This window comes from Lepeophtheirus salmonis, chromosome 12 (assembly GCF_016086655.4).
Source record: "Lepeophtheirus salmonis chromosome 12, UVic_Lsal_1.4, whole genome shotgun sequence".
Lineage (NCBI taxonomy): Eukaryota > Metazoa > Arthropoda > Copepoda > Siphonostomatoida > Caligidae > Lepeophtheirus > Lepeophtheirus salmonis.
The window spans coordinates 2,910,083-3,038,600 of NC_052142.2; the positions used below are offsets into that span (position 1 = coordinate 2,910,083).

The 128,518-nt window shown below is 31.7% G+C and overlaps 2 protein-coding genes and 4 long non-coding RNA genes across 13 annotated transcripts; 2 read left to right on the plus strand and 4 right to left on the minus strand.

Moving 5' to 3' along the window:
* Nucleotides 1-4,568: 4,568 nt before the first annotated feature.
* On the minus strand, nucleotides 4,569-33,213 carry LOC121126774 (uncharacterized). The gene is made up of 11 exons (XM_071891861.1): nucleotides 32,395-33,213; nucleotides 32,302-32,353; nucleotides 32,139-32,251; nucleotides 32,012-32,080; nucleotides 31,334-31,656; nucleotides 30,996-31,283; nucleotides 28,278-28,649; nucleotides 28,092-28,223; nucleotides 14,211-14,764; nucleotides 4,955-5,046; nucleotides 4,569-4,904 (listed from the first exon to the last, which is right to left on the minus strand). The coding sequence occupies exons 3-11, from the start codon at nucleotides 32,160-32,162 to the stop codon at nucleotides 4,773-4,775; spliced, it is 1,986 nt and encodes a 661-aa protein (XP_071747962.1). The 5' UTR covers nucleotides 32,163-32,251; nucleotides 32,302-32,353; nucleotides 32,395-33,213; the 3' UTR covers nucleotides 4,569-4,772.
* On the plus strand, nucleotides 8,647-12,942 carry LOC139906654 (uncharacterized). 3 transcript variants are annotated; one of them, XR_011782333.1, is made up of 3 exons: nucleotides 8,647-11,143; nucleotides 11,239-11,529; nucleotides 11,604-12,942. It is a non-coding gene; the product is annotated as an uncharacterized lncRNA (long non-coding RNA). The 3 variants fall into 3 exon arrangements; XR_011782332.1 differs by having other exon boundaries at nucleotides 11,239-11,301; nucleotides 11,374-12,942; XR_011782331.1 differs by having other exon boundaries at nucleotides 11,239-12,942.
* A 763-nt stretch (nucleotides 33,214-33,976) lies between the features above and the next one.
* On the plus strand, nucleotides 33,977-42,067 carry LOC121126892 (uncharacterized). 3 transcript variants are annotated; one of them, XR_011782330.1, is made up of 3 exons: nucleotides 33,977-39,698; nucleotides 39,938-41,216; nucleotides 41,319-42,067. It is a non-coding gene; the product is annotated as an uncharacterized lncRNA (long non-coding RNA). The 3 variants fall into 3 exon arrangements; XR_005867287.2 differs by having other exon boundaries at nucleotides 33,977-35,705; XR_011782329.1 differs by having other exon boundaries at nucleotides 33,977-41,216.
* Nucleotides 42,068-56,792: 14,725 nt separating this feature from the next.
* On the minus strand, nucleotides 56,793-89,992 carry Dora (zinc finger SWIM domain-containing dorado). Of its 3 annotated transcripts, XR_011782324.1 has the most exons (9): nucleotides 87,309-89,992; nucleotides 86,979-87,258; nucleotides 86,498-86,897; nucleotides 85,112-86,440; nucleotides 84,588-84,715; nucleotides 72,265-72,535; nucleotides 72,063-72,212; nucleotides 58,490-59,537; nucleotides 56,793-58,213 (listed from the first exon to the last, which is right to left on the minus strand). XR_011782324.1 is itself a non-coding variant. In XM_040722066.2 (8 exons), exons 1-8 carry the CDS (start codon nucleotides 89,856-89,858, stop codon nucleotides 58,138-58,140), a joined length of 5,184 nt encoding a protein of 1,727 aa, XP_040578000.1. In that variant the 5' UTR covers nucleotides 89,859-89,992; the 3' UTR covers nucleotides 56,793-58,137. The 3 variants fall into 3 exon arrangements, 2 of the variants coding, with proteins under 2 accessions (XP_040578000.1, XP_071747961.1); XM_040722066.2 differs by lacking the exon at nucleotides 58,490-59,537; XM_071891860.1 differs by lacking the exons at nucleotides 56,793-58,213; nucleotides 58,490-59,537 and adding an exon at nucleotides 66,527-67,763.
* A 355-nt stretch (nucleotides 89,993-90,347) lies between these two features.
* LOC121127003 (uncharacterized) lies at nucleotides 90,348-113,562 on the minus strand. 2 transcript variants are annotated; one of them, XR_011782337.1, is made up of 3 exons: nucleotides 113,074-113,562; nucleotides 108,804-113,008; nucleotides 90,348-108,746 (listed from the first exon to the last, which is right to left on the minus strand). It is a non-coding gene; the product is annotated as an uncharacterized lncRNA (long non-coding RNA). The 2 variants fall into 2 exon arrangements; XR_011782336.1 differs by having other exon boundaries at nucleotides 90,348-113,008.
* A 9,947-nt stretch (nucleotides 113,563-123,509) lies between these two features.
* On the minus strand, nucleotides 123,510-124,716 carry LOC121127136 (uncharacterized). Its single transcript, XR_005867559.2, has 2 exons — nucleotides 124,181-124,716; nucleotides 123,510-124,114 (listed from the first exon to the last, which is right to left on the minus strand). It is a non-coding gene; the product is annotated as an uncharacterized lncRNA (long non-coding RNA).
* Between the last annotated feature and the right edge of the window lie 3,802 nt (nucleotides 124,717-128,518).

Below are 128,518 nucleotides of genomic sequence, written 5' to 3' on the forward strand. Positions count from 1 at the left end.
AAAATTTCAAACAAATATCTATATTTGTTTAAAATTCTGATATAAAATAAAACAATACACTTCTTATAATAATTTTTAAAGACCTAAAATAGATGCAAATTATATTATAAATCTTTTAAAAATACATAAATTGTAAATAAATAATATTAAGCTAATTTATAATGTGCTATTATTTATCATTAAATTTGAACAAAATACGGGCAATTTTCCTAACTGGGATTTTTCTCCATGGTAATCTTATCCAGGGCAGTTTTTCAAGCATGGATATAGTCGGCACAGCTCAAAGTCTGGTCACAGATTCTAAATGGGAGAACCAGGATTAGACACTGATCCAACAAAAATACTTGTGAATTAGGTTTTAGAAAATGAACTTGATATTTAAAATATTGTAGACTTAGTTGAACTCTCTTCGGTAGAATATGAAGTAGTAGATTATCATTCTAATGACGATCGGGTTGAAAAGTTTATTACGCGAACCTATTTACCTCGAGTGTATTTACATACATTTAATCTGAGTTTAATTTCTGAGGAAGATGAACTACCACTAAGACGTAGGATTTCTCGAAATATTGAATCTGATATCAGGAATACTCATATCATTAATGAATTATCGACAGAAAAAGATGATAGCAGTAATATTATAACTTTTATTGATCTTGAAGATGAATATGCAAATGAAAATGATCTGAGCAATGTTGAGTCAACAGTTTCAAAAGAGGCCACTCATTCTGATAGTAAAGATACAGTATTTCTGGATTATAATGTCGTAATAGTACAAAATTTCCACACAGGACTACAGACTGGTTCAAAACCCCGTAGAAGATAGTTTTCATGGGCCCCAGATAACTGACTAAATGCTCCTGTAATTCCAGTTCAGAGAATTCCTCGTTCTTTCCTCCTTCACTCACTTCATGAACTTGAGCTTTCAGATGGAAAACTTTGACTCGGAATTCTGCATTCCCTGTTCGTATGACCATTAGGGATTACTCCAAATCACATATCTTTTTTCTACTCTCATTCTGTGCTCTGGCAAGAATCTTGTTGTTCTTGTTCATGGAAAAAATCTTTAGAGTGATGCCGTTGGAGTTTAAATTAGAGAAAGGCTTCTCTAAAGAAAAGAAATTTAGCAACATTTGGCATTCACAGCCCCTTGAGCTTCACGGATACATGTTTCACAAAATTTTGTTTGACCTGACATTTTTTTCAGGAGTGGTCGTTTAACTTCCATTATTCCAGAATATACTACAATCGCAGTTCAAGAACTAAGCAGTTCAGACTCACTGCTTGAATCCTATTCAAATCTCAAGTTTCTCATCATTATATATTAGCATCTCCTAAATAAAAAACTGACATTTCAGAAGAAAAAAAAATGGAACGTAATTGAAGATGGCCCTAAAGAAGACCCTTCCTCACCTTTTTGAAGAATTAATAAATCAAAATAAAGAAGGGGCTGCAAATAAGTTATTGGTTCGGCGTCTATCAAGGCGAAAAGCAAGTTATTCTAAAAAAATTCTCATTTGTTAAGTATTGCCCTGATCCTGTCTGCATCATGTATACTATGAATTTATCTTGACTTGAATTCCAAGCTTTGACCTGAACATGACATTCATTCCACGTGATAAAATGGAGGAAGTACCTCTTCAAAATGATCTCCATCTAAGTTTCCAAGGGATAAATCCATTGTAAAGTCCATTCTACTCAAGGACTATGAGAATGAGATGACAATTATTGATTAATATTCAATTGAGGCATTAATTAAAGTATATCCATGTATGCAGGTAACATATTAAGCACAAGGCCTACGATGAATACTCAATATCTACGAAACCCAAGACATTCTTTTTCCAATCCTGTAGTTGAACCCTATCGGCTATCATCACAGATTCAGATTTTTCATGATCATATCCACCATTCGAAATCCTTTATTTAAAAATAAACATGAGACGAACTTTTTTAAATCAGTTCGATCTTGAACATTGTATGTAATGACTTGGAACGTGTTTCCTGTAGGATGAACGTACCTTTCGGTTCTATCACCAACAAAATTATTTCAGATGAAGACGGTATTTTCACACCCACTTATTTATTTAATTGATAGGTTGAGCGATTTTGGGAATAAGGAAAAACCAGGACAGACTTTTCGAAAAAATTCCGTAGTAGGTATTTTTGTAGGCAAGTACCCATCAATGAATCAGCCTTTATCGTATCATCAATATCAAAAACACATTCACTCATTCAATTCTCATTATTTTGAAATATAGAAAAAAAAAAGATTCTAATAAGAAACTGAAGGTACACAAATTGATAAAAAACCAAAAATATTTCAATGGAAATGAGATGGCATGGGCTTCATTTAAGTATTTAAAAGAAAATTTTAGAATATTTACAACTGAAAAGTTATGTACCAAAAACTAAAATACAAACAATTGACACAGCCATAGCTATGTGAAAGTTAAAGGCAATTGGTAAAAACATAATAGTATTCGAAATATAAATTATTTATTAAAATATCTTAAATACAGTTACAACAAAAAAAGATTATCAGAAGCCCGAACAACCGAGAAAGGGGTAAACGGAAAAGGTAACAAAGGCATAACCAATTTTTTTATAACCAATAGTGTGGGAACCAACTAACTTGGGAGTTAAAAGAGGCTAAGGATGCCACTGGAACTATATAAAGGGGGACTTACTAATTATTTTCGATTCACAAAAGCTTTGATCGCGTGAAGGTATGACTTTGAATTCCATTACCCAGTTAAGGGAGGGAGGCACGAGAAGAGAATAGTTGCATAATAGTTAACACTCACCCCTATGAATAGATTAATTATAATACATATGTTAGTTACCAATTCATTGCATTAAGATTAATTCAGAAGATATGACAATTGCACCTTACATAATGTCCATGTAAATGCTAGACAATTAGAAGCTATGATAAGGATGCTTCTAATAAGCCTATCTTTAAATTCATTAATATTTACATCTATCCCTAGAGGGCACTCTGGACGTTCCAATATATCATCGACTACTATTACTACATCATCAAATTGAAGATTTCTTAGAAGATTTCTTCACTTCGATCTCTTCTGTTGATCTTGAATGTACTCCTTCATTAAACGTTTCCAAATAGATTGGAGTAACATTCTATTTTTTTTTTTTTTTCAATCTACTATTTGGAGGATAAATTTCTTGTACATAACTATCGGAAAGATGGAGAAGTTTGAATTCCGGTATTAACATTGAGGGTGGTAAAACCTGATCATCAGTCATGGTGTTTACTATTTATGAAACCTTCAATCTCGATTACGCATTTTTCTAACTGCCCATCTGAAAGCTTGATACATTCTTAAATTGTCTTTAAAATATACTTTTTGCATAGATTCCTAAGCCCTGGGAGAAACAAACTTCCATTTAGTGTATTTTTCCGCAATCTATTTTATGTAGTAACCTCATATTTTTATTTTTTTTTGAGCAGCCTCATTTGTCCATGGCGAAACTTTTAAAAATGATTTATAAGGAGCCCTAAAAAATTAAACCACACTAACTATAAACCATTAAAGATAATAAACCATTTTTTACCCTTTGTTGTTGAAACTAGCAGGTTTTAGAAGTACATATGACAGATTTTGCTTAAACCCACCTGGCAATACTGGTTATTATTTGTTGTTACATGACAAGTCTGAGTGACACAACATATTAAAGGAAAATATATTATAATTATGGTATATTTAAATTCATATATATTTATTTTATTATGTATTTTTAAAACAATATTCACTAAAGATAGGCAAGAATGCTCATTCCAGAGGAAGAAATTAACATCACAACGACCATTACATCATGGGCAAAAAGAAGAAAGATCACACGCAACCACTGTTTTTCCTTTTCTAATTTTTATACGTTGCTTTTTCATAACACAAATGTCAACTCTATATATGTATAGTAACGCTTAATTTATATGATCATATCACCTCGCAGTCACTCGCCTGCCAGGTTTTTTTATATGTGAAAACAATGTACACTTCTTATATATAAATGGCTTATAATTATAAAGTGGTGGAGAGGGAGGAAACTCTTTAATCTAAATATACAGCATTATTATATTTCAAGACTTCTTTATGTGAAATACCTAGAGTGTTTGACACTATGAAATTAAAGAAAAAATAAGGTTATGTTAAAAAGTCCTTGTTCAAGAAGCCCTCTTCACATGTAGCACTCTAAATATGAAAATTACAATGTTTAATGCCATTTTTATATACTAAAAAATTAAATACATTCTAATTTTTTGTTAATTTCAATCATTTTTACCATGCGTCGTTAGCATCATCTTATAAGTGATCTGTCTCCGCAATATCGCCCGACATGTTTTTTTGACGAACTCCTCGTTGGTGGGGATGTCGTTTATCAATGTTTATTCAGATATTAATTATTCCATACTAACTTCTCTATTTGTATATATTTTATACAATAATGAACTTTGATGATAATAATTTTTTTACGTGTTTTAATATTGTAAGTCGTATGGTTGAACACACTAAAAAGTTTTAATCAGTTTTTATCTTACAATATCACTTTTCAATATTTTTTATTTTTATATCAATAAAATCTGTTGAAGCATACAAAATTGAAACTACATCAAAACATTTTGCAAAGCATATGCCAATAACTGTCGGATTTTAAAAAAAAAAATAATGTAAATATATATTTCATTAAATTATGAATCTACTCAAATCCAAAAATTATTTCTTTATCTTCCACAAATTGCCAAATTGTCATCGAAAAGCTTTCAACTCTTCCATATAATCTGGACCTTCTTCTGTATTGTAACTTTCATTAATATGAACAACATCTTGTAATCCATCATCTCTTCCTAATAGCCAATAAGTATCAAGTAATCCTTTACCCTTTTAAGAAAAGTTAATTTATCTATAAGTATACAAATTTAGATTCTTACTTTAATTTCTACTAATCCTCTTCTTTCCGTCTTGTAGCGACCAAGAGTATCGAGTAATAATTTAGTTTCCATACTAATATGAATTTTCATTGCTAAAACAAATAACAAAATATTATTAATATTATTCTTATTTTAAGTTCTATATGAACATATTCCATGATAAATTCGCAATATTTGAAATTATACAATTATTTAATACAAATTTTATACGTGATTTATAAATTTACACGCTTAATTTTTATCATTGATCATTTTCGCCCTTGTATATCCACTCTAACAGCTCCACATAAAACTTTATTTTCATGCATTTTATCTCCAAATTATATGAATATTGGAATGTCTATTTCCATTTTGATGGAATATAAACAAAACTAAAAAATAAAGCATTTTCATTATTAACATGTGCAACAATTACAGATCAAAAATTTATTGACAGTGAGATTTTATTTATTGTAAACTTCTAAATGTATTTAATTAAATAAGGTTCCTAATTAAAATGTGTTAATTTCATCATTTTGAAATGATACAGAACTTAAAGAAAGAAGTTAATAATACCAGTATAAAAAGGACGAGATGAAAGTGACCTTGTATATGAATTTAAAATAATTCGCTATTAAAAGACTTTAATCTAAAAAAAAAAAAAAAACACACATCCAAATTTAAAAAAATTAGCGTTAAAAAAAATCGTTTATTTATGATTTCATATAAACTTAAATATACGTACAATGTGGTGTCTAGAAAGAATGGTAACGGAAAAATGTCAAGGAAAAAATGTCAGGAGAAAAGTAAGGAAACGTAAAATGGCAAGATTCTTTTAAAATGATATGACCAATATAAAATATATTATGATAACAGAAAAATAAACAAACACAATAGAGATTCCAATGGAACGAGAACTAATCACTTAATTCTCCGTTATCAATTATAATATCATTAGATATGATTGTTTATTTATATTGGACAAGACTTGGATTGACAAAAAAACTTTTGCATAATAAGAGGGAAGAACAGCGATTTGCGCTTCGTTATGATCTAGGACGTGTCAAAAAAAGAGGTGGTTGGCTGTAAATCGACAAACCACTGAGAGGATTCGGGCAGGTAGCCAAAGGTAGAGTTGTTGGAGAGTGCACGGAAAATTGTAAAGCTTAGTAAAGTTGGAGCAATCTGAAATTACAATAGAACAATGTTCTTCGTTTCTTCATAAACCTTCTTTGTTGTCCACCTAAAGGACTCGAATTTTCGATGTTGTTTATCTAGGACCATGAGTTCATACTTGAATATCCAGGCAACTTAGGAGAACCCTAACAAGTGACTTATTGGCTCTATCAACGAATTTTTAAGTGTATTTTTCTAGTATGATACAATGAGATTTAGTATATAACCACGTTTAGTGATATTTATCTTATGCGAACGCTTGTGTCTAAGAATAAAACTATATCCCCGTTCCTGTAAGGTGTAAAGGACTCTAGGCCTTAAGTGGACACTCAAGGCAAGTAAGAAATAAGGTAGAATTTTGTTGTTTTCAATTCTGATGGTCTTAATTAGAAGCTACTGCTACCTGTTCCTCCAGCTGGTTACGCAGCCAGTGTGGGGGGAGGGGAGTTAAATGAAGGAGTGAGTCTCCCCCTAATGAAAAGAGAAGAATAAGGGCGATTACGTTAGGAACAAATTCTTCCCTGTGTTTAGATTGAATTGTTTATTTTCCCCTTCACCACTCTTTCCCTAGAGTCCTTTAGTGAGGTGTGGGTCAAAATAATTTATTGGAAATCTAAAAAAATGGAAGATTTTGTTAAATTTTGTACCAATAATAGAACAATTTATATAATTTATGTTCTAGTGTATTTTCTTTAATAAAGTGGTTTCATTGTTCAAGCATCTTGTTTTGAACTCGAGATATTTTCTGCTTTTTTTTTAATATGAAAAATGATACTTTTCTTCAGACCTTTATAAGTTATTCATCTTTTTTAGGGATAAGGAATATCATAGAAATTTATTCCATATTTAATTTTTTTTAAACCTTATTAAAAAGATATGCATCTCTAAAGATTTTCGTTCGATTTTATATTTCTTGAATGATCCTATATTTAGGAGGCTGTACGAGCAAAGACACAACAAAATTATCTTATTGCATATGATTTTAATATCGTATATTGACCCCGTAATAAATACTCGTATATTTAAATTCCAAGCTCTCCGTGAATGAATCCCTTCGTAGTTTCGATTATTTAATCTATTAAATTATTATTATATACATCTGTATTGAAAAGATTCCCACCTAAGGAAGGAGTCGACTCTACTCTTTTGAGGCTGAGGTTGGTTTGGTTTTCTTCTTTGGATAAAGTTTCAATGCCATTGTTCCCGTAGATATTGGAATTTGAACATCTCTCGTTGAGGATAAAGTATCTCGGATCACTTCTTTTGCCCTAATTTTCAGAGAACATGGAAGTATTTCTATCTTTAATGAATGAAGATTTATCTAAGCATATGAAAAACACACCTAAATTAAAAATATGTCTCTCCGTTTATCCAATTATTTTTTTTGTATTATTTTTTATATGTTTCAACATTAAAATAATAAACAATGTATCATATTCATGCTGTGATAATCCTATGAAAACAACTTTTTATCACAAATTCACAAATAGATGTAATTTTTATGATTATCTAAATCATCTTTAGCGACTTCTTTGATTTTTTCCCAAGAATATATTAGTTGAAAATTATGCATTTTTTAAACATCCATAAACCAAAAATAACGATTGAAATCACTAATTTTATTATATATATATTTTATAAATGAAACTAACAATTTGCGGCCTTTAATTTTTTTAGTGTATTAAAAATGACCAAAAATGGTCTTAAAACCACTATGGTCAAAATAAATTAAAAAGATTGTATTTATCTGTAATTGAAAGGTAAAACTATAGTTAAATAGACAAAACAGTTACAAATATGCAAACATTTAAAATATAATCCAGTTAAGAGAAATATAAGGCACCTGAAATCGTTGAGGGCCTGAAACCTTCCCATAGAGAAAAAATGACCATACGTACCTTAATTAACCGAATTAAATAATTGCATGAGTGTTGAATAAACTTTTTATACCCGTTTCTGTCTTCATTGAATTTGTATTTACATTTATTCAATAACTAAATTAATTGATGGAATTAAACATTGACAAAAGAAATTGACATTAATATTTTTTTACATGAAGTGGGAGCCGGATTCTCATTCTAAATTGAAAAGAATGAATATATTGAGTTTTAATATTCATCTTCTTTGATAAATATCAATAAAGACCATTATTATTTATTACAAGCATATTGACATATTCAAAGGTAATTGTATCATACTACAAAAATACACATAAAAATATATATGATACATTTGAAGTATAAATTCTTAGTCATAGATGAGCAACTTCGACAATTCGAGCCCTTTAGGTAACTACGTAAGGCAGCTTGTTTTATTCTCTTTGGAAAAGAAAGAAGGTTTATGAAGAAATAAAGACCATTGTTCTATTGTAATTTCAGATTGCTCCAACTGTACTGAGCTTTACAATTTCCCTCGCTCTCTCCAACAGCTCGACCTTTGACTAACCTGCCCGAATCCTCACAATGGTTTGTCACTTCACAGCCAACAACCTCTTCATCTTACACATCCTGGGTAATAACAGAGTGGAAATCGCTGCTCTTGCCTAGAATTAAGCAAATATTTTTTTGTCAATCCAAATCTTGTCCAATATAAATAAACAATCATGTCTAATGATATTATAATTGATAACGGAGAATTAAGTCATTAGCACTTCTTCCATTGGAATCTCTGTTGTGTTTGTTTATTTTTCTGCTATCATAATATATTTTATATTGGTGATGGGTATTATATCAGTTTAAAAAAGACCGTGTGCCATTTTTTTCAATTGTATACGTTTTCTTTTTTTTCTCCTGCCATTTTTTCCTTGAAATTTTTTTCTAAAATCGTACAATGTACATACATGTAAAATAATATACACAAGTTTGCACTTATTCAAATCAAACAAATTTTAGAAGGAGAAGAGACACTACGAGCTTTTTTATCTACATGGAACATCGACGGACAAAATGATATCAAAAAGTTGAAAACATATGTTAGCTAGCCTTCTGCATTTTTCTTATTGTCAACTGTTAATTAATATGGGTAGATTTATTACTTCAATATTTTTTCCTCTTTGCATATTATATAATAAATCAAAATCATGAAAACAGCTAAAACTAAAATACACTGTATCTTTGTTTATTTCAAAAAGCTAATCGGGAGAAACAACCCCATATTATGTAAATATATAATAAAACACGTCACAAGTAGAAGAAGACAACTACTTGGACCATTATTGGTCGTCAAAATAAGCTTTTTTTGAACTCAACAAACTTTGCCCTTCTTTTTTGGATTTTTTGGGTATTACATTCATGTCTTAATCATAAATTTGTACAGTTCCCCTCATAAAATACATAACTAAGATATGAATATATATTATTTTTTCATACCTAGGTAAAACTTTATTCTACTTCAACTTTTCTTAATAATACAATATAAGACTTCTTGCTTAAATTACATTATTATTTTTTTATAATTCATAGAATTGTAAATGTAGTACATATAGCAAATCTTATATACAAAATCGAAATCTGGGAAGGGAGTCCTCGTACTTCTAAATTTATAAAGTACGCAGGGTATTTTTTTATAAAATTAATATTCTCTTCATGTGGTCCAATATAGATAAAACGAAAATGATTTGCTTTTAATGTAACTTTGTTTCTCTGTTACAATATCTGTTATCCTTATCTCTTCAGTATACTTACATTTAAAAAAAAAAGTTCCAGGATCTTTTTTTTTAAATTTTAATGAATAAACATTGTCTCTCCTCCAATGTTTCCAAATGGTAAAGTATTTTTCGTGATTCTGTTAACAAAACAATGGATGAAAAAGCCAAGTCTTTTACAGTTTATAGCATAAAATATTCACTTAACAAAAGCCTCTTCGCCCATAGATTTCGTATATTGAAGGACCTGTAATCTCCGAATCTGTCGATTTTTAGTCCCCTTATGAAAATATGAATATCATCCTCCAGTCTAATCTCCCTTCCAAGTATTTTTATGTTTTTAAGAACTCTCTTAATCTACAATTCCTTGATTTAGGTCAAATTTAGGTTTTCATTGAAAATCAACTTAATCAAATTTCCTTTTTATTGATATCTTTGACACAAAGTCGAGTATATTATTTAAATAAAAGGTTCCTGCCAGCCCATTGCTTTAACTATCTTCGAAGACTAATCCTTAATATTGTAGATGCTATTCTCCAAAAGATATAGATTCGCCCAATGGCTCCCAAAAATTTGAGAGGAACACAGGTTTGCAGATCCTTAAAGAAGATATTCGCCTACAGATATGGAGCTATAACTTCTGTACTTCTTGTATCCATATACTGTCAACAACAGCTTCTCCTTTAAGATGCATTTCCAACCCGTTCGAATAATTTCCTACAATTCTTTTGAGTCATGAAAATTGCTACAGATATGTTATTCGTTTCCATGTAAATTTTTTTTACTTCTAGAAAATAAAGAAGTCTAACATATTTCGTTTATTTTTGTGACAAGTTCTCCATTATAAGGTGTTTTCCGTATCAGATTGGTGATTTTCAGCAGAATAAAGGTATTCTACATGAGTATCATATTTGGTACATTGGTATTTAGTACAAACAAGAATCTTAAATAATGTTTTTTTTTTTTTTATTCTCATTTTGTTTTTCACTTTTAGAGATGTAATTTTCTCTAAGTGATATAAAAGTACCAAGAATTTTAATCTTCAGAACATATTGTACCATTTCATGAAACATTCGTATTCTAAATTTGTCAGTAAATGAGTTTTTTTCAGATTTATTAGTAGACCTGAAATTTTCCCAAATTTTTTTTAATGTCCTACTTAAAGATTTTTCTACTTGTTCTGATTCCCAAGGAATAAAGTTGTTATGTCGTCCATATGGTTCGATGAGTTTATTTATCGGATCAATGTATCAAGTGCGAGAATAAAGAGGCTAGGAGCAATTGGATTGCCTTGTTGGCATCCCTTGCCATTTAAAACCGTTTCTATAATCTGCATATACTGTTTGCAGATTAGATTTCTGATTAACTTATCTCCAAAAAATCTTTTCGACGTGAGTATTATATGTTCATGAGATATACTGTCAAATGATTTTCTGAAGTTCACCTAAAAAATTACGACATAAGTATCCTTTTTTATTTCTTTCAGATATGGCGTCCATCACCCCTCAAACCACAACATCCATTCGTTTGCCAGGCATAAATACTTTTTGTGAGTTGTTGATAATAGATGGTAAAGTTATTTGTTAGCCTCTGGCTAAAATTTCTCTAAATATCTTGTTAGAAGTGTGGAGCAATGTCAGAGATCTGAGATTATTGATATGCTTGGGGTTTTGTCGCTCTTTGGAATTAATGTGAACTTTCCTAGGGTTGTATGATGCTTGAACCTCCCACTATTAACGGCTTCTTCATATACCTTAGTGTAAATATATAAAAAAAAGTATAGTCAGTAAGATCAAAATATAAATGTGCTTATTAATTATTCTTCCAATTTTGAAAATTATAACGTATCAGCGAGCAAACAGCACTAGATGAATATTGTGATTATTTCGGACGTATTAAAAAAATCAAAAATTACCATAATAACCATGACAATTTGTAGAATGTTTTGGAGGGAAGCAGCTTAGCTGCCTTGACGTTTCATTCGACCAGCTACAATCTGCTGTGACAAGCGAGAAGGGGGAGAAGGAAATAAGCACGGACACTGACAAGAATGACTCCGATGTCGATCTTCAATTTTACTCAGAGTGCAACAATAACTTACAATTATAACTCTGCAACAAATCCTCAAGGTTACTCTTGGTCTTTTATGAGCACAAACGAATCTTCAATCAGTTTTTTAATATAATTGAATGTAGTAGGAAAAGAAGTTCGCCTCTCAGGAGTTAAATAAAATTAATTGATCAGATTACCAATTCCAAAATATCGGATCAGCTAAAAAAATAAATCACGACGTGTTAGCTAGCAAGGATCACTATATTTTATATGAGTTAACTCTATTACCAGATATGTTGTTATCTTATAATTTTTTTTCATTAACAATCGTTAGGGTTTTAACAATTTTCAAATTATCATGTATGTAAGTATATATTTTAATATTTTAACTATATCTACAACAAAGTTATGTAATAATTTTATAAACATTTTAACAAAATATCTACAACCAAGGTAGGTAGTAATTTTTTAATTCTTCTTTTAGACGGGAAGGTTACTCTTAAAGATCAAACTACCAATTTTTTTTCCTTTTCCAATAATGAAATTGTAATATTTATCAACAAAAGCAGTATCCTCAATTATAGTTAGGGATGGGGCTTTTGTAGAACGTGAGGAAAAGGCGGAGAGAAACTTGTGGTACTACTTTAATAAGATCTAAATTAACGTCATTTGTCTATTTTAGGATTTGAGTGGTTGGAGAAATGGCTGTAGCGCTTCAGGGAGGAGAAACTTCTATAGTAGTATAATTGTAGCAATAATAATATAATTATATTTATATGCATTTTTAACATTATTTACAAAGAAAGTAGATAGCAATTTTTCTTTTAGAGGCCAATTTTTCCACAACGACTATCTGCGAAATAATTTGGTATAATTTCAAAAATGATCAACAGTACCAACCGTTTGTTCTTTTATCATGATCCAACTGTATTTTTTCTCTAAGAAAATTACATCCCTAATAATAGCCAATCAATTTGCTTTTCACTATTCATACTCCTGTTTCTTCTAAATCGAAGGAATGGGGAACCCAATATTAACTATAAAAATGAATTATCTATTTGGGCGAAAGACATAATGAAGATTCCAACCAAATACTACAAGGAATTAAGAATTGACATAAAATAAATCATGATAACTTTATTTTTGCTGAATCAGAACATATTTTGAATCGTCATTTTATTCATTTACGATAATGAGTAGGAGTATAAGTGATGACAACTTTATTAATTGAAAAAATATATTTCAAGGATAGTACAATGAAAATTATGGAAGCTAGAACTATAATCTTCACTTATATTTTTACTTACGGTTGTCGTTGTGTAAATCTGTCTTTATAATAATTTTCTGTAGCCCATTTTGTTTACATTAAAAATTTCACATTAATTATTGCCTGAAACAAAATTTGCTTAAAATCTACCTAGGCTTTTTCAGTGTCAATGATGATTTTTTCAAAGTAAGATATTGTTTGGCTATAATAGGATTTTTACGGTCAATCCAGTCTAAAAGTATATTAGTTTGCCTTAGATTTTGACTCTCAATATTTAGTTGTATAAAGTTGTATCAGGAGGACCGTAGTTTAAGAGGAGTATATTTATAGATATAGTTCAAGTACAAAGGTATACTTGCTCCTAATATTATTAGGATGCATAAGAAAAAAATATTATTGCTATATTTGGTTAAAAATGGTTTAATTTACAATGTTATAATAGAGATGGGATTTGTGTAAGGGCGTGGGGAGAAGGCAAGAGTAAGAAAAATAGTATTACTGAATTAAGACCCTTGTTAATATCAGCTGCCTGTTATATGATTTGGGGGAGAGAGAAAGGAGAATCTATTATATTATAAAATAGCATTAGTATAGGGAAAATATTATAATTATATTGAAATTCATATATATTTTTCCTTTTATGCATTTTTAAATCAATTTACACCAAGCATAGGTTAAAATTCCACTTTTAAAGGTAGATGTTATCGCTCACACGACTTATTAAATAATTAATAAAAAAGAAGAAAGAGTTCTAGGATCAACCGTTTTTCCTTTTTTAAATTTCCTTATAGTCTTTTTACAGTTGATCAGATCCAAATAGTATATTAATTTATCTTTGTTTTAGATAGTCGACATTCCTTATTTAAATCTTTTAAATTTGAAGGTAAAAAAGTTATATCTATCTGTAAAAGTTACTATTTGTTTAGATATAATTTATTAATAAAATGTAGGAATTACATTATAAAATTATAATTACATTTATATGTATTTGTATAAGTATACATTAAATTACACTGAGGAACACTCATTTTGCATCAATGAATTTTCCTTTTGGTATTGTAGCGAATTTAAGTGATTTTTGTTTTAGCTATTCGTTATTATGAGGGTGTTTAAGTGCTAAATTTAATATGGACATTTACCTTCACCGTTTGTCTCCATCCTTGACGCAGTATTAACTGTATCTCCAAAAAGACAGTATCGAGGCATTTTAGAACCAACTACACCAGCAACAACTGGCCCTGTATGAATTCCAATTCTCAATTGTAACTTTTCTCCTTGTCTGTGGGGTATTATAAATGTTGATGATCGAGTCAACAGATCTAAAGCCATTGTTGCAATTTCTGCTGCATGTTTATCTCCATTCCTTACTGGTAACCCTGATGCAACCATATACGAATCATTGATAGTTTCTACTTTGTAAACATCATAGCGATCAATTCTAGCATCAAATAGTTTGTACAAACTATTTAGCAGAGTAACTACTTGCATTGGTGTACTTTCAGCAGCTAATTCGTTGAAACCAACAATATCACTAAAATAAACTGTGACAGACTCAAAAGTTTCACTAGTTACTGGCTTCTTCGCTTGTAGTGATTCTGCCACAGTTGGAGGAAGCATTTGATATAACAGCTTATCTGACTTACGTTTTTCCAGTTTTAGTTCTTGCGCTTTTTTAGCCAAACTTAACGAAAAACCTGCATATAATTATAAGACTATAAAAAGATTGTTATACAATATTACTTTAAGAATGTTATAATTTTAAAAATAACTAAAATTATCAAATATCATGTATAAGAAATACGATATGTAGGAAATTTTACATTATTTTGTCATTTCCTACCAAATATACAAAATAATGCTTTTAAGATACTATTAAAAATTTATTTTTTTCTAAAAAATACTTAAAATTGGTATTATTATAAAAGGAAGATAGTATACTTTTTTTTGCTTAAGCGATGCCTAGAATATGAAATTATCTATTCGTATGACAACAAAATTTAAAATGATTAAGATTGTACATCTGAATCCAAAAAACAAAATCTTTTTTCAAATAAAAAAAAAGGAACATTTTTATTTTTTTTTCTAAAGAATGGGATTTCTTACATAATAAAAAGGTTCACAAGACATAACTAGCATTTATTCAAAATTTGTTTTAAATTTAGAGGTAAAAAGGATATATCTATCAGTAAAAGTTATTATTTGTTTAGGTATAATAAATAGATATTTATTTATAAAATGTAGGAGTTATATTTAAAAATTATGATGATATTTATATGCAGATTATAATTTAGATTTAATATTTTAGATATAAAGACTTATTGACTAAATCTCAATCTCAAAAGTGCCCAAAAACAAAATGTTAAAGCTATTTAAAATATACACAATCAAAATATAAAACACGAAATTGATTTGCTTAAGTAAGCATATTTTCTTCCTTTTTGTTATTATTGTTAGACTTTAGAAAATTTTAGAGTTACTACATAAGAATACTCATAATATCAAAACTAAAAGGAAATATTTGTGCGAATTACATGTATTATCACATCAATGCACACACATTTATGCATTTCTCCTTTTGAAACACCTGTAGTGGTTAATATCACTTTATAACAGAATTTTTTACTTTGCTTTATTCACTTTTATACAAAAATGTAAATGAATAACTGTATGGGTAAAAAAGTATGAAAAGATCCAAAAATTACATCGTCATGCAATATGAAGATATTCAAATTTATGATTTATTCTTCTATATTTTATAATTGAAGAAAAAGACATAACACTTATAATTTAATTTAATTTTTGGATCTCAATAGTAAGGAAAAGTACTGTCTAATTGTCGGATCAATTCATTCATTTTGTACTCCTCTGTTAAGCTCAAAAAATAAAACTTAAAAATTTTATTAGCATCCTTTTTTATTCAAAATAATTAAAAATTCATTTTAAAATTTCCTAATAATAGTAAAATAGTATTTGACATTCCAAATTTTATTCAAATGAGATTAATGTATATTTTCCTTGGTGTCAGGAAAATATAGCAAGGTAAAAAAAAAGTATAAGTGACAAAATGTAAAACAGGGCACAATTCTTTTAACGTGATATATATAGTCAGTAATGCATAAAAATGTGCTGCCGGTGTGAAAAACTGAAGAAACTGTAAGTGAATTTGGTAATCCTGGCAATTTAAAGAATGTTGGGAGGAGACCAGCTAAGCTATTGTGATAGTACAAGATTTAAAGAAGAAATGACTTTTTAGAAAGTGTACTTATATATAATATACATTATGTACAAGAGCATATAAGAGGTGAAATACATATATCTATAGATGAATATTACACAACCCCTCCGAAATCTTGAGAACTAATTAATTAAGGATCTGACACAAAATATATAAATTAAAAACATTACAGAACTGCATATATAAACTGGCTAATGCAGAAGAGAATAATATATATTAAAATATACGTAAAGGAAGGCAAACACACTTCATTTATAAAATTGTATAATACAAAATGATCGGAAAGTGCCAAAAGATTGGTTTGAAAAAATTGTATTTGGATAGTAAATAGGAATACGCCGAGTGACGCTAAATGAGGTCAAAATGATAATATTTCGTCTTTAAATCCAGAGTGACGAACACACTTATTGAAATCATTTTCTTAATTTCATCTTTCAGGCAAATTTTTAAATGCGTAGAGCCATAGCTAATCAGTCCTGTTTTATTTTCATGTTTAAATCGTCTATTTTGATACCATATTTATTTACAAGGTCTTTCGAAACCAAGATTTCGCTTATACCTGTATCCTGGAATGTTCTCCTATTGAAAGATTTACCTACTCTAGGTTTGTATTGTAAGACAGGGAGTGGGGTTCTTAATGGATGATTCACTCTTAACAATATCGAGGCCGGCTGTATAGATTCAGAATTTGTCATTTCCCTTATTCTTGAGTGGGATATGTACCGTGAATGATAACTCTAACCATCTGCGCATATCTGAGAAATATGACCAGTTCTCGAACATTTTGTAAAGGTATGGGTTCTAACCCTGAACTCGGAGCAGCGGGGGTTGTCTCTTCCACAACTAAAGCATCTACCACGTAAGTACTGCATTGTTCTAGGAGCTGTATCTTTATGCCATTGGATTTTTTACTTTGCTTGTGTGTTGACAATACATTAATGGAGTACTTTCTGTCATCAAATTTATCCTCAAGGGGTTTTGCAGACTCTTATGCCGTGTCTACATTTCCAAGCTCATCTCGGGTTGGATCCTGACTTCACAGAAATTCTTCCATGAGTCTTTTGTCAGACGTCCCTGTTACCTTCTCCATTATACCTATATAAATAATTTACATCGACCTGCTTCATGGTCATTCAGCTCTAAACGCAAATTGCAGTTATTAAACGACTCGCTAGGTTCCTGGTTGCATTTAAAAAAATTATTTACCTTTTAAAATTGGAGTCCTCCGAAGAAAAACTTTCTTTAAATGCTCCAGACATCCGTCTTTGACCATGGTGGAAAGAAGTTGCAGCAATTTTAGATCCAAATATTTGCTTAAGCACCCTCATTGTTCGCTTAGATCGGAACTCTCAATACTATTTGGAGAGTAATAACAGTTATATTCTCACTCCAAGAATCTAAATACCACTGGCGTAGCAACTGAAAGAATACATTGATTAAGGACTTGTCAATCTGCTTTTGATATTTGGGACTTGTTTTATGTGAAGATAATGTTGGTGTATGTATCTGACCCAATTCATCCTGTCTTAAGAATAATTCAGTGACTGTAATGACGAACTTTTGTTGATGGGTCTCATCTTTCGCAAATTCTCCACATGAATATATATCACCCATCAATTGGAATGAGTCATCGAGGCCCAGAATTATTGTTTCAATTTTGATATAGATTTATCTGCATGCTCTAGTTTGTACACACTGACTGCCAGCTTTCCTAAGCATAATTGTTATATGTCCATATTTCTTGTCACGGCCACCTTAATACCACCATATTACCTTTTGTTGGTTTGGATATTTTGTAGAATAAAGTCAAATTGAATTAAATACAATAACAGTCGAAACACTTTGGAATATGGTATATTTGTTCAATTCAACCTGGCGACTGCGCCATTTGATATGTAAATTTTTGAAGAGGGACTTATATTTATTAATAATTAGAAAAATATTAAAGGAGTAAATACATACATTATATACAGGAGCATATTAAAGGTGAGTTATATCTATATTTGAATACTGAGATATGAATATTATATCTCCTCAAAGACGGGAGCGGGTTTTTGCAGTTGGTAATTCTTATAATAATAAAAGCTGTAATCATTATTTTTTCATTCTTGAGGAGAAAACATATCAAAATTCATGATCATTAATCATATATAAATAAGTAGCCTGTAACTACGTATTGATATTTTCATAAGTTTTAGAAACGTGTAAAGTTACTTTGTGATGAAGTTTGAGTTAAAGTATTGACTTGAGATTTGGTATTGCAAGTACAATAATTCATTACGTTTCTTGTGTTTGAATAATAAAGTTGAGTACTAAATTCATCAAATATATTTTTCAAAAAAATTATATTTCTGGATCGCTGATAATATTGGTAAAACTATATGGAGTTACGACAAGGATTCTAGATTTTTGGCATGCCATCTTTGTAATTTTGAAACTATAGTCGAGAAGATGTTCAAAGTAGAACAACACAGTGAACCCCGAATTCACGAAAGGAATTTGGAACTGTATACAAGTCATATAATTAATTTCACTTCTGAACATTCCAATTTTACTACAGATATAACCAAAATGCTTGTTTTCTGCAATATTCCACTTCATATCGTTAATTATTCAAATTTTGTTAAGTTTATGGATAATTTTCACTGAAAAAAGTAATTCCCTTTCGCTTCTCCATCACCAAGTCAATGGAGTCTCAAAGTAAAGTATTGTTGACCAAGATTTTTAAAAAAACTTGAGGGGAAGGATGTATTTCTTGCATTGGACGAAAGTACTGACACTCGACAGCGATCCATGACTGCAGCTTTGGTTGGTCTTTTAGATGGTTATTTTTTGGGCCGTCCTTATCTCATTAGTTTGGAAAATGTTACCAAAGCCGACAATAAAACTATTACAAATGTTGCCATAAAAAGTATCTGCAACGTTCTTGGCTCAGATTTCAGAGGCGAAAGACTGAAGATTTTCATTAACGACGGAGCTTCTTATTGTATTAAAGCAGCCAAAAATCTTAAACAACATTTTCCAATGATGTTGCACGTAACTTGTATAGCTCATGGTCTGAACAGAATATCAACGCTACGCCCTGTATTTCAAAAAAACAAACACTCTCATCTCTGAAGTGAAGAAAGTATTTTTTTAATTCAGATGATAGAAAACTTTAATTTACTGCTTTATGGCAAGTTCCTCTCCCACCAGCACTGATCCTCACGCGTTGGGGATCTTGGCTTAAAGCAGTGGAATACTATACCAAGCACTTCAATTCAGTCAAAGAGTATATTAATGGTATGGATGAAAATAATGATGCAATAAAAAAGTAAAAGATGTTTTGAAGAATGAGTCCCTTTTGTCAGAAATAGTATGTATTCTAACAATTTGAATCCAATACAAGTAGCCATTAAAGCATTGGAAAAGAGATTGTTGCTACTCAAAAGTGTAACTATCGTTGAACATATATGCCAAGATATTACACTTGGACCTATCAAAACTAAATGTCTGGAGGTTATAGAGAAAAACAAAGGATAAATCGAATTGAGAGAATGGGCACCTGAAACCATCAATCACTCCTATTGTTAACTGTGATTCTGAGAGAGTTTTCAGTGTGATGTCAGACATAGATATACCAAAAAGGTCCCGTTTGACGGAGAGTCATGTCAAGGATATTATGATAGTGCAATGGAACATTGATTTAATTATTTTTTATCCTATTAATTTCTTATAATTTTAAGCAGTTAAATTGCATAATGGAATCGTGGTAAAATGATAGATTAAAATGTAATAGGTATGTATTATTTAAAATTAAAAAATAAATTTTTTATTAATATTATTATATTTAGAAATTATACAACCATTAAACTATCCTCATAGTTAATGTTCCATTTGATTATCCTATTCTTGACGTGAGCCTTCATCAGACGGGATTTTTTTTTTGTACATTTATGTACGGCATCACGTTGGAAACCCTCTCGGAATGAAATTTAACAATATAACTGTGTTTTTTTATACTAAAAACTCTATATCGTGATTGATGTTTTATGGTGCCAATTTTCTAAGATTGATGAATCCCTACCATCTACAGACATTAATTTTGAAAAGTTCGAACGTAAAATCTTGGAATAGATTTTCTACGAAAGTTACACTTGGGAGTAGCGATAATTTCTCTTTCAAAGCTTTATTGGTTACCTGGATTGGATTATAATTGTGTTGAATAAACATTATATCCTACAAAAGTTGATCATTCTTCAAAACATCTTTTGTTATATAGATTGCATCATTGTTTCCATACATAATATTCATATACTCTTTAATTGAAGTGCTTGGCGTAGTAGTCAATTTTTTTGGATCACTTGAATTAAAAAAATATATATTCACTTCAGAGATGATAGTGTTTGTATTTTAAAAGAAATCAGGTCAGAGCGTTGCTATTCTGTTCAGCGTATGAGCAAGACAAGTGATATGCAACATAATTGGAAAATGTTGTTTAAGGTTTTTGGGTTACTTTAATACAATATGAAGCTCCATTGGTAACGAAAATCTTCAGTCTTTCGCCTCTGAAATAAGAGACAAGAACCTTGCCAATACTTTTTACAGCAACACTTGTTATCATTTGATACCTTCCAAATTAATGAGATAAGGACCACCCAAAAATTAACCAACACTGCAGTCATGGACTTCTGTCGAATGTCAGTAGTTTCGTCCAATACAAGAAATATATCCTTCCCCTCAAGTTTTTTTTAAAAATCTTGGTCAAGACTACTTTACTTTGAGACTCCATTGACTGGTGATGGAGAAGAGAGAGAAAATTACTTTTCTAGTGTAAATTTCCATAAACTTAACAAAATTTGGATGATTAACTATATGGAGGGAATATTGAAGGATGCAATCATTTTGGTCATATCTTCTGCAAAATTGGAATGTTGATTATTGGAATTAATTATATGACTTGTACACAGTTCCAAATTCCTTTCTTGAATTTGGGTTCTACTGTGTCGTTCTACTTTGAACAACTTCTGGACTATACTTCCGTGATTACAAAGATGGTATGCCAAAAATCTGGAATCCTTGTAAAAACTCCATAAATTTTTACATAAACTATAAGTGACTAAATAATATTCATCAATTAATTTACCCTTTAAAAGCTATTATAGAAATATTAAATAATTTTGAAATACAATATTGTTAATTAATTTTACAATTACTTTCACTTTAAACAAATTATACTTTCTTCAATGGAAAAATAACTAATAATAGACTCGTAAGTACAAAGAAAAGAGCCTTTGAATAAACACAATTGATTTGATTTTTTTTTTGAAAATATATGGATTAGTGGCATTATTTGATAAAATTATATTTTATTTAACATACGTGAAGGAACATTACAATTTATAAAATTAACATAAGATCTATTTTTAATTAGTACAGTTAACAATTTTATTTAGGCCTATATGAAAATCAAGTAATATGTGACATGAATAAAAATTTCAATAACGTTTTTATAATTTTGTTAGTCTCGACAATGATATTGGAAACTATTTATGGGGCACTTCATAATATTAAATCCGATTCTTGGCAATAACAATTTTGCAATTAAGAAGAACTAAATTATTAATGGTATCAACGCAAATTATGTAATTAAAACGTGTAGGATTCGATAGATAAACTGTAAACAACAGTTTCTTGTGAATAAAATCAACTCTTTCCATACTTTTGTTCAGAGCATTACCATTATCAAGAATTACTAGATATATGGATGAGTAGAAATTTTATAAGGTGGCAAATCTCAGAAGCTCACTTTTTTCAAGTAATAATAACGAAGGAAAAATATGTTTACTCTTTAGTAGTCCTTCATAAATATATTGAATGATGACATAAATAAATAGTTAATTTTTAAACAAGGACTGAACTACAAGTCTTTCATTGGAATATTTTGGATTTAAAAAAATAATGCAAATATTTATAGATAATATAAATATAACTGACTATAATTATCCGTATAAATCTTCAAAATTCACTTTATACTAAATTTGATAACAGTATTTTTTATTAAAAAATAGATGCCATTTAGATGAATAGTTCTATCTTGTATAATTGAAAAAGTTGCTTGGAAAGATGTTAAAGAGCATAAGAAGCTTATTTTTATCGATTTCCTATCAAAAATGGAGAGCTTTGAAAGTTGTAATTTGTATATTGTTTTATATAAGAAAATTAAATTATTAAAAAAAAAACTTTATTATACAATAACTCTCAACCAACAAGAAATTTGAACAGTATATTTTAGTTTTTAAAAATTGCATTATAAAAGTATAAAAAATAATCATCATTATATTAAACACAAATTTCCTTATTTGGTTAGGTTTTGCGCTTTAAAGTAAAATAATTAGAGACTATTAAGAACAGACCATGTAAATAGTATGTTTATAGTTGAATTAATATAATATTCACGTTTTTAAATGACAATACGCTTCGTTTAATTGGACTCTATTCCGTTGTTCCGATAGTTTATAAGAGGTATCCATATTTCTAAGTAGTTGGTTTCTGAATTAGCATCTAACTTTCTTGAAATATTGATGAAGCAAAGTCATTGTAAGTTTCTGAATAACTATATGAAGTTCGAGCAAGCAATTAAATTGACCAGTCAACGTGACCATTATTTTAGATGAAGATTTCAGAAACATTAAAACGGAAATGTAATAATCATCTTAATAAAATAACTAGCTCACAAATACCGTAATCTGATAACCTTCAGTAAGGGATTTTTCGTTTTTCCTTAAGCTATAATTCTATACTATTTGAAAAAATTGAAATGTCAAATTTATATTGGTAGGAGATTATCAATCAAGACATTCCGACTCATAAAATATATTGATATGAGGCTTATGCCCAGTCAATGATGGGATCAACAGTAACGGAAACGACGAAAGTAGTTGCCATATGAATGTTGCGTTTTAAAAGGTTTTTGAGTCATGGCCAAAGGATGAAAGTTGGGTTTGGAATGAACGGGATAAGGAAAATGACTTAAGAGGAGTAATTGACAGGCTTATTTCATTAGTGGCGAGGCCCCCCCTGGACCACCCAATACTCCCTATAACTTTTATAAGGCTATATATGAATAAAATATGCTATGTCTTCGTACGCTTATCCAGATAACTTTTCCTCGAAAACAGCAATACGTTTGATCATTTATAAAGATATCATAGATATAATCCTATATGTTGACCTTGTAGCGTGTAAATTAAGAAAACTTGTTTACTAATTACCCTGAAATGTATCCACCACCATATATATCCTTTCTTGATTAAATTTAAGGTCAGAAAGGCTCATCCAAATTAAAGAGGGATCAGATTAGGGTTTTTCATCTTCCTCTCATTAAAGTCCTTCCCTAAGGAGGGTGATATGCTCCACCACTATAACTAAGGAAATACACTTGCTGTTTTGGAGTAAAATTTGACCTCTTGAATTCCATATGACGACAATGAAGTAGATACTTATCCACCTCGTGATTTGAGGAAGAAATAAGGACTTCCAAAGACTTGCTACTGTTCAGGAACTGATTCCTTTACTTTTTACGAGTCGCACGCATGTAATTAATGGCATTATTAAAACTCCTAAGTATCGCAACAATAATAAACAATATCGTTTGAATAAGTAATTGAAAAGGTGAGTTTCAGAGATTGCGTAGATAGTGATCATCCTTATAGTATAGTAATTCATGGATTATGAGACAAAAGACCAAAGATCCACGCTGAGTCGTTTTCATCTTATTTGACAAGGCGTTCATCGTTGATAAACACAAACTAAGATAATGGGTTAATACTTAATAGCTAAGTTCTAGTAATACTATAGAGAAGCCATTCATACCTAAACACTATTGATAGACACGAAGTTGGATTGGAAATTTACGTGATCTTATGAAAGAAGCAGAGTAACACTGAGAATCTTTTTTGGAATTACAGATGTTAGTCCTCGTTGTACTCAGATTTGAATTGAGGATATTCATTCGAGTAGTTTTTATCTATGTCCTTACTTTTTTCTATGTATATATGGAGTATGATTTGTGTTTTCTTTCTTTCCTTCCATCTCTCTCAGTACTGCTCACAGCTAATCTAATAAAACGTCATGACAGCTAAGCTGCTCTACTCTCAAACATTCTTCGAATTATGAGGGTTACCAAATTAATTTTTGGTTTCTTTTTTTTAACATACTTGCGGGACATAGAATATTCATCACTGTGAATACTACACAGCTATCATGAAGTTTTATTAGATCAGTTACGATCAGTCGTGAGGGAAAGGAACACAAATACCCTCCGCATATAGCAAGAATATATAGACTTGAATTATTTCAATATCTATCCTAGATTCTACTATGAATCTAACTTATAAATTCCCGAACAAATCCCCAGTGTTACACTCTCTCGCTCATAAGCACACACATTAGTTATTACTTTATATTTAGATGTTTTGCATTCTAGAATTAAATAATAATGACAACAGTTTTGGAAAATTAAAAAAAATATGTTTAAATTGTTGTCTAGAAAAAGTCAGTTCCGCTTTTTAGGATATATTTTATACACCTCTGTATATAGTATAATATCATTGGGAAATAAAGATATCGAGCCAAGGACTGAATATATAATTAAGACAGCTGTTGACTGAATTCCTTCGACCTAATTTATTCTTAACATTTGTGAAGTTATAAAAGTGAAACAAACAAATGAATGAGGAAAAATGATTGAAAAAATATTTAAATTCGAGGACTGCAGTCAATAGCTATCTCAATTATACCTCCAGTCCTTCTCTTTAGTAGTCCATGATAGACGTAACAAGGTTTTTTACTAGGCTGATTGGCTTTGTAAGGTAAACAGAGAATAGATATTATGATCTTGAGAAGTTTAATGAAGCTTTTTTATTATGTCTACTTGTAGATATCATGCTAAAATTGGGAGGAACAAAATCAGCCTGGTAAGTTATTTTAATCTTTATATGTTTACCATTTCTATGTAACGATAAGGGTGTCATAGACCGTAATAAATAAAAATAATTAAAATAACAATTTCAATATCACACCGCGCTTCGTACAAATTCAAATAAAGTAATTACTAATTATATTTGAAATATTGAAATTCCGTACTAATCGTGAATGGATCTCTTCATTGTTACAATCCTGGAATCTTCTTCCAAAGTAAGGAGTCGACTTTGCTCTCTTATGAAGCTTGGTAGTTTTCCTCAGATGAATTTTCATCTCGTCATCGCCTGTGATATATGAGGTTCTGAAGAAAAACATATTTTGAGATGGATTATCAAATTAGAAGTATCTTCCTTCAATTCCTCTGTATGCTTTAGATACTAACTCTTGGAGAACATGTTTGAAGAGTTTTCGTATTTTTGTCTCATTAAAAACACTGTCACTGATTTATTGCAGCTGTAAATTTAAGCTAAGCTGTAAATGGAATAAATATAAAAGTCATATTGTGTATCTAAATATGTATTCAGCTCATTACTCATTCTGATAAAATTCCGGTACAAACATGTACAACCTTTTGAACCTTACATACGTCGTTATCCAAGTAAGTCAATCATGCTAACTGTTATCTATATCTTAAGTACTCCCAGACTTATCATTGTCATATTATTTCTACGTTTTTTCAAAAATAAGTTAAATGTAATTTCATAATACTAAAATCCTACATAGTATTTTATCGATACTATATTATAATATTATAAGAAAAGCTTATTGATACATTTGTAAATGATGTCATGCTTAGAACGATCCAATTATGATCATGTATCAAGTGAGATGAGTAAATCGACAACTTGCAAGAAAATACATGAGGGATTTTTGTAAAATTGTGTGTTTGGAGGTGAGGGAGGCACCCAAATGGTAACTACATGTATAAATCTCAATTTCCACCTATGTTCTAGATATAAACACTAGCATATACTTTTTTTAGTGATTTGAAAACCAATTTTTTGTGGGAAGTTCAGACTCGTTGTTTTTTATTTAAAAATGTAAGCGGTCATTATGTTCTTATTGTCTCTAACGAGTCGTTATACGAATAATTTTCCTAGGATTGATATTATAATTTTTATTATGGATATAAATTTTATATAAACTGAAAAAATATGAATCTTATTTTGTATAAACAACTATAATTGACTGTGTACGTTTATTTTATTCAATGCAATGTCTCACAGCAGCCCACTATTTGAAAATGTTATACATCAATTTTACTTAAATAGCATTAATTTGTATTTGAATAATAAAATTGAAAATTTCAATTAAAAAAAGTTAGAGACATCTTTTTCAGCCCATGGGTGAATTTTATCGTTTGTATCAGACTTTTAAAAAAAAAGATGCATTTGAAAATAAAAAAACGGAGTTATGTGCTAGGTTATGCATCGTCGGTTGTTCGAAATAGTCAGACACAACAATTCTTTATTTATTTGACCTAGGATATCAAAAGAGATTATTGTGTAATCTTCACACATTTTTTGATAATCCTGTAAAATTTCAAATTGATTGATGTTTTACTTTTTGAGAAATAAAACTTTCAAGTTCGAGGTTTCAATAATATGCAGTTAAAATTAAACACTACTATATTTTCTAGTGTGTAATAATGTGAAGATATTTTTTCTCCATTTCCTTATATCAGATCATAATTTTTATATTAGTGTTCAATAGGAGTTTTGACAAAAGTATTCTATTTATTTGCTGCATTTTTGTCATACCTTTTGTGAAATAATTGTTGTATGATTATATAAACCATATAATTGACCAATTCATATATTCATTGTGTCTGAAATTGTATAAAATAATAAATAAATCCTGAAAAAGCCAAAAAAATTAGCTCTATAACAAAGAGAAAATAATTCAAACACCTGTAGATGAAGAAGCAAAAAGGGAGGAATAGACCCATGGTAAATAAAATAGAAAGAGAAAACTCCATCACAAGTCCCCCCAAATCATATTAATAATTAATAAATAAAAGTGATAATATGTATATCTCTGCAACCAACTCCGTCCCGGAAAGGAATATAACGGATCCAGTTCGGCAAGATAATGTATTTTATTCCATGGATACCTCCAATATTTGATTGTAGGTTAAATCTGTCTCCGAATTATAACTCTAGCCAAGTATCGTATGCAGTCTCTCAGAGTTCGTCTCGCTTCAACTAATTACCTTAAGAAATTATCAGAATTTCGTATTCAAGCATAAATAATTATTTTGGATCCCCAACTGATGCTAATATCAATAGCTTTAAGTCTAACTGTACTAATGCAACGATTCAAATTGAAGCAATGTCAATTTTTTTTGGAAACATTTTAAGAATATACTGCATGCGTTTATGAATTGGAGGGCTGTCAAAATTCTGCAAATATTCGCCCCCACAACATCAAGGGTATGGAAAATGTACGTTTGGATTTAAACTATAAACTATAGTGTACCTTAGTCACTGATATGTTAGAATTTCCATTATAGGGATAAATAATTATGCACATTTTATATCTTGCTTTTACCAACATATATTCTTATTCTTTAAAATTTACACTCAGCAGAATTTAAACAATATTCCCATCTCTTTACATGATGATACTTGCATTGTTACTTTATTTTGGAGTGATCAACATTCTTCTTTTTTTAACATAATATAATATATATTATTAATAAGTCTGTCAATGGGTGAACCTATCTTTATTTATAAATTGATCAAATATTTATAATTTTACCAAAAAAAAACACCTTTGTTTATTGCTAATATTATTTTATTTTAAAACATCAAGAGTACATACCTGAATTGTTAGCGTAGCATTCCGTACCAATAATATTATAACAGGTGATATAATAAGTACAAGAACGAGTACAACTATTCCAAAAACTTGCTGCTTATTTGCAGAATATAGATTTTTTTCTACAATTTTACTTTTGTAAAATGAAAAAAAAAGTTATCAAAATATTTGTAGTTACATTACATACTTGATTTTTCTGCGTAGATTTTTTAGGACTAATCTTAAACCTTCGGTATATCGATATGTGGCTTGATAGTAACGAAATGCTTCGAAAGGACTGGCTTGTTTTCGAGAAAGCCTATGCATAACTTCGAGTCGAGATTTTTCCCAAGTTTTGTAAGAGTTTCCCTTCTGCTTTAATTCATTAAGGTCTTGACGAACTTCCTTTACAAAATTTTGCGATTTATTTAGATATTCTGAACTTAAAGTATCATGACGAATAAATTGAATGTAATTGTCTTCAGTTATATTTCCTTGCCCATAATATCGAATTCCATAAACTACTGCAATACCCAAATTTTCTATTGCACTTAGTAAATTTTTGTAAGCAACCAAATACCTTTTTTTATTTAAAAAATAAAAAGAATGTTTAAAAATATAGTTAGCATTTGAAAGTCGCAATAATAACACTATATAACAAAATTTAGACATAAAATATTAATATTTAACATAAAAATGAATTTTTCTTTTGTAAAATGTTATGCTAATTTCAAATGTGGGGATATGTTTGATATATGATAATCTAATCTTGCGGGAAGGCAATTTAAAGTTTAAAAAACCCCACCATATTATAAAGCTTTTGATTAAAAAGAATAATTTTTCCATTGTTTTTATACAAAAGGAACTTATTTGAAGCGTTAATGATTATAATTTAATTTACAAAAGAGTATTTAGTTCAATATCGACGTGAATTTAACTTTATTAAAGAAAGAAGCAAGAAAAAAGAAGAGATAGATAAAAGAGTATTTAAAAGCTCAATTGTATACCTATTAATATTTAGACTGCTTAATTTCCTTTTTTATACAAAATAACAATGGGTTACCCAGCGTCGCTGGGGCCAAGGAGGGAACGGGAAATCACATTGACGATTGTCAATGTCATTTCTTCTGAATGTTTAGATCCCTTCGATGAAGGCGAGTAAAATAATATAGCACCTGTTTATAATATAAAATTGTCATATAAACTTTTTTAAAAATACCAATAAATATGCATGAAAAAATTTGTCTAATTGAAAAGTACATCTTTATCATTACTCAAAAAAGTGCCAAATTACAATTAGCAAAGGAAATTGCAAAAAGCTATTTTGCAATAAATTTGAACAAAAAATAGTTAATAGAATTTATTGTCATTGAAAAGAGAAAAACAAAGCTACCTAGATTTTTTTCGTACTTGCAAAAACAAAAAAGTTATATAGAATAATAACTTTGAAAAAAAATAAAAAATTGAAACATTAATAAAAAAATGACAGATATTTCAGTAAAACATCAATGTGCCATATTGATATGCAAACGAATTTCCAGACAAATTTCTGTATACTTCATATTGAGTACAAATCCATTAATTAAATTGGAAATCCATTTTTGTGCACCTAAAAAAATAAACTACAAATTTTAGCGATTTCGTTTTTTCCCTTTTAACTTTTTCAATTTTGAATAAATTTAGAAAAAGTACATAATTTTATAGTTATATTGGAGATGCCTATCACTATTTGATCTTTTGTTCACCAACCTATCAAGTCTGCATGAGCTACCAAAAAACCGTTTTTGTGTTTTGGGTATAGGATAAAACCGCCTTATATTACCCCCCAAAAAAAAAAAAAAAAAAAAAAAATCTATACCCCATTTTAGCCTCACCTGGTTCAAAAGTGGCACCCATGCAAAATTTCAACTTCCTCAATCTAAGAATCTGGGCACGCAAAAAGGGCACGCACAAACTCTATTATATATAGAGAGAGATAATTCATTTAACGGAAATTTAAAAATTTCAGCGACTGACCTTGATAAATTTATTTAAAAAAAAAAAAATCAACTTTGCTACTTAACTTAACGTTCTAGATTCAAATACTATTTTTTTTAAATTAAAACTTAATTATGTAGACTTCTTACAAAAGATACAAGATTAAAAACTAAATAAAAACATCCTTAATCGACAACTGGTCTGAAGATAAATTATTCAAACATAACTGCTGATGAAGGACATTTTTTGTGTTTTTAACTAGACTTTCGGAGATTCCAAGTTGGTTATGAGCTCTAGAGATGATGAATTTCCAGTCAATTCCAAACAAGTATTTTTACTATTTCAGCAGTTTTTGTCTCAGAAATGTTGATTTCGCCGTAGATGTGGGTAGTAAATTCTCTGATCACTGCATATGATAATCAGTATGAGTTGGAGAAACAGAGACGTACGTAGGATTTTTTTTTTTTTTGGGGGAGTTAGCTTAATTTTTTAGCAGAGACATGGAATTTTTTTCTGCTCCGACCTTAAATTTTAAGAATATAAAACTTGAAATTTTTTTGGGCGTCCTCCTCTGCTTTACGAATACTAAATAAACCGATAAGCTCAAAGATAGAAATAAATAAAAACCCTAATAGTCCTTTAAAAATTATAGAATCTACAAAATTTTCTTTAGACGTCGTCAGCAAATTTGACATTGGTCTTCTCATTCGTGGCTTGATATAAAACCTTAAGTAAAAGCTTGTGAGCCAGCTTTATATGAAAAGTTGATTATTTGTGATATATTTATATTATGTAAACGAAGTTAGGTCCAGAAATGGCGATCCTGGGAGGCAAATGTGACGGCAGTTTTATAACTATTGAAGGGATATTGTGGTTTTTTTTTAACTTAGAAGGTCAACGAAGTTGCTTACCTAAGCTTTATTATAAAGTTAAATTATATTATCCTTACCTCCAAACGCTACTTTTATTAGTTAATTTGATTTCAGATGATAATTGAGTCAAAAATATGGCATCAGCAACTTTGTACCATTTAAGAATAGCATTGATATCTCCGTCATTATTATCAATCTTTTGGCGAAAATCTTCATGTCTAATTTGAAATCTCAGTTTGGATTGAAACATCGTTGAATCAACATTACTTACCGTGGCCTTGCTGCTATTAGCTGAATCCAATTTTGGCCACGGCATCTTTTCTAAAGCTCTGTCAGTGTAACGGAATCTAGTTGTCAAATTTAATCTATAAAAAAAATTGTCAAAACTATTTAATAGAGATATAATATTTTTTACTCTAATGTTTGAGTTCCATTTGTAAAAATGTAAAAGGCAACTTCTGCTCTCTCTCTTTGAAGGTTTGTTATAAATTTTTCTAAAAGAGTTACACCATCAACTTGTTTGCCTATCCAGGTTACTTCTTTTTGATAATGCATCAATTCAAATAATGCTGTAGTATTTTGAATTATGAGTGCTGCAATCGGTAAAAAAGGCAATAAAAGCATATGAATCATGTGTAGTCTTTGACCTGTTTTTGTCACAGGGTTTATGTTGAAAATTCCATAACGAGATATAGTTCCTTCAAAACTCTCATTGGCTTCTTCTTCGTCTACGTTAATCTATAATAAGTATTTAGCTGCTTTTAATATTGATCTTCATTTATTTTATTGAAATTCATTGAAACATCTAAGATTTAACTTGTTGTGTGATTCAATGATAATAATGATACATTAAGCTCTTCAACTTATTTAAAGAAAGATGAACAATAATAAACGTATAAATATTTATGAAGATGTTAGCAGTATCTCATCTGTTTATAAAATATACTATAAAAGTAGGATACGTTTACAAATTAAGAATAAAACAAATACTGTAATATTGACATAAGATAAATAAACATGAATTTTTATTATTATTTTTAACTTTCATAACAAAAGCATTCGGATTTAAAGATAAACAGAATAATATTCTCACCTTGTTATTATTTTTAATAATTACAGGCTCTTTTCGGCGACGAACATTATTTTGAGGCGATAACATAGTCTAAATATGACTAATATAGTCTTGAATTAAGCTATATTATGATATGCTTGAAACTAACTTTCATTTTCCTAAGGAACTTCATATCACTTTATTGATTATGGTTTGTAATCTTTTTTCGATGGATGAATATAATCCTCAATCATATCACATTATATGTAGCTTAGAGAAAATCTTAATTAAGTTATTAAAAATTAATTATCAATATAGAAAATATTAAATACGGTAATTCCTGGTTATGCACGCAATATGTACGCCTATAAAAATATCAAACTACTAATGAATGGTTTATTAAGTGAACAATTGCTATAATTTACATTAACTTAGACTAAATAGTTTCCTGTCTATTTGTATGGAGTTAAAGTTGGTTCACTGATGGTAGCATTGAAGTAAGCGCTTCCCTTCTTTTTATTGTGTAAGATTTTTTATTTTAGTGTATATACTGATTAGCTTTTTTATCCACTCTCAACCTTGACTGGCAGTATGGAAAATAACTTTTTCAAAAAACATACAGTAGCTAGCCTTCTGTATTTTTCTTTCGCCAAGTATTAATGATAATTCAGGGAAGAGTTATTAATTATTATGTACATTGGTTTGATAATTGCACCAATAACTGAGTATGAAATGACCCAAATTCTAAACGAAAGCCTTGGTTGATATAAATTAATATATAAATCTAAATTTTATGTAATGCCTTTGCTGAACTCATAATACGTAGAGTCAACTATTTTAAATCATGCAAGAGTCAACTTATGAAAATTAATGAATAGAGCTGAAAGGAAAATGTACTAAACTTTTTTTTATTTAAAAGTGAGGCGTTATATAACATAATCTAGGACTATTCAAAGGGAGACCATAAAGAATATATAGTGACAAGTTTTAGTTGATCACAATGCAGTAGTAAATTATTAATCAGCTGTTGTTGGAGGAATAGTTATGTTATTAATTTAAACTTGCTAGGTATTAATACTTATCACTTATTAGGTATCAATAACAATTAATGTTTAAATATCGCATGAATGGTTAATCCCATGCTTGTGCAATTTCGTTAGATGATAGATAAAGCATTTTGGTTGAATAATTTATGTTTCAAACATGTGTTAAAAGTACCGTTTCGAGGATGAATATGGCTATTCGAGAATTGAACGGTACATACTTAATGTTACTTATTTTTGTATTTTAAAAAATACGTGTAAAAATACACAAATATATATATATATATTTATAGAAGATGTAGCACATGCATAAGTCTACAAATTTAAATAAGGAAAAATATATTTACCCAGTCATAGACAAACATTAATTATTTGTTTGAATTAAAAAAGATGCTATTATTATGTAGAAATAAAGGATTAAATATCGCATAAAATGATAGATGAAATATTTTGGTTTATAATTTACGTTTAAAAATGAAATATTAAAAAAAAGTTAATTTTATACTTATAAGTTATTTTAACCTTCAAACGTCTATATTTATAAATAAATTATACACAAATAAATAGCAATTAATTTGATAGTTCAGCATTTTCTATATAAGTAAATTGTGATAACTACAGGTAGCAATACTAAGGTTTAATAATAACAATATCACATAGCCTGAAGAACCAAAATGATACTAATGAACGCGAAAAATTCGAAGAAGATCATTATAATTATCACTGTTATGGAATATAAGAAAAAAATCCGATACAATAAGCTATAAAGTATCAACTGACGATCAAATGTACAGTTATTGTATTATTATAAAAAGTATAATGTATTACATAATCACTTCTTGTTTTATTTCCTTAAAATAATAAATTTGATTGATTTACTGCTCCCGACAATAGCTGACATGAATTGATGAGACGACAGCGCTCTTAAGCAATCTATAGTTATCTATGAGGGGGATATATAACTTATTTTCATACTATACCCTTTCACGTATGTAAAAACAAACAAAAGAAAAGGAATACCGTAGACTAAAATACTTACTGTTAGTTATCTTTTAACTTTGAACGACTGCATTTAAGTCATTTATATGTATTTTTTAGTATATTTTCTCTACATATGGAATATAAATCTTTTATTTTATTATTAAATATATTTTATAATAAAAAAACCATCAGTATAGCGAAGAAATCAATAATATATTAAAAATAAGTGGATATTATCTGAAAAACATAAACTCACAATAAGATCTTAATTTGTCATTTATCTTGAATATAATAAATATAGAGTTCAATGTAATTATCTTGCTAACATAACCGAATATGATGCCTCGAATGAGCCTCTTTTACTTTGTAATTTTGACTATTCTTTCTAGAGATATATATCTATATTTTTTTAATACTAGGAAATCAAATTTTCTAAACCACTTGCTATTGCCTGGATTAGTTTGTAATACAGACAAAAAAATCTTAAACTAATAATAGGACGGATTTTGAAATCTCTGCTCGTCTGATAAGAATCTCAATAACGAAATAACATTTGCATGTCCAAAATAAACCCGAATGAATCAAAAGTATAAAAAAATAAAATAACAGATAACTCATAAATAATGAATGTAAATTTTGAAGAATATCTTTCATGTTTTATTATTTTTTCGATCAATACTAACACAATCGTATTATTATTTTGTTACATTTTGTTTTCAGTTAAACAATTGATAATTAGCTAATATAACAATTATTCAATAATTAGCTAGTATGACAAACATTTAATAATTTATTAATTTATGTGGAGATCTTGGATCTTAGCGAAGTAATATTCCAATATGGTGAAAAGCAATTTGGCTATTTAGAAAAGGATTCTGGAGCCAATAATTTTTGGAATTTCAATGGCATTCAGATATTCTGAAAGAAGTGTAGAGATGTTTAATAGGTCTCTCATATACTTTGTAAAACACATAATCACTTAACAGTTCCGCATAACTGTATTATCTGTAATTAATTTATTTGTTTGAAGATCCTTGTTCTTTGTTAGAGAAATATTCCAATAAGTTGACACACAATTTAGATGTTTAGAAGAGGATTTCCGAATCAATATCTTTGATAATTGTAATGATATTCAAATATTCCAATATAAGTCTACAGAAGCTAAGAGGTATCTTATATTATTTTTACAGTTCCAAATAACTATTTATATGTAATAACGGAATAGAATATGCTTTGCAGACCAAAATATCGAAAAAAAAGAAACACATTATTTTTAAGAGTGTAGAATCATCTTACACTTTTTTTCGAATGAAAAAAGAGATTCACAAGTAATAAAGAAATTAGGCGTGAGCTTGAAGTGCCCTGGTAATATAATTATCCGTATAGATCGTATATCACAAAGTATTATAAATGGAATTGATACAAATGTATTTGAGATGGGTGATTTCTGCGTTATATCCATCAAGGACACTGAATGACTCTTATTAATGAAAATCAGTTTTCTTAGAGTACATGACGAAGCAAAGTGAAGAATTCCAAAGAAGGAGCTGTGGATGGAGGATGATAACTCTCTCTGTTCCTCATTGGGTCCTTCAGTCGATTATTTTGCTGTTTTATGGAACTCCTTAGTTCCTATATGGGGAAGTATACGATGATTACGTTGAAGATCTGGAGGAATTTATGTATAGGGACAATGATTTACGAGATCAGAAGTAAGTATCACATGTCTTTATATCAAGAGGCACCTGCACAATGAACAATCCTTCGAATAAAGGAGATGATATTCTTCTTTTTAACTTCCTTTACACCTTCGACCTTTTTTTCCCAAGTTTTTGCTTGGAATTATTTTTGACTTTGATTAATACTTCTAAACTCAGTATTATCCCGGGCTGTAACTTTTTTGCTCTCTTTTACTTTTCACATTGTTGTTGTGTCCCCTCTCAGTTACACAGTCTTCAGCAACCTTGATTTTTTCATGAGATGAGGGTTTGTTACTAAAGGCTGTCTCTGTCTTACTGGTCTCAACATTCTCTTCACATTTATTGCTATTAGTATCGTTTCCTGTTTCAATTCCTTTTTCTACACTATTTTTGTCTTCAGTATCTTCATTGGTGATATTTTCTGTGAATGGATTATTTTCACTAGTTTTTAGTCTAATTAAAATCCATCTCGCGTAATCTTTGTAAACCGTTCTTTCGGCTGTTGATTACATTTAGTCTTTCCATTTTCAAAATTAAAGCAAATTGAACATTGCTTAATGGCATTTGCAAATTCTACTTGAAAGATCCTGACGTTTATAGGAAGGAATGTTGGAAGTTTTACAGGTGAGGCTTTAACTAAGACGTTTAATGAAGAGCTCAGTTGTGTTTGGAGGTGGGGGAATTGTTTCAAAATTGAGGAACTTCTAAGCTCCAGTACCTCATTAGGCTTACATTAATTCTTTGAACTTTAACAGAAGGAGATAAATGATTATCTACTTCATCATAAGATACTTTGCTCCAGGCATTCTTCAATCTGATATTGAAGTTTCTGTCTCTTTGCCCCATGTCAATAAAATAAGGACACTATTTTTGACTTAAAGGGATTACTTCTTTGTCTTTTAACTCTACCATGAGTGGAAAAAAAAATTCTTTCACCCAGAAGACTGAGAGATTGAGACTTAATTATAATTATTTTGGGTTCATAGGGGGTTTCACAGGAAACAGATCTAACATCCCTACTTTGATTGAGACTTAAAGTATCCCTTGCAATGACAGCAGCGTGTTCCAAATTCATCTGTTGGAAGGTTATTCTTCTACAACTATTTGCATCCCTAAAAAATAGTGAGAACTTAATCAAAACCACTCTAAGAATTTTTGATGAGCTCCATTCCATCACGCTTAAATGTCTGAAGATTAGGCAAATGGGAGGAGTTGTTTTGTCGTATTTATCTATTTTTTCTTCGAACAATATCAGAGTATGAACATATACTACCATACTTCTTTATAGTTGTGGGAGTATCACAAGGTGATCTTGATACAACATCTTCCATTGATGTTACATTATTTCTTCTAGTGTTAGGATTTTTTTGTTCATTAATCTTATCCTTGGAGTCAATATTTCCTCGAATAATGCCGTTGTCGTACGTATTATTTATCGCCTTAGAGGTATCCATCCTCTTTCTGGAGATTCCTCTAAATCACGAACTTAGTAATATCAGAAGTAGAACACAGAAATAACTGAGTAAAAGGTTAAAGTATAGAAAATAAAACGAAAACGCGACGTGACACGTCTTTACACTTGAAAGGAAATTGAACACTCCTAAATACAAGGTTATACCATAACGCGTGTACGACTGATCTTTGGCTTCCACCACGCTTTTATTAGTAAGTTTATAGATGGCGTATTAGTGGCTGCGTTTTTTCTCAAAATCTGCTGTTCCCCTACAATCAGCACGATAAATTAAATATAAACTTCCAGCACTAGCGTCGTCATAGACTATGAGTGGTTGCGTGTCTTTTTCTTCAAAATCTGCCTATCTTTCCCAACGATGTCAGGAAAAAATGGCAGCGGAAAAATGGCAAGATAAAAAAAAGGAAAAGTGTCTAAATGGAAAAAATGGCAAGATTCTTTTAAACTGATATAATATCTATCACAAATATAATATATAATAAGAGAAAAGAAAAATAAACAAACACGACAGCGGTTCCAATGGAATGAGTACTAATCACTTAATTCTCTGTTACTAATTACAATTTGATATGATGGACTATTCATATTGGACAAAATTCCCCACCCAAGGAAGGAGTCGACTCTTCTCCTTTGAGGCTTAGCTTGGTTTTCTTCTTCAGATAAAGTGTCAACCTGCCATAATTTCCGAAGAAATTGAAACTTAAGCACTCCTATTGAGAATAAACTATTTTTGTACTAATTCTTAGAGAACATGGAAGTATTTCTGTCTTTAATTAATGAAGATCGATCTAAGCATATGAAAAACATATGTGTCGCTTCATTTATCCAATTTTTTGTTTGTATTATGTTTAATATGTTTCAACATTAAATAATAACTAATATATCATATTCATGCTGTCATAATCATAAGTAAACATATTTATTTTATCACAAATTGATAGATGTAACTTTTATGATTTTTTTCCATAGAATAAGATCTAAATTACTTGCAAGTTACGCATTTTTTAAACATCCATAAGCCGATAATAACGATTGAAATTACTAATTTGATGATATTATTTTATTTATAACACTAACTTTTTAATGACCTTTGAAAAAATATTCGTGTATTTATGATCAAAAGAAATGAAAAAGATTGTAGTTCTCTGTAATTGAAAGGTAAACCTGAGTTTAATAGACACAACAGTTTCACAAATGCCAAACTTTTAAAATACAATATATTTAAGAGAAATATAAGGCACCTGAAATCTTTGAGGGCCTGAAACCTTCCCATAGAGTTGGCTGTAACTATACGTATCTAAATTAACCAAATTATATAATTGTATGAGTGTCGAATAAATTTTTTTAGAGCCGTTTTTGTCGTCATAAAATATGTATTTACAATTATTTAATAAATAAATTAATTGATGGATTTAACCATTGACAAAGGAATTTACATTAATATTTGCTTTACTAATGTTTTGTAATGAAGTTGGAGCTGGATTCTCATTCTAAATTGAAATGAATGAATATATAGAGTTACAATATTCATATTCTTAAATTAATATCCTGAAAATTCGTTAAAAATTCGTTGAAAGAACACTTTTTATGGTTCTCATACTTGGCTTGATACAATAGAGGTATGCATTCACTTACCTAGATAAACAACTTCGAGAATTCCAGCCCTTTAGGTAACTACGTAATTCAGCCTGTTTCGTTCCCTTTGGGCAAGAAAGAAGGTTTATGAAGGGACAAAGACCATTGTTATATTGCCATTTAAGATTGCTCCAACTGTGCTGAGCTTTACAACCACAACCAACCTCTTTCTTCTGACATATCCTCGATCATGAGGAAGTGGAAATCGCTGCTCTTGCATAGTATTTCGCAAATGCTTGTCCGTCAATCCAAGAGCCTTGTCCAATATGAATAGTCCATCATGTCCAATGATATTGAAATTATTAACGGAAAATTAAGTGATTAGTTCTCCTTCCATTGGAACCGCTGTCGTGTTTGTTTATTTTTCCTTTCTCTTATTATATATTATATTGGTGGTAGATATTGTGTCAGTTTAAAAGAATCTTGCCATTTTTTCCATTTAGACACTTTTCCATTTTTTTTATCTTGCCATTTTTTCCGCTGCCATTTTTTCCCTTGACATTTTTTCCTAAAATCTTCCCAGCAGTTGGTACGATACATCAAATAGAAAATTCTAGCAAGCGCGATTACATGATGGTCTTAAATTGTATTTCTATTAACCTTGGACCTATACCTATTATGAATTAAAAAAGTACTACATAGGATTTTATATTAATTTTTATAAATCAAAGACCTTTGTAAATAATTAATGTCATTTCATACTCAGTCATTCATAAGATTACCAATTCAATGTATGTGATTAGTATACTGATAGAAAAAAAAAACAGTGTACATTTTAGTAATAGTTAGGTCACGTCGAGTTGTGTTATATATTTATTATTGTTTATTGAATCTGTAGTTCTTCACACGTCCTCTTCTTTTTTCATATCGTTTTTATATGATATATCATTTGTATATATGTAAGTATATAATTATATGGGAGCATTACTTTAATTGCGTTTTGAGAAGTTTGTGTTAATTTTATACAAAAATTGTAGTAACAAAAAGAATAGCTGATTGTTTACCTTTTGAACAACTTATTTATTAAGTCTATAGGATAACTATTAACGAAAATGGAGTAAAAAAGTCAAGAAGTGGCTCGTTTAGTCCGAATAGTATTTATCCATTCTGATATTGTAAAGAATCTTAATGTTTGCAGAACCACCGTCTGGAACATCAGGGTTATGTTCATCAATGGGGAAGACATTAGTGATTGTCATAGAAGTGGAAGGCCGAACAAATTAAATCCTGAGATGGCAAAAAAGCTTTTTTGAAAAATCCGAAGATAACCGACTTTGCGAAGAATTGGTTGCTGAGCTGTTCCACGGTGCTCAATGCTGTAGAAAAAGCTGGTAGCAAGTCTCTCTGATATATTGAGCGGCCCTTGCTAACTTAACAACAACAACAATTAAGATTTGATCGGTGCAAAAAGCATTACAATTTACTGGAGGTATCACGGGAACCGAATTTTGTTCTTCTTGGACGAAAAAATATTTACAGTGGTTCCCCTAAGCAATAGAACAAATGATAGGGTCTTATGTTTTGGATAAGTCAACTACAGCCTCTGTGAAGTGTCCACCACCAAACATCCGGCCTCAGTAATGATACTCGGCATTGTTTCATCTGAAGGTCACAAAATGAAGTCAATTTTTTCCCTGTTGGATACAGATTGACTACCAAGTATTATTTGATGATTTTGCAGACAAAAGTGCTTCCTTAGGTTCGCAAATTCACAAAGCAATCCAAAATAGCTGATTATTGCTTTCAACAGGACTCCTGCACATACGGTAAAAGTCGTAGAGGATTGGATTGCCAAAAAATGAAGTTTTGGCAAAAGTACTTCTGGCCATTGCAGAGCCCTGGCCTGAATTTCCTTGATTACTGTATCTAGTGGCAAATTGAAAGCAAGGCCTTTAAACAACGTCACAGCTGTATTGAGTCCCAAAAGCAATCGGTTGAGATAGAGTGACGATCAATGTCGAATCACAACGTTGTCAACTTTTGCAAAGCGTTCCAGGGTTGCATGGAGCGAGTGATTGAGGCCAAAGGTAAATGAGTATAAACAAGTTCCAATTTAACAAAAAATTTCTAGAATTTCATTGAAAGCCGCTACCCGTAATTAATTGTTCAAAGCACAAACTTGGCCTCTCTTTCTCCAGATATATTGTCAACTTTCTCATCGAGTGGCAAAAAAGTAAAGCACCTGGCCTCACAGTAGAAACCTTCTTAGCAACAAACCAGACGTGCCTTGCCGCAGCAGATCTGGCAGAGCATCTTCTCCGAGATGAAGACTTCTTCTTTTTACTTACTGGTCTGATCCCGTCGATAGAAGGTTCGGCTGGTACAGAAACTAAGTGGAGGTATCTACTACATCAGCGTAAGACAGATCCTGGAAGCAGAGAAAAATATTCGTATTCTGAGTCTTGTCAAATTCTCAGGTAAATAAGATATTTGTTAATAGTGAGCTTCTTTATTTTGGTATTACTTATTTTTACAATATAATAATATCATAACAATATGTTACTTTTTTAAATTTTCAGGTATGACTACTTTAGAAATTACAACTCACCGGGTTAAAGACCTGGTAAAAGCTGAGCTCATTTTGACTAACTGGCAACCAGATGACCTCCAGGAACTAGCTTCTAAGGGAGAAAGTAATGTTCTCTACTTTGTTGCTGGGCATATTTGTTTTTCTTTGAAGAAGATCAGCTGTACATCATGCCAAGTGTTAATGGTCGTCAGAGACACACCTCCGGACTCAATAACCTTCGATAGCGCAACCAATCACCATGTAGACCTGAAAAAGTTCATCGACATAATGAGCAAAGGGGAGTTGTCGACTCTACCTCTCTTGTCTTTATGCTCACTCCATGTTCTCTTACATCAAAGCTACTCCTGAAGAGAAAGACAGTTTACTTGGCACCCCAAAGCATATAGCTTCATTTATTGCCAAATTCATTGACAAGATGCAGGACAGTTTAAACTCTGACATTATTGCCGTTGTGGGGGTAAAGTGCTACGAATGATACTCCTAGTCAGCTTTTCTTCAAATAATTTCATTCGCTTTGTTTAATGTCATGGGTAAAAAGTTAAGTGCTAAACTGAATGATGACATCCGATTTTTAACAAAAAAGAAAAATTTCAATCAAAATCTTCTGACTCGTACGTTTTGATAGTTCATTTTCTTTTTTATATGTTTTTAATGTTTATTTTGATTAAATTACTAATGAAATACCACTTCTATTAGAAATATATACCATCATTTTTATTATTTTGATGATTTTCCCTACCAAAATACTTTTAAAAACTCTTTATTTTGTAGCAAAATACTTTAAGACATTCCATATAGAACAAACAAACACCCATATTGGAAACGCGTGAGCGTAGTGTCCTGTCCTGCTTACAGGAGTCCTTTATATAATATATTACCTCTTTCCTATTCCTCCACAATCTCTCTCCTCATTCTCTCTCACTCATTATGGATTATCTGCATTCAGTTTGTGTCTAGTAACCTCGTCAAGACACAACGGGATCGAAAACAAGAACAGAACTAGCTTCAAAAAACTAGATCACTAGTTACTATTTTGGAAATAAATATCAATTCAATATTCATGAAAAATTTCTTATTTATTTATTAATATTAATTCTTTGAAATACAACATAAAATAAAACATGCTTCCTATGACAACTGATTGAAAAATACCTTTTTATTTTCACTTAGACACTCTATCTATCTCAATGGTTCGAATAAATGCTGTAAAGTCTTTTTTGAAAGAAATAATAATGTTGTAACGAGCGTGCGCGTCATATTAAAAAAGAAAAGGGTGTATAACTGAGGTTAAAAAAAATATGATTTTTTTTCTCTTTTTTCCACATCACATATGAAATATACCTATCGGTCAATAACTACTCCAGGTACATTTTCATTACCCTGTCCAATCTAAACCTAACTTTCATCTTTTGATCATGACTCTTAAACTTTTTTTTTAACAAGTCCATTTGAAATTTGATTTTGTCGTTTCCTCTACTCTAGAGTCCATCATGAACTCAGCTTAATCATCTTATCCTCTTATCTTGTATGAACGAGAACATATTTGTTAATTTCATTATATAAATCTGATATTTTAACTTTTGAACAAATAATATAGGATTAAACTTCAGGAAAAACCCCAGTTTTATGTTCAAAGTTATCAGGTTAGCCATTGGTGAGCTACTAAATTTGAAGTTTCCACAAGTATATTGTAGGATTGAAGTATATTGTTGAGCTTCTAAGCAGTCCAAATAAATAAATTAATTAACTCATATGAAATAAATAAATTTAAAAAACTCACAAAAGATTCGAAGAACTACCTTTCTATGGAGTCCAAGTTCTTAAATATTAATACAATGCAGGCAATGACTGAACTTTCCCTGGAGTCTCTGGAAAAAAAGAAGTTCAATAGAGGAGCAACTATTAAGGATTTTTAATAAGTTACTAACTTTAATTTTTTGATATAATAAAGTTAGAAACTCAAAGGTTAACCCTATAGAGCTGGTGTGGTATATCTAGGAGCTAAATAAACATTTTATATTTGGTGTATTTGAAATATTCATCTTCAATAATTGCCACCATAGATGAAAATAATATTATCCACTGGAATGTAAAAAAGAAACCCAAATCGATCGCCCTTTTAATTTCATGAATGTACGGGAGAAGAGCAGAAAAACTGTAATTATGTTAAGTTAAATTAGCTGTGAGCAGCAATGAGATAAAGGAAATATCCACAAATCCCACTCCGTTTCTAGCAATGAAATATTCTAGACTAACACCGATTTAATTCCTTAATTCTTAAGTCCAACATGTAATTATTCAAATAACTCCATAACAAAACCCCAGAGTTACTCTTTGCTTTCACGTACTAGTGATTATTAAAGAGGCTATAAGGGAAAGAGGTGTCATGTATATCAATCAGGAATGTTTTTTCTTATCTCTAATCCTGATTCGTCTAAAATTCAGTATATGTACTATTTTTATATCTTGCCCAGTTCATTGTTATTACGGCTCTTTTAAGATCCATTAAATATCAATTCAATTTATCTTATTATAAAGGTGGTGCATTTTTCTTTTAATTACATGAGTGATTAGGAAACAAATGAACTCCTATGGATGATTCAGGACCAGTGCTTTTGTGAATTTTGATTCTGGGTTATCTATTCCAATTACATTTAAATAAAGATAATATTTTAGAATTGAAATACTGTACAATACACGAAAGCGTGTATAGAGGAGTTAATGTTTTTCCACAGTCCTTACATGAAGCATAATAAAAAATAGAGGCAGCCGAGATTTAAAACTTCGCAGTATTTTTTTGTATTCATAAATATAGTAAGGATTTCTCTATTTTTTCTTTATCCCAAGATTTCGGGAGATCTAAAATTTTCATATACCACTGTAACATTACTCTGAAATCCCTCAAATATAACATTTTCAAATGTCATGGTGTAGGGGGAATGTGGTTCTTAAAAGTCCTAAAAAGCGGAAAACAAATTTTACCCTTCACAAATACAACCAAGGTATTTCGAAAGGTCAGGTATTGAACAGCCAAAATAGAATGCTGTGTAGCCAGACTTTTTAGACAGCTTAATCCTCTGTATATTTAAAAAAGATTTATTTTTTATGCTTTGATGAATTACATCTATACGAGTGTTCTACTCATATGTTGGCATTCCATACTATAAAATACGATGACCAACACCACATAAAAATTATATTTTTTCAACTGATCCATTTGTAAAAATAATACTCATCATTTTAAGCATGTATCTGGGAGTACCCGATACAGTAACTCTCCACTGCAAGAGGGGATTTTTTTGTTATGTCGATAATTATCTTGTAGTATATCACGGGGAAATAGAAGATGGCACAGTTAGCTCACCTCTTATATATTTTTTACCCTTTTGACGAAAGGGAGGTACTTAGAATGAAAAACGAATTTTCTTCAATATTTGTCTTTTCAGCTAAAAGAGGCAAAGAATGTTTCTTATATAAAACCAAGGGAACTTTTTCAGCACTGTGCAGTTCAACTCTTGTAAGGAGATTGCATTTCTCAATTATCTTACTTTTGTATAAACCAAATGACACGGTGTCGTCCAATTTGTGTAAGTTTCACTGTGTCTTTACATCCCTAAAATTTTAATACTACTTTTGACATTATAATTTCAAATTTTAGTCTAAGAGTTTAGCTTCCAAATCCCTACTGGGAGAACAGCAGTTTTACTTTAATTAATTATCAAGCCAGGCCTGCAAGAATATTTTTCAAAAGACTTTGTATTTACTTCAATCTGCCTAACGCAGGGGTCACCAAACTACGGCCCGTGGGCCATATTTAGCCCACTGACAGTAATTGAATTTACTTTATACAATTTATACTTTATTTTAACAGTATCAATGAGATTGAGATCCCTTACAAGCTTAAGTAAGAAGTGTAAGTTAGCATATCCGAATCTTTTATCTATATCTACATTAATGTTACCTTTAAGGATACATCTAAGGTAAAAATGGATTGGTAAAAAGCATGAGATCTCTCATATTTAGTCCATAAGCATTAATTTAGGAAAACTTTAAACCATTGTCATAAACATCAATTAAGTGCCATTGACTCTTTGATGAGTACTCTTTGGACAAAGAAGAGTACTCCAGTTTCTGAAAAACCAATGATAGAATGCTTCTAGAAGAGTCAAACCCAATAAAAAATAATCAAAATCATGAGGAAGACAGAACCCACAAAAACTTTTACAGGTTGAAGAAATCTTGATTCATACGTCTTGTAAACAAAGCATATTAGGATTAAGCTTTATAAGTCTTAATTAAAGCATGTCAGATGTTTCTGTTTCTTCCTTCTGTTTTATTTAGTCAAAGTGTTTTGAATGTTTCCATGATGGCAAATATTAATTATTCATTACTTTCCTGGGAGTTTCTCTTTTATGTTGGAAAAGATTAGTGTCTAGAGCATATCATTTTTCAAATCATCCTGACCTTGTACGTGAGGTCAGAGTGAGTACTACATTACTTAAAGGGTTTCTTTATCTTAGTCAGTTTCATCCGAATCTACTGAAATATCTTACAATGGATCCGAATTTGTTTTCTTCATCCCCTGTTATAGGCTTACTTATACGTCTACCTGTTTCATCATCGACTTAGAGTGAAAGCACCTGCCCTTGACTTATTTTTGTAATAGATACCTCGTTCAATGCATCAACTTCTTCCAAGTTTACTTTTTTTCCTACTATTTTCCAGATATCCATCATCATTTCTCTGTTTTTCTCTTGCGAACAATTCCTCTTCTACGACTTTGTCATCCTTTCTTAGTGAGTGACTTCTTTCTGGATTTTCCCCATCATTTGAGACATATCCTGTTTTGACTCCTTTAGTTTTTGAAAGTTCACATTTATCATCTAAATCTATTACTCTTCCCTCAATTTCACACTTTCGGACTAAACTCAAAACGAAGTTCCCATTCCTTACACCCTTTAATCTTCCATTATGGAAGACGCTTACTTTGGCTTGGTTCCAAATCTTTTCATATTTCTCAAACATACTATTTATTTTTCCTTTATTCACACCTTCATAAGACGAATGAATGGTAACATTTTTCTAATAAAAAGCTGGCTTTCCATGAACATCTCTATGTTGAGCTTTTATGCTACTAACAATTCCTTTGATAACACTGCAATTTTCTCAATATAAATTCATTCTTTAAGTGAAAGAAAACAACAATTTGGTCTTATTCGGTTTGTTTATAGAAATTCATTCTTTAAGTGAAAGAAAACAACAATTTGGTCTTATTCGGTTTGTTTATATAAATTCATTCTTTTTAAGAGGTTTATTAAAATTATAGTTCTTAGCCGTTACTTAGGCTGTACCATTCTGTATAACACCAGTAGACATAAAAAATATTATTACTTACTCTTCAGTTCGCCACATATCAATTGCTTCTGCTAATATTTTCCCAATCTCTCCTGTTGGATTATCAAGGTCTATAGTTAATTCATAGTTGCCCATTGACTTACTTCATCTCTTATATTTTCTGTAGCAATTATCTTAATCTTATGGTCTTTAGGTGCCAAGTTTTTTTTCCAGAGCTTGCAGATAGTTACCTCCAACTGTATTCCCATCAGAAAACATATATAAATGATTATATAAGAAGATATATTGTGGTTCAATAATTAAAAAAAAGAAACACTTGAGTAAAAATCAAGTTATTGTGAAACTACCATTGTATTTAATTACTTCATAAATATTAATGGCCAAATAGCTTATAGACATATTTGGTCTATTATGAAATTTATGCTCAAATTATTAGGATGGAATTAGATTCTTAAGAATATTAACTATAACTTAGAGTCTTCCATTCATTGATGTGACTTTTAATTGGCCCCGATATGACCATTGAAATGTAACTGATGGTACTCATAGCCTCAAATATTTATTAAAATGGACATATCATAAGAATAAACTAAGTTGATACAGCATAGTTTTACTCACCAAGAAACAATATTACATTTATTTCTTTATATATTGTTAATAAATTAATAATGAACTATGATCCTTAATTTCCCTTTTTTATTAAGTTTCTAACATTTATTAGTTATTAATTTTTATATTAATTATGTCCCACAAAATTTCTTCCTCTTATTATTTCAAAATTTAACCTTTCCACCATGACGTGACACTTCGTTATGAGGTCTCTATCTCCCTTCCTACTATAAATCTGTTTCTTATTTCAAAACCTTTCCTATTTTGAACCCGTTTTTAATGGCGACAGGAGAGCTCGCCTACAGAAAATTTGTAGTAGGATTAGTGGTGCTGGGAAAATTCGTATAGGATAAAGCTCGCCAAGAGGAAGAATCGTATACTTTATTTAATGTAAATAATATTCTCATTTATATTATGACTAATGCATTCGAACCAGAGACAAAATAAGCAATATTAATAAATATATGATTAAAGAAAAATAATCAAACACGACAATAATTCGAATTCACTTAATTATCATGAGACTTTAGACATGATTGATTATTCATTTAGGAAAAGACTCATGGTGGGAGGAACCAAAATGCCATCAGATTAGGCAAGAGCAGTGATATCCTCTTTGTTATGAGCAAGAATGTATCAGTAGAAAAGGTGGTTGGATGTGGGGAAGCAAATCACTGAGAGGATTTGAAGCAGAACTCAAAGATCGGATTTTACGAGAGGCCGAGGAAATTAGATATGTAAGGGAGGAAAAATGTACAGCGCAGTACATTTGGAGCAACCTAGAATTGAAATTTAGAGAGATGAGAACGATGTTCTTCGTCTCTTCATTTATCTTCTTTCTTATTAAAAGAGTAGGTAGCAAGGTGTTCTACGTCGTCACTCAAAGAACTTTAATCCTCTGAGTTATATATCTAGAACTTGGAATTCATACCTCAAATGGATCTCAACCCAAGTTTTGAGTTTATTTTCATACTTTGATACAATGACATTTGAATATTTAACTTCCTTATAGTAAATAGTAAACTCATTGATATTTATCAAACAATATATACGTAAATACAATAATACGGATACTTTTATCTTTTTGTCCTTCTTCAGGGACGAGGATAACCAGGCAAACACTGAAGCTGAATCCGTAAAAATCTTTAGTTGCCTTACATTCATTTAAGCGCCATGTTCACACCTTTCAACGCTGCTGTGAGCTCAGCGAGGTTGATGTGATTGCCATCTTCTTTATTTCAATGCATGCTCCGTCTTCAATAGTACTGCCATCCTTCGTCAAAACCCCTCCGTATGCAATTGAACTTAAGTCCCCCCACAACTTAAGCTCTCCTTCGCGAGCCACAGTCTACTTTCCTTTGACCGGATCATCTCTCTTAACGCAACTGAGAACCTCCTCCAGCACCTTCACTGATAGGGACTCCGAATGATCTTCCCAAGCTTTTGTTTGACAACAACTCTTGATAAAGCTTGCAGCGGTCATCCACCAACCATCAACCGTGTAATGTCCAACTAACTTCCCACACATTGAAAAAAGTTCACCTTTTGGTAGCCTGTTGGATCTAATGGCGAATTCATCTCTTTCAGATCTTCTCCAGTAAAGTCTGTTTCTTCCCATTAATTAATTTTTTTATTGTTGGTATTAAAGCGCCTGATCCTAGAATTGGGACGGTGCATGCGCTGACAACGGTCCTCTTACGTTTCCCTGGTCTTGCCAATAACGTGCTATATTCCCCTCTCTCCCGCAGTTATAACATATTGTCCCCCTCCATGACTGATTAGGTTTTTGTCGATCTCCGTTTCCATGACGAGGCTTTGCTCCTCTCGCAACAAACCCATACTAATTGCACTTGTCGTTCACATTCGTTCTTGCGTTTCAAAGAAGCCCTCTAGCGACCCCAACCACTTCTAACTTTGGCATGGACTCTATATTAGGAGTAGCTTGGAGTTGTGCAGAAATATTGGGGGTAGCCCAATCACGAAAGGCACTTTGGCCAGATCGTCTTTGTTCCCTGTCATGGTTCTTTCAACCAAGGTCCTAATTTGGGTTAGGTAGACGTCTACCGACGTACCGGGCTCCCACATTTTCTTCCGTAGCTCCATGTAAGCTTCAAAACGAGTTATGGAGAATGCATTTGTTAGGGCTTTCGCTATTCAACTTTCGTTGTTCTTGTCGACGTTCGATAATTGATCATAAACTGTGAATGCATCGCCCTCTAGGAGAAGAGGGATTATTTTGCTCATTTCCTTGAGCCCCAGCAGATCCTTCACTAAGGACGCCTGCTTCAACCAAGTGTTCACGTCTCCTTCACCATTAAATTTGGGGATTATGTCTCTTATTTTTAAATTATCCATCACAATACAAAAAGGCTCATTAGCTTTTAACACTCTAAATAAATATTCCCTTATCGAATATATATCTTCCACTCCTGAGGTCTTTATTTCAACTTTTCGCCAAAACAGAGACATGTAAATAGAACGCCTCGTTATGTAACGGGCACCGAACTAGTTCGAAGCTTTCGAGCCACATAATATAGAGTTTCAGTAGTATTTAAATATATATTTACATTTATTAAAACAAATGAATTAATTAATGGAATTCAACATTGACAAGGGAATGATTATTAATATTAGTTATTCACATCCTTGATCTTCTTCTTCAGGTGAATATAAAACCAAAATGTAGTCAAATGTGGAACGATACAGTGTCATGCCTCCTAGGAGTATATCCATTCCACTTCTACCTCTAGTTAAGCAAGAATTAGAAAAGGTCGTCCAACTAGATGTCATTGAGGAGTGTGGAGCCATCAGACTGGTGTTCTCCTGTGGAAAACAAAACAAAAGGAAATTACCGATTTAAAGTTAGTATGGATATAAGCAAATTGAAACTAGCATTGAAGACAGAAGGGTTATACTTCCTACGCTCGGTTATACCATTTCTTTAATGGGAGAAGCCAAGATTTTTACAAAAGGGGATTTCATCCGGTGTGTTTGATGGAAGAATCAAGAAAACTTACATCTTTCATAACGCAATTTGGGAGGTTGTGGTACAAAAAGATATCTTTTGGAATTAATTCAGGCCCTGAGAATTTTCACAATGAATCTTATAGGACATTCAGAAGCTGTTTATCTTAAAGATGACATTCAATGTTCAGGAAAAATCAAGAGGAGCACGATGTAGAATGGTACAAACTTTAAAGAAGCTGAAAGATACTCGAGTCACTTTCAATAAGGATTTATAAGGATGACAATTCGCTCAAAGCCAGTTAGATTTCTTGGGTCAAAGAGTTAGAGCCAATGGTGTGGAAAGCTCAAAAGAAAAGGTCTGAAGCGATCATGAAAATGAGAACTCCTGAAAATGTTAGAAAAGTGAGAAGTTCAAAGAAACTGTCAGATGGGCACCAGTGGTATACGCTTCCATAAGGCTCTGAGAAGCCGAGCAAATATAAGCTCAAATTGAGAAGAAGCTCTAAAACCAACTTTTGTGTGTGGCGGATCATCTGACCACATTCTGGGGAAAGATATTTTGCTAGAAACTGATCCTAAGCTATTGATACCGCTATTGTTGACAAAGGATTTAGATAAACTTCCTGTCATGATGCAGAGAATGAGGATGAAGCTGATGCAATATTCTTTTACGCCTATATATGTTCCTGGCAAAAAATGTAATACAGCTGAATACGGCCATTGGAGGATACACTTTGGCGACCTCCAATGGATAACAAGGAGTATACTTTTTATAAAGAATTGGACCTATATGCAAATTATATACTAGAGGAACTACCTATCACAAATAGCAAGATCGGAGAAGTTATACATCATCAGCAAGAAGATAAAATTTTTAGACAAGTTATGATCTATGTATCTGAAGGATGGGATGATAAAAATATCGTTAAAGGACTTGTTGGACTTTATTACGGTTATCGAGCGGAACGGACAGTTGTGAGAGGGCTATTGATAAGGGGAACTAGGGTGGTGATTCCCTTTTCCATAAAATTGGATGTGTTAGATCGAATACATGAAGGACATCAAGACATTGTTAAATGTAAAGCTCTGGCTCGGAACACAGTATTGTGGCCGGGATTAATAAAGAATATTGAAAATAGCCAGATATATCAAGCTAACAGGAAGAATAATCCGGAGCCGTTAATGCCAACAGGGGTCCTCAAATCAATGGCAATATACAGATGTATATGAAGTCTACAGGGAACAATATATTGTTCTGGTGGACTATTATTCACAATGGATTGTGATGACCAGTCTCCAAACCACAACATCGAAGGAAGCCATGGACAGGATGAAACAGTCATGTTCTAAATTTGGAATTACAGATCAGATTAGATCTGATAACGCCAGTTATTCTCCTTCAAGATTATTCAAGCCATATTCTGATTTTTATCTGGCAGCAAGGACCCTTATCTAGTTTTATTAAATTACAAAGTAATTCATTTCTATATGATACTCTCCGGTGGAATTAATGATAGGAAGAAGGGGAAGACTTAAGTTCCTGTGGCTGCATACCAGCTATCTCCAATACTTTGTGAGGCTCTTCTTCAGTTGAATGAAAATAAAAGACAGACCAAAAGATTAATTTGGATCGATGACACGTAGTAAACCCTTTAACTACTCTTCAGGAGGGAGATGAAGTTGTAATACAAGAGAAAGGACAGTCTGGTATATTTATGGGAAATTCAGCTTCATATTTTTATATAATACTGGATCATAAAAAAGTGAAAATCACTGTTCTTACCTGATAATATGCTAATGCTATGGCAATCCACAAGTTTTGTCTAATATGAATAATCCATCATGTCTAATGATATTATACAATTTGTAATTTGTAAAATACAAAATGTAATTGATAACGGAGAATTAAGTGATTAACACTTATTCCATCCGAATTGCTGTCGTGTTTGTTTATTTTTCATTTATGTTAATATATATTATATTGTTGATACGTTATTTTTTCAGCTTAAAATAATTTTCCCATTTTTCTACATTGTAACTTTTCTTTCCCTTGCCATTTTTTTCTATAATAATTTTAATCATATTACGATGTTATTATTTTGAATGTATATTTTCCAAGATCTTCAAATAATAACGTATATGTTGAAACATATAGAAGCAATTTTTTTAATTTTTACATGATTGATAAAAAGTTCTACAACACCTTATATAATGCTATAAAGATTTTTATTAAAAATATAAACAAAGTTTTGATCAGGAGCAAGAAAATGTATAAATTAATGAAGAAATCATTCACTGGTTATTCAAATAATAATGAGCAAATACGTTAATGACGAAATTGAAACCAAATTAAATAAAAATTAATGAAAAAGTGAAGTGATTAGACAAATTTATAAATGGTAGATCACTTTTTCACAGATGAGCCGAGCATTTCTTCATTGTAAAGAGCTTTATGCATACTAAAGTTACATATCAATTTTTTATATTGGAATCAAATTGGACCTTTGACTTCTAAATTAATTGATCAATTTTTAACATAGAGGATAACATTTTATTTAAAGAATGATACAACAAAGAGCCCATAAAATTTACATTCATTTAAATGACTTTTTTCTTATAAAAATAAACTATTTGTTGATTTAGATATTTTACTAATTAGTATATATTAATGAAACGTAGAGAGTTTAATTATTTGAAATGATTTCTTCAGTAATGATGGATATAAAAGTGAATATTTAATAAAAACAAGTTTAAGCTTGTATTATAGACCAAATATTCGAATAGTTAGGCATTAAGTTAATTTAAAAATGATTCCCTCTCTCCTTCAAAATTAGTTATTTATTTGGTTGTGATCATTTTTCTAATAACAGTTCTTAATAAGGTTCGAACTGACTATTGAAGGATCATCATAATAAAATGAACATCCAATTATTATTAAATATTATCTCTTAAAATTGGAATAACAGGAATGGGAATCATAATTCCTTAGTTTTTTTCAACATGACTATTAACCAAATATATTTTTTGTTTTTTTCCATTTGACGAAATATCCGTTCAACAATAGTTCTAGAATAATTAAAATGAATAATTTCAACTGAATTCTTCCATACAAATCTATATCCTAGTTGAAGGTATCAAACAATTACAATTCCAGGTTCAAAAACCAATATTAGGTATATGAGGTCTATATAAATGAATAGTTGATGACATTCTTTATCATGCACCGTATTCTGAAGAACAACCATAAATTGAAGATTGAATTGAAAATAATGAGTCCTCAATATATCAAATTAAATTAGTCCGGCTGCTACGAAGAAGAAGGGAGTATATAAACTTCAGGCAATCTTTGATCAATGTGAATCCATGATCATGATAATTTTGACAGAGATGAACGAAATGAATTCATAGATTGTATTAAAAAAATAGTTTTCCCAAAGGACGATTTTATAGATCTCCGTCATCATATTTGTTAAATACGCTTATTAAATTAACATAGATGTCAATCAATTAATTATTATTTATATATATTAAAGAAGACGATGAATATAATATCAATAACTTGAGGTTTCCTTCAAACTTAAAAAGAATCAATATTGGTTAACCAACTGGTTATTTTTTTGGGTACTATAACCTCGATTTAATTCTTCTTTTTTTATTACATATTTTTATTTATTTTAAGACGATAGCACTTCTACTGCAAAAAAGAGTAGAAATTGAAACGAATTATCAAGTGTAAGATCGTTAAGGCGTTAAGAACCTTCTTAAACTAATTAGATTGTGCTAAATTCAAATCTCATCTTATGATTTATCTAGCACATCTCATTGTTGCACTGTAGGTTATTTCTATTTTCATGAATTCCATGAAAAATTTATCCTTCTAGTGCTGCAAAAGTTTATTTTATTTTTGTAAATTATTTTTAATTCAGTCTCCCGATAAACTGAAGAATATCTTCGTTTCCTTTGTACATACATAAAATTCCCATAATCAAATACTAGGTTCGGCCAAAAAAATTTACACTTCGTTTTGCAACATAAAACAAGGTTTTTGGGAATGCAGTAATATTATTCTGGTCAAATACTGAAAATAAATAAAAAATGTAATAAATATATAAAACTAAATCTTCCCGAGTATCTTAGAAGCTGAGAAAATACCATCTGAACGTGACCCATGAATTCCGGCCCGCGCAATTTTGGATGCTGGTAAGAAACCAACGGAAATTGCAAAGCAGTTGGGGATCTCCAAGCTAACTGTCTATGCCGTTATGAAGTCGTAGACGGTGGACAGGAAGCTTGGAGGGAGTAGGAAAATGAAAATGACTCTGAACGAATTCAATACACGATCACGCCTAGGACTTTGGCGTATGTACCTAACCGTCTTCAGGAACATCAAAAAGGGCTGTGAGGGTGGAGAGGCCTCTCATAACACCAGCCATGAAAGAGACTCATCTCCAATGTGCAAGGCTCTGTTGAATGCCCTCAAGAAGACCAGAGCTCGTCGGGTTGTGATCTTTTGTGATTAGAAGACAGTGGAACCCGTGCAAAATCGCAAAAATTACAGGTATTTTTCCTTTGGGGAGGTTGATAAGTCTCTCTTGATTCTCACTGCCCACCCTGCATCTGTTATGTCCCTGAGCTTTGTGCCCTTGGATGGCAATGTCATTTCCCTTATCTGGTTCCCGGTTGGGTACAGGCTCACAGGGGCCGACTAAGAGCAGGTCTCAGAGAAGTTGTTACCATGGGTACTAACCAACGAATCGGACATAAAGGTGGTGTTCCAGTAGGATGTTACACCTGCACACACCTCCAAAAGGGCCCAAAAGTTGTTGGAGGACAACTTGCCTTTCTGAACAAAGAAAATATAGCTCTCCTACCCACCTGATGCCAAACCATTGGACTTCACGTTTCGGGTACATGTTGAGTCCAAGGCCTGCACCGTCAGTCAAACTAATAACATTAACATTGTCAGGGATACTGTCCACCAGAACTGGGATGCCATGTATGAGGACTACCTCTACAATGGGTGCAATACCTTCCGTGGCCGCCAAGAGGCCACCATTACTGCCAAGGGGAGGGGGCCTACATCAATGATATTGGTAGCTAAGACACCGTATTAGTTATTGATATTTTATTGACAATAATAAAAGGATTACTGGTTGCTGAAATATATCTTGTATAGTTCTAGATTAAAGTGTACAGATTTTTTCGCTGCAGCCGGTACATTTCAACTTAAACAGTACTCGTCCGCAAGTAGTGTTTTATACTTGAATTTTACATCAAATTGAGTTATTTATTTTATTTATCATGTTGTCTCTTTTTTGAGAAATAATTTTTAAGGTGGTGGGGGGTCAGGTAGCAAATTTAAGTAACAACTCAGGACTCTATCAACTCTTTTTCTTTTATTTGTCTTCAAGTGTTGTTGCTGCTATAACAATGAGCTCCACATATCATGGAAGAAAGTCTTCAAATGATCAAAATATATCTTGCTACATCTATGGAATCTTCACTGAGAGGTGCAACATTAGAATTTTGCCTACTACATATTAACAACCACCAGGCTCCTTATAAAGTCTGCAAAACCTGTGTTGAGAATTTTAAATCATGTTATCAAGGAATGATTGTTAAACTTAATATTGGAGTAACTTTGGTTTGGAGACAACCAAGCAATCCTTTAGATGACTGATATTTAAGGTTGATAATTTTGGTGAGGATACAAAAGCGTGCGAAGAGGAAGGGAAGAAATACTTATGGCATCATTGATTAAATAATAAACATCTTCCTCTATCAAGAATGTTATCAATTCCCACTTTATTATTCAATATTAGTATAAAATTAGATACTGATACTCGACAGAGAACTGAATACAATGCCTAAAATAACGTCGTTTTATGTCTGGATTTTTGGAAATGGAGGCCCAGGAATTTGGAAAATACTTACCGGACGAGAAACAGACGGCTTGTCTGATTTGTTGATATAAATGTGCCTTTAGTCCCCTGCCTAGAATTAAACGCCACTAATTATCCTCATCTCACATCAAGACCATGGATATTGATCTATAAAATCAAGTTAATGATGAATACATCAAGACCGACTTTAACTCTGATCTCACAGAGATGCTTATTGCATGTAATATACCCTTATCCATTGCTTATCATCCTACGTTCAAAAAATTTATCGAAAAATACAAGGGTAAACCTGTCCCTTCCCGAGGAACCATCAATAAATTAATGGAGGATGTTGGTGATGATATCATTTATAGAAATACCCCAATTGTAAATTGCGAAGCTATGATAGTTTTCAGCATGTTTAGAGTCATCCACACCAAATTATGATACATAACTCATTAAATGGAAAAAACAACTGGCCGACAGGACTCAACAATGATGACAGATTATTGCTGAGAGGCAACCCAGAAGCTGTACACCAAAGATCAGCCAAGTAAAAAAAAACATTCACAGAACTGAAATTATTCCTTGATCTGTTCACCATATATACGTACTTCTTTATTCAACCATTGTAATCAATAAATAAATAATACATATGGAGTGAAACTTTATTTTAATACAGAGCTACAAAAATATCAATTGTATATTACATTGTATAATCGTTAACCAAATCATATGAGCTCTTATATTTATATATTTATTAAGATTTAAAGACATGATTTCGGTCACACGCGCATATTTTTTTAATTTTCAGAATCATTAATACTTTATAGGAAGTCGAAGTAGAACCATAAATAGATTTTATAAAAGTATTTAAATTTTAATGTATAATTGTAGTTAAATGTCATGAGAGATTCTACTAAAGTAAAACATCAAATTTAATAATTGGCCTGGTGGATTTAGATAACTCATAAACATTATAAATCAGAAATAATTATGTAAAGCGTACATGACCGATTGTAAAATAATATTTTAGTTCGTTAAATCCTTTCTATAAGGACCAACATTCAATGAAAGAACCGGGAAAAGTTTATATATGTAGAGTTATGATTAATTAATTCAAAATTTTCAATAAAATTGAAGTTTAAAAATTATAATAACCATGGTTTTAGGAACAAAAAGCGGGAGATGATTTCCCCTCAATAATTTTAAATAGTAAATATTCGTCTTAAGGTAAATAAACTTTTCTTGTTAATTATACAAGATAATTTGAAAACAAAATACTGAATTATTTCCCCTACAATAATTATCTTCTTAATTTTTAGAAATAAAATTCACTTCAAGGAACTTTAAGTAAAAAAATGATTTCCAATGACAAAAAAAAAAATCCACTAAGTTCTGAGATCATGGAAAAAAAAAGGAAAATTTGATGATATATTTTTTTAACTATCGTCTTGTTAATATAGACGCAACGGTGAAAATTATTAATCCATTTAATTTTAAAATTAATAATGACTTGCATTATACAACTTCTAAAAAACAATGAATATATATATATTTTTAAATTGATCAAATAATAAATAAATGAAAAATTATTTTTTTCATCAAAGTATATAACATTCCGTCCTCGGTCAACCAGATATTGACAATAAACAAAGATACTTATATTTTTTTACTCATATATAAAAATAATATTGAAGTAATATTTTTTAAATGTAACCCTAAATCAATAATATACAAATGTATAACAATTGAAATTCACTTGACTAAATTATTTAAAATCAATTAATTGTAATTGAGGATCTAGGTTTGAAAAAAAATCATAATTATAAATTGAAGAAAAAACTGATTGTATTTTAAAAGGATGAATTTCGACATGTAGACCAAGTAATCATAAATTCTTTAATAGTACAGCATGAAGCGATAATATATCCCTTTTGTATTCAACTTAAAATAAAGTTTAATGTCTAATTTAATAGTCAAGCCAGGCTCATGTTACAATTGCTCAATGGTAGTATTTTGGACACGCGAGAGGACCTTCTGCCATAACTCCTTGGTGCATGATTTTGACCTAAAATCGATTGAATAAAAATATAATTAGTCAACTATTTAATAACTATTGATACTATAAGTTTACATATAAAATATTTTATAAAATCTAATTGATACTTCTATTTGTTAATTACTCCCTTATGCATGTCTCTACAGATAATTTTTACCCAGTCATCCTTAACAATGATATTTAATACTATCAGATTTGCAATATTTTTTTCACAACTCAATTGAATTCAAGAAAGGACATCGGCTGCATAACGTTAATTTCTTCGTTCTGTAACTATTTTCTTACCGTTGTAGAGTGGCAATATGCGTTGTGCTCATTCTTATGTCAACTTTTTGCAATATGTAGGATCATTATGATACAACTGCTCTTTATAAATTGTTATATTACTCCTTCATCTCTCTACAAAAACAGACCTTAAAAAAATTATAATCCAACCTCTTTATATACAAGTATATTTGTGTTATGTATTTCATACTTCCTTTCTTGTTCTTATTTTCTTGTATGTTCTTTAGTGTATTAAAGTACTGTGTTTTACGTAGTATAAATAGTCTCGTATTTTGTAAATAAAATAGAGTATAGTTAGAATACACATGATCTTATAATAAGTGTAGTATTATTCCTCCACGCCATTTCTTCTTCTCATTTGTCTCTCGGTTTTTTTTGTATAGAGGAGACTCATCCCCATCTTTTCACAACTCTGAAATCTTTTATACGTTTTTAATCAACTGGAGAAAACTCCATTCTGTACTACCTTATTTTTTTGTAATTTTAAACAATTGTACATTTTTAAATGCATTTAGCCGATTTTATACCAATAAAAATAAAACATATTCAATAAGGGGTTGTTTGTCCAGTAAATATAATCTTCTGGTTTTTTAATAATTCCTTTCAAAATAATTATGCTAGAAACACTAAAAACTTGCTGGATTGGTTAATGTCCATTAATTTGAATCTAGTCCAGATTGATGAGCAAATTTTTTAGACTAATTACAAATGAATTCGTTATTTAAAAAAAAAAAAAAGATCAAATAAATAAGATACATTTTATCTATTATTTCCTGATATTTGGAGACCTCTCCTCCATATTAAATACATTCCGAATTTAGAGACCTCTCCTCCATATTAAATACCTCCAAAGTCAATTAGTTATGTAACTTCGAGTCTCTTTCTCTACTCCATCCTTAAAAGATTTTGAGCTCTACGTTAAATGGTGGGAGCGACGTCACAAAGGAAATGTCTTGTTAAAAAATAAGAGATCTGAAGGAAAAAATGTCTTTGGTAGATTGACGTTCCTCAATTTTCTAGCCAGTTTATACCTATTTTCTCTCCCATCCTTTTGAAATAATATATAAAATTAACAGTGTACTTGATAATGTCGGAGAAGTGACTCATTAAAAGTTTTAACAAACTTTATAATAAAAGATATTGGTTATGTATATATATATATTTATTAGCATTACAAAAGTTGTCAAATGATTGGAAAAAGGTTACGAAATAATTGAGTAAATTTGAAAAAACACTAACGAAGACAAAGCTAAACGAGCAAAGGAAGAATGTTGAGATTCTGACGGTAGACAATTTAGCACGCATTTCTTCTTCCTTTTTATTATTATTCTAATGTAGTAACTTTTTAATTTTCCCCCCGCCAAAAAAAATATATATACATATATATGAAGAGAAGTACAATAATATTAATCAAAAGAGAGAAATTATGCGTGCTGAATGAGTGGGTAAGCACTTAAGTGAACCCACCTTTATAACAACAAAAATAAAGAATGCTGATTTGAAATATCAGAGAAGAAAATTATGTTTGTCTTTCTAGACACAATAATTTTGAAAAGAATTACACTGAGAGGGCCTAGCAATGATCATTAAAAATCAAGAGAGATACAAGTTTGGAATTATGATAACATTAAAAGAAACCCCTATTTATGAGAATAATATAGAATTACTCTAGGAAAGATTGAAAACCGATGACGTATCACTGCTTGAAGAAAGTATTGACAATCATATTAGAGACAACAATAGTGATGGGTTTAGACTCAGAGCAAGAATCTATGAGTTGTTATTCAAATCATTTTCGAAGATACATTAGTGAAAAAACAGAACTCCTTAATCATATGGTAAAGTAATTAAAAGAAACGAAAAATGAATTTTAAGAGTTTGGTGCTTAAAAGTGGGATGGATGGAGATACAAATAATTACCGTTTATGGAAAACTTCGTCTTAAGAAACTTTAGATGAGAGGCAGCAAGTGTTATGAATGAAACGACAAAACGAGCATTATTGATTCAGGCATTGCCTAGTTTTTATGACAAAGAAGTAGGAATAAACTCGACAAACGAGTTCTAACAATATCTGGAGTAGAACAAGGATCAATCACTTAACCTCATTTAGGGGGAAGTGTACTTTTTATGCCTAAAAATCAAATGCCAAAACCTAATTTACTTTATACTATATTACTCCCTATTTATGAAATCAGCAACAAATAATTATTGTCAAGTCACGAACTACAATTAATTCTTCCACGAAGAGAACATAACTTAATTAAAATAAAAAAGTATTTGATTTTTAAAAAAACCCTGCTTATAGTAAGTGCTTCAATCTGGGAGTGCTACATATATAGTATCATTAACATTTTTATCCAAGACAATTAGAAAAGAAATACCATAAGTCAAGTTTAGATCGAACATTTAATGCATTTAAGTCAGGAGTCATCTTTTTCGTAAAGGATGTACAATATATCAAGGTTAATAGAAATACAAGGTTATACTAATGCATGTACGACTGATATTTGACTTCCACAATTACAATTTCATGGTGTGTGACGTTTTCAAATATACTGCAACGGATAAAAAACGTCTAAGTCAATTATACATAGTATATCTTCATTAAACATTTTGCTAATAAATACTTTCGTAATACCCTCAAAAATCATAATAAAGCAGGAATCTGATAATCACATCAGTATTTTAAACAATGATACCATAAGTCTTTCTCCCCCCTTCTCCTTGCACGCGTTTTTCTTTACAGAATTATGAACTTTAGTCATAGTATAACAGAGGTTGCATGTTTTGTCAAATCTGTTTTTCCTGTACCGCAGTCGGTAATATACATCAAAATGAAAATTGTAGCAAGCCCTATTCCATTGCAATCTCACCTTGTATTTCTATTAACCTTGCAATATATAATATCAATCTATATAAAATAATTAAGAAACAGAGAGAAGATAGAAGGAATACTTGATTAATAATATAGTAGACAGTATATTGAGGGTGATATTTTTGAATATTATGAATTAATTTTGACTTATATAATAATAGTATGTGTATTTGAAGGATTGATTCTAAGGTATTCATTATTATTTTTATATTTTATTTTAAATTTTGAAACTTACGAATCACCGTATTTGATATATTTTTTTGAGTAAATGAGAATCAAAAAGTACATTTAAAAAACTAAGCAATAACACCGCTATTATTTATAACATACATATTAAAGTGTGACTGAAGTCACGTTAACACACTTTTTCACAATTTACCGCATGATCATCACCCACCATTTTAATGATTTTTTGAGAGCTAGCTTCTCTATATGAAATACAAAAGTGTGTTAAATATTAGGGTTCTGTGACTCACCTAACTGTTATAAGCACCCACAAAGTTGGAACTAATGGCTTAGACCAGTGTTGTTCAGAAGGCCATAATTTTTCTCGTAGTGTATCGATTAAAAAAAAAAGTCAAAAGATGTACAAGGACACACACTTTAACTGATATTCAATCTTAATTTTATTTTAACTAAAAATAAAAGTTTGGAGCTCTGGCGCAGCCTTAAAAATGCGGCCCTTCCAAGCAGCAATACTGATTTTGTCTTAATTTTGGTATAACATGTCTCAGTATATATTTTCGAGCATATCCAAAATTCAGAGTGGAATTTTAATGAGATTACTTCTAACGAGAGCATTAATTATAGTATGTAGAGTCGCTTTTATAATTTATCAGCATTATTGTTCTATTTTTAACCTATGTTTTAATTTTAAATAATAGCCAAAAATTATGTTGATAAATAAAATAAATTAAGATTATTTTTTTAAGTATAATATAATTTAGAATTTAGACATTTTATAAGATAACAGTAGAAATAACACTATAATAGAGTCAATAATTTTCATGTTAAACTTAAATTATAAAAACAATTCAACTTTTGACTCCTCTGATTCACTTTGCATGTTAACTCTTAGTGATTAGTCTTTTTTTGGCAATAAATTAATGAAAGTTTTGTGTGCCATCAATGGTTTTTACAAAACTTTTTTTTTTTAAATAGTCTTTTCTTTTTAATAAAATGTAAAAATTCATATTGTCCCGTCCATATCATTCAGCTTTATTATTTGATTGTTAAAAACACGTCGTATGCTCTCTTTCGTAGTGCCACTTACACTATCTGAAGTTCACTTGCAATGACTTGTTGCAAAAAAATGCCACTCAGAAGACAATCGAAAATCCTCTTGGTGAAACATGAAGTTTACAGAATTATATTGGCCTACATACCGATAAGAAGTATTTTTTTTTTTTTAATATTACTAAATTTTTCATTTTAAAGATTTGGTTAGAAATTGATTTGAGCCTTAACAATGAAGTTTTGTTTCGCTACATTGACTACTTTCTCAAAGAGACATTCAACAAAATGATGTATTGATAGTACAGTAGAAGTTAATTCACATCTATCAGTGGATACCTAATGTTGAGATTGTACCTCAACGATGTTTTCAAATTTTTCGAGTAAAATATTTTCATAATTATCAGTAAGTTTGAAGGTATCACAAGTACGAAAGTAGCACGAAGGTCATACAGGGTTAAATACAATAATATGAAGGTATATTTGTAAGTTACTATTCCGGCCATTCTCGATCCTATGATCATGAGTTTAATGTATTGATGAAAAGTGGAAACACACAAACTGTGTACTACTAGTACGAGCAAGAAGACATTTTGCTGGTCCATGGGAAGATAATTTTCAAAATCCATTATTAAATTGGCTTTTATCTTTAAATCTCCCATAAAGTTCTCTTAAATTGTTCAGAATTAATTGTTTTAGTATGTATTTCTTTCAAGTAGGCTCTAGTATTACAACATAATCTTTTTTAATAGGTAATATTCTACTTAAATCATCAGTAAGATAAAAAATCGACCACTTTGTTTATTTAATCAGGTTCCAATGGGTTGACCTCCTTTGAATAAGGAAATGACAACATGCCACTTTCATAGATTAATTTCTTTCCCTGAACTTCCATTCTTTATGAACAATTGAAATTATGCATCATTACTCTTAGGCTCTTAGTCTTGGCGAAAATGGTTAAATTCTATTTTCTGTTTATTATTTGAAACTTTATTGTTTTCTTTTAGTATTTTTATCACTTCAGGTATGCAATATTCCTCACATAATGGATAATTCGATACATCTTTCTCGGGATAACCAATGACAAAGTCCTATTTTTTTTAAAAGGATTTCTGTACCTTTTTCCACATTGATAATGTGAAAGTTTTTGACTGATCAGCTTCTTGTCGTTCAAATGGACTTGTCCCTTAAAAGAATAAGTGACTGATTTAAAGTATTCCTTTAAATATTATTCTCCAAAATATCATTAGTAAATACGTTATCAATTTTGTTGCTATTGGAGAAACACTGACTTTTGTGTCTGTTGGTGATATAGGAGAATCTGTTTTATTGAGTATTTTCCTACATCCAGTTTTGCAAGGGGACATTGAAAAATCTAGAAGATCTATTCCGTAATACTTCTTTTTATGTGCTTTAATAGGATCTCTACAATACTTACAAAAATTATTTTTATTTACAGATGCCATTTTGGCAGCTGTTTCTATAAATTTTAAAATGTGTTTGATTTAATAGTTTCTTTCAAAATGCACTATTTAAAGGATGTACAATACTGTAATTCGATGTTTTAATTATTTAATGCACAATACAACAATGTGGAGATTTAAACTACTTAGAGTACTTAATTTCTTTGTTATTAATATTAACTTATTGAATCTTATCATAGTATTATTTAATCATTATATAAGTATATTATTCTTAAATAAGAATCTTCATTTATTTTATTTATCAACAGAGTTTATACATATTAAATAAAATAAGAGTTTAAACATAAAATAAAAATACTGATAAACTATAAAAGCGACTCTACATAATAAAATGAATGCTCTCGTAGGAAGGGATCTCATTAAGATACCACTCTGAATTTTGGATATGTTTATATGATATATTTTTTTTGTGCGGGCGGAATTTGAAGGGTTCCTTCCAGTGAAAGCTTCCGCCTAGTAATAAAACTCCTCCAAAAAGGATCAAAATCAGATGGGGAAAAAATATATATTCTTACAAGGGGTATGAAAGGAATAACTTATTTTATGAAGAAAATTCGATTGTTAAATTAAAAACATGTTAATTTAGTTCCTTCATCTACATAGTCCATGCACCGTTATGAGCAATTTTTATTTTATTCATTCTTTCGTTTTCTCTCTTGTTATTTTGTAAAAAATAAAAACAATGAAACCATGTATGAACGTTGGTATATAAATTGTATTTTATATTACAAAATTCTGACGGTTTTTAAATAAATAAATTCAAAGAGTTGGTTTTTACATAAATAAATTTAAGAGTTGGTTTTAATTGAAATAAATATCTATATAATGTAATTAAATTAACTGTAGGGATTTACTACTTATCTTGAGCTAAGATTGGTAAGTCTTACTTTTGAATTTATATTTAGACAATTTTGACCTTGCATCATTAGCAATCAATTGGTGTCTTTTCAGTTCATCTGCTGTTATTCTGGATTCTATAGTAGTAGTTGTAACACCTCTTTCCACATTTTTAGAATAATTAGAGATATCAGTGTAAAGTAAATATTCCAGAAATTTTCTGCTCGTGTGATCCATCTAGCATTGTGAACCGTCCCTGGATGTTTTTGAGAAATAAGCTGGCAACCGAATCTGGTCCATTTTGAACAATTAAGTAAATTTCCAAAAATTACTTTAGATTCCTGCTAAACTAGTTCTTTTGAGACACAGTAACAATCGAAACACATATTTTTATTGCTTCAAGTTTTATTGGATCCTTATGACAAGAGAAGTCTGATACAAGGGTTTCTAACTCCTTTAAAAGTTTTTAGTCCACTTAACTTTTCGTCATAAAATTCAAAAAGCTTTTTTAAATGCAATTCATTGAAATGAAGAAGGCAAATAACCCATTATAATAGCATTTAATTTTGTTCCATAAGTCTAATAATACCACCTTTTTTATCTTTTATTAACTGAGGTCCCATCACTATCAATTGATCAGAATACATTAGGAGTTCCAGATCAAGCTATTAAAAAACTCTATTAATTTGCAATAGGCTCTACATTTACAGAAATATGTAGCTCCTCCAGTTTCAGGCTTTTCAGAACCCAGTAGACATTTCGTAAGATCTTTGCAGATATCTAACTTGAAACATAAGAATTCTTTTTTTTCCTTATACATTTGCTCAATTTTAATTCTATATTTTTAAACTTCGTAATGGAAACAAATTTTGGAGTTCCAAGCTTCATATCTCTTAATAATGCAATGCCATAAGCTGCAGTCAAAAGACTAAAACTTAGCTTGATTCTTGGATTTCAGTTCCTCAGTTACACTTACTTCATTACTTAAAGGACTTGCATAATCCAAATTGATTTCATTTGATTAAAAAGCTAATTTTGTTCGCCATTATTCCTTTTTTTTATCCTTTTGCTCTATTGGTCCTTCTTTTTTTGATTTTGAAAAAAGTTATACGACTTTTCTTTATAGGATGTCACAATAACAGAAACTAATTTGTGTTTAATGATATATCAATATTTTTTTAACGAAAGAATATAAAAGTTTCATGTAACAAAGAACAGATTTTTAATTCCGCAATAAATAAGTAATGTTATTAATAAATTTTGAGTTTATAAGCTAGTTGGAATTAGCATATTGCTTGATATGTAGGGACTAAAGTGGATATTTGCGTATATTATCTTAAATAAGAAATACATATATCATTTTTTAGTTAGAAGGGACGAGTAATAAAATCTTAGAAAATGCTATTCCCTTTTGAGCATTTTACAAATAAAAATGTTTTTCTTTATTATTTATACTGAATTGCAACTGATATTATGTACTTTGTACAAGAAAAATAATAGTTTCCACTACTTTTTTTTTGTCAAAAATAAGAATTTGCAAATAACACGCATTGTATTATTATATTTACTATTGCACACGGAGTCCATAAATGAATTAACTAAATGAATATGTTTTTTAAGTGTTTATTGAATTTGTATAAAATAAGTTATTCTTTTCATAAACACATTTATGAATTAAAAAAATTCCATCTGATTTTGACCATTTTTGGAGGAGTTTTATAACTGGGCGGAAGCTTCGACAGGAAGGAGCCCTCCGAATTCCAACGCACAAAAAAAATATTCCAGGGTATTCTTATTTATAATAAATTCATGGGGTTATTAGTTCAGATTTTTGTTAGATTAAAGTTGGTTTTATGGCACAAACTAATACATATACCAGAAAATCTTTGATATTTTATAGGCGCAACTCCATTTTGTCCATGACTTAATATGTATTATTACACAAAATATAATTTAAAAATTTTTTATTACGTGTGCCAAAAATGTTTTGTTGTGTTTATAAGTAAAATAATAGTAATTTAGTGACTGCTTAACAAAATGATAAGGGACATTCTCTAAGAAAAATACTTTCTAGAATTTAATTTTCTATTCCAACATTTCAATGAATATTGCATAAAAAAATTATACGGGTATAAGAAGAAAATAGAAAAATGTAAGAACAAATCTTACTGTAAAATTCAGATTTAATTCGGTCAGCAAAATTAGCAAATGAGAAGCCAATACACTAACTAAATCTTATTGTGAATGTGAAGAGCTAATTATTAATTACTTTTTCATATTTATCAGAAATAGGATGTTTTTTTTCCACTACACCACTAATTATACTATTACTATATAAAGTAAAATTAATTAATAATACTCAGTGATGAAATGAAAATTGCACGGATACACTACTATCTATTATAAAATTAATATTATTAATCACCATTTGATCATCCCTTCGATCATCTCTTAATTCTGTATTAAAGATTTACATTATATATATTATACCTATTTTGCCAAAAAGATGATTCCTAGCTTTAACAGATAAAATGTTCTATCTGAACTTTACTTTTGGTATTTTTTTCGTAATTGACTTCTAGAAAAATCTTAAAGGTCTGTAAAAATCCCTAGTTGAAACAGCCACTCTGCACCAGTTTTTTTAAGGCAACACTTTTTTTTTCTTCTAAAATGTGGTCGTCATGGAAGAGATATTAATTAGAGCATGCAACTTGTGATGCTGATGAAATAAAAAGGGTTATGCTTATTTGAGTTTTAAGTATAAAGGATACACTTCGCCCCACATGAAGTTTAAGGGATTTACCCTTGGTCCACTCCAGATATTAGTAGAACTCATTGGCTGAACTATTAAAGAGACATTTCAGAAATTTAAATGTACAATAATTTAACAAAATGTACTGAGATAAATAAGAACAGAGCTTCATAAAAGGAGAATATTTGAAAGATGGAAATAGATCGAATGAAGAGACTGACATTATCTATCGAGTGTTTCAGAGATAGAATGAGAAAAAGTGGTCAAGCAGAATATGTTGATAAATGAATTTTGATAGAAGATGTTATAAGTTATATGTTACCTCAGAGATTATTTAAAACAATGAAGAAGGGTTACAATGTAGACGAACTCGTCTTATTTCTGAGGAAAAATACGTATACATGTTGAAAGAGAAACGATATGAGAACACAACATCACTCACTATCGTCTTTGTTCAATAAAGAAGCCGTGGAGATAGGGTATGATTGTGGCTGAGGCAATAACTGTTATGACTTGACGAAATGTAAGAAATTTGTTATATTATCTGTAAAAGAGCGTCATTATATCATAGCGAAAAGAAAATTTTGTTTTCGATGTCCAGAAGTTGGACATAAAAGGTCTATGTGTCCTAATTTTATGAAATGTAATCTTAGTAACAAACACAACCATCACACTCTCCTTCATTTACCAACCACTAGATATAAAGAGATAGAAAACACTAATTTTAATACCCTGCAGGTAGAGAAAGTGAATTACCAGTTGTAATGATTGAAATGTAATATGGAGATTGGCTCAAGCGCAGATAAAGGGTAGGACAGCAAAACATGGACTCGAGAGATGGATTTACACATATATTAGTAATATTAGTAAAAAAATAATATAAACAAGCTTTTTGCAAAACTTTTTTCACTCAATAAGATCACCTTTATTATCAATCACAGCCTTTACATGTCGCCTGAAGGACATATAGGAGTTGATAAAAAATTTATTGGACAAGTTATCTCATGCAGCCATTATGGAGGACTTCAGAGAGTGGACATTTAGGTGTGAGGTCCTGTTAGTTTCCCTCTACAAAGTGCTCTATATAGAAAAGCCCAGTGGGTTCAAATCTGAAGAGGAAGGGGGCAATATCTATGTGGACCAGAATTAATCCATGTTATCTTCGCATAACTTTTGGCACATAGCGGATGTGTGAAAGGGGAGCCATCCTGAGTACATATGTTGTTACCTTACCGGTAGGTGGTCTTAAGCCATTGTAAGATGGAGGAATCTTCTTTCTTTCAGGGGCCACAAAACAGAGGACGATTTGATGTGGTATATCCCTTGGACCTTTTCTTTTGTTTCCGCAAACTAATCATCGTTCAGGCTGTTGTGAAATGGACCAACTGTGAAAAAATTTCTTGTCCGAGAAAACTTTCACAATTGACCTATTTGCCTTGATCAACGTGAGGATTTTTCTTGCACCTATCGAGTCTCTGGGTTTTCATGTCGTCTGTCAGAAGATGGCGGGGTGTCTTTGTATGAAATAAACTAATCTCAAGTTGTGCTTATAGACCTCCTCTGATGGCCCACAGAGAAGTCGTTGGCGAGGCGATTAATCGACTTAGTGGGATCTTCCTTTACATTCTACTCCAAACAAGAACTTCTTATCCCTCTTTAAATTATTCTTTTCACTTCCTGACATCCTCAAGAGGTCTTCTACATTTTTTTTCTTCATCTTGGCCAACTTAAAACTAGCCTCCTAGAACACTTAAAAATGTCCTAAATCTTCATAACATCAACTCAAACATCCAGGAGATATGAGATGTGCTGCATTTTTGCTTGTTGCTCACTCATGACTAAATGACCCTTATAGCTTGTGTATGTAAAAAAGACGGTAGAAATAGAAAGTCAAAATAATCACCAAACCTTTTCATAGTAATGAAAAATTTAAAATAATTGAAAGTCCACGTTTCTGTAGATTATGGGAGTGATACAAACCGATTTGGTTTCTCAATTAGGTTTGAATGGAATAACTGGCAAAATTTGTTACAAGGTTGCTCGTGCTTTTTTTTCTATAAGAAATACATGTGGGGAAATCCCCAGAATTATAAAAGGAACTTATCATCAAATATCCCTATTTAAAATGTTAAAAAGAAAGAATAGGTAAAGGAGGTGGAGTAATATAGGTTAAGATTTTAAATATCTTCTAGAAGAAATTGGCCGAATAAAAGGCAAGTATAATTTATCCTGTGCAATCAAGTATACACTAGGATGGGCTGTTGTTTGTAGGGTTAAGGAAGTGTCGACTAATTCTCTATTCTGTGTTAGAAGGAAAGTCAACGTTTTAAGAAAAATATAGGGTAATTGATGAAAAATACCCAATTTTAGGAAAATAATGTTAAATGATCTACCAGGAATAAAATCTACTCGTTTGTGCTCGTGTAGTGAAAATGAATTTGAGGAGTATCGTTTCTTCAAGAAGGTGACGGAAGATATTAAATTGGTGAATGTTCACATGGAAGTGAGACTATCACGAAAAAAAGGTTTCCCTACAAAGCTTCCAATTAATAGAGATTAAGCTTTCAAAACGATGAAGACATTAGAGTAACTATTGAGAAAGAATGGGCAAATGGAATTATTCAATGATAAGATACATGAATTAGAGGAAAATGAATTTATACAAGAAGTCGAATCATAAGACAACAAAGAAGATTTCAATTTAAATATCAGAGGAATCCTTTACAGAACAAGTGAATCAACTCCGTAAAGAATTCTTTAAAGCTCAGCAAAAGAAGTTTGGTCGTGAATTACTTATAATGATTGTTTCCCGAATTATTTTATTTGAAGTTCTTATAAGATTTAGTGGCTTTCCATGGTGATATTTCGAAGAGATTCAATCGTATTTTTGTTAAAGATGATAATAAAAATATCAAGGCATTGTGTAGAGAAATAATTGAAAAAGTAAATCCGAAATAATACGAATTGACTCGCCTGATATATGAAGATAAGCCTCGTGCAGACTTATCTCAAAGCACCGTCAGATTTAGAGCAGAAAATACTCTAATGGGTACCCAGAAGCTAAAGGAGCCTTATTTTAGGATAGTTACGTTGATGACATTGATACATCCGTGGAAAGTTATGAGGTGGCTTGTTAAATAATGATGAATTTAGATAGAGTTAAGGATTGTTGATGTTTTAAATAAAAAATATAGAATTCCAGCGCGTTAGACTCAGGAGAAGCATGTATGGTGGTTCCAGTTCTCAGACATAATTTGGATATCGAGGTAGAATACATACGACTAGGAGTAAGAGAATGGCCAAGTTCAATTAAACTAAACAAAAGAACAATATTTCGGCTATTACTCTCGAATATAGCATATACTATGAATAGTTACTCCTGTCTTAATTGAGCTGAGAATAGCTTTTAAATCGTTATTGGTGAGAGGAATATATTGGGATACAACCCTAAAAGAAAAATAAACAGAAGTATAGAAGATAATAAATCAAATCACTTGAACTGTTACGAGTTACAGATATTACAGAATTGAACTAAATAGATAACGACAAGACTGATGAAGTCTATTATAAGCGCATTACAATGGGAAGCAGAAAAAGTTTATAAGTTAAGCAATTCAAAGACAGCATTCAACTGGAATCGAAAAGATAAAGTCTTATTTGAGGTTCTGGTACAAGTTTATGTGTCTGAGATTCAGGAGACTTTTTCACCTCAATTGTTTAATTTGGTTCCACGAAAGCAAAACCCGGCAGATGCTCTCAAAAACAAATAACCAAAGATGATCTTAAAATTTGGATAAAGGAATATCGCTCCTCTATGGTGAAGAAATGCAAGAAGATGCCAAGATGTATCTTTGAATGTTCATAATAATCCGGAAATCAAGGAGACTAAACGACTATAAAGAAAATGTAGGAAAAGAATAGGAACAACTTGTATGGAGTTTGAAGAGGATGACAGACTTTGGGAGTAAAGGTAGAAGACACAACTGTGTGGAAAGATTTTCTCAATAAAATATATAAGGACGATAATATGGAAGCGAGATAGAAGGTCCTTATAACCCTTCAAGTGAATATGGTCTTTAAGAATAATTAATTTAAAAGCTTACATCGGATCTACAATGCAATAGACGAAGTATTTAAAGAGGGTAAATAGATTGGATGACCAAAGAGCAAAAATCGCCTATCATTATTTCTGGAGGCATAGTTGTAAGATGTATCGTACAACATTATGATAAATTTTATCATGGGGGCAAATAGAAGGATGGCAATGCACTTATTTGCATTAAAAGTGTTCAACTATAATATGATATAAAAATCAGAATGGCATTAAATTTTAATTAATTTTTCAAATAAATAATTCTACTCTCAATGAATAATAATAAAAATTAAGATACCTTCTAATAGACTGAAGTAACGTCTGAAATGTCCTTGGTCCTTCAACAGTCCAATAAAATGCCTTACGCGCATGAAGAATTATACTGGCAAACTCTTCATAGTCTTCTGGGGCCAGTTGAAACAAGCGTTGATGTATACATTGATAATACCTAAAACTCAAATATTTAATTACATAATTCTAAATTAAGGATTTCAACTTACATTTGATAGCACTTAGAAGCTAATTGGGTCAAATGTGGATTTGACCTGATAGATTGCATTATGGTTGAATAACCAACTGTGTTCCCTGTCGAAGAAGACGTATTCGAGAATGTTAAGGAGACAGATGAAGAAGAAGGTATCCCAGACTGAGCCCCACTATTTGCAGCACAGGCCAGGTTAATAGCTCCTTCTAGCGTCAGTTCTTGAAGCAAAAATGGGGACGCAATAGTAGCTCCAATTATAACCAAAAAATTTTGGAAATAGTTTAGACCTAGCAATGACACATAATTAAGATAACAGTTAAAGAAATAATACATTTCCCATAAGATGGATTCACTGAATTTATTGCATACCCTTCTCCTTTTTCGTTATGATTATCATACTACACTTCATTTAAAATTTTAGAATTACTACATAAAGATAATAATAATAATATGAAAAATAAAGAAGATTAACGGTCGAAATGCGTGCATTAATACATCAGTTAAGTCCTCACTCTATATATTTCATTTTTACTCATACTACTTATATTGACTAACTATGACTTCTATTACACAAGTAAACAAAATTATTAATTTACAAAGATATTTTAAATTCTGTTCGGCAACCAAATCGAAGAACATATCGATATAGGAATGTTTTTTGGCATCACGACTTTTGGAATATGTATTTCAATTTTTCCTGCTGCATGATTTAAAGGTTTTCTTCTTGGCTTATCTGGCATTCCATGGTCCTCAGTAGCAGCTTCTCTGACACTGCCAGTTTCCTTAGCCTTTGGGAGTATCTTAACAATTATTTGTATCATTGCCAGTATCAACACAGACATTTTCAATTTCCTCCGTGGAACTACCTGCTCCTTTTCCAGTTTCCTCACTGTCTTGAGTTACAGGCGTGTTCCGAGAGTCCTGAAAGCGCACCTTTCCTGCAGAAGCAACTTTTATTTTAGGGTGAAGTCAATAACTTTTCCTAATTGTGTTATTTCAGATTTGGTCAGTTCGACCTTACCTCTAACACAAAGGGAGTTACGTCTATATGCAATGATCTGAGCAAGTATATTATCGCAAATGTTTCTTGTGACCCCTCTGATAAAGAAGGTAAGTCTTTTCTTGGCATTTTCTCCACCTCTCCCTTCGAGGCTGGCAAGAGAGGTGTATCGTTCAAGCTACCCTTCGTACGTATTGTTCCATAGCGTAATTACTGACATAGATCACCGCTCTTTTGTTGGTATAGCAGTGACCTTAATAGTCAGGCAACTGTTTTGTGGAGGATTCTGTGATGTATGAGATACTTATACAGTATGTGTCCAGTATTTTTATTACTTTGTTCCACTCAACAAGGGAGATGTGATCACCATTTTTCTTTCCAATGGTAATTGTGGAAAGTTATGTTGCTCAGGAGACTCCTGCTTTAAGCTTTGAATCCTTTTGGATGGAGGAGTTTCGTTAAAATGACACTCCCTCTCTCGTTTCTTACTTCGAGGGACTTGATTTTCAGTTTTTTCATGTGCCTTTAGTTGCACTATCCGATTTTTTTTTTTTTTTTTTTTTAAATAGAGTTAGGCTTTTTGAGCCCATGTTTTGTTATATTTGTGGGATGGGATCTTACACTGTTACTCCACTTGTTGTATGTGACGGGATCTTACACTGTTACTCCACTTGTTGTATGTGACAGTCTCCCATTTCAGGTCAACGACATTTCTATTTAGACATGTTTTATCTCTTCCATTTTCAGCCATAGTCAATGGTTGAGTGACAGATGAGTAAAAATGTTCCACTCAATTAGAGAATTGAAAACGTCCTTACTAAGAAGATGAGATTCTTGTCTTATCTTTCGATTGATCCATTTATTGGTAGAATGAAGATGCTTGCAGTCCAATGCTGGTTCAGAAGAGGAAGGATGTACACTTATATACACTTTCTAACTTAATAAAGATGTAAAAATGAACTTTAAACCCCTCTAAAACGAATTATACTTCCAAGACAAAATGAGTGATGTGTTGATAGTATAAAGGTAGGAAGTCCTTTAATTTAAAGTATTTAAACACATTTGATATATTTGAGCCAACTTGTGAATGAGAAGATAAATGGAAAAACCATTTTAAAAAAACTTTAGATTTTCATATCAAGCTCTGATATCAAATATGGGTTTTTAACTTTGCATGAGACAATCCACAGAAAAATCGAAATAAAGGGTTTAAAAAAAATGTTCTTATTTCTTATCTTTCAATTTCAAACTAGCATTAGCAAAGGGACCAATACAGCAGCAATACTGTTTTAATTTAACTACTTTAAAGAAAAAAAATATTTCAATTCGAAATTGCAAAATTCCGTTTTCTACTTTTAATCAAATAATAAAAAATATTTAAATTCCACTTTTATATTGGACAATATAAATAGAGATAAAATTTATCCAAGACAATGTTTTTATGAAAAAAAGATTGAAATCCCGCCAAATTTTGCAACATATTAAGTTCAAGCATATAGCAGCTCGCCAAAAACAACTAAAGCTTTATGTATTAACCAAAAATATGCTTAAAAATCTGGGTCGAGGGTATAAAAGCTGTATTACTTTGAATTCGCCAATTACTCGAGATTTGCAGATAATTTTTCGTAGATATAAGTAAAGCCGTATATAATAAGTTAGGTGAGCTCTGATATCGCATATACAGTGTACCCGCCAGGTACAGAGATGTACCCTACTCAGCGTACCCTAAGGGAAAAATAAAAATAAAATATATTCAAAAATTTAAATTTTGAAGGAGTTTTTCTTCAAGTTTAATTGTAACTACGAGTTAATGAGAAAACTGTCCTCACAACTTATTAAGGCAAAAACTAAATGAAGAACTTTTGAATCTACCTTCAATAAGAAATCTCCATTAGGTATCTCAGATACCAAGTCAAAGTTGGGAGAAATGGCGAGACTATAACATACCTTCAGGTACTGAGAGACTTACGAGTAAATTAAAGAGAAATAAATATACTCTTCATATTTGATGAGGTGTACTCTCTAGACTCTAGTGCCGAATTAAAAAAAGAGATCTGACGGAAACTGTCAAATAACTTATGCAAATTTAGAAAAAATATAACTTCACTGTAGTGGGGCTTATTTACCATAATCTTGGAGTGAATCGAAGCTTTTATTCATATCTATGTAGAGGTTCACTCCAAGTGGCAATACCTCATCCTTTAGATGTTGAACTCTATTCTTCTATCAAGTCCATAATGAAATAATTTTTGCAAAAGGAAATATTTTATTGTCCCAACTTGAATAACTAGAACATATAGTTGAACTTAACAAATTACAACATGGAAAATCGGCACAATATGCTCACAAACTTATGGAAAGTTCAATTAGTAGGAACTTATGGAAAGTTCAATTAGTAGATATAATATTAAAAAGAATAACATATCATAATCTGTTTAAGTATTTCATCAATTCACTATTCAAGTGCTACAATTTTATGCTAATAATGCATATTCACTTATAGAATACCATTCTTTATTTAATCAAACTTCGAAATTTGAGAAATAATAAATGTGATGCCTCCTATTTTGGAGTCAAAAGAAGATAAATTTGGATCATTTTCCCGTCACCCTCCACAATGCTCACCATTTACATTTTTTTTTTAAATCTTATGACGATTGTTTATATAAGTGATACCTTTCTTTTAACACATTTCCAAAAAGTATGTGGCTCATATATACACTTTTTACTTTATTAGAAAGAAAGAAAAATCTAGGCCTTTATTGTCTCCAAGCTGCTGTGGTAGTGGGCGTTGGCCTTTCTATCTACGGCACACCCCACGTGGTGGTCGAGTGGGTTCAGGTTGAAGGAGTTAGGCGACCACATCTCCTTAGACCAAAATCCATTCACACCTAATTTTGTTTTGAAATACTTTTGGGTGACCTTGGATCTATGGACGGTGCTCTGTCTGTGTCCCAACAAAATTTCCAATGCCTTATAAAAAAAATTTCTCCCAAAAATTGAGCCTTTCTCATTGGGGTTCTTCAATTTATTAAGGAAGATCTTCGATCATTCCATCATATTTTGTCTGTGCAACATAGTCAAACCCTGAACTTTTGTGACAGCCCCAGACTTGAGGCCTAAATCCTCCTCAATGATACATACTTTTCGTAAACCCTGAGGTACCATACCATTTGTCAGATGTTTACACAAAGGTTCACGTCTATCTTTGCCGTCGCACTCCTTATAAGGCTTTCCGTACGGACCGATTTTGGTCTTCCCGACCTGTGACGATCGACAAAGGATTCGGTTTCCTTGTAGAGCTTAATAAGTTCACACGGTGCGTTTAAAACAGAATTATGTTTTTTTAAATCTCCATAAAATCTGTTAGTATTCGTTAAATCTACATAGTCTCACCGTTCCAGACATAAAAAAATTAAAATCTTAACCCTATATCGAAAGAAGTTAGCCAAAAATAACTAATTTAGATTTTCTTCATATAAATTAGTCAAACCTTATGTATTATTTATAATAATGAAATACGTATATGTATTTGATTCTGTTTTAGTATAATCTTAAGTATGTCCTTAACTTGTGAGTATATTTTTATTCGAATAAAACCAAAAGGTTGTCCTTCTACTAAAAAAAAATGCCTACTTCCTTCTTCCCAAAAAGTTTGTCCCCAATGTCATTGTAAAATAGGTCTGGGACACTCACATCCTTGTTTAAAAAAGTATTAACTTTAGAATATTTAACTCCCAAAACAAAAGAAAAATTATCTACCTGTATATAATTTTATTAACATCAGGCACTCGAGGACACCCAATGAGCATAGCTGTTGGTTCTGAATCTTTCTAATGACAGATATTTTCCAATCCTTTGTCGCATGACACCATTGCAAAAATGTAAACTAGTTTAAATATAAGCTGTTTCAGCTTTGAGAGATAAAGGTAAATTCATTAGTCCCTATTTCAATGTAAGACTTACTAAATTTGAGACCAAAGATGCTGATGAAGAAAAATTAACGAAGAGGCAAGTTGTTTACTGCAGCAATGTTGCTTCATTCATTTATCCAGTTTGTCGCTCAAACAAGACAGAATTCTAGTGATTACATGGTTAAGCTAGACTTAAATGGGGGGGTTCTGAAGCCCTGCATCAATCTTGTAAAAATACCTGAAAGTCCTACCAATTCCCCTTTCAAAAATAAATTTGCCGTTGCCCAAAGATTTCAAGCAAGTGGAGAAAAAAAATGATGATTATTAGCATTGTCAAAGACATACATGAAACCTATGAGAACGTCAAAATGCGGGTAAAGTTGAATGTACCTGTGTAACTGAATCAAGTTAGCCAATATTTGCCCAGACATTGGCTCTCATGCCAGTAAATACAGCTGTTTCTATTGTAAAGTTGTTCTCTAGTAAAGAAAGGTGTGTCGTGGGAGCATGCAAGAGTGAGAACTATTGGAAGAATTTCTGAATACTTTCAAACATTCCACAATGACGGAGGTTGAATGAATTGAGCAAAATATTTTTTAAATTGTATTCATTCGCTTCTTCTACATGGAGATTTGGATACACAGCTTCTGAACCTCATTCCTCCTCCAGAGCTGTATTTGATGTTGGGAGCGGTTAATCAAAACTTTGATGGACTGAATCTTGCTTGGGATAACAACGAAGCACATAAATGGGCAGCAAATCACAATATAATTAGGATTGGCTATTAAGGGGGTAGTATGGTAGGGAACGTAAGATACTCTGGAACTGTTTGCATAAACTAGAAGAAGATTTACCCGTTCCTTTGCACTCTTTTTATCAAGCTCTTTATGCCTTTAATAAGGCCAGAAAAGATTGCTTTAGTAAAGATTTCTCGTCTAGTACAGAGTTTGATATTGCAGAATTTCAAGAACTATTTTTTAAAATTGGGACTAAAGTGACTAAAATTGCATTGTATTTTTAAACATTGCATGTTTTGTAAGATTGAAGGTTGTGGAATTGGTCCATATTCAGAACAAGCCAGTGAGCATGCCGATTGGAAGCATTGCTGGAGTTATATTAAAATAAGACGCAAACGAAAAAATTGGAGATTTTTTCTTGGCTAGTGTAGTTAAATATAACTCACTTCATCTTTAAAAATTTAGAATATATTTTACATATGTATACAATACATACATTATAAGTATATTGCTTTTACTAAATGTGTTAACAAAATTGAGAATATAATCTATGTTAAATAAATACACTTTAAAACTATATTAACGTTGATGTTTTAATGACTTTTGAAGTAAAAAATTGGTTAAATTATAAAAATACATATAATTCCTTTGGATATAGGGTTATGCTTAAAACTTTTTTATATCTGGAACCCTGAGACTATGTAAATTTAATGATGCAGTTGATGATATTTTATGGAGATTTTTTTTCATCCTAATTCTGCTTTGAACACACCGTGCGCAATCACAGAGGGATTATCACCGGCTTTGATGTACGCAACGATTTTTTGACGAAGTTTTTCTATTTCTGTATTTTGGAACTCGTAAAAGACCCACGGTTGATTTTATTTCTTCAATAAACACCTAAAAGACATTGTTTGTTTTTTTGTTAACTCTCCCTTTATATGAAATTTTCACGATAATTCAACGTTATTATCTGAATATAAAATGTACAAGGACTTAGAAAACATACACGATTCTAAGACTCTGGTACATTTACAAAAATCTACCATCACCACTTTCTCTTTCTAATTATTCTTCCTTTTCTTTCTTTCTCTCTCTTTCTATACAAAGTACTTTTATTAATCCTACAGCAACCTAGTATATTAAAATTCATCATACAATACATGCAGTGGGGATTGTTCCATGGTCGAGGTTGAAGACCAAACAGCGGCCACTCATCGCAAAGTACGTCGAACCCGAAACTACTGTCATATCTGACGATTGGGCGTCCTATAGGTGGGTACATTCCTTAAGTATGGAACACTTGTTACTTAATGGAAAATGGAACAATTGTGGTGCATAAGAGAAATTATGTAGACTCTTGACTGGAGCTCATTTAATATCTATTTGAGGCTAGGGAAAAAGGTTCTTGTAATAGAAAGAGAGAGAGAGAGAGAAGAAATTAAGGAAGAAAAATTAGAAAGAGAAAGTGGTGATGGTAGATTTTAGTAACGTACCCAAAACCTCTACGGGTGGTACGGAAACCCACGTTAAGACCTCTTAATGCTCAATCGGGGTTGGTTCTTTACTATAATTTTCAAGGTCTTAATTCAAGTGTACAATATGTCTTGCTCCAGCCTTCTCTTCGTCTACAAAAAACTCATCTGTAAGTGAAGAGTTGTATGAGTTGACCTAAACGCATACAAAATTTCATATATTTTTAAATGTAGTTTTATAGTACTCCATATATATTATATGCAATGCAATGACACACCCAGTCGATGGTTTTGTTATTTCTAAGATCAAGAATATACACTCAAAAATGGCTTAAGAAAAGCATACATACAAAGATACTTAAAATATGTATGATTTATTCATATAAATAATTTTATATAGAGGTTTCCTCGAACATGCATTTATTATGTCAAATATAATAAATGGTTTAACTAATCAATTGGTTTGGTCTACAAAAATGTATTTAAAAAAATTACCCATGATACTTAATATTACGTGTAAATTGGGCATGAGTATTCGTCTATAAATGAAGTGTCAGAGTGGCGCCGTGTTAAATCATAACAACCAATAGGGCATGAGCTTTTTTTAAACTTAATTATAGCTTGAGAACCACCACTTCAACATTAATATATCAATCTCACCCCCTCCCCCTCCTTATGTTATTATAATAACATAAAATAAATTAAAAAGAGAAGCTTTCTTTATAAGCTGGGAACACAAATCTCTAGATTTTTATCCGTACTACCATCCGATAAGAAATATTATTCTTCTGACTTCATTGAATTCTTCCACTTCAAAATAGTTAAGTACCAAATATCAAGAGGTTATCTCTTTTGGGTTAAAAAATATGAAAGAATAAGTAGCGTCCAGTAATAAAACATTGAGCGACGTTGCAAATTTTGGTCCAAAAATATGGGACGAATGTCTATATCTAATGAATAACTAAGAATTATGTCCTGAAATTTGGCACTTAATCTACACATAAATTTGAGCTTGTCTGCCAAAAATCATCCAAGTCTGTGAGAGACGGATGACTTCTTCTTTTTTTTTTTTGTCAATTTCAAGCGACAGAGATCGTGGTTGAAAGCCAACAAAGCGACCCAGACCGTGGCCAACCAATGAGTGACTGCTAAGAAGGTGTTGCTGTGTTTGGTGGGATTGCCAGGGAATAATGTACTTTGAGCTGCTCTTCTATAACCAACCGCTCAATTACGCCCTCAACTGTGAACAACTCGACCATTTGAAGCTGACGATCCAACAGAAACGGTTAGCATTGGGGAATAAGACAATAATCGTATTTCATCAAGACGACACCAGGACGCACACATCTTTGATAACACGCAAGTAGCTCGGATGGAAAGTTATAGGCCCTCCACTTTACAGTCTGGACCTAGCACCTCTTCTTGTCTATGAACAACAACACGCTTGGGGGTACAAATTTGGCCTCAATAGAGGCCAGTAAAAAAGAGCTTTTACGATAAGGGCATTAAGAAGTTAGATATTCGTTGGCATAGAACGGGGCACACTTGGCTTAAATTGGATGATTGTAAAACTTCATAGAAGGTATTGAAATAAAACCAAAACTACAAAATTATTTTTTCCCCAATCTATTTCTAAGATGTTTCTGCCTAGTAAGGGATTTTAATCATGTTTGATGTTGTACGGAGATAACTTGTCACCTCTACATATTTGTTTCTATATAGACTGGATATTCACTACAAAGAAGGCGTGCAATTATTATAAAACATCAAAATTGCAAGCAATTTACACATTTTTAATTTAAGTTTAAATGTGAAAATTGTTAAAATTCCGATGAGCGCAACAACCCCGGCAAATTCATCAAAATATAGAATAATCTAAATTAATCAAGCATTGATGTTTGATTGTATAATGACTCAACTGGAGTAATAGTCGAGAGGAAAAGCTGTTAGATGCTACTAATTGTACCATTCTTGGCCCCTGGGTACCTCTCCTAACTCCACAAGTTTATTCACCTTGTACATAAGGGTCTTATCTACGTATTTAGCCTTGCAAATTTCCTTGACTTAATCATTGACTAAGAGAACTGCAATACGTTCACGTTCTATTTCCCTTTTTGTTCGTAATTTAGATAAGGAAACTCTGATTTCATTGTGAAGCACAAGTCTGCATCTAACCGACTGTCCAATAAGCCATCGGCGTTATAAACGTATAATGAGAAAATACCTTCATCTATTATCATCGGTGTCAGAATCAAAGGGTTCAAGAATGGTACAGTTGGTTATATCCAACAGCTTTCCCTCTCTACTAAATTTTCAACCAGATAGATGGTAGTTTATAGTAACAGAATTAAACTCAATTTTGAATAAGTTAATAGTAAAAATCAAATTCATCCTGATCTCATATTTATGTGGCATCACTTCAAAGATTTATGAAAGTTCTTTGAAATTAAGTATGAATTGGCCTTGTCAGAGCAATACATTGAGACTTTTCTCCACTTTAATAACATTATTAAAAAAAGAGATAATTATTGACAACGAATTTTATTATTAAATAACTATTAAAGCAGAGACAAGAACAAATAGTCTTAATAATACCAGAACTAATAGTTCCAGAACTTATTGCAAGCTGAAGCCACTTCATCCTTACTGTAGTTGGCTGTAACCTTGTTCATGTGGGCCATTAGAGAGTACACCTCAGTGTGAGTCGTAGAGAAACCCTTATACTCAGGACAACACCACAAATAATAATCACAAGGTTCGGTCGAGGCTGTTTAAGACCATTGAAAAGTGGGAGACATATGAGAGCAGAAATGCCGACGTTCTATTGACTGAGGGCAGGGGCTGACTATTGTTGGAATGTGAAACAAGCCCCTGAAGCAGGAGATTGCGGTGCTGTTAAAAATATTGCAGTAGTCTTTCTCTCCCGACTTAAAAAATAAGGGGGCACGACATCTTCATTACTACTGAATGCGTCTAGGCACATAATAGAGCCCTTATTTTTTTCACTCATAGTCTGGACATCAGAGATGTCAGTTAAGTTCAACAGATCATTCCTTCTCCTACTGGTTACATACAAAGTAAAAATATTTTCACCACTAAAAATAATTAACACTGGATGAAGTCCCAGGTTTGTATTAACGATGACAATTCCTTCTACTTTCAAACCTAATTGCTCCCATCTTGTCTGTGAAGAGATTCTCGACCCCTCTAGCCCTACTTATGAATTTAACATCATCCTTGACGGCTTTCTTGATCGTGGTAGGGCTCACATTTCTCCTCCTGGCCAGAGTTATGAATGTGCCTCGATTCTTGTCTATTGCCTTCTTCAAGTTACAGACAAATGTCTTGGTTCAGAATCGATCACTTCTTAGGTAGTCTACATAACTCTTCTCAAGTTATGCTGAATTTCATTCATGATATTCAGGGTCTGAGACTGTGGTGGCCTGTCAAAAATGGATATGTTTTCTCTCTTACAAGTGTCCAGTCTTGCCTTAAGTAAAATGTTATTTTTCATTTTAATAAATCTACAGACAAATTTTAACCCTTAATTTTTTTGTTCGACATATGTAGTCCTTATTTAGGACTGAAGACTGCAGTTTCGTCCAGTTCAATCCTTAAACTTATAAAGTTAGGTCATTGATGACGTCAATCAACTTTCTAATACTGACAGTCTTAGCACCGGTACCAAGGAATAATAGGGCCGGTTCTTAGAATGGACTGGACCGAATAAATAAGCAAACAATCCCTTTATATAAATTATCCAACAAAAATGTGTCAAATTGTAACTTTCTGAAACATCTGAAACTAACCTTCTGGTAAATGTAAAAAAAAATTAGTATGATTTTGCATTAGCAATTACTCTTAGTAGGTAATTATTAATTAGAATATATACATATTTTTTTTTTCTCATTATATTATTTCTACGAAACTTTTTACCCTAAAAAAATATTTTCAAGCCAAAAAAAAAAGAAAGGGGTTAAACATAGTTAGATAGAAATTAGGGGGTTATTGAGGTTGAAAGAGTTGAGTCAAATTTTGGAACCTGTTTTTAGGATTTTTTTAAATTAACTTAAGAATACAAATATCTAATTAATCAGCCTATTGATTCCAAACTTTCAGGATTTTCCAGAGTTGAGTAAGTTAATGTAACTTAGGTTAACTTAACTAAGTTAATTTAACTAGTTGATTATTTAAACAGCGCTATTTTAACTATAAATTAATTAGTTTATTTTTGATTTATTAAAATTAACTTTTAACTGAACTAGTTAATTTTTTAAACTCCATTATCTTAACTTAAACTTAACAAGATTAGGTTTAAGTTTAAGTGAAAATCAGCAAACATGTCGTTAAAAGTGGTTCATTCTACATTAGCCTTCTCTATGTAGTCATCATACAAAGCAAGCTTCCCTTGCATTGATTTTTCGCTTCAAAACAGAAGTTGTTGGGAGTTGGAAACTGTATTTTTTTCTTGATCGTTGATTTGGAAGTGGAGAAAATCCCAGCCAGACAGACCGATAGAATAATCTTTATGTAGGCTTGATAAATTTCTCAATTGACTTCAACTTAAGGTTCGGTAAGTTAATTTAACTTAAATTACTCTAAAGTTAATTAACTTAAACTTAAAGTCGTTAAAAAAATAAACTCAAAAAGAAGAGTTAACTTACCCATCACTGGGATTTTCATACCTTAGTAGTACCTAAATTTTCTAAAAAAAATTGTGATATGTAGATAAATTTCTTGAAATTTTTGTAGAATTCCCATAACATTATTTGTTTATTAAAATATCTAAATACAGTGGCACCACCTTGCAAAGAAACATTATTTTAAGATTAATATTTTTATATAATATTTCCATTATATTTTCAATTTCATTATAATGAATAATAAATCCCAAATTACTCAAAAACCATACCACATAGTGAAAAAAATGATTCATTATCGGATTTTGTACACAATGATAAATTATATGTACATATACATATCTCTAAGTAAAAATTTAAAAAAATTACATTTTTCCTTTGTGTTATTAATATGACAATTGGAAAAATATATTAATACTTAGCTGAGCAGCGTTAATCTATTAAATTACAATTACTATATAAAACTACTTAAAAATACATATTTTCCCGATCATACATCAAACAAAAAACAATGGCGCCTTTAAATGCTCATAGAAAAATATAAATTAAAGAAGGTATGTAAGAAAAACAAACCTAACATCCTCGAAATCGATTTAAGCCACATAACATCCGGGCCATAAGTAGGATTTTGAGCAAATCTAACCTCTGGTCTTTCTTCGGTTGTCCTTCTTCCAAGACTTTCCAGTGCCAACATCCCAACCCTTTCAAAACATATTATTAACTATGAACTTGTAGTTTATATCAAAGGAAACCACGCAGGATCTAGTAAGTTAACCTTAATAAATAAATATTTGATGACAATAAATCATCCGCAATTTTTAAATTTATGTGATACTTAATCCTAAGAGAATATAACTAAATTTCCTTTCTTAGTTTTATATGAAAAATAAATGGCGTGTGACACCATTGGCATGAGAATAATGTGAGTGGAAACATTCAGTTACAAAGAATAAAACTTGAATTTAAAAAAACATTGATTTTCTAAGCAATGAGATAGTTTTATTGTTTCATATATACATATTGACACTCAAAAGACCGATATCTATCGATGAGGGCAAACTTAATAGATAATGCGGGGTTCTCTTTAAAACAATTACCTATAAGCAGAAATCAAAAATCTATGAGAAACATGACCCACGGAATTTGCATTAGAAAGGAAAGGAACTCCAGATTGCACGGTTTGCGTTGGTTGCTTCTGGCCAACAGAGGAACTACAGCATGAAGAATTTAGATGGGGCAGTAAATTTGTTGATAAGGCCGGTGTAACTGGAATTTGAGTAATAGTCCCCGATGGAGAAGCGGACAATAATGATCCTATTTGTCCACTTGGGATAGCTGCTGAAAGTTGATAAATACCCCCAAATCTTGTATGTGCAGTAGTGACAGAGACAGGTGAATTTCCACCGGAGGGATACATTTGGAAAGGAGGTGGGTTAGCTACTGCAGCTGCTGCTGCAGCCACAGCCTGTACCGCAGCTTGACGTTGAACAGCAGCCGCTGCCTGAAATTGCTGTTGAAGATGATGTCCTGAAAGTGAAGGTGCTGGTGGAGGAGAAGTTACAGCATACATTTGTAAGGCCGCATGATTTAATGCTTGACCTTGAGGAAAACGTGAAATAAGACCATAGAACGGATAATGAACACCAGTAGCTACTTGAAGCTGCTGATGTATTGCTTGAGAATCTTGAGGAGCAATATTAGGGACTGAATGCTGCGATATTTGTAAAGATTGTTGTTCATGATGCTGATTAGGAATAGACTTTTCCCAGAGAGAAAACCAATGTTTAGCTACTTCAAATAGCACTTCAGGGTAAACCCCTCCTCCAGTTGCTGCTTTTTCAACCGCAAGACATGCTCTCTCAAGCATATCCTGACTCTGTTGTTGACATTGGCAAATGGCACGCTGGATTTCAGTAACTTTGAGAGCAGATGCATGAGGAAGAACAGAAAGAGCAAGTTCAGCAGATGCACGAATAACATGAGGATCTCTACCCCTCGAAACTCTGTCAGCAATCGATACGGCTTCTGTTGGAGAAAGATGTCCTTCCCACGTTCCGATCAAAAATTCAATAGCTGGTGTCCCTATTTCTAATGCTTGAGAAGTTACCCAATGTACTTGAGACGAATAAGTTCGACTGAGCCAATTAGAAGTAACTGCATTATACAAGCCGAGAGAATACAAACCAATTTGAAAGGCGCACATGAGAAGAGCTCGATGAGGCCCACGATGGTTGGATGAAGCAGTTTGTTGGTTGAAAAGCGATGTTGAACTGTTTCCACCAGCTTTTGTAAGAACAGTTTTAGCTAATTCATACATGAAATGAGCTAAAGAATCTGAAGGTTGATTAGGTAAACTAGGACAATTTCGTTTTCCTCTGAACCTATTGATTTTTAGACCAGACACGATAGGACGAGGGGCAATATTACTATTAAAAAAAAGAAATCACATTAGTAATTTCTTCAAAATTATGTTATTTTCTTACGAATTGGTGGTAACACTAGACAGAGTAGGTCCACGATTGCTAATAGCCCCTGAGCCAAAATGTACTAACCCGCCATGCATTAATGACTGAGAAGATGATGTCTTCCGTATCCATGTTAGTGAAGTATCAGAAGAATTGTGAGCCTGATGAACCCTGAGAACAGCAGAGGAAGAGGAAGACGAGTCGATGGAATCGGCAGAAGAATTTCCTGAGGATCCTGAGTCTGAAGCTTGATCATTCCCTCGATTTCTTGTTCCTTTATTTCGATTATGACGATTACTTAAACTCTCTTCCTTATGATCATCTAAAAATTGTCCCCAATCTGACTGGGATCTATGATAATCCCGTTCATAGCTTGATTCATTTCTCAAATTTAACGACTGAAACTGATTTCCTATTCCTAAAGAGAGAGAGAAAAAAAAACACAATATTAAGACACCACTGATTCATCAATAAGTTATATCAAAAAGAAAAAATTTACTTCTCACTGCAGAGGGGGAACTACATCCACTAAAAATAGTTGCATTTCCAACACAATATGAATGAGGCGTAATAGGACCCTTAAAAAGAGGATGTACTTCTTTATCCAAAAATTTGTCCATAATTTTTGAAATTTTTAGAGGCTCATTTTTATAATGCAGTAAGAGAATTAACACAAGCTCCCCTCTTTGTCGCCGAGTTCCTTCACAAAGTAACGGATGATCAGCCTCACTTACACTCGCTTTCATCCCAATGGCTTCGACTGCAGCTTCGAATCCCAGCTAAATAAAGTGATGTGAGTTTATATCAATTAACTATAAAATATAATTACATGCTCGTCTGTATACAATAAAAGCGACTTAGTAGACATTTTTGCCTCCTCATTAGATAAGGGCAAAACAAGGCTCTCAAAGATAAAAGAGGCTAAAGTAAGGGGTAAAAGAGCATCACCTCTTGATTTTAAAGTACCTTCTTTTAACTGCAATGCCTTTTCTCTTATTATGTTCAATTCCCATTGCCCTTGTGGAACTCTTTTTAATAAATTCACTAGTTCAGATTCCTGATTAGCAAGCTTTACTTCCATGGGTTTAATAGAAGCTGGAGGTCGAGGCATTTCCAAACCATACATCGCTATCTGAAAAGCAAGACTATGATATGATTCATTTTCTAATAGAACTGAACAAAGAAATGCACAATGAGATAACGTGTTCGATGCCGTTAAAGTAACTTGATGAGTAGCTGCATTAACATTTCTTTTGTGCCTCTTGTTCAATCCCCCAACAATATTTCCTCCGTTTACGGATCTGCTCTCAGCTAATAGATCCAATGTACTCTTGAGCATGTCGTTAGCAAGGTGAACAGCAAGCGAACAAGCATGTTCTATATGGCCATGTGCATAAAGACCCTCAGTTCTCAAAAATAGTACTTCCCAGGGGTCATCGATGGACGAACGCAAATTTTTAAATACATCTACCAGCTCCTTATCTTTCTCGTTTGACCTAGAGTTAATAGGAACCCCTGAATCATAGAAATAGACACGATACTGAAGATCTTCCTGTTCTTGGTTATCTACATCAAAGACAACATGGCTATTAGATCTCCTAACCTCTCCACTATCCTGAGCAGAAGAGCTCCAATCAGAGTCTCTATCATTTTCATCCTGAGGTTCGATTCTTTGATGTACACTCTCTACATTATTTCCATTCATTTCAACTCCTTCATCCGACTCATTACTTTCCCGAGCTATGGTACGATGCGATCTAGCAGTGGTCGGATATTCACACCGAATAACAGCTTGAGAAGAATTAACCTGTGAACAATCTGATGAAGGATTTTGTTTAAAAATGGCAAAAGGTGATAAATATTTAGAATTATGACCAAAAGTAACCCCATTGATCGGATAGTTTTTCCAATCTAAAATACATCCTTCGATGGCGGGTTTAAATCCAGGAAACATTTCTAATTCGTTAATCTTATTACGATTGTTTGATTTGTTAGGAACTGAATTTTGATTGGCTTTTATTTTATGAATTACAGAAGTATGATAGTAAATTAGCCTTTGTTTAAGTGTTTGTCTTTCCTGTGGAGAAATACAGGGATTCAGCGTGGCTAATTTCCACAATGTAACAATTTCATCACATAAATATGCACAAGCATTTTGTGATGCTTGAGAATTGGAATTGACATTATGCTTTGCAGGGCCTTTTTGTTGCAGTGCGACCTTAGTATAAAACCACCATACCATAATTTGAGCAGTTTCTATGCATTGAAGGGTTAGGATCTCCAATAATGGCAGAGCATTATGATCACATCGTCTAAACATTTCCCTAACTATCGAAAGTAAATTCCAAATACCTTCGGGTTCACGCCCTCGAAGAGGACGAAGGTATGACGTCCATTCAGCTGCAGACAAAGGAGGGGTGGTTGAGAGGTAGTTGACGTCACTAAATACAATAGGGGAAGGAACACAAAACTTTATCAGAATTGTCGATATATTGTTCTTCAAATTTTTGGAATCCAAATAAAAGGAAGATAGCTCACTAGCAGAACCACCAGCAGTAGGGTCTGGTGCACCACACACAGTATTGATGGCGGTGGGACTTTGGGACAGAAGTTCATCCAGTATTTTCTGTGCAGCTGGAAGAATTTGGAGGGGCAGTTCAGCAATGAGATATTGAGCAAATTTCTGAAGCTGATCTCGTCTGAGGCGTGACAGAGACTCCGAGACAGGAGCTCGCAATGTAACCGAGCGGTGAATTCGATACAAAGAGGATGCCACAATGTGAGAGCACCACTCCGCTTTGGACTCGCAGGAACACTGACAAGACACGATCCGCTTCCGGTCGAACGTGATGGAAGTGGACTGACTCGCCTTCCCGTCGCTGGGAACCACTGTGGCAGACAGGTGGAACCCGATCTGCAGAGAATCACGCACACCCCCACTCCGCAACAGAGCCTCGCCCTTGCTATACTCCTCCACGCACCCGTTGGCCAGGCACGAGTAGAGACGAATATCCTCCTCCCGCTCAGGGAAGCTCCAAAAGGCGATCCGCAGCTGAACCTCTTCCGGCACTGGAGGGTAGTAACGCTCCACCAACTCAAACGGGATCCAACGCGCCACACTCCGCGCACCCAGCTCGCACAACGACAGCGGACCCTTCAAACAACCACTCCACTCCCCACCCTCCACGCCCTCCACGCCAACACCTTCACAACCACTCACGCACTCACGCAGACCCATAACCTTCCAACCACGCCAGTTGTGCACCACAGACTCACTATCCGACATCCAGGAACACACAGAGTCTTCATCTTCGTCCTCCACTTCCTCGTCGAAATTCTCATCCAAATCCGCAACCAACCCGCCCACATCATCCATCATTCCTCTCAATCCACAAACCTGTTTTCACTTCACAATACACCCTTCATTCTCTCTCTCTCTCTCTCTCTCTCTCTCTCTCTCAACTCACTCCCAATCTTTCCCTTTTTCCTTCTTTTCTCTCTTTCCTTTCTCTTCGACCTCCTCTTTTTCTAGCTTCATTACTTTTTCTCTTTCTCGTACTTCTAAAACCAACTAATAGTTATAGTTGATGTTATTGTAGAGAAAAACGCGTGCAAGGAGAAGGGGGGAAAAATACATATGGTATCATTGTTTAAAATACTGATGTGATTATCATCTGCCTGCTTTATTATGATTTTTGAGGGTATAACGAATGTATTTATTAGCAAAATGTTTAATGAAGATATACTACGTATAATTGACTTAGACATTTTTTATCCGTTACAGTAGATTTTATTACGTCACACTACATGAAATTGTAATTCATTATGAACTTTTTCTCAGAATAATAGCTAATGAAACGACAAAGTAGGGTATTTCGAAATATATTTGAAGTTCCAATTTTAAAAAAAGAAGGCTTTAAATAAATATAATCTACATAATAAAAAATATACCATCATACATTTATGTTAAATATACAAAGTTAAACAATTGGAATCATATAACTAATAACAAAGAATTATATATAGAGAATATTGAAATTATAGATTGATCCAAATAATAGTTTCTTGTTCACCGGAATCCAGTTAAATATGTCATAACTTTAGGTTGCAAAACACAAGCGAGACGTGGAGTTTAATCAAAAAGATAATCACCGTTCTTCTTCATGTGGAAGTTGCTATATACAATTGTGCACAGGATAGATATATCTCTACCGATGAGATCTAACTAATTAGTAATAATAAAGTAAATGTCAAAATCATAAAATTAGACAATAAATATACTAATAAAAAAAATGTTAGAAATAAATCCATCTTAAAGATTTAGAGCAAAAGCAAATTATCTAGTAATGTCCGGCGATATTACTCTTATTAAGAGCATCAAAAAAGATATATAAGAATATACGATTATCATGAAGGATATACACAATTACTAATTATAATGCTACACCCGATGGAACCACCCCCGTTGTTGTAACCATTTAAGCACTTTTTTTTTGCCATTGAATGAGTTGTGCATCATAATTCTTGATAATTTTGGCTAAAATAGAATCATATTTTAGGTTAGATTTTAAAAAAATTGAATACTTACTGTTAGATAGTACAAAATTCAGAGTTCCATTTCGAAATTAGTAAATATTTTATACTTTTTACTGATAACTTGATCGTCATTTGGTGTGGATGACTCAAAACATTTTTATATGTATTTCTATAAATGACATCAGTACCAACATACTCCATTAATTAAATGATGGTTCCTCGGGAAGGGAAGAATTTACCCGTGTATTTCTCCATAAATTTTTTGAACGTAGATGATTAGCAATGGATAAGGGTATATTACATGTAATAAGCATCTTTGTGAGATCAGAGTTAAAGTCTGACTTGATGTATTCATCATTAAATTGATTTTTTAGATGAATATCCATGCTCTTGTTATGAGATGAGGATAATGAGTGGCGTGTAATTCTAGAGGGGGGGACTAAAGGCACATTTATATCGACAAATCCGACAAACCATCTGTTTCTCATCCGGTAAGTATTTTCCAAATTCCAGGGCCTCAATTTTCATAAATCCAGACAGAAGACAACGTTATTTTAGGCATTTTATTCAGTTCTCCATCGACTATCACTATCTAATATTATATTAATATTGAATAATAAAGGCGGGAATGATAACATTCTTGATTGATAGAAGAAGATGTATATTATTTAATCAATGATGCCATGCGTATTTATTCTTTTCTCCTCGCACGCTTTTTTATTCTTACCAAAATTATCACCCTTACTAATAGTACTATTTTAGTGACTTCAATCACTTCTAAAATCACCCCAATCCAATAAGAAATAATTTTCTACCATTTTTCGGAATGATTTGAAATGATATTTTTAAAAACCTGTATTCTATCATATTTAACTATGATACGGCATTCCTTAATATTAATTCAGATATCATAGGGTCAGTCCTATAATAGAGACTAAAAATAGCTAATGCAATTATCTTATATAATTATTTCTCTTCAGAGGCACCAGAACCATAGGGGCCATTGGCCTCCCACTTGTACATTTTTTTTTTTTTTTTTTTTGTATTTAACTAGTTATCGAAGGGATCTAGAAATACAAGGTATGTCAATAACATACATCGGAGCAGGAATCTTTTCAAATTGTTGTACCGTACCGTACCAAACACGAGTCAACCTAGATAGAAGGATTGTTTTTGTGACGTCAGAGTCGATGCGAAGAGTTCATAATATAATATTGTTTAGTTTATCAACAAAAATTATAGTCAAGTAGTACAATATATTTGCTAGTATTACGACCATTTAACTAATAAATTATTATTGTTATTTATATTTCATTATTGAGTTTTTCAATTTATATACACAAATTATATAAGAAATAAATGAAGGATCATGTAAAAAGATCACATAAATAAATATTTTAGTTTATAATTACCCCTTCGAGGAATATTTTAGTCCAAAAAAGAATGTGATATTTGAGAAAAGGAGAAGCAGAAAGTTGGGAGGATTTCTATTTCCGGATTAGGCGAATATCTGCCAATTGTGAATTGGTGTCTCAGCGGGAGAGAAACTTGAAAGAAAAAATGATGTTCTTTATACCGGATTCGCAAGAAGATTTAAAAAAGACACTGCTGTCTAGGGCAGAACTGACCTTAGATCTATGCCTAAAGGAAATAAGACTTTATGAGAAAACAAAAAAAACAATTAAGGTCAATGAGGTGCGTGTTCCAAGGGATGGACAGTCTAAAAATGAATAAAACAAAAAGTTACGCAGAGAAAAGAGAACTTTGTAGATGGTGTGGAGCTAAGGAATAGCACAAACAAATAGAATGGGCAGCTCAAAAATACAAGGCAAATTGTCGAAAGTGTGAAAAGGCGGGACACTACGCAAGGATGTGCTGGAGAAACTAGGATAACAACAGAAGAGTAGATGATTGTTGGATGAAACACCATATATTTAAGAGATAAACACTTCTCTGCAGTTTTTTCTAGATACCATTGAGGAAGAAGAGTATGGTACATTACCATGTTGGCCAATGGGATACCTGTCAAAGTAAAGGGGGATACAGGAGCCAATGTTACGATGTTTCCGAAATCATATATAAAGGCACTGAAGGTAAAAACAATGGAAAAGATGGGACCAGCAAGAGGTCCAGATGGGAATCTAATAGAAATGGAAGGCGGATCGTGGATTAAGTTGAAATTTGGATAAAGAAAACTACAGGGAAGATTAACTTTTGAAAATGTAAAAAGACCACTACTGGGATATATCGAAATTATAGGTTTAAAATTAATTAAAGAACTATAGATTATTTGGAATTTCTGAGTATTCTGGGGGAATATAAAATAGAACTAAGGAAAGAAACAATCCCATTGGCCAAATCGGTAGTAAGGAAAGTTCCAATACCAGTGTATGATTTAGTAGAAGAGAAAATTTAAAAAATTAGAAAATTATGAAAAGTTATTGACCCAACGGATTGGTGTTCACCTATTGTAGTTGTAAAGAAGGCTGTGGGAATACATTTAGGTGTGGATTATCAAAAACTAAATAAATATATTTGGCTTCCTGGGTATCCCATAGGTTCGTGTCACACCATAATAGCTCGAATAAAAGGAGGTTATTTTTCAAAGTTGGATGCAGTTATGGGATTCCATCATATTCGTTTAGAGGAAGAGAGTAGTCTCCTCACTACGTTTATCAGCTCCATAAGGAGGTATAAATTCAATCGTCTCCCGTTCGGGATTTCGAGTGAACTAGAGGTTTTCCAGGCAAAACTGTGCTAGTTATTAGATCCTGTTGAAGGCGTGCATGTCGATATCGATGACATTTTGATCACTGGGATTGATAAGGAGTTCCACGATACTAGGCTAAAGAAAGTACAAAATATTTCAAAGAAAAATAGAGCCCAGTTGAATGAAGATAAGTAAATCCAAGGAGTTACTGAATTAAAATTTTTGGGCTACGTGATATCAGCAGATGGAATCAAGATTGATCCTGGAAGAATAAGAGCAATTAAAGAGGCAAGAGCACCGACAAAAGTTGGAGAGTTGACATCATATTTAGGAATGGTAAATCAAATTGCAAAGTTTGTCCCTAATATAACGGAATTGACGACACCACTTCGCACTTTATTAAAAAAAAAAATGTTCATTATGTATTGGACAAGCCGCATAGAGAATGTATAAAGAAAATTCAAAGTGAAATTTCGAAAATAGACTCGTTGGGAAGATACGACAGAAAGGAAGAGCATCGTGTGAATACAGAAGCGTCTGCACATGGCTTAGATGCAGTGATGTACCAGAAGAAAGGAGAATGATGGATCCCCATTTCGTATGCAAGTCGGACTCTGACTGAAGCTGAGAAGAGGTATGCTCCTATAGAAAAGAAAGCTCTGGCAGTGGTTTGGGTTTGCAATATTTTGCCTAATTTATTTGGGAGAAGAAATTTCAAATCGAGACGGATCTTAAGCCATTAGAATGTCTGTTGGGAAGTAGACTATAACCTGATTTGCCTCTAAGAATGCAGAGATTTAAGCTACGTATGCAAAAGTACGCTTATGATATTAGGTACATTCCGGGAGAAACGCAACATATAGCGGATTTTTTTAGTAGTAGAAGAGGGAAAGATGCCTCAAATGAGAGTCCTTGCTTCATACTAAACATCTCAGCAATAATTTTAATATTTTAAATAAGTCGATCAACCAACAGTGTGTTTGGTTGAAGGGGTCAAAAAGCACATCCAGGCTGTGCTCAAGGGCTTTTATAAAATCATCTTGTTCTATAACCCACCTGGATAGTCTATACTGCCGAATTGAAGGACTGGATCGAAATTCTACTTGAATGATCTTGTGATCAGAAAAAGGTTCTGGATGTTAGAACAATTTTTTTGATATTGTTGAAAATGCTAGGAGAAACTAGATCAAGGTCTATTCTTGATGTTTAATTTCCATTTCTCCAAGAAAATATGTCATCAGGACTTGGAATTTTAACAATATCAATGTGATTGAATTTCGCTACAGGCTTAAGTAAGGAGTGTAATTTAGTATGTCCGAATCTTTTATCTACATCCACATTCATGTCACCGATAATGATACCTGGAAGGGAATCACACTTAATATTGTACAATATTGATTGGTAGAAAGTATGAGATCTTTTATTTGGTCCATAAACATTAATTAAAGAAAACCTTAAGCCATTCTTATTAACTTCAATTATGTGCCATTGACTCTTGGATGAGTAGTCTTTGGACAAAGAAAAATACTCCAGTTTCATAGAATGTCACTAAAAGAGTCCGACCCATTAAAAAAAGATCGAAATAATGAGCAGGACAGAACCCACAAGAACTTTTACAGATTGAAGAAACCTTTTTTCTTACGTCTTGTAAACAAATTAAAGGAGGGTTAACTTTATTAGCCTTTGCATTAACGCATTTCTTTTCTTTTTGTCTCTTCCTTGTGTTTAGCAAAAGTATTTTGAAAGTTTCCGTGATTGTAAATGAACTCTCTTATGATTTTTTCTATTCTGCGGGGAAAGTCTGGTATCAGGAGCAGATGTTTTTGTAACTTACCTTGACCTTGTACATGAGGTCACAGTGTGTTCTACATTAATTAAAGGTTTCTTCTTCTTGGTTGGTTTCATATTTTTGTTCGAATCTAATGAAATATCTTCCAATGGCTCCGAATTGTTGTCTTCATTCCCTGTACCTGTTTTATTATCGACTGAGAGTTAAGACACAGACTTATTTCTGCATTAGATACGTTATTTAATGGATAATTTTTTTTCCAAAATTACTACTTTCCTCCTATTTTCCTATTTTATTTGTCTGTTTACCAGTTTGAAACTATGATTTCTTCTCATTCAAGAAAAAAAAGAAAACGTAAGGACATTAGATAAAAGAGAAGATAGGGATGAAATTGGAACGGTTTCATCGGCTTAATATCCAAATCCGTCTGATTTACTCACAAGTTCGGACCATATCGTTATAAAGCTATTACCACTGTTACGTCATAGAAAAACAAATACATTACTGATTACTCCGATCGATGGATATTTTATTATTGTTCTTCGCCGGGACTTAAAGGAAGCTTTTCGTCGCTCATCGTTAAATCCATCCAGCGAGCGCTATATACATGGAGAGTTCACACATTTTCTGGAAACACGTATGTAACACTAACTAAAAATGTAAGAGTTTCTACTTGCAAACTGGCCCTGGCACTATATAAAGGAGGAATTACATTTTATTTTCATTCTAAACCCTTGTAGGTATGAAAAACAAAAAAAAATAGTGGAACATCTATTTACGTTTATGAATATAATACCGTAGACAACTATTACTCTTAGTTGCCTTGTATTTCTATGTTTGAACAACTGCATCTAACCATTGGTGAATATTTTTCAATTTTCTTTGGATAGGGGATAGCACCATTATCTTAATATTAGGTATAGTTTTAAAATAAAAAAGAGTCATTACATCGAAAAAATCAATTATATATTAAAAATATGTGGTTACTATTTTTTCTTAACATGAAACGCTAACGTGAAAAAACAAACAAAAAAACTTACAAATAGATCTGAATTTGTTATTTATGTTGATATAGAGTTTATTTTGCTAACAGAGCTGAAGATGATTCATTGAATAAGCTTCTGTTGCCTTGTGATTTTTACTTATCTCTCAAGAAAGAGATATACATTTAATTTTAGTAAAAATTTGAATAATACTCGGAAAATCAAATTTTCTGAAGATTCCCACTTTTATATTGTTTGCAATAGTTGGTAATACAGACCAATAATAGTTCTACAACTAATAAAAGGAAGGATTTTGAAATTTCTACTCGCCTAACAACAATCACAATAACACAATAGTATTTGCATCTCCAAAATAAAACCGAATTAATCAAGATAAAAAATAAAATAATGGAGAACTCATAAATATGGAATGTAAATTTTGAAGAATATCATTGACACTTCATTATTTTTTTAATCAATCCTAAAACAATCGTATTATTATATTGTTATATTTGAACTATTGTTTTCAGTAAGACAACTTATAATTATCTAGTATAGAAAACATTTAATAATTTATTTATTCGTGTTGAGATCCTAGATCTTTGCAAGAGTAATATTCCTATATGGTGACAAGCAATTTGGCTGTTTGGAGATGGATTTCCGACTCAATAAGTTTGGGAATTTCAATGCCATTCAGATAATTCAACATAAGTCTACAGAAGTTGAGATGTTTGTTATATATTTTGTAAAACACATAATCACCAAGGTTAATAGAAATACAAGGTTATACCATTACGCCTATACGAATAATGTTTGATTTCCATTACGCTTTTATTAGTAACGTCATAGTGTATTAGTGGTTGTTTGTTTTCTCAAAATCTGTTTTTCTTGACGAGCAGTCGGTACAATAAATTAAATTAAAATTCTAGCAATAGTGACGTCATAGACTATAAGTGGTTGCGTGTTCAATCACAATCTGCCTATCTTGCTCAGCAGTCGGTACGATACATCAAATTGAAAATTTTAGCAAGCCCGATTACATGATGGTTTAACCAGGTATTTCTATTAAACATGATAATCACTTAATAGCTTCGAATAACTATTTATATGTAATAGTAGAGTAGAATATGCTTTGCAGAGCAAAATATCGAGAACAGATAAGCACATTATCTTTACCAGTATATAATCAAGTTCAAACTTATTTTCCAATGCCAAGTGACTCAGTAGTACTAAAGCAGTCAGGCGTGAGCTTGAAGTGTCCAGCTTATATCATTATCCGTATAGACCGTATTGTATATCACCAAGTACGACTTATAAATAGAATTGATAGAAATGTGATAGGAATGAGTGATTCCTGCGTTATCTATACGTCGTTTTATGGAACTCCTTATTTCTTATATGTAGAAGTATACGATGATTACTTGGAAGATCTGAAGGAATTTATGTTGAGGACCATAATTAACGAGATCTGAAGTTATTAGTCACAAGTCACCTTGATATGAAGAGGTACCTGGCACAATGAACGATTTTCCATTAAAGGAGATGAGATCCACCGAGTGAAACACTTGTTCATTGGATCTCGCCTAAGAGTTAAGATCCCTTGACCAGATCATTACATAGAAGAGAGTTATATCATCCACCACCTTGATAAATTCTCAATTACGTTATTATAGTAATATTATTGTTTTAATTTTTCGTGTAAATACAACATATGTGACGTCACTCAGCTCAGTCAATCAGAATGCAGATGCTTACAGACACACCTATATTATCCCCTACCTTGCCAATAATACATGTCACTATTTGATTAATTAAAAGAAAATCGACTCCCTCAAATGACAATGCAAGCAAAACTTATTGTGTTACGACTATATTTTGAGTAAAATATAAAGATATAGGTACATAATCATGGCACAAGGTTAAATCTCCACAATAAATTATGTTCAAATTCATTTAAATTAATTCATGATTTATAGTTAAAAACAGGACTAAAATATTGGTAATACAATGGTCAAAATGTTTTTGTCTACTATAATATTGACTCATGGTGGTCGTCGGGAAAGCTATATATATATATTGAGCAACAAGTTATTGCAGAAAGATTGGAAGTTCCTGAAGATATGATCTGCTATAAATTTATGTCGGCTTCTTCTTCTGATATTTTTCTTGTTTTAATTTCTAGAGCATCTGATTCGTTAGAGGACCTAAGAGAGCTAGCTGATCAACTATAACATATAACAAAGAAACATTTGCAGTTCAGTCGTCTCTATCACGGGGATATTTAAAGCTAAATAAACTATCATCACTGCATCTTGGTCTTGTACCGTTTCATAGTAATCAAAGCTAAAAAATATGAAGGTCTCATGTTTTCTTTGGAAGAAATGGGAAATATTGCAAACCACCGTGCCACTTTTCTTATAAATGTGGTCTCGACATGCAAACATCATCATTTTCCTTAGCACCTCATCATTAACTCCTAATGTTAGTATGCCTAACCCTAACAGTCATTCAGGAAACTAAATTGGCAGATTTATTGAACAGCGTTTAGCTTGCTTTACTTAGTGCTGTCTCAAGATGCGTAATCTCACTTTATAAATATGAAATTTTAATTGAGCCAGGTGCTTCAGTCTCAATCATTTTTGGGTGAAATTACTACTACTTTATAAATTCGAGTATTGGACTTTTATATTGGCTTCAGTATCTTCACCAATACTAGGAATGGATTGCCTGAGTCCATCTGAATCTGAACTCAACCATCACATTGGCCAATTTTTGTAACTCTTATGTAAGGATAACCTCGGATTTGCATGTGAGAAATGTGCATTTTATTGCGTCGAAATTGAAGTTCTAGACGAGAAAAATTTCACATGAAGTAATCAAACCTCTTCATTCAAAAATATATACAATCAGAAATTTTCCTAAGCCAGGGGACCCCAAAGTTCTTTTTAGGTGCTGATATATTTTTCCAAAGCTAATCTTATTGCTTGATGGTAGTCATAACTTTTTGCTGATGAAATTAAACCTTTGAGGGAAGAATCAACATTGACAGAAGATGTTTTAAGTATTGTCACGTTGAAAGTGTTTGTTATTTCTCTTTATGAAGAAAAATAAATTTAATAGTTTCTAAGTGATTTTTGTTGTGACGTTAACGATGAAAAATTGAATGAAAGGCGTGGAGGAGAATCTAGCCTTTCAAGGTATTTAAAGATAAATACAACTATAACGGTATATACATTATAAAACTTCTTTATATAGTAAGAAGATTGAGAAGGGGAGAAACGGAATAGTGATAATACACAACAATTTTAAAGTGTAAGTGGAGTATCTGAGTATAGGCATCCTTCACGGGATCTTTCTTTTGATATTTAATTGGTTTAAGTACTTTTATCACGACCGTTGATACGGAAAAGTTCCGGCATCCTCAATCCCAACTATTGATTGAGAAGTTACGTAGTTAGTGATGTAAAAAATACAAGAGGATATTACTCTAAATCAGGCTGAGTCACTTTTTAAGAGAGAAATGAGCATGCTTTCTCCATGAAACCCGCCCGACGAACAATGAACAAGGTGAAAAGAAAAATATACACGAATGAAATTAAAATGATGGTTTAAAAATGAACATTCATAAACCAAATGAAATTAAAGGTAAATATATTACTTATTCAAAAGGATCAGGTCTGGCTCTCAAAACATGCAACAAATTCAGATTTTTTATAACTTCATATTCTTCCTTAGGACACTTTTCCATAATTATGCTGATGAGTTGATCCATCACATATGGTTGGGTATAATAAAAAAATCCCATGAAACTTAATAAAATGATTCTGTATTTTTTTGCAAAATTGCAAAAAAGATTCCGATGGCTGAAGCAGTCCCCCCTCTAGACAATGTTTTAAGCCATGGACTTGGATGAACTTGGATGCTGGAAGTATTATACCCCTGAGTGGAAATTTTTTGATATAACGATTTGGCCACATATCCAGCAACATAATTAAATAATTCATCTTCACAGATTTTAGGAAGATGTGAATCATTAGATGGTTGTTCTATTGTATTTGTATCATTATTCATTTCTTCCTCAATCTCACCTTTAATGATAAATTATATAATCGAAGTCTTGATAAAATGCTATGTTATCTTCTGAATCTACTATGCTCAAAATAAGACCTAAAAGGAGATGCAGGATTAGTATATATACATTGGTGCATTGGTGATACTACATCCTGCAATTTGTTGAAACATAGAAACAAAACATTCGTCTCCTTTAGATGACACAGGAGCATTCTCAACAACCATTCTTTCTGAGCCATTTATTACGAGTACCCTAAATCGATTCATGGTGTCTACTGCATTAAGATGAGAGTGGGCTCGTCCAATATATTTATTCTTGAAAAAAAGTTTCCAAGACAATCTTGATTTAAGCGAGATGTCAATATATATGGAAGGTCAATGTCATTATAATGTATTGATAGAGTGATTTCAATGATTTTGAAGAAATATTTATGTCCTTTTGGTACGGCTTCAATGCAGATGACTCAGGCAACACCACCTCATCATTTTTATTTCACTTAATTTGCTTCATTGTTCCAATCACATTTATGATGCTTTGGAGAATGTCATTTTGTATTTCTAAATTTACTATATAGGCCCATCCAAAGTCCTTTTTTGATATTGGTCAGGAACTTCATCTCATAAAAACACTAGACACCTAAATTTCCATTTGAAGTTTCGTTGAGTTTGATTTGTTGGCCGAAAATAATAATAATTTTTGATCGTATTCCAGGAACTGATATAAAATTTTGGATCCACCGTTTTAGGGCTGTTACACTAGGAACCGGAGGTTCTGGATTAAATGTAACAGTGTGCTTTTGAGGAAAGAGATTTCACTATCACTCCATTAATGAAATCCTCCTTATTCCATGTTCCAAACCTCCTCGTACTCATAATGACTTTACATTGAGATTTAGTAAATCTCTTTTCCATCTCTCCTTTCATCGTTTCCTTAAAGAAGTTAGATTTGGATTTTAATAATCTATATTCGGATTGAAGGATTTGGACTTTTTCGTGTATATTTGCATTCTGTTTCCTTAGTGACTCGAGTTCTAGAATGAGTAGATCTTTTGTGATATTAGAAGCCCCACTAATTTGTACAATCCAGTATAAACATGCTTGCTTAGATGCGTTACCTTTTCTAACACAAGTGTATGTTGGTTTGGGATGATTTGTCTAATGTCTCTAAATATAGTTCATTAGAATCTTCTTCAAAATGGTCCACTATCTTAATTCATTTCGTTTTCCTTGGAGCTTGCTCCAATACTTCTCCAGGTATGATACCTTTGGAGAGGATAGCATATTTTTTCAATTTTCCTTTTATAAGTAGTCCCAGTTCACCTTTTAAATCCCTTTTATAAGGATTTTCCTCAAAATGCCTATGACTAATTTTAGGGTTTTTCCTAAGGGGTCCTTTCGATGACAAATACTTAAATCATATCATATCCAATAATACCAAACTTCTCTCTCTTGATTCACAACGTAGTCCCAGTTCTTAATTTTGGCCTTATGTGAATGCATTTGGTATCCTTTCTATTCTCTATGAAGTCAAATATCCCTCTTTTGCACAGCAGTCACTACCATATATCAAATTGAAAATTCTAGCAAGGCCGATTACATGATGGTGTAATCTTGTATTTCTATTAACCTTGGGTCTGCCTGAGAGAATTGAAGGAGCTGAGGAAAGAAGCGCTATTGAACAAGCTGCTATGTTAGAGGAACAGGAGATTATTGGAGTAGTCATTAATGAACACATTCAACAGGTATACTTGAAAAAGATTGATAAAGATTGGAAGGCAAGAAAAGGTTGCATGCAGGAAGAACATCTGGAAAGGTAATAGAACATGATACAGCGCTTAGAAAGAAGAGAGAAGCTATTTGATAGAGCCGCAACAGACCCTGATAGGATAAATGCATTTAAATCAGAGTTTGGTCTCTCAATGTCGAGATATAAATATGAATATTTTTATATAATCAGCGGTCTGAAAGAAAAATGCCATGCAACAAAGGGGTACATCCCATATACTGAATGATGAGAAGACAAAGAGAAAGAGAATTATCTCAGATGTATAGAAGGGAATTGGAAGATAAATTTAAATCTGCAAGTACTAATGGAACTGATTATATACTTGAAAATATGGGTGAATTGATGACAGAACATGAAGAGCAAAAAACTGAACATAATACCATAGAAGAACTTCAGTTTAATGCTGAAAATGTCCGACAAGCTACTGTAAATATACTTTCAAGAATTAAGAAGAAGATATTTACAGCCACTAATGATATTCAATCATCGGATGATATTATTCACTTTCCATGCAGCATTGTCGAGTGTCTGAAAGAAAAGTAAGAGATAAGATATATGAGACTTTGGTCGATTTGAAATGACTTGGTATCTCTGCATCTGAAGCTTTTTCAAACGCTTGTGAAAATGAGTAATTCGTTATTTAATAATAAACAGGGAATTACTGAGAGAAAATGAGCAAAATTTTGTTTTTGATACGCTACCTCATCCTAGGAATTTGAGACATGTCGATGAGTTGGTGGAGGCTGAGAATCTTGCCTTGGTAGCACAGAGAATATAATTTGCGTCTGAATCTGGTTCAATGATAATTCATGCCTCAGAACTACAACAAAGAAGGGTGTTGGGAAGTTTTCGGTTGCAAGCATACACATTGGTCAAAATGGTTCTTTCCCAATGCCTTTGATAAGAGTAATGGAGAATCAAAGGAGGATATAGTTGACCAGTCCAAGTTGATGTTTCATATTTTAAGGGCTGTTACGGACAAAGATGCAAAGAAAGAATATCAAATGGTAGATGCCCACATCACCAATTCGACACATCACATTAAAGGTTTTGCTGCTATATTGTCGTACAAGTTTAATATTGAAAATCAAGCTGGTCAATTATTTTACGGTACTCACACCACACTTGAATTAAGTTCAGTCATGAATAAAAGACTCTCCATGATTGAGATAGACATGACTTTGGAAGCGATCTTCAAGAACTTTTTGATAGATTTGGATTTTTATCAACCCATCGATCAGATTAAGGACAAGCATTGGAATATATGGTTCGATTAGTGGATCAAGAATATAATCATCAGTCTTGGAATTATCATAATGAATTCCTTCTGTATCTGAAAAATAAAGGTGTTCAAGAAGTGCTTATAAAGACCGACACTTTGGTTGTTGGTCTAGAGCTACTGCAATGATAATTTATATTTTTCCTTGGCTAGAAGACTTTTTAAACGTCAATTCAAATATTACAAATACGCTGGCTTGCATTGTAGGAGGATATCAGGATGTAGAATACTTGAATCCAGCCTTTGTTGTATTTGCAGCCTTACAGGTTCCCCTGAATAAAACAATTTATGCTGTAACAGTATCAAAAGACACCACACGCTCAAGTCTAAGAGATGGGGGTTGTTCTGGAAAGACAGAGAAGAGTATACAACATTTCTGATACGTTCCCTACTTAGTATCCTATTCAAAACAGGCAAAAAATATAGATGATGATCCTGTCACTGATATATCCATAGAAAGAATGTGTGGACAGGTGGATTACCGCCTTCACAAGCTTAAACAACTTGAAGCTGTAAGTTGAAGCCTGATACTCCAAATTTCTGACAAGTTTAGAAAGAAATCGACGTCTCTGGTCGTATTTGTAGATATTTTTTTGTTGGTGCCAATATATTAATTAATTAAGACAAGATAGAGGACATATCCTACTCTAGATCAAGTAAGAACTTGATCATCAATTAACCTTAGAAATCATTTTAAATTCCCTGATGGAGGATTCGCCTCCAGATCGAGACCCTGTCATCCTGCATCCGAATGAAGAATCTGAACTGCAGTCCAGTGAGAATGAGTAAGAGGGATAGAATAAAGATGAGCCCTTGAGTGGACCTCAAGGTAATAGGTTCTTTATTCGATTAAAGATAAGAAAATGGGAATACTCCTTCTGGATGCCATTAATATTCTCAATTATGATGTGGTTGAGTTGTTATAAACAAATTTGATCGTCCATCATACAATCTTTCGGAATTAAGTACGGATATGGGACCAGAAGGGTCATCATAGTTTTTTTTAACCCCTATCGATCCCATTTCTAAATTAAAAAATATCAAGCTGCTATTAACATATCAAAAAAATTCAACCAAGGCAGAGTTTCTGTCGACAAAATGGGAAAGAAAAGTCTTAGAGAACATCCAGTTTTCAGGAGTAGAGAAATAGGAGGCAGTAATCTCCTCGTTGAGCCCTACTGGGATTTAAAAATATTACCCACCTTGCTATCTTTTAGGATTTTCATTATTAAATTAGAATTCGAAAGAGCAAGAAGATAATGTTCCCAATGTTTTAAATTTGGTCACACTCTCTCTAAGTGTGGCTACCCCAACATTCCTAGAAGCTACAAGCTAGAGTGCATCATAACAGACTTCCTACTAGTAATTTATGAACGTAAACAGAGAAGTAGCTGTCCCACCACTCTTAGTAAACATATTAGAATATTATATTAACATGATGACCCTTCTTTGATATACATCACTGGTTATATCATAGGATTAATTTTATAATATTTATTTTACACACACGCGCTAGGCTTCTCGTGCGCTACCTATTGTTTCTTAGTAGTATTTTATTTTTTTATTATCTTGCATAGGAGTATTTGAAGCTTTTATGGTAATTATATATAAAATTATTATTGTCTTTCCACTTTTTAATGTAATTAAATATATATATATATATAAGGGATCAGATGTATCATTTATAATTGTTTATGAAAAGACAACAAGGATACGACACCTAAAAATGATATGGACAAAAAAAAAAAAGTTCAGAAGCGCACGCCTTACCCATTGAAAAAGATTTATCCGCATCCGGTTTTAATTATTTAAAGATTTATTCTGAGATTCATTGGACCTACAATTTCAATTTTACATACTTTTTTAATGAAGAATTTTAACATGTTTAAATATAATAATATGCATGTAACAAGAAAAAAATATATAAAAATTATATTTCATTTGTAACATTAAAAACAGTTATTTTCTTTTCATAATTGTTATATATTATTTTACTTCCTTTTTTTGCTGATAAAGAAGGAAAAAAAATATTGATTTATGAGAAGGCTTCAAGATTATTGTCACGTGACCTTTGTGGTTTGGGATCCAAGCCTTTAGAAAATTCGTATTTCAACAGCATAAGAAAAACTTTATTGACAATAATAATTTAAACCTTTTATTCAAAGTATATAATTGATTCTAGTCCAGATTCTTCTAATTTTATATCAGATGTGAACAAGATGTAGGTCTCCTGCAATGTCTAACTCCATATTGATGGCCATCCAAATCTTGTAAAATTTATGTAACTTTATACTAGGATAGCCAATCCTTCTAGCTACACTTTGGCAAAGTTTGGAGTCCTTAAGTAAAGTAGTGTCGTCTAAGATTACTAAAGAACATGTAGGACATGATAATCTTCTTGTCGTGGACGAATAAATGATCAATATTAAGGAATGGAAAGTGTTCTCACTAAAGCTATTACAAGTCTGAAAACTAAACTAAATCTGATAAAGGATAATTCACCTACTTCATTCAGTATCCAAGAATTACAGGATGATATTAAACAATGTGATTATAGATATAAATGTGTAGAGGATGGTGCTAATGCCTAGATGTATTGTAGTGGAGAAGAAAACAAAGAAGAAAACGATCAAATTATTCAATCGTATCTCGAGGAACAATTTCAAAGGTATCACAAAGTTGTTGGGGAGGGAAGAGTCGTTCTAATTAAAGCCATGGAGGCTATTCGTTCCGGTTCTTCTCAGTCTACTTTTCTATCTACTCCAGCTGGTGATAGGGCCAATATTGGCAGCCCAAACGATTCTCTTAAGCCCAAACTTTACAAAAATGTGACACAGTAGAGCAAATAAAGACATGGATAAGTAGATTCAAGTCTTATTATTCCACCATTAATATGGAATTTATTCCAATTTAAGATGAACAAGCCTATTTCAGATGTTGTTTGTATATTAATTTGGAAAAAGCTATTACCTCGAAAATTTTATCAGAAATCCCTATATTTGCCGAAGATAAAAATAGTTGTGAGGAATTAATATTGGAATAATTTCTTAAAATATATCCATTGTTTTCAGGAAGATTAAAATACTTCAGGGCAACTCAAAGAAAAGATGAAGATATGCCTGATTTCGAAAGAAGATTATATATTTTAGAAGATGAAGGTGACGTAATAATGAAGAATTGAGATAAGAATATCTCAAGGCAGGTGCAGATTTAACAAAAGAGCTATTAAAGAAAATTATTAAATAGTACGATGGCAGAGGAATATATAAAAGGGAAGTGGAATAACAAGGTGTTCAAGACTTTATTAATAGTTTTCAAGGAGCAAGAAAATTTGACAAAAAGTCACTAAGCCCAAAAGGTAACATTAATAGATTTGGTGATTTAAAAGGAGATCAATGATGTACAACAGCCGAAACAATACATGTAGCACAAGTATGTCAAAAGGTTTTACTCTTTGTAGAGTGTTGTACCACAGGATTGAGGATTGTTATTATAGTTTTAATGTTACTTGTTCGAATTCCAATTAAAAGGGGTATATTATGAAGGTGTATCATATACCTACAAGGGACAAGAAAATTACTTCAACTTTCATTGGAATGTGTTTAATGCATAAGACGAACATCTCCAAAAATCCAATGTAATTGTGATTCATAGTCCCAATTAACAATTTCAATTTAAAGCTTTATCTGATACTGGATCACCAATCACTATCATTTTGAAGAATATTGGGATAAATATAGTATTCGATGCAATTAATCTTATCAGTATGTTTGCAAGATGAGAAATCAAAGAGATGGGAACGAAAGGCCGTCATGATATCGAAGCATAGGCATGGAAATTCCTATGAGGTCAAAATGGAAGACGGGTCCAGAAAGCGAAGAAATGCAATTCATGTAAAGCGAGATTATACACAAATGGAACTAATTTCAGATATACCTAAATCTCCGACCAAGCTGAGAGGAAGACCTCGTTTCAATGTATTGAAAGAATTATTGGTGTTTAACTCTCTTTAGAAGGGGAGATGGTGTGTGATTGTTCTTATTATTATGTATTCATAGTACCTTGTATGTATTACAAACGAGTAAATGAATATAGACTCATTCTTATATATACTATCAAAGTAACAAGTCGCTTTTCATTTTATAATCTTTAAGGATTATTTAGTGCTAAGTATTTGACAAAACATAAGAACTCAATGTCCAGTTTTTTTAAGCTTAGAAACAATCCCATCAATAAATTTAACAATTTAACAGAAACAATATTTGTTGGGAGACCAATGTACCTTGCGTAGCACTACTCAATCTTTTGAAACATAAAGGAGTGATTACACAGTTTCCAGTTGCATTATAGTGTTCCTTTAAGCTTTTTATCAGATCAAGTTGTCTTTCTATCTCTTTTATCCTCTGTAATTAGAACGCCTTTCTCAGCCATGTATTGATTAACAACCCTTTGAAGAATAGATATATTGTATACTCTACTTTGTCTGGAGGCTGAGATTCTGCATCTTTTTTTACGTCTTCTTGGAAGAAAGAGTCTTGAAACTTTGTGTAATCGACGAATAATTGCAATAGTATTTCTTCATAAGTTCAACTTTTTCACCAGTTGTAGCGAACGTTCGGTTAAACCACTGTTCAGTATTACAAGCTTTGAAAATTGAGGGGAGTAAAAAATGAAGGAGAGCCCTTAATTCAGGGAGTTATTTTGAAGTGGAGTTCAAGTTAATTTGAAGTATAATATATATTAAGAGTTTGAGTCAACTTGCAATGATGGTTTTTCATTCTATATCCTTCATCAATTATCATATACTTCCATACTCATACGTTGTTACTAGTACGATAAATTTGGTAGCCTTCTTTTGAGTTTGAATATTTCAGATTAATCAGGGAGATCCCTTATAGGTAACAACTTGAGCAGATGGGAACTATTTTCCAATTGTTATTTCCTGTTCGAAAGTGTTGAAAGAGGACCGATTAAAGGGCACGGCCCCATTTTTTTTTATCTCTCCATCAAATAGGTAATAAGAGTAATTGTTTGAATGGTCTTGCCAGGACCCATTTCATCCGCTAAAATACCCTTTAAATTGTTGTAGTATAAAGAAACCAACCATTCCAATCTTTATGATAAAAATAAAAGAAGTTACAAAATGTGGAATAAATGAATTGAGACATACCCCTTGTTCTGATATTCCTTTAAAATACCACCGACAAGAATTTTAGATTGATAAGTTATTTGTTCAGTAACAGTGTGAGCGATTAAGTAATAGTTTTCTCTGTTAGGTTTTGTATCATCGCTTTTTCATTGTTTTAGCAATGAAATCTTCTGCCGTTGCATCTTATTTGTCTTTTATATCATTACTTTCATTATCTGTGACCTCATCAGAGTCTTAATCTCGAGGAAGTTCAACAAAAGTACTCCTCTAAGGACTTTTCCACTTAATATTTCTTTTACATGTATACGAATGTCAGAAATTAGTGAACTTTCGTCCAAAATACCTTCCATTTCACGTAGCTTCTGTACGAAACTTTTTCTGTTTTCTTATTGTTGTTTGACCATGTCAATGAGTTGATTAATGTACTCCTCTGTCACCATCTTTTTTTTTGTCAATCAGTTTTCGATAAGCGTCTTCATCCTCTACCATAAGGGCTCTTAATCTCTCTTTTTCAAGTCTCTCTGCCTCTTTTTTCTGCTCTTTCTCGGCATTGTCTTTAGAAGTTGCATTTGGTTGTTCTTATGAAAATGTTGAAAATCCCTGACATGACTGAATATGGTATATAAGAATTCCTGGTGTCTCTGTCTGCACTTCCGCTCCGCTTCCACCCGGTGCTGCTTCTCCAACTTCTCGGAGGTGCAAGCCTCCCCACCCCCTTGCTTCTTCCTTCTCTGCTACGTTTTCACATTGATGGCTGTCTCCAGGGTCGTGTCCCTCAGAGTGGAAGCAAACACCTCCGTGTCGAGCTGCCACTGCGAATTCAGTAGCTGCAGGGCACGCAGCTCAATCTCCACATACAGTCACAGGTACAGCGCCATGTTGAGGAGAAAATCACTCAGCTCCTTCACTTGGTGGGGGACACGCGACGCCCATCGGTTCTTAAGCTTGCTCAAAATCGTGACGGGGTCCAGGTCTTTAGACCCACACTCTGGCCACACATTCACTCCATCACTCACACCTACGCACCCCAGCGACACACTCCAGTTACGGGCCAACAGGCGGCACGATCAAAACTGGGCACGCAGCTCAAGCTCACTCCCCAAATTAACTTCACTCCTCATCTTCAGCATTGAGTATACCATACTTGCCTTCCAACTCCATTACCTCTACCAAGGCTTGCACTCATGGACATGTCAGCTCCTTTTTAGTATCTTTCCGCATTCATAAGGGGACAATTAGAGGTGGGAAATTGTGTACAAATGAATTGAATCCCAAAAATTGAATTTATCTTTCTGCGCAGAATCAAAGATTGATCTCATTTTTTCTCTGTGTCGTCTTAATTCTGAAATATCGGGGAAAATAATAATTCGGGGCTATTCTCGTTCAGAGTCATTTTTATACCTAAAATAATCTCAAAATTAAAAGTAGGTAGTCATAGTTTCAACCCTTGAATATATTCATCATTGTTATATAGAGATGGATATGTTCCTACCCAATGAACTAGTCGACTCTACTTTTCTATGGAGCTCAGTTTGTTTTATTTATCTTCTTAGGATAGATTTTCATTCCATCATCATCACCGTATATATCAAAAACAGAGCATCTCTTGCTGAGGATAAAGTATCTTCTTTTGTCCTAATACTTATAGGACTTAAAGTACTTCAGTTTTTAATTAAGGAAAAGCAATCTAAGCAAAGGAAAAGCACAACTAAATTTAAAATTTTTTCCCTCAATTTACTCAAATGTTTTTAATATATATATACAAACGTTAAATCCAAGGAAAACTATATATATATGGAATAGTCATGACTCATTAGTTTTTAGTTCTATATTTGTATTAGTAAAAAAAGGTGGAAGAACATTTTTCTATATGAACGTATATTAATAGGATCACCAATGATGTGTTGATAAAATTTTGAAGAAAATGTCTTTATATAATTATATATTTCAATTTGAGGATTATCAAGAATTGATTCCAACCATTAATTTATATATTTTTTTCATTAATCAATAGTTAAACGTTCCAGATCCCTTAAATTTAAAAAAAATCCATTAATTAGAAGGGTCATTTTTGGCCCAAAACGTCAAAGCCAATTTGAAGATAAAAAGATAGTCCTATTATTTATGAGCGACAACAAACTTTTTCATTTTATAATGAACGATGCCGAGAATCAACTTATATATTTTTTTGATCAAATTATAAATATTCAAGCTTCCTGAGGTGTTTTTAAAATTTTTCTTTGTCAACTGGAAAGGGTAATTTTTTTCCCTAACTGCCACCCAAATCTGCAGTTCATTACATCTTCTATTTATTAGCTACAACAAAATGCTTCATTTCTTAAAAACTGATTCTGTCTATCAATTTATATATTTTTTTGCAATAATGAATATAAAAATATTCAAGCTTCCTTAGGTTTGATAAATTTATTTTTAGTAATTAGAATGGTCATTTTTTACTCAAAACGTCGAAACTAATTCGGAGGTCATTTAAAGTTATTAAATGAAGCTTTATATTACAACTTTTACTTGTGCGTTTACCATACCAATACAGTCTAAACCCTTTAGAACATCATTAAGATATTAAGAAAAAGTCATCAAATATATGGTTTAAAAGATGTATATATTAATGTCGTTTAAGTGTCACGAAACTTCTTCTCAATTAGCTATTCGAGCAACTTAATACAAGGGGACTATATATTAAGGTGAGCCAATAAGGATCTTCTAAGGCAGTTTGGTTGGCGTTAGCTGACTCAGCTGACGTAGTGACGTCACTGTTGCGGCAGTTCAGATAACTTCATTGAAGTTAAGTGCACTAATTTGGATTTGTTAAGTAAAAATGGCATAATCTCGAGTTTCGAAGTGTGTTTGTGCCATGACCGGCTGTCTTAATCCACAGGATGTCTAGTATTGTGCATTTCCTTAGAAAAATTTGATGCCCCTAAGTCTTTCGATTTCAGTCTGGAGGAGAAAAGATACAATTAATGTTAAGAATGCTAAAATTTGTGATTGGCATTTTACATCTCATGATTTTGAGCGGAATCTCCAGGCTGAGCTTCTTGACTTAAAGGTCAGGAAGAAATTAAAAAGCTAATTTTAATCTCCATTCGTTCAACAGAATTATTATTTCAAAGTATCAAGGATAATGGAATGAAATTCATTTTAACCACACTTCTAAATCAAGATTGTCTGGAGAATGTATTCTCATGGATTCTTACCATCACAGGAAACAATACTCATACATCCCCAGTGGAAGCCCTCAGAAGAATAAAAGTAATTTTAATTGGAAAAAATCATGAACTTTTCTTAAGAAATCCAGCTGTTGAAGAGGAGTTAAATGATGAGGATGATGGCGAAATAGTTAATAAATTAATAACGAGTCACTTCTTTTCGTCAAATACACAAGAAAATGAGTATGATGAAGATACAATTGAATCATAGGAAACTTTAGAAGATTCTGAACTTTTTGAAGATCTTGAAGTCGAAAAAGTAATTACAACAGGTACAGAAGAATCATTCCAAGTTCCCAATGATTGTTCAGATAAGGGTCTGGCTTATATTGCATTATTTTTGGCAAAAAAAAATTAAAGACCTTTATTCAAATCTAAGGAAAAGTACATGTGACTTCGGATTTTATGAAGAAACGTCTAGCCCTTGGATTGGTCTCTAAGGAAGGCATTACGATCTCCTTGTGTGGGTTTTTTAAATTTGGTCATTGTCTGGAAAAACATTTCAATGCTTTTCATTGTAACCATGAAGACGCAATTCACAAAAACCCAAACATATTTTAACGGCTGCATAATGATCTAATTGAATTATATCCTAACTGGCCTAAAGAAGTAATCATATCCTTTGTAAAAACAAAAGCCAAAATTTGAGTAAATAAACTTAAAAAAAAGTTCAAACTGAAGAACGTAAGTGCTAATCTGAGAAAACTTAGATTGGTCAATTTACAAATTAATATTTATGGTTCATGTATTTATGTAAAAAAAAGTATGTATGCTATAATTTTTACTTATTACTATTCTTGCATTCCCCACTCTTATATTATGTAATAAAATGGCAAATTAGATAATATACATAAAACACATTAATATAAGCTTACATACAGATAGTTTATTATTATTAATATGCAAATGAATATTAGTCTTTTTATATAGTTAGTTCTGAAATTGATTTTATTATTTTAGAAAGTATCAAGCAAGGATATCGTCAAGTTTCATAACAATCTAAATAAGTATTGGAAAGGATTTAATTTTATAGATATTAATTTGAATACAAGTTGGATATTTACTTTTTTTACTTTTTGGCATGGTCCTAAGTTTACCATTTTGTAATATAAATAAATTTTAATTATATTTATTTACTTAATTTGTGTTGACTTACAATGAATTAAGTCTGGATTTTAAAATTATTACTTTACAATAATATAAGACTGAGTGCTATGTGCCTAAACAGTGACGTCATTAATTTTTCCTTCTTCCCTTAATAATGAAAAATAAAAAAACACAAGCGTAGAAATTCCTTTTTGCCTCACCTTTAATATAGCCACCATAAACATAATAAGTGGGAGAGAAAAAGATTAGAGCACTCTCTCTTTTGTAACATACTTATTCTATAGGTGTGTTCACTGAAGTGCTTACCTACAACTTAGCACGTATTTCTTCTTCTTTTTATTAATATTAAACTTCCGTATATCTTTACTGTAATAGCCCTTCTATTTTTTGATGACCTTTAGACAAAAACTCTCCTTTGTCAATAAATTATACTATTTTCGTATGATTTTTTCTCTTTCAAGAGAAAAAAAGAAGCAGATATTTATGCGGAGAACACTGAAATGAATATTGTCCTTATTCTTTTTTATTTTGTTTTACAAGAGTGCAAAAAGAATTGAATCATTCATTTTTATACTTTCATTCCAAATAATTATTCTAGTTTTTTGTGTAATTAGAGACTCGTGGTTAAAGTTGTTAGCGTATTTTGTTTTCACACATTCGAACATGCATATAATCATGAATTTGAGTGATTCATGCAGATAATTTTCCTCTCTAGAAAACGGTGGGTTTCTCCATTGTATTTTTAATATTGGAGTTTTCCCTCCTTATTTTATCCTCTTTTTTCCCCCTACCTCACGTAGGAGAGTTTTTTAAAAGCATGCTTTTCAGGGAAACATACGTTAACATCACCCCGTAACCCCCGATGTTAATAGAAATACTATTATATATGTACCTAAGGTTGATAATTTTGGTAAGAATATTGATGCCTAGGAATTTGGAAAATACTTACCGGATGAGAAACAGATGGTTTGTCGAATTTATCCATGTAAATGTGCCTTTAGTCCTCTGTCTATAATTACACGCCACTCATTATCCTCATCTCATAACAAGAGTATGGATATTCATTTATAAAATCAAGTTAACGATGAATACATCAAGTCAGACTTTTACTTTGATCTCACAAAGATGATTATTGCATGACATATAACCTTATCCATTGCTAATCATCCTACGTTCAAAAAAATTATCGAGAAATACACGGGTAAATTCTTCCCTTCCCGAGGAACCATAATTAATTAATGTAGGATGTTGGTAATGATGCCATTTATAGAAATAACCCCATCGTAAATTGTGAAATTTAAATAAGTTTCAGCATGTTTAAAGTCATTCATACTAAATTACGAAATGGAACTCTGGATTTTGTACCATCTAAAAGTAAGTCTTCATTTTTTTTTAAAATGAAATCATAAAATATGATTCTGTTTTAACTAAAATTATCAAGAATTATGATACACAACTTATTAAATGGCAAAAACAAGTCAATAAATATTACTTTTTTATCACTTAAGGATTAGTTATGGTTGAAAACCCCCAAAAAAGGTGTTCAGAAAACTCAGAAAAGGCAAAAACAACTGCTTAAATGGTCACAACAACGGGGGTAGTTACATTTGGTATAGCATTATAATTAACAATTGTGCGTATCCTTCATGACAATAGTATGTTGTTATACAAGTATAAATAATGGGGAGAAATCTTTTTGATGCTCTTAATAAGGAGTAATATTGCCGGACATTACAACATAATTAGCTTTTGCACTAAATCTTTACGATGGATTTAATTCTAAAAAAAAAAAATTATTAGTATATTTATTGTCTAATTTTATGATTTTCACATTTACTTTATTATTAATAGTTGTTTAGATCTCATCGATATCTATCCTGTGCACAATTGTATAGATCAACTTCCACATTAGGAGAGAATGGTGAAGATCTTTTTGATTAAACTCCCCGACTGGCTTGTATTTAGCAACTTAAAGTTATGACATATTTAACTGCATTCATGTCAGAACAAGAAAATATTATTTGGATTAATCTATTATTTCAATATTCTGTATATATAATTTATTCTTATTATTAGTTATATGATTACAATTGTTTAATTTTGTATATTTAACATTTATCTTGATGGTTTATTTTTTAGTGTGTAGATTATATTTAATTGAAGCCTTCTTTTTAAACTTGGAACTTCAAATATATTTACAAATACTCTACTTAGTCGTTTCATTAGTTATTATTCTGAGAATATGGTTCATAATAAATTACAATTTCTTGGAGTGTGACATTTTCAAATTTACTGTAACGGATAAAAAACGTCTAAGTCAATTATACGTAGTATATCTTTATTAAACATTTTGCATATAAATACTTTCGTTATAACCTCAAAAATCATCATAAAGCAGGTAGCCGATAATGACATCAGTATTTTAAACAATGATACCATAAGTATTTCGCTCCCTTCACCTTGCACGCGTTTTCTCTACAGAATTATTAACTTTAGTTATACCATAACGCGTGTACGACTGATGTTTGACTTCCACCACGGATTTAATATTGACGTCATTGTAGATGAGTGGTTGTGTGTTTCGTCAACTTTTGTTCGCGTTTTATTATTAAGTTATACAGTCTACTATTCTTAAACATCTTTGGGTATCGAGAGAGACTTGAATCATCATATGGTCCTTCGGCCATCCTAGAACCACATAGAGGTTAGGTTTCTCGACATACTCAGAGATTCATTAGATATTTTAAGCTTTTATTTTCAAATATGTATATTAGTGATGTGTTCTTTTGAATTATAATTCTTTGGAAAGTCCAAAGAGACGTCGTGTTTGTTTATGAAACACATGCTGTTTCGACTCACAAACTTAGGGAAATCCCAGCTGTAGAGTAGTACTCCTTTGAGGTTTCTATCTGGAAGTAATCTTGATAACCGTGCACTAATCATACAATTGTGTCTCCTTGAGACGATCGTATAAGCAATCAAGTTCATACCACTTAAGAGCTTTGAAAGATACAATAGGTGTGCTGACCATTATTACTTCTTTTTACTTTTGATTGCAGAATTATATGAAAATCTATTTATATATATTAGTCATGTTTTTTTTTAATAATTATAATTCACTGGAAAATCCAAGGACACATCTTGCTTGTTTATGAATCCCATGGTGTTTCGACTCACAGACTTATGAAAATCCCAGTTGTAGATTTGTACTCCTTTGAGGTTTCTATCTGGAAGCAATCTTGATAGACGCGCACTTATCTTTTTTTCTTCTTGAGATGATCGTATAAGCAATTAAGTTCATACCACCATAAAAGCATTGAAATATACAATAGGGGTGGTAAGAAAAAATTTTAGAATATAAATTTGTGATTATAAATATCTATTTTATTTATTAAGCAGAATTCTAGAAGTTAAATCTTGTTACACAGAGTTAATTGAAAAATTGAAAGGAGAGCCTGAAGATGAAAATGTACTCCTCAAATTTTGAAACTGGGAGACTGCCAGTTTCAAAAAGATTAAAAAATATTCAAAAGTCGTAATCATAAAATTAACAATAACATACATGGACAATATCCTCATTTGGGCTAATTCAGTGCAAGAGGTAATTTATCTAATACAAGAAATCCTCTTATTTACTAATAGCTGGGGATTCAAACGTCATAGAATGACATCAATAGTACAAATATATTCATTTCTATTGACAAAGAAAAAGTAAACTCATCAGAGGTCGTATCCATATTAGGTCTGAAACTTGGTAAAAAAAACAAATGAATATAGATTTAATTTCGATAACAAATTTAAACTATTTGATATAAATACAACAAAGATTACTCGTAAAGACATAGTATCACTAACGAGTGAAGTATTCGCTAGTCAAGGTTATGTTTCACCCTTCATAATGAAATTTAAACAAACAATACCAATGCTATTGCACAATAAAACCTCTTTGGATGATTAACAAATAGAATAAATAATGATGACAGGAAACTCATCTGCTCTTGAGGCAGTACAACTCTTTAAAGATTGGATTGAACAAATACCAAAACTCAAGGAACTGACGTTTCTAAGATGGACGGGGGTCATATGGAGTTGATTGCTATATTCGGAGGTGTGAGTAAAAAGAGGAAGGGGTTACAGCTAAAATATTATACATACATCAATCCAGACTTTATTTAAATCAAGAACAAACATTTTTAGCTATCATTTGATTCACCATTTCCGTCCTCAGGAGCCTTGTTTTTTTCTTCAACATCTGCCTCAACAGTTTTCAATATAATTTGTAAAAGTTTTCGCCTCTTAGAAACAGTTGACCTGTTATTAACATATCCACCTGGATTACTTTTTCATCCATGTTAAAATTGTATCCAGCCACAGCCAAGATTCTTTCTACAACCGAATTTACAGTTATCAATCTAAAAACCCAAATTTTTTGGCCAATTCTATATGTGCTCTATCTTGGGCTTATAAATCTAGATAAAGATTCCATTCAGAATAAAATAAAACAAATGTATCTGCAATTAGCAAATTCAATCCAAAACCTCTAGCTCTAGTGAACAATATAAATATGAAATAATTCGAATCATTTTGATCAAAAGTCTATATTATGTGACCTGTTTGCTCTGCTTATGTTGTTCAATCAAGTCTTAAAAGCTTCAATGATCTAAAATTAAAGTGATCTTCAATAATAGTCATACATTGGTGGTGTGTGATTGTTCTTCTTATTATGTATCCATTGTACCTTGTATATATTACAAACGAGTAAATAAATATAGACTCATTCTTATATATAATATCAAAGTAACAAGTCGTGTTTCATTTCATAATCTTTAAGAATTATTTAGTGCTATGTATTTGTAATTATAATGATCAACCGTGGCGCAGTCGGAAAATTATCCAATTAAGTAATTAAGTTACTCAAGACCATAATATCTTGAAAACGACAAATAAGGAAGAGCGATAAAATTGAGAGTAAACTGGGATGTTGAGAGGTTGCATATATTTGCAAAGGTTCCATTAACAAGTAGGTATATTAATACAAGTATATTGTGTTGAGTGTATAGCTTTGTGAGACATGATTCAAATTGATCGTTGTTGTTAGTACATTTGACTATGTAATTAATTAAAGATGGCAACCAAAACCAAGAACAGCTATTCAGGAATGAAAGGTATTCTCACTAGAGCTATTACAAGTCTTAAAACTTATATAAATCTGATAAGGGATAATTCACCTACTTCATTCAGTATCCAAGAATTACAGGATGATATTAAACAATGTGATTATAGATATAAATGTGTAGAGGATGGTACTAATGCATAGATGTATTATAGTGGAGAAGAAAACAAAGAAGAAAACGATCAAATTATTCAATCGTATCTCGAGGAACAATTTCAAAGGTATCACAAAGTTGTTGGGGAGGGAAGAGTCGTTCTGATTAAAGCCATGGAAACTATTCATTCCAGTTCTTCTCAGTCTACTTTTCTATCTACTCAATCCGTTGATGGGTCCAAGATTTGTAAACCAAACGATTAACTCAAGACCAAACCCTTGCAAAAATGTAAATCAGTAGAGCAAATGAAGAATTGGTTGAGTAGATTCAGGTCATACTATTCTACTAGTAATATGAAAAAATCAACATGCCTACTTTCGTAGTTGTTTGTCTATGGATTTGGAAAAAGCTATTCCCTCAAAAATTTTGTCAGATATGCCAATATTTGGCGAAGATAACAATAGTTGTGAGCAACTAATATTTGAAGAATTTCTTGAAATATATTCATTGTTTACAAGAAGCTTTAAAAAATACTACAGGGTAACTCAAAGAGAAGATGAAGATATGTCTGACTTCGAAGGAAGATTGTATATTTTAGAAGATGAAGGAGACGTAAAGAATGTGTCTATCGAACAGTTGTATATTTTTTGGCGCATTGTTGCCACGAATAATAACAAATTGAGATAAGAATATCTCAAGGCAGGGGCTGATTTAACAAGAGAGACATTGAATAGCTTGTAATAGCTCTAGTGAGAACACCTTTCATTCCTGAATAGCTGTTCTTGGTTTTGGTTGTCACCTTCAATGATGGTTCCGAAACCGAATGGTAGAGGAATGAGACTTGTAACTGATTTTAGACGCTTAAACCGATATTACAGGCGTCCAATTCACCCTTTTCCATTTGTTAAAGATATTGCTCATTCAGTTCCTAATGAAAGTGAAGTGTTATGTACATTAGATTGTAAAATGGATTATTTTCAGATACCTTTGAAAGAAGAAAGTAGAGCTTTAACAACATTTAACACACCCCGAGGAAAATTTCGATATTGTCGAGCTCCGATGGGTTTTTGTAGTCATAACGATGAATTTTGTGCAAGGACAGACGCTGTTTTATGTGGAATCAATAATGTTAAGAAGATTGTGGATGATATTTTGATATCTGGTGAAAATTAAGATGAGGTTTTACAAAAGAAGGAAGATGTACTCAGACGTTGTGAGGAGAACAATATTACCTTATCAAAAGATAAACTTCAATATGGAACAAAAGTGAAATTTGCAGGTATGCTCATATCTGGTGAAGGTATCGAGCCAGATCCTGAAAAAATTGAAAGAATTGTGAAGTTCCCAGAGCCAAAAAATCTTACTGAATTAGGATCATTTATTGGACTAGCCAATCAATTAGCTCAATTTCATCCGTATCTGACAAAAGTTACAGCACCATTGAGAGAACTATTAAAGAAGAATGTTGAATATCAATAGCAAAATGAACAACAAAAAGCTTCCGATGATTCAAAAAGAATTATGAGCTCAGCATCAGTTTTAGCTGATTTCGATGTTTAAAAACAATATGAAGTTGGTTACTGACGCAAGTAAAGTTAATGGTATTCGTTTTTCTCTCGTTCAACAGGATAAAGGTGGTTAATCTGAAAGAAAATATTTCATTCAATATTATTTCGAACATTAACTCCAGCCGAAACACGATATTCAGTAATGGAACTTGGATGTTTAGCAATTGCCTGGAGCATGGAAAAATGGTAGCACTATTTAAAAGGTGCTAATTTCTATATAAAGCGTCAAGGATAAATGTTACGCCAACCATCTAGAGACGATTGACGGTTTGAAGCACGAAATTGGAGTCGCCATTGCAGCTATTGAAGTGTACTCAATCGAAAATGTATTGAAAAATTTGGTCGACAGAATGGGCTACGATAATCGCCGCACATTCACCAGCTTCCTTTGTGCTTTGGAACTACGTGAATAGTGGAAGAAAAATTTGAAGAGGACGATAGTAGGATTCCTTTCTATCACAATTCGTTGATTTCGTCTCGTACAAAATTTAACTTCTCAACATTTAACTTGAGTGATTTTGCAAAGCAAGGATGACCTTTTGTCTCGATATAGTGTTCAATTCTGTGAGCTAGATAAGTTTCAATGAAACTTTTATTATTAAAGTTTTAAAATGAAGTACTGTTAATCTCGGAATAACATTTTATTGAGAATATCAATTCTAAATCTTAAATTATTTAAAAATTGGCAGCCAAAATTGGACAACCACTTAGTACCTCAATATATTTCCATGGGAAATCTTCTATATTTTCTAGATTGAGAGTTAAGTTGTTGTACAAATAATATCAACGAAGGCTCCTCTATATCCAATAATAGGGGAGAGTTTTTCTCAAACAAGACTTGTACATTTTTTAAATGAAATACGAGACACTTGCGCTCCTGTATCTACCAGAAAGTTAATCAAATTTGAATTGTCTTTGATGAAAAAGAAGTTTGAAGGTTTATTTACAACCTCGGTACCGTGCAACCTAGGACAATTTAGTTTTTGAAACAAGTAAAACATATGGCAACTAGCTCCTGAACAGGTAGTTATGTTCATTACAAATTTAGAATGATTATAGCAGATATCTTTTTTCTCCTTAGATCTAGTAAATTTGTACCTGTTATGAAGAGGTTTTTTGAAAATATGATTGATAAGAGGCGAAGCAGACGAGTCTTCAACAGTGGAAATATGTGAATTGCTAAGTTATTTGGCTGCAACACACATTTGCTTCAACTCTTCAATTGAATAGGACTGTGCTCTCAAGTACACTTGCTGGTCTTTAGACACATTTCTAATGAGTGCCTCCCTTAGTAAATGATGACGTAAATCATGAATGTATTCCTCGTCAAGGAGTCGATCAACTTCATCTATAACTTCCCCAGGGGAAAATCCCAATGAATCGCACAGCATATCAGAATTTTTTTTCATTCTATCTGAAGGTGAGAGACCATATTTCAATATAATTGCCTTTTTTGCACAATCCTACATGATACCTTCTTTTTTATAGGACTAGACCTCAAAACTTCACCAGGCAATGTTGAAGCCATTAACTAATATTTGGTCTGATCTTCATTGATCATCCTCATCAAAAAATCCAGCTCAATTCTTCGAAACCAATTCTCTGTATCCATCGCCGATAATTTTGGAAGGCGTAGTTCTGCTACGGCAAGAGTTAAGTTGCTGACCTCTTTGCTACGTATTTTTGTTCGATTTGAAGGACATTGTCTGCATGGTCTTGACCATCAGAAGGAGATTTTTTGGAGTCATGAAATCACGTGAGGGTCACCGATGTTAAAATTTAAATATCTGTATTCTGAGTAGAAGTGATAATTTCCTTTATACGAAAATAAAAAGGAAAAACTAGAAAACGAATACAAGGTACCATGATGAATAATTAATATCGTCTAAACAAGTCGAACTCGTACATAAGTATCAACCAATAAGCAAAATTAATACAGTATTAAGTAAAATTTCCTAATGATGTTAAATGTCACTTGAATCTCTCATGTTCTGAACAGAATACCTACGCTATCTCCGAACCACTTCGAAAATACCAAGTCAGGTATAATTTTTGTTTCTTAATTTTGGTGATCGAAAAGATTGATAACTACGACGAGCACTTCCATTCAGTCTCAATGGTATGGAAAAAAAAGTGATGCAATCCATAAGTCAACAGTAGTAATGTTATCCATTCATGGGATATAAGAAATTTTCTTTTAGTGAAAGAGTACGCTCAACTTAAATATGTACTGATGAATGAGGCCTCTACAATTTTCGTAGAAGCTATCATCAATAAAACCTACGTTGTACAATCAATATAAGACACCAAATGTTAAGACAAGCTTAATAGAAATACAAGGTTATACCATAACGTGCTTACAACTGATATTTGAGTTCCCCCACGCTTGTAATAGTGACGTCATAGTATATAAGTAGTTGCGCGTTTTGTTTACATTTTCCATCGTATAAAAAAAGAAACACTCTACATTCTTGATTCCACATTTTGACAACGTCTTCATTTGATTAAAAGGCATTAAAACCCATTGAGGAACATCCACGTCGTAGTGAAGTATATGAAGCTAAGTCTCAGTTTCTACAGAGGATCACTTTGCCATAATGGACTACAGTGAGAAACAAAGAAGATTGTCGGATTTGACTCAAATCCATTAGGAAAATCAAATTGAAGGTTTACTAGTTATTACTTATTAGTTATTCTGTGTTAACTCTTCAGCCTTGTCATCATCTATTTTATCATTCAATCGAAGAACAATATATTCAATCCATATACATGATTATTATTTATAAGTTATTTGTATTGACTGTCATTTGTTAGGATGACTATAGATTATTATAACCATTCTTCATCAAATAGAAGATAGATGAAAACTCCTGGAGAATGTGTGGAGTTACATTTATGAAAAAATTGTGTTACTTCGTCATTCCCGGCATTAAAAAATAGATCATTGTGATGAAGTGCAACATAATTACATATACTAAGGATCATGAATTTAAAAAAATCATAATATGCATTGTTATGTAATTATCAAATTAAATAAGTATTTTAAGTATCTTAAAACGAATACTTTATTCAAATAGAACTGATTAATCCACAGCCAAACAGTTCCCATATTGACTCTTTGTTGATTTGACACAAGAAGAAAACTTTGCTCCCAATAGCATTACAGTTGTGTTGAAGAAGAACTCTTTCACTTCGAAAAAAATGTTGGTCATCCAATTTCTGAGGAATGGCTTGACAAGGTTTTTAAACTTAGCTAAAGCACAGGCACTCACATTTCGACAGTTTATTGTTTAAAATTAAATAATGAGCCTAAAAAAAAAATATATATATATATATATAATTTCCATCTCTATTTTTTAAATAATGAAAAGTTACTTGCTAATTTTTCTTTTTATGCTACTTTTGTTTACAATATTAATATACTTGAGTCTAATGAATGTACGAATGCGAATAAAATTTTTTATAACTGCGTATTCTTCCTTATGATACTTTTCCCGAATAATGCTGATGATTTTGACTACATAATTGTAAGTAAAGAACTTAATATGCTAAACCAAATAGAAAAGTATTGAATATTTATTGAGCTCATTATAAGTGAGAATATAACAATAGTCTTGTAAAGTATTAAATAATTGAAAATTATTTAAGTATGTTTTAAAATTGCCCATTATTCAGGCATACACGTCATAATTCAATTTTTCGTAAGTAATATTGTAATGCTTCATTTAGTAATAATTAACACAAAATCCCAAAAAGTATAAAATGTATCATTCCCATAAAAATTCTTATGAACTTTCCTTATGTTAATCATTCGTCACTACGTGTCAAGGAGTAATTCATGAAAGAAATTTATACTCATTCACTTGAAAAATAATCAAAACGACGAAATCTATTCACTTTCTTCATTAATTGTTCTTTAATCACTAAGGAAACCTATTCCAAGGGTTGTACTTCCTTTACATTAGCATCAAAGTGAAGATGATGAGAGTCACTCGAAACCCATCTTGGAATTCTTTCCGAAGAAATAGGAAAACTGAGACTAGGAGATGAATAGAGGGGTTCTTCTTGGCAAACCAACGTTTCTCATGAATAAATGAGATAGATTCCTAGATATGACGTCGTTTGGTCGAATTATTAATCAAATCATTACCCATCGCCATAATCTGATAAAATCAAAGTTTTTTTTAACGAGATAGAAAAATAAAAGAGGATTGTTTACGTCAACCTACCTGTTTCCAGAAATGCGTGAACTCTCCATATATATAGTGTTCGCTGGATGGATGTAACGAAGAGCAACGAAATGCTTCCTTTATGTCTAGGCGAAGAATCATAATTAAATTTTCATCGATTGGAGTAATCAGTAATGTATTTGTTTTTCTATGACGTAACGATGGTAATAGCCTTATAACGATTTGGTGGGAAGTTGTGAATAAATCGCACTGATTCGAACATTAAACCGATAAAACCGTCCTAACTTCTTCCGTATCTTCTCTTTTATCTAATTTCCTTACGTTTTTCTTTTTCTTGAAGAAGAAGAAAGTACTTTGCATTATTTAAAAAAGGAGAAGTTTTGTCAAAATGTTTTCAAAATATAGAAGAAGCTATTGCAGCAAAGATGGACTCCAGGATAATAATAAAGAAAAGAAAGAAATTATACTTTCCAAAATAGGGCGTAAGCACTTCAGTGAACCTGTCTTTAATGTTAAAACAAATTGTATAATGTATCAAGGAAGCCTTCCTTGTAATAAATCTTTTCCTTTTCTTTGCCTCTCTCTTTGCTTCTATCCCTTCTAGCTGGGGCATACGAATATTTTTAGATTTTCATTATGAAATCAATTCAAAAATGAGTTTTACCCTTGAAATATTGTTGTGGTCTTATTTCAAATTAACAACTATATAAAGCCCTTTTAAAAAAAAAAAATTAAAGTTCATTCATACTTTCAGCTATCCAATGAGATACTTGTCAAAATTTTTAATCTATTTATCTTATCTTGAAGCTATGAGTCTCTGAATAAAAAGCACCTATTTTCTACTTTAAAAAAAAGTCTACTTGATTTTTAAATATGATGCATACATTATAAAAATGTTTATATAATTTTTTAACGTTCGGATTAAAAATATATTAACATAATTTATCATTAGCTTCAATTCCGAGGGCTTAAAACAGCTTTGAACCTTAAAAATAGCCAAAATAGTTAAAAATATATGAGTTTTTTCTGAAAACTGAGAGAAAAAATAAGGCCATATTTGGAATCAGAGTATCAAATTCTATTAAATTGAGCATATACTGTTTTTGTTCCATTTTTGCTGTTGGGCAGTGTAATAAGTAAAAGAAACATAAATTAATGTGGTTGGCTATAGGATGTGGCATCTAGTTATATAAACATAAAATTCAAAAGAACTAGTTTTGTATTTTTTTTGAGGAGATATGAGAAGAAAATTCAATTTTCGGCTTAGAAAAAGTCCATTAGCTCATTGTTAATCCAACAAGCAGAAATAATTTTGATGTCAACGAAATTCTACACTCAATATGCATCGCATGAACCTATTTAAAGTCCTTCATTCAGTTATTTTTAATTTATTGTAACATACCTAATAGGAAGACTATAATGTGGAACCAAAGGAGATGATTACTGAAGGTGGAAGTATTATTTTTATTGCACTATTTTTCTATTTTTTTGTTATGGCATTTAAAAAATCATATATTTTTTTAAAACTGTAGTCTTGAATGTATTATTATTGGTTCATATAATGTTAATAATTTATTTCATACATTGTAGGATTGTTTTGTTGAAGTGTTATACTTTTTCTAAGGACATAATCTCCATGTATATCAAATTAATTCACTTTGCTCCTTGGATAATCTCCAATTCCAGCCAAATACCAAAGATTTCAATCTCCGTGCTTCATCCTTCTTTATTATATCAGTACTGGGATATTAATTATACAAAGTGTAGTAAATCCGATAATTTTTACTTGACCCGTTTTCTTGGAATTTGTAATCTGAAGAATGATTTTTTTACTTCTGTAAAAGTTGTCATTATTATTTAATTCCTCATCTGTTTACGTTTATTTTACTAACTATATTACTACGCAAGCTTTTATGAAATCAAAAGGTTATATCTCCAATTATGAATTAATAAATATATTATTATATTTAACAAAAATATCTAAAATACGGTGGGTAATAACAATTTTAAAGTACAATTTAAAAAAATATAAAATACTATCACTCATCCTTATAGTAAGATATCACACTTTTGACTGTTTTTTTATAGATGACGTCTCTTCAATATTTCATATTTTGTTTATCAGTCATTGTGAACAAAATTTTATCAGTCTAATAATGTCTATGTCAGTTGATCGATTTTTTTTAAATTTTACCATTTTATAAACAAAGTCCTAAACTTTCCCAGATCATACCCATATTTTATCGGAGGTTAAACTTAAGTATAACCAAGGTTGATAATTTTCTAAGAATAGAAAAGCGTGTGAGGAGAAGGAAAGAAATATTTATGGCATCATTGATTAAATAATATACATCTTCTTTTATCAAGAACGTTATTATTCCCGCTTTTATTATTCAATATTAATATAATATTAGATGCTGATAGTCGATAGAGAACTGAATAAAATGCCTAAAATAATGTCACCTTCTGTCTTGATTTCTGAAAATGGAGGCCAGGGAATTTGGAAATTACTTACCAGATGAAATACAGATGGCTTGTCGTATTTGTCGATATAAATGTGCCTTGTCTAGATTTACACGCCACTCATTATCCTCATCTCATATCAAGAGTATGAATATTCATCTATAAAATCAAGTTAACGATGAATACATCAAGTCAGACTTTAACTTTGATGTCACAAAGATGCTTATTGCATGTAATATAACTTTATCTATTGTTAATCATCCTACGTTCAAAAAATTTATGGAGAAATACACGGGTAAACACGTGCCTTCCCGAGGAACCATAATTAATTAATGGAGGATATTGGTAATGATGCCATTTATAGAAATACCCCCATTGTAAATTTTGAAGTTGAGATAATTTTCAGCATGTTTAGAGTCATCCACACCAAATTAAGAAATGGAACTGTGAATTTTGCACCATCTAATAGTAAGTATTCATTTTTTTTTCCATAAAATATGATTCTATTTAGGCTCAAATGATCAAGAATTATTATGCACAACTAGTTTGTCTGACATTAGTTTCTTCACTTAAAGACTTGGGTATGATAATTAGGTTTCCAATATTACATAGTCAATAAATATTACTTTTTTATCACTTAAGGATTAGCTATGGTTGATAAGCTCCAAGACATGGTGTTCAGAAAACTCATAAAGGCAAAAACAACTGCTTAAATGGCCACAACAACAGGGGTAGTTACATTGGGTGTAGTATTATAATTAGCAATTGTATATATCCTTCGTGATAATAGTATGTTGTTATATAAGCATAAATAACGGGGGAAAAAAATGTTTTTTGATGCTCTTAATAAGGAGTAATATCGCCGGACATTACTACATAATTAGCTTTTGCTCTAAATCTTTAAGATATATTTATTACTAGCATTTTTTTTATTAACATATTTATTGTCTAATTTTATGATTTTGACATTTACTTTATTATTGATAATTATTTAGATCTCATCGATAGAGATATATCTATCCTGTCCCCAATTGTATATAGCAACTTCCACATTAGGAAAAAAGGTTGATGATCTTTTTGATTAAACTCCACGTCTGGCTTGTGTTCAGCAACTTAAAGTTATGACATATTTAACTGAGTTCATGTCAGAACAAGAAAATATTATTTGGATCAATCTATTATTTCAATATTCTGTATTTATAATTTATTGTTATTATTACTTATATGATTACAATTGTTTAATTTTGTATATTTAACATAAATATCTTGATGGTTTATTTTTTAGTATGTAGATTACATTTAATTTAAGCCTTCTTTTTAAAGTTGAAAATTCAAATATATTTAGAAATACTCTGCTCTGTCGTTTCATTAATTATTATTCTGAGAATATGGTTTATAATAAATTACAATTTTCATGGAGTGTAACATTTTCAAATCTACTGTAACGGATAAAAAACGTCTAAGTCAATTATACGTAGTATATCTTCATTAAACATTTTGCTAATAAATACTTATCTTTATACCCTCAAAAATCATGATAAAGCAGGCAGCTGATAATCACATCAGTATTTTAAACAATGATACCAGACATCTTTCCCCCCCCCCTCTTCTCCTTGCACGCGTTTTAAGTACTTTAAGTATAACTAAAGTTGAGATTCCGACAGATTTAGACACTTCTGTTTTCACATATTCAAACTACAAAAAATCTCTCATACACTATAAACTTAAATTGGAATTGTCTATTCTGTCATCGGGAAAAGTAAAAAACGATCCTGAAGCATGAATTTAATGTGGTCCTCTTTTCTAGATAACTTTATCAGCATAGCCGCAAAACATATTTGATTCTACTATTACCTACATATCTATATGCATATATAGTTCATGGGAATTCTTAAATGATAAATATGTTAATAA

Excerpts from the sequence above, each read along its gene's own strand:
- LOC121126774 (XM_071891861.1), bottom strand. The coding sequence starts at position 32,162 with ATGAAGTTCCTTAGGAAAATGAAA. Across the intron at positions 32,081-32,138 it reads AGTTCCTTAGGAAAATGAAA|ACTATGTTATCGCCTCAAAA; the intron begins GTTAGTTTCAAG and ends AGTCATATTTAG. Across the intron at positions 4,905-4,954 it reads GAGGATTAGTAGAAATTAAA|GGTAAAGGATTACTTGATAC; the intron begins GTAAGAATCTAA and ends TTTTCTTAAAAG.
- Dora (XM_040722066.2), bottom strand. The coding sequence starts at position 89,858 with ATGATGGATGATGTGGGCGGGTTGGTTGCGGATTTGGATGAGAATTTC. Across the intron at positions 72,213-72,264 it reads GCTTCTAAGTGCTATCAAAT|GTATTATCAATGTATACATC; the intron begins GTAAGTTGAAAT and ends TTTGAGTTTTAG. Across the intron at positions 58,214-72,062 it reads TTACTTCAGTCTATTAGAAG|GTCAAAATCATGCACCAAGG; the intron begins GTATCTTAATTT and ends AATCGATTTTAG.